The 121,127-nt window shown below is 48.0% G+C and overlaps 6 protein-coding genes across 14 annotated transcripts in view; 4 read left to right on the forward strand and 2 right to left on the reverse strand.

Annotated features, from left to right (window-relative positions):
- LOC115657028 (fibrous sheath-interacting protein 2-like) overlaps positions 1 to 2,823 on the forward strand; it is a 15,541-nt gene extending 12,718 nt beyond the window's left edge. Inside the window, exons 8-9 of the mRNA XM_030574223.1 lie at positions 2,123 to 2,180; positions 2,620 to 2,823. Of these exons, the coding sequence (XP_030430083.1) occupies positions 2,123 to 2,180; positions 2,620 to 2,762 (201 nt within the window). The 3' untranslated portion in view covers positions 2,763 to 2,823. The remainder of the gene's footprint in view (positions 1 to 2,122; positions 2,181 to 2,619) is intronic.
- Positions 2,824 to 5,647: 2,824 nt separating this feature from the next.
- ARL13A (ADP ribosylation factor like GTPase 13A) lies at positions 5,648 to 36,241 on the reverse strand. Its single transcript, XM_030575580.1, has 10 exons — positions 36,175 to 36,241; positions 29,409 to 29,503; positions 20,348 to 20,418; positions 16,379 to 16,628; positions 14,635 to 14,740; positions 13,237 to 13,442; positions 12,067 to 12,160; positions 11,745 to 11,952; positions 8,822 to 8,935; positions 5,648 to 6,131 (listed from the first exon to the last, which is right to left on the reverse strand). The coding sequence occupies exons 1-10, from the start codon at positions 36,181 to 36,183 to the stop codon at positions 6,055 to 6,057; spliced, it is 1,230 nt and encodes a 409-aa protein (XP_030431440.1). The 5' UTR covers positions 36,184 to 36,241; the 3' UTR covers positions 5,648 to 6,054.
- Positions 33,872 to 62,062, forward strand: XKRX (XK related X-linked). Of its 3 annotated transcripts, XM_030575579.1 has the most exons (5): positions 33,872 to 33,881; positions 46,306 to 46,317; positions 51,534 to 51,982; positions 55,338 to 55,597; positions 60,456 to 62,062. In XM_030575579.1, exons 3-5 carry the CDS (start codon positions 51,648 to 51,650, stop codon positions 61,199 to 61,201), a joined length of 1,341 nt encoding a protein of 446 aa, XP_030431439.1. In that variant the 5' UTR covers positions 33,872 to 33,881; positions 46,306 to 46,317; positions 51,534 to 51,647; the 3' UTR covers positions 61,202 to 62,062. The 3 variants fall into 3 exon arrangements, with proteins under 3 accessions (XP_030431439.1, XP_030431437.1, XP_030431438.1); XM_030575577.1 differs by lacking the exons at positions 33,872 to 33,881; positions 46,306 to 46,317 and adding an exon at positions 42,179 to 42,488 and having other exon boundaries at positions 50,883 to 51,982; XM_030575578.1 differs by lacking the exons at positions 33,872 to 33,881; positions 46,306 to 46,317 and having other exon boundaries at positions 50,796 to 51,982.
- A 3,761-nt stretch (positions 62,063 to 65,823) lies between these two features.
- On the forward strand, positions 65,824 to 87,963 carry NOX1 (NADPH oxidase 1). Its single transcript, XM_030574299.1, has 13 exons — positions 65,824 to 67,647; positions 78,033 to 78,128; positions 78,583 to 78,693; positions 79,896 to 79,980; positions 80,712 to 80,860; positions 80,992 to 81,173; positions 81,548 to 81,686; positions 82,685 to 82,777; positions 83,023 to 83,258; positions 83,385 to 83,547; positions 83,783 to 83,929; positions 84,243 to 84,367; positions 85,835 to 87,963. The coding sequence occupies exons 1-13, from the start codon at positions 67,603 to 67,605 to the stop codon at positions 85,959 to 85,961; spliced, it is 1,698 nt and encodes a 565-aa protein (XP_030430159.1). The 5' UTR covers positions 65,824 to 67,602; the 3' UTR covers positions 85,962 to 87,963.
- Positions 87,964 to 88,051: 88 nt separating this feature from the next.
- On the reverse strand, positions 88,052 to 108,450 carry CSTF2 (cleavage stimulation factor subunit 2). 5 transcript variants are annotated; one of them, XM_030574296.1, is made up of 16 exons: positions 108,236 to 108,450; positions 104,877 to 104,955; positions 104,426 to 104,595; positions 103,568 to 103,704; positions 100,487 to 100,606; positions 100,285 to 100,348; positions 100,193 to 100,248; positions 99,842 to 99,965; positions 99,461 to 99,523; positions 97,933 to 97,992; positions 97,086 to 97,227; positions 96,541 to 96,695; positions 95,857 to 96,194; positions 90,371 to 90,526; positions 89,812 to 89,937; positions 88,052 to 88,271 (listed from the first exon to the last, which is right to left on the reverse strand). In XM_030574296.1, exons 1-15 carry the CDS (start codon positions 108,291 to 108,293, stop codon positions 89,815 to 89,817), a joined length of 1,845 nt encoding a protein of 614 aa, XP_030430156.1. In that variant the 5' UTR covers positions 108,294 to 108,450; the 3' UTR covers positions 88,052 to 88,271; positions 89,812 to 89,814. The 5 variants fall into 5 exon arrangements, with proteins under 5 accessions (XP_030430156.1, XP_030430157.1, XP_030430154.1 ...); XM_030574297.1 differs by having other exon boundaries at positions 95,857 to 96,131; positions 96,177 to 96,194; positions 100,193 to 100,348; XM_030574294.1 differs by having other exon boundaries at positions 100,193 to 100,348; positions 108,236 to 108,448.
- Positions 108,451 to 108,502: 52 nt separating this feature from the next.
- On the forward strand, positions 108,503 to 115,552 carry TRMT12 (tRNA methyltransferase 12 homolog). 3 transcript variants are annotated; one of them, XM_030574304.1, is made up of 8 exons: positions 108,503 to 108,508; positions 109,770 to 109,854; positions 110,615 to 110,783; positions 111,930 to 112,128; positions 112,209 to 112,359; positions 112,487 to 112,596; positions 113,081 to 113,238; positions 114,762 to 115,552. In XM_030574304.1, exons 2-8 carry the CDS (start codon positions 109,781 to 109,783, stop codon positions 115,233 to 115,235), a joined length of 1,335 nt encoding a protein of 444 aa, XP_030430164.1. In that variant the 5' UTR covers positions 108,503 to 108,508; positions 109,770 to 109,780; the 3' UTR covers positions 115,236 to 115,552. The 3 variants fall into 3 exon arrangements, with proteins under 3 accessions (XP_030430164.1, XP_030430163.1, XP_030430162.1); XM_030574303.1 differs by lacking the exon at positions 108,503 to 108,508 and adding an exon at positions 108,542 to 108,622; XM_030574302.1 differs by lacking the exon at positions 108,503 to 108,508 and having other exon boundaries at positions 108,659 to 109,854.
- Positions 115,553 to 121,127: the final 5,575 nt, after the last annotated feature.

The raw sequence follows: 121,127 nt of genomic DNA on the forward strand, positions 1-121,127 counted from the left end.
TGTAAAACAGATTGTATAAAGTCGAGTGCATGTGGCCACACAGAACACAATAATTTGGTGGTGTGCGTCCATGTACCGAGGCTAGCATCGATTTCTGGAGCGTTGCACTGTGGGTGGCTATCCTGTAGCTATCCCATAGTTCCCGCAGTCTTCCCCGCCCCTTGGAATTCTGGGTTGAGATCCCAATGCATGATGGTGGAAAAACAGTGTTGCGGGTGATTCTGGGTAAATGTCACTCATTCCTTCCTCCGTGAAAGCAACGGCAGACAATCATTTCACGCCCTTTTTCCCTGGATTGCCCTGGCAGACGCCATAGCATGGTAACCATGGAGCCTGTTTTGCCTTTTGTCACTGTCACCGTATGTGTACTGGGTGCTGCTGACAGAGGCGGAACTGCAGTGCTACACAACAGCATTCATTTGCCTTTGCAAGGTAGCAGAGACGGTTACCATCCCTATTGCACTGTCTGCCATTGTAAATTGATGATGAGATGACGGTTATCAGTCGTTCTGTACCGTCTGCTGCTGTCATGAGTGCTCCTGGCTGGCCTTTGCTGAGGTCGGCCGGGGGCACAAAGACAAAAACGGGAATGACTCCCCGGGTCATTCCCTCCTTTATGTTTTGTCTAAAAATAGAGTCAGTCCTGCCTAGAATATATGGCAAGTGTACTAGAGAACCAGAGAGCACAGCCGCTCTGTGCCAGATCCCGCAGAAATGATGAGCTGCATGCCATTCTAGGGGTGCCCCTGCAACAACCCCACCCGTTGCTTCCCTCCTCCCCCAACCCCCCTGGGCTACCGTTGCAGTGTCCCCCCCATTTGTGTGATGAAGTAATAAAGAATGCAGGAATAAGAAACACTGACTTTTTAGTAAGATTAAATGAGGGGGAGGCAGCCTCCAGCTGCTATGATAGTCCAGGCAGGACATTAAATGGTGGCAGGGGAGAGGAGCCCAGCCTCCCGCTGCTATGATAGTCCAGGCAGTACAGAATCTTTTCTGTAGACATGGGGGGGGGGGCTGATGGAGCTCAGCTCCCAGTTGCTATGATGAAGACGGTTATCAGCCATTCTGTACCATCTGCCGGGAATGACCGGGAATCATTCCTATTTTTACCCAGGCGCCCCCAGCCAACCTCACCGAGGCTAGCCAGGAGCACTCACAGGATGATGAGGATGGCTATAAGTCATTTTGTATTGTACCATCTGGCACCGAGGAGGGGAGGGGAGGGGAGAGAATGCTGCTGTTCAGTGCGGCAGCACCACGTCTATCAGCAGCATGCAGTAGACATACGGTGACATTGAAAAAGTCAAGAAATGATTTTTTTCCCTTTTCTTTCACGGGGGGGGGGAGGGCGGTAAATTGACAAGATATACCCTGAACCACCCCGGACAATGTGTTTGACCCTACAGACATTGGGCGCTCAGCCAAGAATGCAAATACTTTTCGGAGACTGCGGGGACTGTGGGATAGCTGGAGAATTCAGTATCCCTTCCCTCCCTCCATGAGCGTCCATTTGATTCTTTGGCTTTTCATTATGCTTGTCACACAGCACTGTGTTGAGTCCATGCTTGTGGCCTCTGTCTAGCATAGCCTGGAGATTTTTTTCAAATGCTTTGTCATTTTGTCTTCCGTAACGGAGCTCTGATAGAACAGATTTGTCTCCCCATACAGCGATCAGATCCAGTATCTCCTGTACAGTCCATGCTGGAGATCTTTTTGGATTTGGGACTGCATCGCCACCCATGCTGATCAGAGCTCCATGCTGGGCAAACAGGGAATGAAATTCAAAAGTTCGCAGGGCTTTTCCTGTCTACCTGGCCAGTGCATCTGAGTTCAGATCGCTTTCCAGAGCAGTCATAATGGTGCACTGTGGGATACCGCCTGGAGGCCAATACCGTTGATTTGCGGCCACACTAACCTTAATCTGACATGGCAATACCGATTTCAGTGCTACTCCTCTTGTTGGGGAGGAGTACAGAAACCAGTTTAAAAAGCCCTTTATATCGATATAAAGGGCCTTGTTGTGGGACGGGTGCAGGGTTAAATCAGTTTAACGCTGCTAAATTCGGTTTAAATGCATAGTGTAGACCAGGCCTGACTCTTTACTCTTCTCATGGTGCAGTTTGCCTTGTCCTACGAAGATGCTGGAAATAAAGGCTCCTCATTACGGGAGAAAACAGGTATCTAGGTACCTATATAATCCCCATCACTGTCTGATCTAAGTGTATCCCAATTGTTAATGGCTTTTAGACTCATAGAACCCCGGTGAGGTAGGGACATATCATCCCTGTTTGACAGGCTGGGAACTGAAGCACAGGGTGGATTAAATGACTTGCCCAAGGTCACACAGGCAGTCTGTGGTTGAGCCAGGAATTGACCCCCTTGCCTACCTGAGGCCTAGTCCAGTGTTCTACCCACTAGACTATCCTTCTTACCCCAGCTAGCCTTTCACTGACAGTATTTCATCAAATCTGTAATTACTGGTTAGCACACTGTTGTCTATACAGAGCTTGGCCATAGTTTATTACTGGCCTCCCTGGCTGCCAATATGGTGCAAGAGTGCAGGGTTTATATGGTACATATGGACATGTCATTACCCCTGTTTTGTTTCTTCCACAGGAGATGCTGATGTTTCAGAGTTCTCCACTCCCAGTCCAGGGGCTTCAGTGCCTGAGAAGGTGCCTGGTGTTCTGTCCGCAGTTTTCTCACAATCATGCAGCAGCACAAGCGACATTTCATTACCAACCCCAGCGGCCCCTTAGAAAATTCATATCAGATGCAAAACCTGTATGTCAAAAAGAATAAATCGCTTCTTCAACTATTTGGGTTTGGGTGTTTGTCAGTTAAGTTAGTGGTTAATTGTAGATTAAATCTCATGGAGTTAAACAAACCCTAACAGAAGAGGCAGACAAATGCAGGGAAACCTAAACAAAAGGTCTAGTGAGTTATTCTTTTACAGGTGGAATTTGTCATAGCCTAGCTGCGTGCCATCCTGTCCAGCCTGATGGACAGCCGGGAGTTCTGTCAGAGGCCAGACATCTCAATGTCCTCCTTCAGAGCAGCAGCAAACTTAGTGCTCCCATTCTTCAGAGACATAAGGTACCAGGAACTAACTGCTTTCCCTGGCTTGCGCCAGGTGCTAATGCAGCACATTTAGCTGTGTCAGTAAACATAATGCATTGTGGCTTCTGCATCGGAGAGACAGGAGCTGTGTTTGTTAGGATGAGCCCTGGTGTCATGTGTACCAGAGACAACCATGCTGTAGCCATGAGCAGTTAGATACCTCTGATATCAGCTATTTATCAGAGGTGCAGGCCCTGCCAGAATGTCTCTTGGACCCCACATCTCATCAGGCCTCAGGCACACAATTAAGATCATGTAACCAAAGGGAATTTCAATAGCCCTTTTCTTTTAACTGAGGCCAGATAATGTTCCTGTTTGTCTCCCAATTAATTGAATTGCCCTAGCAGTTCTTGCTGCTCATAAACCAATAGGACCTGTGAACTTGTGAACATACTGTACAAATACTCTAACATTCAGTCATTGATTAATTCTCCTGCTCGTGGACCACTGAGTGCACAATTCAGTTCACCTCTTTCCAGAGAGTCTGGCTCCTACCGATGTTATGGCTAAGTCTATGTTAAGGCTGAGGCAGGTGAGATCAAAAGCCGTGACATCCCTCCAACATATGCAAGACCTTCCTCAAGATCTTTGCCAACCAGCTTTTGTTGGATTAACCACATAAAACTGGCAGATTGGTAGGGACTCTGGCACACCGAGCAGATGACCAAGCCACCTGAGCTTGCATAGTCATTTGAGAAGACATTGGTGGCTGGTTGGTCCAGTGCCTTACATCCTTGTTCATAACATGGTGGAACCACCATATGCCTTCAATATGCTGTTGCTATTTCATGTCAAAAGCATCCAGCTGGTGTATTTACATTTCTGTGGTGGCTTCAGAGCAGGGATAGGCAAATTATGGCCTGTGGGCTGGATCCAGCCTGTCAGGGCTTTGGATCCAGCCCACAGGATTGCCAGCCCTGCACTGCTCCCAGAAGTGGCCAGCACCATGTCCCTGTGGCCCCTGGGTGAGGCGGGGGCAGAGGGCACCATACACTGCCCTCACCTGCAGGCATGGCCCCCCGCAGCTTCCATTGGCCAGGAAAAGAGAACCACAGCCAAAGGGAGCTTCAGGGGAGGTACCTGCAGGCGAGGGCAGTGCGCAGAGCCTTCTTCCCCCCAACTCCCCTAGGGGCAGCAGAGACATGGTGTTGGACACTTCTGGGAGTGGCGGGGGTAAGGGCAGGCAGGGACCCTGCCTTAGCCCTGCTGTATGCCAGTACCACCCCGGAGCCACTCAAGCTAAGCAGTGCCAGGCTGGAGCCAATACCCTGAACCCCTCCTGCACCCCCACACCCTAACCCTGAGCCCCCTACCACACCCTAAACCCCTCCTGCACCCCAAGCCTCTGCCATACCCCACACCTATCCTGTACCCCAAACCCCTGCCCTGAGCCCCCTCCTGCACCCTGCATCCTTCCTGCACCCCAACCCCTTGCCCTGAGCCTTTTCCTGCACACTGCATCCCCCGCACTCCCTCCCGCACCCCAACCCCCTGCCCCAGCCCTACATTCATGGCCGTGCATACAATTTCCCCACCCAGATGTGGCCCTCAGGCCAAAAAGTTTCCCCACCCCTGCTTCAGAGCCATGCATGTATATACAGTGCTCAAACACTAACAGCTGAAAAACAAAAAACTAGTCCTCGCCATGATGCATTTATAGTATATGCAAGCATGCCTTGGATGCAGCCAGACACCCCTGGGCTGTTATCACATCATACATGCCAATCTTATGTGCAATAGTATTTCACAGGATGTGTGTGGTTATGGCTTTATGCATAAGGAGACAACAGATAAAAGATGTGTGTCGATACACATGTCGGCGTCTGCGGTACACTGGGGCTGGACATGCTAGACAGGGTTATTATGATCCCATCCAGCCAAGCCATTTTATCCATGGAAACATTGTGGGCCAGATTCTGCCACTCTTGCTCACGCATGATTAGTCCCATTCATTTCTGTGGGATGACTCAGAGTAAAGTGCACCTCTGCCAACAGACCCTTCACCTGTGGATTCCCACAAAAATCAATTCTCTCTCCTACTCAACGTTGACCAGCACTCAGTAGGTGAACTGGTCAGACAAGGTGGAGTCAGGTGACAGCAATATGCAGATGACACACAGCTTTACTTATCCTACACCAGCTGGTCCCTGGGGGAGAGGACTCCAGAAACAAAGCCTCAGTTGGTATGGCTGAACACTCAGTGAGGCCCCCTCACAGGGGATCCAAAACTCCCTTCCTGATCTTGTCACTGGAAAAAAATATCTTCCAGTTGGATAATTATTCAATCTACATCTACTAACTCAGCCCCAGCCCTGTGAAGCTAGGCTTGTATGGACACCAGCTGCCCTCCTCTGGATTGACAGATTGCATCATGCACAGACCTCTTCCCTGGCCTACTGGATGAGGGGACTTGGTCTGGTTCCCTGTTATCCCACCACAGGATAAGACAGTTTGAGAAAGAACATTAAGAAGAGACACAGAAAACCAGTCAGGTGTAGAAATGTTCCATTTCTTTTTATTCAGATGTTTGCATCCAGGTTGCTGGCAGAACTCTTTACACATGTGACACTTCAGCTTCCACGTGTGAATCCCAGACATTCCCACAGTCCCTAGGAGGAGGATATTGGTCTTTACAGTTTGAAGACTCGCTGCTGGAGACTCCACAAGCCCTGAGAATCTTATCTCTCAAGCAGAGTTTCCATTAGGATAGACAACCTCACTGCCTGAGCTGATGATACTGACTGCACATGCTTGTGGACACTTACCATTTGGGACTTGGGAGGTTCTGAGTGGGAGCACAGATACATTGCACTGGTAGAGGGGAACATAGAACTTCACACCAACAGCAATAACAGCACAGAACAATCTGCCATCAACTTTTCATGCCTGGTGGAGACCGTATTTATGCGGTCAACAATATGAAGCTTTTCTTCAGGGAGTGATAGCAGAAGGCTGCTTCCTCCACTCTTGCCTCATTTTCAGAGCCAGCATTGCCCTTCGATACAAGTCTGAGAAAATAAAGACCCATTGTTAATAACAAAGGAAAGATTTTAAATCCTGCTGCTGAGCAAGACAATGAGAACCCACCAACATCTTGAAGCAAAACTGATCACGAGCGTGCAGGACTCCTGTTCCTGGACAGTATATCATGGGCCTGATTCAAAGTCCATTAGATCAGAAGTTCTGGCCTTGATGCTGAAGTTATGGGGTGAGGTTCTCTGGCCTGTGTTATGCAGGAGGACAGACTAGCTGATTACAACGATCCCTTCTGGCCTTACAATCTATGTAGTCAATAGAAAGGCTCCCATTGATGTTGATAAGCTTTGGATCAGGTCCTATGACAGCATGAGACCCCGCCCCCCAACAATAAAGCTGAGCACAGACAACAAAGCTTACCCATAATTCATAACTCCCTATCTGCTCCTTTCTCCAGCCCTCTTCAAATAAAGAGGAGCAGGAGCAAGTCTACTTCTTTCCAGCAAGTGTAGCAGGATGGCCTAGAAAAGGAATTCATTCTGCATCAGTGGCTGGGGTAGCTTCCTGCTTGGCTCGCTGCCACCACTCAGCCACACATAAGCTAGCTCTAAAGAAAGGATAGTTTTAAGACCAGCAAGAAGATGACTAATGGGGCTCTCTGTTCATCTAAGCAAAAACTGCCTATCTGAGCCAAAATAACCTCCAAAACTCTGTCTAATAACCTTAAAGATATTCTCCCATCCCTCTTGTGGAGAGGCCAAACAGCATTAACAATACACTTCAGCTAATGTATGCAGAAACATCTATATCATTCACCAGCCACCACCATAAAAAAAGACAGCTGTCTTCTCTTGGGGAGAAATCCTCTGAGAGAGTAGAGTCACTCACCCGGTGCAGACTTTTCAGTTATAACTTTGGAAAATCAAATGAACTTTGATGTCTGACAATCCCTTGACAGCAGTCTCAGCTAAAGGGCTGAAATACTCCCCTCCTTTCTGGACAGGCTGCCCCCCATCCCCATTCCTTTTCAACCTCACTCTCAAGCCCTCAAATCAGACTTCACCCCTAGGAATAGAGGGCATCTGTGATGGAATACACCCCTGTATTCACTCTTGACACACTATTGTAATAATCCATGTACAAGGTATGCCTTGTAAGGCATCATTTGAAAACTTGTAATTCACTGGTCAGTATTGTCCTGATAACATACGTGTGGCAACAGTGTATGTGACATTATAAGATTTCCCTGTTCCAAACCGCACAGCCCCGCCCAAGCAGAGGTTGGTAAACAGGTCTGTCCTAAACAAAGGAATGTATGCTTGCCTTAATTTGCATTTAAACAGTAAACAGAGTCATGAAGCAGGAAGGGAAAAACAGAAAGCTCTAACAGGTGCAAAAACCCCCCAGCAGGGAACATCCTTCTACATAGATTAATTCCTGGTTCTCAGCTGGAAATGTTTTTCAAGAGGGGGACTGAAATTAATAAAAGGAGGAGAAAACACCCCCAAGGGATCCCTTTCTCCCTGCCCATCATATTCTCTGCACCTCAGAAGACAAAAGGAAACAGCCATTGGACTCTAGGCGGTGGCTCCTGACCTGAAGAGTTTGGTTAGTAATGTTGCTGGAAGTATGTGGTGAGAAATGTTGCTAGAATCTAATACAGTTTGTTAAATTAGGCACTAGTAAGCATTTTATCTTTACTTTTCATGTAACCATTTCTGACTTTTATGCCTCATTATTTGTATTCACTTCAAATCTCTCTTTGTAGCTAATAAACTTGTTTTATTGTATCATCCAATCCAGTGTGTTTAAAGTGTCTGGGTAACTTCATTTATCATGATACACTGCTGTATATTATTCCCTTAAAGGAATAATGAACTTAATATTTGTGAACTGTCCTGGAGAGGGCTGGACAGTACAAGATATACATTTCTGGGGGAAAGGTCCGGGACTGGGAGTGTGTTGGAGTCATCCTGTATTATAACCAGGCTGGTTAGAGGCAGAGCCAGGGTATGACTGGCAGGCAACAGTTACACTACTACATCTGGGAGTGGCCTGCCTGCTGGTGGCTGGTTATGAGCACTCCAGCTGGAGGCTACAGGAGCAAGGCATGGCAAGGCACCCCAGGTTACAAGGCAGGGATGACACAGCCACCGACTAATCTGGATTATATGCTGGTATGTCATAGTATCAGAGTTGCCTTGAACCATTGTATGCTTTCAGTATCCTCTGGGCACATCTGGCTATCCCTTTTAAACCTTGCTCTCCAATACCCACCCAGATAACCATCACTGGTCAGTCTGGGATTGTCCCAGGCTACAAGCTGTGCTGCAAAACAAATCAAACCAATACCTCTCACAACTCCTTGCTGACTGAACATACCATTCTCAACATTCCTCAGGCCAGCAGCAAGTTGGGGGAAGAGACTGAATGCAAACAGCATTAAATAAATAAAAGAAATGTGTTAGTCTCTAAGGTGCCGCAAGGACTCCTCGTTCTTTTTGTTGATACAGACTAACATGGCTACCACTCTGAAGCCTGCAAAGAGGATTCCCCATGGTCAGTTTGAAATCCACCAGTAACTTGACGCAATACAGGCCATAACATTTCACAAGCTTTCCTGATCCAAGAAGCACAGACGACAGCAGATCGAACTCTTCCCACTCTTTGCAGGAGCATATACAGTGGATGTACAGCATCCCCTCCTGCATACACACTTCACCTGGGAAATACTGACCAAAGGTACCCGAGATTCCTTCGTTCTGTGGCTCCAGTGAGGACTCCTGGGACTTGATTTTATTTTTAATTTTCTTCTTTTTCTTCTTTGTGCTCTGCCCTGGATTAAATGAAATGAAATTGGATTTAACACTGAGACACAGATTTTTTGTGGTCATTACACTAGGTGGGAAAACTTTGCCCAACAGCTTTCTGAGAACATCAGTATTTTCCTCCCCATTCTCACAGCAACACCTGCCAAGGACGTCAAAGATGTTCTGCAAACTCTTCCCTTCCTTTCCCCCTCCCATCCTCTCTGCTCCATGCAGCTAAACTCCAGTTAGCTGCTCTAAACTACCTACTTTTCAAAAGTCACTGTTTAGTACCTGACAGTTCTGTGTCCAGTTACAGAGAGAGTTGATGTATTAAGGCACGAGAGTTTTCTATGTTAAAAACAACTTATATTTCTATTACCAGGTTTATTTCTATTACCACTCCCTATGTTCAAGAGTTAATAACACATCTGAGGGAAATGGCCTGTAATACAAAGCAGGGGTTATTGGTTTCAGGCTTGTGTTTTTTAAATGCTCTTAACCAAAAAGACATCCATGGGGTTGATCTAATTTATTGGATCAAAAATCCATTTTTAAATCCACAGTACAGGTATTTCATAGGTCTTCAAACTCAGTATACGTTCCAAAATGTTTTATCAAAAGAGGATGCATTTCCAGTAGGAAGACACATCCCCACACACACAATCACAAACTGTGCAGTGCATATGGGATGGTACAGGTAACGATTTTTATAAACAGATAAAGTTTTCTATGACCTTCCAGAGAAGTAGCACTCACAAGACCCTGTAGCAGCATGTCTAACCATGCTGTGAAATACCCTGTAGCTCAGGAAATCTGCTAACCCCTGATCATGCTTGGACTTGGACTTTCAGAAAGCCTTTGATAAGATCCCTCACCAAAGGCAAAGCAAAGGAGCAAAGTAAGCAGTCATGGGATAAGTGGAACCGCCCTCTCATGGATCAGTAACTGGTTAAAAATAGGAAACAAAGGGTAGGAATAAGTGGTCAGTTTTCACAGTGGAGAGAAAAATAGCAGGATCACCTAAGGATCTGTATGAGAACCAGTGCTGTACAACATATTCATAAATGACCTGGAAAAAGGGATAAACAGTGACGTGGAAAAGTTTGCAGCCAATACAAAATTACTATAGATAGTTAAGTCCAAAGGAGACTGCAAAGAGTTACAAAAAGGGATCTCACAAAACAGCGTGACTGCAAAAGAAAATGGCAGATGACACTCAGTGTTGATAAATGCAAAGTAATGCACCTTGAAAAATGTAACACCAATGATATATACAAAATGATGGGGTCTAAATTAGCTATTACCATTCAAGAAAGAGATCATGGAGTCATCGTGGATAGTTCTCTGGAACCATCTGCTCACACGTGAAGAGGCAGTCAAAAAAGGTAACAATGTTAGGAGCCATTAGGAAAGGGATAGATAATAAGATAGAAAATATCATAATGCCACTATATTACTCCATGGTACATGCACACCTTGAATATTGCATATAGTTCTGGTTAGCTCATCTCAAAAAAGATATATTAGAATTGGAAAAGGTACAGAGAAGGGCAACAAAAATAATTAAGGATATGGAACAGCTTCCATATGGGGAGCGGTTTTAAAAAATTGGGACTGTTCAGCTTGGAAAAGAGACAACTAAGGGGGGATGTTATAGAGGTCTATAAAATCATGATGGGTGAAGAAAGTGCATAAGGAAGTGTTGTTTACCCCTTCACATAACGCAAGCACTAGTAGTCACCAGGCAACAGGTTTAAAACAAACAAAAGGAAGTCTTTCTTCACATAATGCACAGTCAACCTGTGGCACTCATTGCTAGGGTATGCTGTGAAGGCCAAAAGTATAACTGGATTCAAAAAATGAATTAGATAAGTTCATGGAGGATAGGTCCATCAATGGCTATTAATTAATATGGTCAGGGACATAATCCCATGCTCTTGATGTCCCTAAACCCCAGACCGCTAGAAATGGACTGGATGGCAGTGGATGAATCACTCAATAAATTGTCCTGTTCTGTTCACTCCCTCTAAAACATCTGGCATTGGTTACTGTCAGATGACAGGATACTGGCATAGATGGACCATTGATCTGACCCAGTATGGCCATTCCTGTTTTTATGCTTAGCATGTGGCATTCAGGGGATAACTACATACTCACTAGAGAAGAATAAGTTCCGCAGAGTTTGTGTCACATGGACCAGACAGTGACAGGTTCATTGGCAAGTGGCCTACACCAAGGCACCCAATGTAGGTTGACTCAGAGGTTCAAATTCCACAAAAATCCACAAAAGTTCCTTAGCTATGGCAGTAAAGCCTTATAGGGATCTGCTACCACCTATTTAGTATATTAGTGGCTGAAGCACAAGGATTTCCCAATTGCCTGGTAAGGGTATGGGGAACAGGTCCATGTACTTCTTGATACCACTTCAGGATTTGGGGGATAGGCTTAGTAGAGAAGGTCACAAACCCCAGGAGAGGGCAGGAATCAGGCCACCGTCACAACCCACCATCTGAAGATAACATGCTAGGTGAAATTCAGAGGGCCCCGTGTGTTGGGAACACCCTGGATGGACCTGCCCTGATTGTTTGCAGGTTTGGTTATAAACTGGACCCACCCTGACTTGAGGTGGGTGCTGGGTTCTAGCTAAACTTTTCACACAGCCTTAGTGTTTACATGTGTGAGATGTGCTGTTCTGATTCCCTGGCTTGAAGTGGTTTCCATCATACACAGGGTTTACAGTTTGGTTCAATGGCTCTCAGCACCCCCACTATACAAAATTGTTCTAGCACCCCTGCTAGAGCCTCCTTTCAGTCTGACGCCTACTAATACTGTTACCTGCTGGGAGACAAGTTGTCCCCTGGGGGAGTGGTTTCTCCAGGCCAACTCTGTTGCTGTGGAGGAACCCAACTGCAGCACTTGCTCTGTTTTCTCCTCCCCCAGCTTTCCCTTCCTTTTCATCAGCCATGCTCCCACACTGCACCAATGCATTCTTCTTCACTTTCTCTTTCTTTCTCCTTCTCTTGGGTATCTTTTGGCCTTCCTCCTGTGCAGGGAAGAGGTGGTGGAAGTCCATTACCAGAAGTCAGTCCCTGTTTGGTGGAATAGTCACAGGAACAGCTATATTAAGAGGTGAGGAATGAGTGGAGGGGCTGGTTACCTGTGACAGGATGTTCTGGATGGGCTGTAGTGGTTTGTACTCCCCTATCTTGGCACTTCCTTCTTGGGAACTGTCCGTTCTGGCCAGCAACACCCTAGGGACAGGGAAGCACAAACAAATTAATAAACTGACACACACACACCCGCAGTATTTTTCCTCCCACAGCCCTTAGCTGCAGTGTCCCCAGCTGCGTGGCTGTGCCAAGGAAGGGCACACCAGCAGACAGCAGGAATTGAGAGACCAGAGCATGGATGCCTCTGAACTACAGGCCCAATTGAAATCCTGTCCCCACGCTCTTGCCCTGTTGAGGAGCAAAGAGGCTCAGGTCCTTGGATGCTGATGAAGGCCCTTAACATTCTGTAGCATCCTCTCCAGCCAGCCATTCCATGGAGCCAGTCCCAGGCCTCTGCTGAGCATGTGACCAAGAGCCCCCTGTATGCCTGAGGATGCTTCTGTCAGCTCCCAGCAGGCATCCATCACTTCCCCCACTCATGGACCTGCAGCAGCCACACCTCATGCACAGTTCTTGTTCCCTGAGGGTTTTACCAGAGGCTCCATGTACATGCCCTGCCCAAAGCTCTCTCCCCCAGTCTGGTCCCAGGGAAGCGCCTCCCCACACCCCATTGTCACCATGCCAGCTAACATGGCCACCTCTTTCATGCTCCCAGTTTTGAATATAGCCACCCTTCCCTGCGTTGGTTTGCACACATGGGCTCAGCTCTTGAGGCACCAGGGGAGATGCTGGCACAGCCCCTGCTGGGAGAGGGAGGTGCGCAAGGAAGTTCACAGCTATTCCAGTATCACTAGGAATGGGTTATTTACTGCGTATTGTGAAGACCCTCTTGGATGGGGGCAGTGCTATAATTACAGAGCTCTGCGCATCACTTTTTGTTGTGGTGCAGTGTCGTTCTGGAGCCAGATTCTGCTCCCATTTTCACTGGTGTAACTCCTTGGGCTTCGCTGGAGTTATTCCTGACTTACACCAGTGTAAGGGAGAGGAGAAGAGTAAGAAATGTGCTAGCTCTGGGGAGGCAGGGAAGCCTTTGGCTTTGAAGAATGAATCCCCCTCTTCTCGGCTTGCTGTCTGCATCCAGATCCACAGCTGAAATACATTGATGTCAGACCAAGGGCAGGGCATGGCCCAGAATATTAACTCTCCATCGAGCAAACCTCTCCCCCTGTGTCTGGCTGTGGGCCCGTGTTGCTCTCCTGGGAGCCTCTTGCTCTCGGGGGGCTTTCTGGTCAAGGCTGTCTTGTTGCACCCGGGCACTCAGGACACTGTAGTTGATGGCAATGGTGTGCAGAAGCCAGCGGAGTCCCTGCAGGATGGTCCGGGACTGGCTTTTATGGAGACTTTTGGTTGCTGAAGATGGCTCCTGTGGACAGAGAAAGCCCGAGTCAGCATCTGCAGCAGCAGCAGCATGACAGCAAACAGCTGAACAACTGCTGAGAGCAGCTCACCACAGGGAGAAGGCCAGCCGCCTGGCTTCTACTATTGCAACCGGGGGGAAGTCCCTGTATGGCTCACTGGCACAGCGACTGTTACAGATCACAAGAGTCCCAGATCAAGGTTAGCAGTAACATGCAGGACACACATCTGATTGCCCAATTAGGCTAAGGATTAAGTCAGCTCTAGTGTCTGGCCATCAGGTTGCAGACCTGGGACTGTACCATAGATTTCTGTATCTGAGACAGAATCACCTGATTGGCAAGTTGGAGGAAACCCATTGAGTCCTTTGACATGAGATGGCCTGGATAGGAGAGGGCTAGCAGGAAATAGCTACCTGGTTGCAAAGCATATAGAGAAGTTTCCCCTCTCCCACATAAGATCTAGAAGTGCAGAGAGACTGACAGCATCCCAACATGCTAAGCCACTTCCAGGCAGTATGGGGAATCATGCTCCAAAACCCTCACAGGCCGCCATCAAGTAAACCAAAGGACAATCTCAGCTGTAGCAGTGTTTATATCCTCTAAAGACCTCTGCATAACATGGTCACACACTTGAACAGATCCAGTAGAGGGCACTGGTGACAAACACCTGCTTATATATGACATTCCCCTTCCACCCAGTGGAATCCTAATCTCAACCTCACACTGAGTGGTCTGCTAGCTGCAAGACAGTCTGAGTGGTGTGGGTTACGGTTTGGGACTTATTTTTATTAGGCTGTCATGGGCCCAATGGCCCTTCAGGAGAATTAGGGCCTAAATTGGCTCACAACAACCCTGTGGGCTACACCTGATTTTGTGTGACAGGAGACCAGCTTAAGCCCCCTTAGTATGGGGGTGCAAGACAGTGGGAGCTGCGGGTGCTCAGGCCCAAGATATCTCAAGTTGGGCTCCCAGAATATGAACCACTCCAAAAAAACAATGGCCACTTTTGACAGTGCTGGTCTGCATGTTCCACATGCCCATGTTTTCTCCCCTCTACATAATTCCTTTTGATGCTGATGGCAAAAGGCACACAGCATAATGTGTTCTCTGGAGATTCCTGTATAAGTATGAAGATGAATGAGATTGGTGGGAATGGTGCCAACTACATCAAGCTGGTCAAGCCCTTCTCACACTTACGATGCGGCACAGTGACTTGTTTTCATTCACAAGCTTCTCCAGGGACAGGCATTCGATCAGCTCACATGGGAGGAGGGCATCAACCTTGTCCTGTTTATTGGCCAGCCTGGGAGCAATGAGAAGGAAGGAAGGAGAGAGAAGGATAAGACCTCACTGGCCAGCAGAGCTCCTACAGTAGCTCAACGTTGTCCTTCTTCAGCCTCACTCCTGAGGGGAGATGGTGCCAGGCAAGTGCTGTGGGGAGCTTGTCCAGGGTGATTGGCATGATTTGGTAACCCTGCAGTTTGAGGTTTATTCAAAGGCAACACGGCAAATTCCAAAGACAGCCAGCGAGGTTCATATATGAGCTTGTGGGAGTTTGTCAGGGCCTGGTTCAGCCCACACCACCACTCTGTGGCCATCTGTACCGAGCTCTGGGATGGGATCAAACAAACCCACCAAACTCAGCCTCAGAAACTCAGACAAATCTGAGGCATCAAAAAGCTTCACTTTGGGTTTGGCAGAGTCTCGCAAAAGCCCTCAAAAGTTTCCTTAGAAGCCTGGCAAGGTCAGGCTTTAGTTACACAAGCTTCTTATCTCTAGAGTGGAGAGGAGCATGTGAAAGTTTGGGACTGCTGAAACAGAGGGATGGAATCCACAGTCTCTGTCATATAGACAGGAGAACCCTCAACTGGCTCATGGTTCCGAATGAAGAATTGTGATTTGGGGTAGGCTTTGTTCATCCCTAACATTCACTTCACCCCCAGGCCTGCTCCTGTTTGAGTCAATGGCAAAAATTACATTCACCTCAGTGGGATCAGGACTGGCCCCTCCACCCAGCCCTGAGCCTGGGGCCCCACCCTTTCCTTATAACCCACTGTCCTGCTCTGCTGCAGCCCCCTGCTTCACAGACTAACTGCTCTGTCCCATCCATCCCGGCAGTGCAGACACTATGCTAGTGGAACGCAAAGGACTGATGGAGACACTATGAGATAGGACTGAGGAGCTCAGTGACAAGGGCCCATTTGTTCAGATGTTGCCACCACCATTTCCAAAGCAGTTCAGGATGTGCTAAGCTGAGATAACACAAAGCCATGGTTCCAAACTGATGTGAATAGAACCGTGTGGCTGGGCTTTTCTTTCTGCACCATGTCAGCCAGGCCCAGTTAACACTCAGAGCACACAGCCCTATGGGGAGCCTACCATCACCTCAGCGCTTGGCAGAGTCTCCCAGATAAGCTGCATCTGTCTCATTCCCTAAAATAACCCATCATGCTACAGTAACTGCTGAGTCATGTTAAAACTCAGACACACCATAACGAGACCCAATGGCAACCAACAAGACTAAGCAGATGGACTATCTGCTCTGTGTGGGAACCCATGAACCCCTCTGCTCTACTGTCTCTTCACCAAGTTTAGACTGACAGCTCCATCTCTGTGCAATATAACTAATGATCATCACTAAGGCACCCACAGCTCTACCCTGCAGAGAACACAAGAGAAGTGGGGTCTGCAGAACTATCCTACTTTCACTCTGTGCTCGTCTCACTTGCACTGTGCTTCTTTCTAATCACCCCACCAGCCCTAATCCAAAGGGAAAATCCTCAGCTTCCTCATTCGTTCTGATCCTGGGTTCCCCTCACCCATGCTGTTTCAGCACTGGGATCCCTGAATATTGCCTTTGGGGTTCCTGCCTGGATGCGCAGCAACGCCATTTACTGGAATGGCCAAGGAGCATTTCAATGCAAGGGAGAGGCAGCCTTACAGTAACAGGGGCTTCCCTGAAATCCTAGGGTGAGCCAGAAGATGGCCCAAGGTTCTCTTGGCCTCTTCCATCCGCAGCACGTTGCTGGAGTCCAGAACAAAGATAATCCCGTGAGCGTCACCGTAATGATTACGCCATGTGCCCAACGACCTCTGCCCCCTGGATAGGTCGACAAGGGAGACTTCAAACTGGTCCACTCTGAGTTCTGTCTGGTTAGGCTTTGTTGTGGGGAGCACCTCACACGAGAGCACTGCAGAGAGAACAGCACCCACAGTAACACACATGCAGCCCCCAGACAAACACTGAACATTGTTGCCAGCTATGGTTTATAGCAAGAATCCCCTGTATTAGCATTAACCCCCCTTCAGCTTCATTCCTGTTCTCATTTAAAGGGGATACACTGGCAATTCTGGGAAGCGCCAGGACTACATTCGCTATGGACAGCTTCAGGGAGTTATCTCAGGATCTTAGCCCCTGGAGTTAAAGTAGGGTTGTACAGTGGTTAGGGCACTAGTCTGGGACTTACGCAGACCCAGGTTCACTTCCTTACTCTGCCACAGATGGCTAGTGTGACTCAGGTGAGTTGTTTAGTCCCTCTCTGCCTCCATCCCCACCAGTAAAATAATGGGATGGCCCTAAAAGGGTAACTGCATTACAAATTGGAAGGCAGTACAGATCATAGAATATCAGGGTCGGAAGGGACCTCAGGAGGTCATTTAGTCCAGCCCCCTGTTCAAAACAGGACAAATCCCCAGACAGTGTTGTTGGGGTTTTTTTGCTTTCTTTTAAACTCCAGTTCCCTAAATGGCCCCCTCAAGGATTGAAGTCACAACCCTGGGTTTAGCAGGCCACTACTCAAACCACTGAGATATAAGTCCCCTCCCCCCCGCATAGTGATAGGGGCCAGATAAATACCATAGGTAGGTTGATCCTAGGACCGTGTTCGCTGTAGACTATGTCTGTTTCAGATCCATTTCCTGTTTTAAAGTAGGTGATTCAAGCAGGGATTAAGTGAGTCTTGGTCAGCATCATGACTTTAGACCACTGTAGCACAAACTCCTTGCTCTGTAAAAACAACAAGGAGTCCTTTTGGCACCTTAGAGACTAACAAACTTATCTGGGCATAAGCTTTCATGGGCTACAGCTCACTTCATCAGATGCATGAAGTGAAAAATACAGGAGCAGGTATAAATACTTTGTCCTCACCCACAACTATTTCAGATTTGGGGACAATTTATACCTTCATGTCAGCCTGACTGCCATGGGTACCTGCATGGCCCCACAGTATGCCAACATATTTATGGCTGACTTAGAACAACGTTCCTCAGCTCTCATCTCCTAACGCCTCTACTCTACTTGCGCTACATTGATGACATCTTCATCATCTGGACCCATGGAAAAGAAGCCCTTGAGGAATTCCACCAAGATTTCAACGATTTCCATCACACCATCAACCTCAGCTGGAACAGTCCACACAAGAGGTCAATTTCCTAGACACTACAGTGCTAATAAGCAATGGTCACAAAACACCACCCTATACTGGAAACTTATTGACTGCTATATTTACCTACATGCTTCCAGCTTTCATCCAGACCACATCACACAATCCATTGTCTAGAGCCAAGCTCTAAGATACAACTGCATTTGCTCTGATTCCTCAGACAGAGACAAACACCTAAAGAATCTCTATCAAGCGTTCTTAAAACTGCAGTACACACCTGGTGAAGTGAAGAAACAGACTGACAGAGCCAGAAGGGTACCGAGAAGTCACCTACTACAAGACAGGCCCAACAAAGAAAGTAACAGAAAGCCACTAGCCATCACCTACAGCCCCCAATTAAAACCTCTCAAGCGCATCATCAAGGATCTACAACTTGTCCTGAAGGATGATCCCTCACTCTCACAGACCTTGGGAGACAGACCAGTCCTTGCCTACAGACAGCCCCCCGAACCTGAAACAAATACTCACCAGCAACGACACACCACACAACAAAAACTCCAACCCAGGAACCAAACCCTGCTACAAACCCAGTGCCAACTCTGTCCACATATCTATTCAAGGGACACCATCATAGGACCTAACCACATCAGCCACACCATCAGAGGCTCATTCACCTGCACATCGACCAATGTGATATATGCCATCATGTGCCAGCAATGTCCCTCTGCCATGTAGATTGGCCAAACCAGACAGACAGTCTCTACGCAAAGAATACATGGACACAAATCTGACATCAGGAATCATAACATTCAAAACACAGTAGAAGAACACTTCAGTCTCACTGGTCACTCAATAACAGACCTAAAAGTGGCATTTCTTCAACAAAAAAACTTTAAAAACAGACTCTAACGTGAAACTGCAGAACCGGAATTAATTTGCAAACTGGATACCATCAGATTAGGCCTGAATAAAGACTGGGAGTAGCTGAGTCATTACAAAACCTCCACTTAATTTCCCCATTACTAATTTCTCCCTACTGTTACTCACATCTTCCTGTCAACTGTCTGTAATGGGCCATTCTCTTACCACTTCAAAAGTTATTTTTCCTCCCTTGGTATCTTGCTGTTAATTGATTTATCTCATTAGACTGACCTCACACTTGGTAAAGCAACCCCCATTCTTTCATGTATTTATACCTGATCCTGTATTTTTCACTTCATGCATCTGATGAAGTAGGCTCTAGCCTATGAAAGCTTATGCCCAAATAAATGTGTTAGTTTCTAAGGTGCCACAAGGACTCCTTGTTGTTTTTGCTGATACAGACTAACACGGCTACCACTCTGAAACCTGTCTCCTTGCTCTTTGACACCCCTGTTCAGAAACCTATCCTAAATCCTGGCAGATTTGGGCTCAGCACATGGCCTGAGGGGAGGGAGGGAATAGCCCCACCCTGTCACCCTGTTTCCTATTGTGCAATGGCAGGTTAGGTTAATCCTAGCAGTATATTTCTTAAAGCAATCATGACTCTGTTGATTGTTTTAGAGTGCCAAATGGCTTGGCAGGAATCCCAGGGACTGAGGCCTGTTGATATCCCAGCCATATTTCCCACTGGCGACCTTATCTTCTATGTTTAACCTGAGTGGATACCCCAGTACTACATTTCTGTTGCATCTGGCTGTCTAAATCCCAGTTCTGCGGAAGAGGCTTTTGTATTCCAGACACTCTGCAAGTCTAGATGCATCATGCTGTACGCCTGCATCCTGTGTAACAGCCTGATGCAGTGAATTCAGATCTCTAATGCTCAGCAGTGGCTTGGTTCTCAAGCCCCGCAGAGAGTAAGTGATACAGACTGTCCGAGTCTACATCCTCTAGGCTGGACTTGGACAAATAATGTCAGCTAAAGTTACCTAATAGACATGAGAAAGTCAAACCCAGCTACCAGAGCTACCAGCTTCCAGCAGCTCCCATTGCCCGGAGCAGCGATCTGCGGCCAGTGGGAGCAGTGATCAGCCAGACGTGAGGACAGGCAGGTAAACACACTGACCCGACCCGCCAGGGGTTTTCCCTACACAAGCGGCAACCCCTGTTTGAGAAATCCTGCACAATTAGGATCCAATTTTGACCTCACAGGATTATTACAATGCTGCCTCCTGCAGAGGATGGAGCGGAGTAATTGGAAGCACAGAAAGTTTTATCCCCTCAGTGATGGGGAGATTTGAAGTTATTTGCAAAGAACAATAAACTCTGCCTCTGGCGTCATGTCAGCTCAGCTGAGACTCAAGGTATGCCTACACTGCAATCAGAGGTGTGACTGCAGCAACAAAGCTGAGGTACTGCAGGTAGCAGCCTGGGTTGTGCAGCGCTGCCCAAGACCCCGCTGCTGGTGGTGGCTTCAGTGCTGCTGTTATTGGAGCTAGCTGGATCAAAGCTAGCTCGGATATGTCAACATATGCTGCTCCCTCACCTCTGACAGCAGCATAGACATATCCCCAGATTCCAGCAGTAACTAGAGACAGTTGGCTCCTCACCTCTCTGTATCTCCGTTATGAGGGAGGTTTTCCCTGTATTGTCCAGGCCCATGACAAGGAGGGTCACTTTCCTGATGAGGAAGAAAAACAAAGTTAGCTTGCACTGAGGAGATATTCTCCCCTCCAAGCTATGGGACTGTGGTCTCCGACTTGAAATGGTCATCACTGCCAACAGGGATTTCCCTACACCCCCCCACGGGAGTGTTTACCCCCCCTGAATAATTTCTCCAACACCCCCGACCCCGTTTTGTGAACTAGTTACATGCACTGTTGCCAATTTAGTGACTGTTTGGAAATTTGAATTGAAATTGAAATATTAATACACACTTTAAAAGCATAAAAAGTGTATCATAAAATTCGTGTATCTGAAAAAGTATAATAGATTTGAAAAGTATGAACATAGACTAGCTTCCTTATACAGCTGTTTTTTTTATGACAATGTCAGTGCATTCATTTCGGTGATGTTGGCCAACCTAATAATTTCAAACCATGATTTGTAAGCAAAGTCTAAATGAGCTCTCCCTGACAGCTAGTGATGAGCTAGGGGCAGTGGGGAAAGGCTTCAGAATCAGATTGTATTTACATTCACACCTAATCTACCTAGGTATCCAGAAAACAGAGCTACATTGCCCAAGTGATAGATTTTGGCTGGGGCTGGGTTACAAATCACTTTTTTTTTCCATAGATTCATAGATTCTAGGGTCCGAAGGGACCAATGTGATCATCTAGTCCGACCCCCTGCACAAAGCAGGCCACAGAACCATATCCATCCACTTCTATAACAAACCCCTAACCTATGCCTGAGTTATTGAAGTCTTCAAATTGTGGTTTGAAGACCTCAAGCTGCAGAGAATCCACCAGCAAGTGACCCATGCTCCACGCTGCAGGGGAAGGCGAAAAACCTCCAGGGCCTCTGCCAATCTGCCCTGGAGGAAAATTCCTTCCCTACCCCAAATATGGCGATCAGCTAAACCCTGAGCATGTGGGCAAGACTCACCAGCCAGCACTCAGGAAAGAATTATCTGCAGTAACTCAGATCCCATCCCATCCAACATCCCATCACCAACCACTGGGCATACTTATCTGGCGATAATCAAAGATCAATTGCCAAAATTAGCCTCTCCCATCATACCATCCCTTCCATAAACTTATCAAGCTTAATCTTAAAGCCAGATATGTCTTTTGCCCCCACTACTCCCCTTGGAAGGCTGTTCCAGAACTTCACTCCTCTAATGGTTAGAAACCTTTGTCTAATTTCAAGTCTAAACTTCCTAGTGTCTAGTTTATACCCATTCATTCTTGTATCTACATTGGTACTAAGCTTAAATAATTCCTCTCCCTCCCTAATATTAATCCCTCTGATATATTTATAAAGAGCAAGCATATCCCCCCTCAGCCTTCTTTTGGCTAGACTAAACAAGCCAAGCTCTTTGAGTCTCCTTTCATATGACAGGTTTTCCATTTCTCGGATCATCCTAGTAGCCCGTCTCTGAACCTGTTCCAGTTTGAATTCATCCTTCTTAAACATGGGAGACCAGAACTGCACACAGTATTCCAGGTGGGGTCTCACCAGCGCCTTATATAACGGTACTAACACCTCCTTATCTTTGCTGGAAATACCTCGCCTGATGCATCCCAAAACCGCATTAGCTTTTTTTAACGGCCATATCACATTGGCGGCTCATAGTCATCCTGTGATCTACCAATACCCCAAGGTCCTTCTCCTCCTCTGTTGCTTCCAACTGATGCGTCCCCAATCTATATCTAAAGTTCTTATTATTAATCCCTAAATGCATGACCTTGCACTTTTCACTATTAAATTTCATCCTATTACTATTACTCCAGTTTACAAGGTCGTCCAGATTTTCCTGTATGATATCCCAGTCCTTCTCCGTGTTAGCAATACCCCCCAGCTTTGTGTCATCCGCAAACTTTATTAGCACATTTCCGCTTTTTGTGCCAAGGTCAGTAATAAAAAGGTTAAATAAGATTGGTCCCAGAACCGATCCTTGAGGAACTCCACTAGTAACCTCCTTCCAGCCTGACAGTTCACCCTTCAGTACCACCCATTGTAGTCTCCCCTTTAACCAGTTCCTTATCCACCTTTCAATTCTCATATTGATCCCCATCTTTTCCAATTTGACTAATAATTCCGCATGTGGAACCGTGTCAAATGCCTTACTGAAATTGAGGTAAATTAGGTCTACCACATTTCCTTTGTCTAAATAGTCTGTCACCTTCTCAAAGAAGGAGATCAGGTTGGCTTGGCACGATCTACCTTTAGTAAAACCATGTTGTACTTTGTCCCAATTACCATTGACCTCAATGTCCTTAACTACTTTCTCCTTCAAAATTTTTTCCAAGACCTTACATACTACAGATGTCAAACTAACAGGCCTATAGTTACTCGGATCACTCTTTCTCCCTTTCTTAAAGACAGGAACTACGTTAGCAATTCTCCAGTCGTACGGTACAACCCCTGAGTTTACTGATTCATTAAAAATTCTCGCTAACAGGCTTGCAATTTCATGCGCCAGTTCCTTTAATATTCTCAGATGAAGATTGTCCGGGCCCTCCGATTTTGTCCCATTAAGCTGTTCAAGTATGGCTTCTACCTCAGATGTGGTAATATCCACCTCCATATCCTCATTCCCTTTTGTCATCCTTCCATTACCCCTAAGCTCCCCATTAGCTTTATTAAAGACTGAGGCAAAGTACTTATTTAGATATTGGGCCATGCCTAGGTTATCCGTAACCTCCTTTCCATCCTCAGTGTGTAGCAGTCCCACTTCTTTCTTCATTTTCTTCTTATTTATATGGCTATAGAACATTTTACTATTGGTTTTAATTCCCTTTGCAAGGTTCAACTCTGCTTGGCTTTTAGCCTTTCTCACTTTATCCCTACATGTTCTGACCTCACTAAGATAGCCTACAAGGAGTGGAAGAAGGGTGGGATTAGCAAGGAAAGCTTTCTGCTTTTTCTTAATCACCTCTTGAATGCAGAGGGGAAGAGCGGGGGGGTGGGGAACGAAATTTGTTATTCTTATTGTATGAGCAAAGGGCAGTAGAACTGTACTTAGCCCAAGGGTAGGTAACCTATGGCACACGTGCCGAAGGCAGCACACGAGCTGATTTTCAGTGGCACTCACACTGCCTGGGTCCTGGCCACCAGTCTGGGGAGGCTCTGCATTTTAACTTAATTTTAAATGAAGCTTCTTAAACATTTTAAAAACCTTATTTACTTTACATACAACAATACACCTCTACCTCAATATAACACAACCTGATATAACACGAATTCGGATATAACGCGGTAAAGCAGCGCAACGGGGGGGCGGGGCTGCGCACTCCAGCGGATCAAAGCAAGTTCAATATAAAGCGGTTTCACCTATGACGCGGTAAGATTTTTTGGCTCCTGAGGACAGCATTATATCGGGGTAGAGGTGTAGTTTAGTTCCATATTATAGACTTATAGAAAGAGACCTTCTAAAAACATTAAAATGTATGACTGGCACGCAAAACCTTAAATTAGAATGACTAAATGAAGACTCGGCACAGCACTTCTGAAAGGTTTCTGACTCCTGACTTAGCCTGTGCTGACTGAGGGTGGGGACAGGTGTTTTGCTCGATGGTCTGCCTGAGTCACAAGTACTATTTGACCTGCCCCTCTCCACTGTTTAAAGACAGAGCTGATTAGGCTCCATAGATAGTCTTTTGTTTTGTTAAGTGACCAGTACAGCTGAAAGCACTGATAATCAGGTCTAAATGCTTAGACCTGCTGTGGGACAGTGTTTCTGTGGAAGAGACGGCCCAGACTGCACTAGCAGCGAGGTTCCCCCACTGAGAGCTCAGCTGAAATCATTGAGATCTGGTGGAACCTCAAGAGACCAGCTCACAGAGGTCACAGTGGCAGGAAGCAGCAGAAGGTGATGGCGCAGGGCCATTGGCAACAGAGCGATGGAGTGAATGGTGGCACAATAACAGTGGCCAGAACGAATAGTAAGCAGTTGGAGGAACGAACAAGGTACCTTCTTGCCCCCCACCTGGGAGGTGAACTCATGTGAAAGCACCTCTGAACTCTGAGTCTCCACTGACCAAGAACAACACTGATGAGTGTTAATGAGGCTGTTAAGAATCCTGGAGACACAGCACAGTTCATGCGAACAAACATGGCTGTGGCATCATACGTTCTATTTAAACAAGAGATACCACACACTACAAACTGAAGGCCAATGTTAAGTGCATTGTCACTTGTTCATCCTGAAGTTGAACACTTGGTTTCAAACAAGACCAGCAAATGCTCACTGTCTTTCTGCAAGAAACTCAACTGACTGGCTAGACACATGTGGTGCAACAGTGAAAGACTCAACAGTTGAAAAAGTGAAGAACTCTCTCATCACATTTAAAAAATTAGCATACATGGCTGATGAATGCATCAATGCAAGTGGACATCAAGTATTAAGTCATTGCGTACGTTATCTTGATGTCAGTGGTAGCCAGTAGATGCATTTCTAGATGTTCAAGTTATAGAAGACAGATTGGCTGCATTTGTGATAACCCACATCTTAGAAGAGTTAAATGCTTGTCAATTAGACCCCAAACAGATGGCTGCTTATGCATTTGATGGAGCTGCAAACTTCTCTGGAAGACATGGTGGAGCACAAGCTTTGCTCAGAGAAAAGTGTAACCCTAATCTCTCCTATACACACTGCAGAGGTCATCTACTCCAACTAGCTCTAGTATGAGCTGCAGACTCTTCAAAAGACATTTAAAAAGCTATAAATTTAGTGTCTTCATTATATTCTTTTTTTCAGCAAGAGTCCAAAAAGACTGAATATCTTGGAAAATGTAGAAGATACACTGGGACGGAAGTTCAAATTAGTCCAACCTGGGAAAACCCTCTGGTTTTCTCATGAGCAATCCTTGGCTGTTGTCTTAAAATTACTCCAGCCATTATTACTGGCTTTGGAAAGTATCTACCAAGATGGGATGGATCTAAGTAGTGAGGCTGGTGGATTACTTTTGCTACTACATTCAGAGAAGACTATTGCCATTCTCTCTCTTGTAAGTCTATTGGTGAAACCGCTTGGGTCACTAAACAGTGCCATCCAGGCATCTGCTACAACAGTCTTTGTCCAGCAATGCAAGCTACATTTGGATCAACCAGAGAGCTATCCACTGAAAAAGTACTGGAAGAAGCAAAGACTTCAATCCAGAAGTTGACTAATGAAGGCATTTATATTGAATCCTTAAGTGAAGAGGACAAGAAGTGTTTGTTAAGACAAGTGAAAAAGTACACAGACTTGATTCTCAAAAATCTATAACAGCGACTTCTAGATTCTACTCAACCTTTACATAGCTTTTACAGATCCCTGTCTTATAAAATACCGACAGTTGAGTGGAGTGAGGCACTACCAGCAATGGAGCTGCCACGTGCTCAGGACAGAACAGAATTTGAACACAGAGTGGAATATTATACAATGAATGAATGAAGATTTGACTTCAACTTCTTTTTTATCATCACTAATGGCTCGACCCGATCTTTGTGTTATGTTTCCTGGGATGAAAGAAGTAGGAATTCATCTCTTGCTACTCCCAGTCACCATAACTACAGTTGAGCATTCTTTTTCATCATTGAATAGAATTTTGCGTTTTGAAAGAAGTTGCCTTCTGCCTGCTCATATGAATGAACTAATGAGGATATCAGTTGAAGGAATGGAAGTACCAGACACATGAGAAGCCACCAAAGATGAACGCATTGCATTCAAGAAGTTCATTAACAGAGTTCTGCAAAATTGTAACAAGAAATCAAGAAGGATGTAGATGTAGTGCTTCATAGAAGGCTTGAGTAGCCAACTTTAACTTGTGTGATGATTTTAAAACATGAGTTAAATCTAATAAAATGGTCATGAAACATTTTTCAGTTTTTACCATGGTGCCATACAGCCCACCTTCACCTTCACTGTCTCTCCCCTCATCGACCCTGCCCCCCTGTAAATTTGAAGGGCCCCCCATAATTTCAATTCCTGAGGGAGAACAGCCACCATCTTGTGAGGAATTATCCTAAGGGCTCATTGGGTCTAGTTCTCCCTGGTATAACTTCTCTGAATTCATGGGGTTAGAGAAGGGAGGAAGTTGCCCTTTGTGGACATAGCATGGCTCGCTGAGGATGAGGGCAGGGTAAAAGAGTAACACAGAAAAAACACCCTTAGTCTGTTCCCTAGGGGCCAGCCCAGGATTGTCCCCTCCAGCAGAGTTCTCTTGGCTTGGATTCCTTCCCCGGAGCGAGGCCTCTTGCCACTACCTGGAAAGAATCCTTCCCCAGAGCCAGGGGCCTGCTTCCTGCAGCTCTCCTCTGGGGACTCATGACAGCCTAAGGCTTCCTGCCACTGTCTGGGAGTTCCCTGCCCCTTGGCGCACACCTGCCAGGCCTGCTCCCACTCCGCTGCAAGTTCCTGTCTCTAGGAACCACCTCAGCTAAGCCCAGGTAACCCTTTATCAGGCTCATTAGCTAATCAGATGCCAACCAGCCACCTAGGGATTTCATTATTGCCAAGGGGCCTGGGTTGGCTCGTTCTCCCTTACAGGCCTGTCACAGGTAACTGGTCCCTGACTCCCTTGAAAGGCCCGGTCCATGTGACAGAGCCTCTCTCTCCTGGTCCCTCCTTACATTGGTGTTTACACCAATGCAGAGTCTATCCTGAGAGAGTCGAAACAATGGCATTTACAGGAATGGGAGTAAGGAGTGCCAGGGCTGTGCCCTGACAAAGTTTTGCTCCAGGGCTCAGACATACATCAGACACAGCACCCTGGGCACAGGAATGCCTGTCAGACCCACTTCTCCTCTCGTGCTGTAACCCCAAGATGCATCAATATCACTTTGCTCCATGATGCTGAGACCTGGGCCAACAGCCACCTAAGATGAGGACCTTCTTCCTTCTATTTTATTCTTCTTTACTCATTGTCCCAACAGACAAGAAAATTCCCAAGTCCTAAGCACAGCAATGAGCTGGAGGGGGCTCAAAGGGACTCCTTGTTTTAGTTCTGCCACTAATTTTGAAGGAGGTTTGGGCGATTCCCCTGCCTCTGCTGAAGCTCACCCCTTCACTGGACACAGCTAATCCCTCCGAAAGAGATTACTTATCCTTAGGGCTCAAACATCCTGCTGAGAAACTCAGTGTTTTCCTTACTGACCCACAAGATAGTGCAAAATGACAGATATTTTCAAAAACATTCCTAGGGGAAGGAGTCTCCAGCCCTCTCCATTCAATTATTGTATTAGGGACAAAGAGGTCTGATTCTCCTAACCCTGCACTTCTGCAAGGTTGCCTACAACCCATTCCTGCTGATGTGTGGGAGTGAAACATTCTTAATTGGGAGCATTTTACATCCACTTTGCACAGGTGTAAATAACTAGATAAGGTTCAAGGCAAAGGAGAATCCAGACCAAAGAATTGTCCCTCTGCTGAGCAGTAGCATATCTGGGGCCTTGCACGTAGGCTCCCCCATGGAGGAGAAAGCAGTGATGTCAGAGGGGATCATAAACAGCATGCAGGCAATCCCTTGCCTAGTTCCCAGGGAGCAACTCTGCCCCAACAATTGCCTAGTTACATGAAGGCAGAGGGCAAAGTCTCCTGCTGCCTCCACAGCTCCCCTAAAGAATCTGCAACAACAAAACTAACAATGACATCTCTTCAGAGACTGAACATTACATGCTGCGAAAAAGAAGGTGTAAGACTATGTGTAATTGTGTTACCTAGTGACCCCTGCTGTAGCAGTCTAGACATCTCTAGCAAAGTGCAGCTTCAAAACAGTTTGTTGGTCCAGTGGAGCTGTCTCCTTCCGTGGCTAGGGGACAGTGATTTTGTTTACATGGGAAAACCAATTAATTATATTACTGGGGTGTATGTGCTGGGGATACATGGCTCATCGCAGGCTAAGGGGACACTTTTGTGGGACACCTGCATTAAAATACTGGTAGCGCATCACTGCATGAATATTTTTTTAAAGCAAGAATCCCAGAATTCCTAATACTATCATAAAATGCAGAATTCAGCTCTCATTAAAAGTAATTGGATGAAACTGAGCAAAGGCTAAATAGCAGAGAACATTTGCTAGCACCAAGGTCTATTATTTTAGGGGTACTATTTCCCAGTGTAAATGGTGAAAATTTTATTGCTTGGACATTCTAGCCTAAAACTAAACAAACCATTGGACAATAGAGCTAGTCAGAAAAAACTCCAACAGAACCATTTTCCATCAGAAGATTCAATTCTATCTAAATCAAAACGCTTCACGAAATCATGTCCTCTTCACCAAAATTTAAGTTCAGAGAAAAAGCGAAAAATGTTCCAACAAAGAGAAAACATTCCTTTCCCTTATTTTCCAAACTAAACATTTTGAATTTACATTTTTAAATGACTGTTTAGAAATTTTTTTATTTTGATTTATAAAATAAAGTCAAAATTAAAACATTTTGGTTTTGGTTGAAAGGAAACATGTCAATCAACCTGGAGTGAAAATTCTTCAGAATTTTCCTCTGTGGAGAATTTTGAAATTTTCAGGTTTGTTTCAAATTGAAATAAAGCCAGATTTTGAAATCTTTTGTGAAATGGAATTTATGTCCTCTGCATGCATAGGGAACATACCTGTCCAGTGCAGGAGTGAGATATGACCTTTAAATCTTTTCCCATCTGGTTTTCAGTTTAATAACATTTTCTTTATTGTTTTTTAAATATTTTAACATTAACACTATGGGCAAAGCAAAGAGCTTGGAAACATCACAATGCAGCACGCTCCCTCTCTGACAACATGGACAGTCCTTTGGGCTGGACAAATGGGGCTCTCTTCCAGGCACCAGGCATCCAAAAAGGTATTAAACAATCACACAAAGGGCCAGCATCAGGGCAAAGTTCCTCAGGGTTCAGGACACTGTACAGATCCCTGTCCCAGACAACGCAAAGGGTCAGACATCCCACCAGTCACTGATTCATTTCTAACACAAAGCTGTGGGCAGTTAACATGCAAAATGTCATGAGGCAACTGGGTCCTGGGGGATTACCTGATTGGTTCCTGTATTGCCTGCAGCCGTGACCAGCAGTGGGAGAGGAGCTGGAACATATTCGGCAGAGAGGGGAGAACCTCTAGCCTCTGTACCTAGGAATACCAGAGAAAGTGAACAGCAAGCCCTCCTTACTGCTGTGTCAGCCAGCAGGTGATCAAGGGAGGAGTCGTCACTGATACAAGGACAGAATCACCAGAGACTCCAGTTCTACTGTGCTGTGCTTCATCCTCCCAGCTATAACAATGTTCATCTGTCCATAACGACCACTCATTGGGCTGTAGATAACACTTTATTGGGGTTTCTCAGGATCTCTAGGACTTTCCCTCTCCTGCACATAAACAGGATTGGGCTCCCCTCTCTCTTCTGGGAAGGGTCGTGCTGGCCTGAAATTCCTCTTTCTGTGTGTGGGATAATGGAGTTGTGTTAGCCTCACTCTCCCTAAAATCTCCTGTTTTCAGCCATGTGCAGAAGAGTCAAAATGCCACAAGAAATAGTCTGTAAGCTCTTTCAGGCAAGGACCATCTTTGTGTTGTGTGGTTGTACAGGTCCTGGTCCTTGAGTGGACCCCTCAGGTGCTACTGCAGTGTACAAGTAATAAATAACTGGCCTGGTTTTGCAGGCCCAAGTGGTCCAGAGCAGCCTCCAAACTTTGGGATGTTTCTCTGAACTGAACCACCAGCAGTTTGTCTGTGGCCAGCCACCGCACATTGGGTGTCCACCTGAGAAGACAGGATGGTCAATATTCTAAGCCACCTCATAGTGGGAATCTGTGACTGGGTTTAACTGTGTTTTTCTTAGATGCTATCCTCGTCTTCTTGCCCATTCTACTCTCTAAGCATAGGGCCAGATTCTCAGCTGATGTTAATCAGCATAATCAGCATAACCACACTGAAGTCAATCACTGATTTGCACCAGTTTAAGAGTTGACCTGACCTGATGCTGGGAGGAGCAGGAAGGTCTGGGGAATGGGGAGAGGGAAGGGCAAGAGGGAAGGGTAACATCTAAGAAAGGCAAAATTAAACTCCTGCTCCATTGCAGAATTTTAAATAAGATGTCCTGTGAGCACAGAATAACCAGATAACCAGAACTAACTGCAAGTCTATTTGTACAGTGCCTAGCACAATGGGGTCCTGCCCAATGAAGTGGGTTTCTAGGTGCTTCAACAATACAAATAATACAGACATTTCTTAATAATGATATTAACTATAATTTCTATTATATTAAATTGTTACTGTAACAGTAACTCCACTGCAGCTTTTTTATTATTATTATCAGGGTTGGAAGGGACCTCTGGAGGTTATCTAGTCCAACCCCCTGCTCAAAGCAGGACCAATCCCCAGACAGATTTTTACCCCAGTTCCCTAAACAGCCTCCTCAAGGACTGAACTCACAACCCTGGGTTTAGCAGGCCAATGCTCACACCACTGAGCTACTCCTCCCCCCACTGTATGTCACTATTTTTCTTTCCTAACAAACAGCAGCTGATCAGACATTTCTCACTGGAGATGGCCCATTGTTCACTGCAAGCAGCCCAAGTGAAGCAAAGCTATTCACCCCGCTCACTCGCTGTGACGCAGAGTAACTCCCATCACCACCAAGTGGAGTTCTCAGTGACAGGCTGATAATAAGCATCAACCACTAGATTCTGGCACTCTCAGACACCCTGAGTACCCCTCACTCCACCGAGATTAACAGGTTTATTCGGGGAGAACAGTACTACTTGGTGTAAGGACATTGAAATCTGCTCCTGGGTCCCTATGAGGATACAGAAAAAGACAAAGGCACCTTGTTTTGGGATGGAGAAATAATAGCTGACTTTCCTCCCTCCTCTCAAGTGATGGATCTAGGGATTTTTGAGGACTGACAGGTGTAACCATTCCCCAACAACCCCTCAGTTGCAATACTCTTACCTCTAACACAATGCTTCCCTAAACTGTCTGTTCTTGTATGGTAGAACCAGCCCTGGCTTCTGCCCCAGCCAGTCTTCTGAAGTCAAATGCCACCATCTTTCCCTGAACTTTTTTTCAATGCCCAAAGAATGACTACAAACTCCAAAAACAGCCACCCAGGCCTGAAGAGAAAAAACATCCCTCCCAGCAGTATCCTGAGAATCAGGTAATATTCCTGAGCTAAGAATCCCTCAGAACTGATTCCCAATTGCAGCCAGAAGACAAGATCAGCTCAAGTTAAAGGAGTGGACGTCAGAGTTTCTCACCAGTTAGCCTCTGCTTTCCGGCTGCTGGTCACACTCTCTTCCTTCCTGCAGCATTCAACTAAATCTAATCTGGATTTAAACTAGTCACTACCTGTAGCCTTCTTAATCCCAGGATGGGTTCAGACCAGGAGATCTGTGCATTATGGGAAATGTAGTTCTGAAGGCTCTGCCTCTCCCGCGGCATTTTACAATACTGGAGGGAGAGTTGCTTTATTCACAATGCCACGTGCATGACCACTGAATAAAGCAACAATCAGTTCCATCTCTGTTTTTAAATGGCTTGGAGAAATGGAGCACTCGGATTGGCCACCAACGAAGACAGTATCCGCTGTAACAGATCACCCACTGGCCTAATCTCCCAATTACTATTCATACCCTGTAGCACCTGCAAAGAGCAACAGCCATTCAACACTCATGTGGCATCCTTTCTTGGGAAGAGTTGCCTTATGCTGCTCCCCTCCTCCACTTTTTAAACATAAGATATAACTGGTTCTTGTGAATTCACTAGCGTTTCTTTTTATTTAACATCTTTATACGGCACGTACTGGGCAACATCTGAACATTCTATGATAAAGTCAGACATATTATTCAAATCAGTTCTACCAGCTTGAATAGATCACCAGCCAGAAGCAAAAGATCCAGGACAGGGGAACACTCAGAAGCCCACAGGCAAATGCAAGGAAACAGTTCCAAAGTGATATCAAAAAATTCAGGAAGATAGGTTATATATTAAACAGTGTAGGGAGCCCAAAATACAGTTGCCAAACCACATGGCCTTACAGCATGTTCTGAAAGCAGCCAGGAGAAAGTGTGTCACCCAGAGAATAGGGTGAGCCTGATCACATGATTGGAATTTGCAGGTCAGTAAGTGAAACCCTGGGAGAGACACTGTTCAAACTCACTGCGACAAAGAAGAAATGGATATTTAGATGGAATCAGACTGGGGAAGGCTGGATGCTACAGGTGACTGATAACTAGGTCATATGTAGCCCCAAGCTTGAAATGCCCAAAGTTTTTACCATCTGGCTGCTGCTGGTCAGTGGCCTGTGTAAAATGAACCTGGCAGGTATAAGTGCAGTTCCTACTGGGTGGGTATAGAGGTCACAAAACAACCATCATAGGTGGCATGAGTTGGCAACCTCATCTGGTGCCCAATCAGAGGCCAGCTATTGAATGGCCATGGAGCCTGAACTATGTCTGAGACCCTTTGGCTGTGCAGTGTGGGGAGGCTTATGCTGCCATTCCTCTTGCTGCATATGTTCTGTGGATAAATAGACTATCTCCAGCTATACCACCGCCAATCTGACATTTTCCACTGGATGCTTTTTTAAATGATTAAAGCAATTAACTACCCAGCTAGGTGCAGCAGGGTCAGCAAGAGAAGCTGATGTTCCCTTATTTCAGAAGGAAACCAGAGAGCACAGATGGGAATCCAGATCTGCAAACCTGACACAGGAAGTGGGAAGAAAGTGCTGAGAAGCACTACTAGGGAAAGGGCTGTTTAGGGGCAATCAGCCCATTGAACTGGCTACAATCCTTGGACTACATTACTAACCACACAGATGGAGGGGAACCAGATCTTCAGGCTCCATGGGATATTGTACACCTATGCATCAGACTTGTTCATAATGCCTTTAAAACACAGGGTTGAAAGCTGTTTTCTAAGAATAGGAAGCACACTGTGTGATGGGGCTGGCAGGTGTAATAAACAGGGAGGGGCTGCTTGTTCTGCAACCCCCAGCCTCTTATCTCTCCCCAACAGGTTTCCTTTTGCCACACCCCTGCTTCCTGCCCCTGAAACTATTCTTCCATCTACAGACAAAGGACTTGAGAAGGCTTCAAGCCACAATTTTCCCAGTAGCTTAATTTTTTGACAGGAGGGAGGGCATCAGAGATGAGGATGCAGCAATGGGAGAGGACAGCATGAGCAAAGTGAAAGGGATTTGGACAGATTAATCTGGGGCTGGATACATGGCTCCTACAGTGCAGTGTATGGAAGTGGACAGATAGAGTCAAGCAGCACACAGAGCAGGAGACATGAAGGGGCACTGGGGAGAGAGGGGCAATATTAATTAGCAATCATATGAAGGGCATTCAGCCCAAGAAGCGATGGATCATGTTATACACAGGGCTATGTGAGTTTGGAGGCAACAGGAAGTACCAAAGACCCCAATGTCATTTGAATATCGTGGGTATTCCTGCTTCCCGTTTTCTGTTAGGAGGATATTGCTGGGACTGAAGATGGGCCACTGAATGTGTAGGGTTAGGGTGATATAAATGATAGAGATCTGCCAAAAACCAGATGGATAGAAGAAGTGTCATCTTGCAGAGAGAGAGAGAGAGGGAAGGGATCAGAATGATACACACAAGCGGCTTAAAGACAGCAATGCTATTTTGAACTGCTGAGTTCAGGTGGAGGGCATGGATGGTGAGGAGTGTGCATTGCGTACCCCATGACATGCAAATTTTGATTTCCAAGGGGCAACCCATCCTGTGGCACCTGCCAGTTCTTTTATCTTCTGGCCTCTTACGAATACCTTGAGTTTTCTATCTGCTCTGATAGTAGTAAATTAATAGCAATGGACCAGATCTGTAGGTGATGTAATCAGCATAGCCTCAGTGAAATCCATGGAGCAACACTGATTTACTCCAGCTGAGGATGTAGCCCAATAATTCTTAGCACTTTGGGGTTTTGCTTTTCATCCAAAGATCTCATCACAGTGCATGATGCTAACCAGGCAAGCTCCCTGCCTTAAGGGGGTTACTTACTAAACCAGAGGATTAAAATGAGAAACAGGGCAAAAGAACCAGGGGAAAGGGGAAATACATCACAGTTCAGGGCAACTACACCAGTATTTCCCCCAGTGCTCTAGCAATGATGCCCTCTGTCAGGCATCCCGCTCCCCAGCCATCACCTCTCTTAGGTGGGGAGACCTGCATCTCTCTCCTTTCTGACCTTGGTATTTCCAGGCTGCACAGTTCCTTGCCTTCACTGTGTTAGCCCAGCAAAAGACAATCTGAGCAGATGTGCCCCCTTTCTCTTCCAAGACAGTTTACACTGTAGCTGCCCACAGTTATAGCTACCGACCGCACAGCACTTCCTGTGCAGGCCGCTTTTATTCTCTGAAAGTAAAAAGCACTACAGAGAAAACATACCCAAAACAGGAAAAGAACCTGCACACCAGCTAATAAGCTTACCAGAGATCACTCCAACCCTAACGGGCTCTGGCTGGAGCACCCCACTGAAGGAGTATCCTTGTGGTTCCAAGGTCCGCTTCAGCTCAGAACAATCACACGGTCTTATGGGGCCTCAGTAGGCCCAGTCCTTCCATCACTTCCCTAAATATTGAGGCCCTCTGTGGACCAGGGGTCCTGTCCATTTGCTGGATCAGGAAGAACCAGTCTAAAACCAGGCTATTTATCCAAAAATGCTTTGTCTGTTGGTCCCTGGACTCCCTCCACCTCTGAACCAGTATACATGCATCTCTCCACCCGGGGCTTCAAAGGGCTGATAACCAGAGGAATTACATTAGCATCCCCCTCCTCCTCCTCCAGAAGTTACATACAGTTCTACAACACCACATACACTAATTGCATTCTTAATACAAATGCACCCTAAGGGCATTAACCTTAATTCAATAAGGTTTAACTTCATTCTGTAAAATTCATTCAGGATATGTCAGGAAATGATCAGTCTGTCATAGCTGCCATGGGAGATTATCAGTGTTTGTGACCATGTGGGCTGATCCACTGGAGTCATCACTCCACTGATTCCTTAGGGCTGATCTTGGGGAGAAATTTGCATAATGGCTTTGGAGCTAATGAGCAGATTGCAAGCAAGGAGCAGGAGAGGACTAGCGAGAGTCTGAGAACAGATTTCAGACTGCTAGTAGTGATCCAGGCAGAATTGCCTGACATCAGTGAGGCAAGCAGAGCAAGTACAGAAAAAGTTATTGTTAATTAATGTTTAATGCCAACATTGTATTCAGCACAGAAAACAAGGACATAAAGAACCTCAAACACAGCTAACGAGCACAGTGGAAATCCAGGGCTGAAGAGAGTTTAGAGATTTGTTGTTTCCATATTTCTAACAAACTCCCTTCTCTTAAGCACTACAGGATTTGGGACAAACTTCCAGAGATAAGAGGCAGTGACGCACACTCACCCACTCAAGATGGAGAAGAGCAGATTTTGGGGAGGAAAAGACAACACTTGGGACTCAGAACAGGGACTCTAGGAGATTGTGTGGGAGGGCCACCAGGGCACATAGGTGATAATGGGGCTAAGTGATAATAGGGCTACATAGGGACTAGTTGTGGAGGCTGGGGCCTACCTTCATTCTCTTTTCAGCAAGCTGGCTCTGGCTGTATCACGAAGAAATGCATTTCAGCTTGTCCCTTATTAGTCAAAGCTCAGAACAGGCATCATTCCTTCATAAACAACCCCTCTGCCCAACACACACATTTCTTGCTTGCTACATATGATCAGCTTCTGCAATTGCTTTATCCCTTGACCACTAATCTACATATTGTATGTAAGTCATTATACTTTGGGCATGTTGCAGGCTCCCCAGCATCCTTCCTCTCTCACTTGCTGTGCACTGCTGTTTAATGGGTTAGAGTCTAGGTCATGTACATGTTCAGTGAGCGGGCAGGTGGTTAATGAGTAACACAGGAAGTTTCCAACAGGATGTTGCTGCTGAATAGCGCACATGTATATACACCCTTTGGTTGAGTAAACATCCATTAGAAACTCCTGCTGCTTCTTTCATGTACCTCCTGGAGAAGGGACAGTGTACTCACCAATCAGGAGAAATGTGTGGCCTCTCCCACTTGCGGGCTCTGCTCCAGCCTGGGGGGAGGGGAAGGAGGAGAATAAGGCTGTGGCTGAAAGCCTGCTGCACTGCAGTTCATGGGCTAGGTGGTGTCAGCACTTCCATTGTAACAACTCCCCTTCTGAGAGGGCGATAAGATAACCCATCACTTAGGGCTAAGATGCGGCTGCAAGGACGTATAACAGATGTGCTAGATATTGTCACTCACCTGTGTCTTCCAGGCCCACTTACAGCCCTCGGGACCTTCCTCACACAGCCTCACTTCACAGTGCTAGTCTCTGGCAGAGAGAGGTTTGAACCCCTCACTGTTGCCCCTTGGGTCTGCCAGGAAGGTGGTGGGTGAGCAGTGCTAGGGAAAACCTCCCACTTTCCCCAAGCAGTTCATTGGACTCCCTTCAATTAACACTAAGGATCAGGCAAGTCCATAAAAGTCAGTTTCCAAATGGAATTCAAAGGTCAGGTGCCATTACTTTACTTCTCCCAGCAGTGGGCCTCTCACTCTCACAGGCAGCTTGTTTGGGACTGCCTGGACCTGCCCCAGATGCACCAGCACAACAGGGTGAGAGGACTGAACTAAATCAAAGCCCTGATCTCATTTTAAAATAGTTTATCTGAATAAAAACTCTGATCAAAATAAAAACAATTAATAGTTTCCCCTTCTCTAGCCTCTTCTCTCCAAGGACGGCAAAGCGCGTTACAGATGTTTGTCTATTTAGCCTTACCTCACACCAGCTTGGCGAGAGGGAGGAGTATAACCTCGTTGGGAAACAGGACTATAGAACTTGGTGCCCTGATTTTCAGAAGTTACCACTGAGTTCAGGTGCCTCGTTCTGAGACAGCTTGGGTCTGACTGTCAAAGGGGCTGAGAGCACCTGCCGCTCCCACTGATATTAAGTGGTGTGCATGGTTCGCAGCAAGTCAGACAGAAGGTGTCAAGTTGGGCCCCATTAAACCAAAGCACCTCATTAGTGCCCTCTTTTAAAAGTGTGGCTGCAGGCGACTTGCGTAAGGCACTGTAAGCTTTTGTAGGAGTGTGCACATACATACATGCATGCATGCAGTGGGGAATTCATGGCAAAATACACCACTTCTGTCTCAAGATAGCATTCCAGGCTCTCTCTTCTGCCTCACTTGGTGGAAAAGCTTCCTACACATCACAAAGGGCCAGCATGTCTCGCCTGCAACATTCATTGAGTTGAGCACAAGCCACACAGTGGGGTTCAACAGTAATAGGCTAAGTTTGATCTAGTGTCTGACCACCAACAACTAAACAGAGCAGAACAATTACGGCAAAGCAGATGTTAAAAAACAAACAAGCCACTCTCTGAACTAGGGAACACTCTCTCTTCCTGTATTGTCCATGGAGCAGTCGAGATTTCAGCCAGGGAAGCACCAGATAGCCAGGTCCATCCTTAGGATTTATAGAGTCCTATGCAGTATTATTAAACTAGTGCCCCTATGCCCAATGGCAGCCCACACTCGCATGTGTATTTTAGATAAGGGTGGTCTTTTGAAGGATTTATTTAAAAAACTATGTCTGAAGATCCTAGCATTTAAAGCTAAAGATGAATAATCAGATTGTGCATCTAAAAATCTATGCAAGGATCTTTTAGAGATGTGATTTTATAATCTTCAGCAACACACTAATGAAATATTTTTAAAGCAAATTTTAAACTAAGGTCCTGTAGACTAACATGTTCTGAGTAAATATTACAGTAATGCACACCTGTTTTTGTTAGTAAATTCAGAAACTGACAGTATATACCTAGAGGTTGGCAAATGCCTGTTAAATGGCTTCATTACCATTTGAACCACTCTTTAACAGTTTCAGTGTTGTGCTAATGGGTCTGGCAGGATGGAAGACTTTTTCACTTTTAAATACTAGATCCCCTCTAGAGGAAGACTCACCAGGCTGCAGCAGCCAGTTGTGGTGGGAGCCTGCAGGAAGGGTCAGAATAGAGATAGGAAGAGGTGTGAATGTGTGTGTGGGGGGGGATGGACACTAAAACTCAGGGGTGGGCCAAATTTCGGGTGCCCTATGCAGCTGTGTATGCTGCGTATGCCTAAGGACGGCCCTGCAGATAGCCCCACTTGCAAACTCCCAGGCTAAGTGTTAAGCGCTGCTGGGTCAGGCAGACTTTTGTCGTGTTAACAATTTTACTTAACCTAGACTTACAAATATTGGTATAAACCAGGATTTCTCTAACAGGGGTCGCCGCTTGTGTAGGGAAAGCCCCTGGCGGGCCGGGTCAATGTGTTTACCTGCCCAGTACAGCCGATCGCGGCTCCTACTGGCTGCTGTTTATTGCTCCAGGCCAATGGGAGCTGCTGGAAGCAGTGGCCAGTAAGTCCCTCGGCCTGCGCCGCTTCCAGCAGCTCCCTTTGGCCTAGAGCAGCGATCCGCGGCCAGTGGGAGCCGCGATCAGCCAGACCTGGGAATGGGGCTGGTAAACACACTGGTCCAGCCTGCCAGGGGCTTTCCCTACACAAGCAGTGACCCCTGTTTGAGAAACCCTGGTATATACTGTCGTATGCCAAGAGATAGCGCTCTTTACAGTGTAACAGCAGAGGTGTGCAAAGGAAAGAAGCCAGACCACATTATCTAAAACTCCAACAAAACTTAACTGTGACCAGAGACCTCCCACAGCAGCAGGAGCCTCCCCTAGACCTGGTGACAGGTGGTGTGACCCACTACAAGAACATTTTATGTCAATTCCCTTAGCCTCTCTCTCTCAAACCACAGCCACCTGTAACCCAGCTAGTGGGGAAGATGAAGTCAGTCACAATAGGAACTAACCACAGACACAAGCCATGTGCCTGAGTTTTCAGAGGTGCTAAGCACCCACATCTCCCATTGACTTCAACATAGCTATGAGTGTTCAGCACCTCTGAAATATCAAGCCCAGCCAGAGCTGAGGACCAGGGACACTGCCCAGAAGCCCAAGGCTAGGCAAGTCTGGATTCTACCCCCAGCACCACAAAAGGCAGTATTTTGGGGGCAGGGATTCAGTACCTCAGAAGTGTAACCAACCCCAAAATCATCAGTCAGACCCCCAAAATAACAACAGGTTTCAGAGTGGTAGCCATGTTAGTCTGTATCAACAAAAACAATGAGGTATCCTTGTGGCACCTTAGAGACTAACAAATTTATCTGGGCATAAGCTTTCGTGGACTAAAACCCACATCATCAAATGCATGGAGTGAAAAATATAGTAAGCAGAATCACAGCGCATGAAAAGATGGGAGTTGCCTTACCAAGTGAGGCATCAGCGCTAATGAGGCCAATTCAGTTAAGGTGGAAGTGGCCTATTCTCAACAATTGACAAGAAGGTGCAGGCAAGGGTGAAAGTAACTTACAGGACTTACTGGTACTGCCGGAGTCCTGAGGGGCCGTGGCCTCATCTGGAAGAGATGTGGCCTCAAGCAGAAGAGGCATGGCCTCTCAAGATTTAAAGGCCCTGGGACACCGGCTGTGGCTGGGAGACACAGGGCCTTTAAATCAGCCAGGGGCTCCCAGCTGAAGAGGTGGCTGGGAGCCCCCGGGGCTCAGGGGCAAATTAAAGGGCTCGGGGCTCCGGCTGCTGCGGGGAACCCTGAGCTTTGCCGGGCTGGGGCCAGGATTTAAAGGGCCCAGAGCTCCTGCCGCTGCGGAGAGCCTCGAGCTCTTTAAATCCCAGCCCCAGCCCAGCCGCTGGAGCCGCGGCTGGGATTTAAAGGGCTCTGGGATGCCTGCAGCGGCGGGGAGCTCCGAGCCCTTTAAATCCTGGCCCCAGCCTGGCTGCCGTAGCCGCGGTGGGGATTTAAAGGGTTCTGGGCTGCCCACAGCGGCGGGCAGCCAGAGCCCTTTAAATCCCCATCGTGGAAGCCGGTGTGGTCCAGCACAGCATACTGGCTCTTGCCGGTATGCCGTACCATACCATACCGGCTCACTTACACCTCTGGGTGCAGGTGATATATGCCATCATGTGCCAGCAATGCCCTCTGCCTTGTACATTGTCCAAGCCAGACCGTCTCTACACAACAAAATAAATGGACACAAATCAGACATCAAGAATTGTAACATTCAAAAACCAGTAGGAGTGCACTTCAATCTCCTTGGACCATCAACAACAGACTTAAAAGTGGCCATTCTTCAACAAAAAAAATTCAAAAACAAACTTCAATGAGAAACTGCAGAACTGGAATTAATTTGCAGAATGGACACCATCAAATTAGGCCTGAATAAAGACTGGGAGTGGATGGATTTGCTCTGCTGATACACTTTCTTGTCAACTGTTTGAAATGGGTGACATCCACCTTGATTACATTGGCCTCATTTGCACTACAAAAGTAATTTTCCCTCTCTTGATATTCACCCCTTCTTGTCAACTGTTGAGAATAGGCCACTTCCACCTTAACTGCATTGGCCTCATTAGCACTGACCCCTCACTTGGTAAGGCAACTCCCATCTTTTCATGTGCTGTGATATATATACTACTTATTGTATTTTTCACTCCATGCATTTGATGAAGTGGGTTTTAACCCATGAAAGCTTATGCCCAAATAATTTTGTTAGTCTACAAGGTGCCACAAGGACTCCCCAAAAATAATGAGACATAATTTTTAAAGCCAAATAAAGCCCACTGTTTTGTACCAATCTCTTGATTTTTTTCCCCCTCCGGGGAAGCTGCTGCCTATCCCCAGTTTGCAAGGGATCATCTCAGGGTCAAAATGCAACCTTAAATACATTCCCCTCCCTGTCCACTGCTTGGAGGGAACACCACTTACCCACTCATATCCCATGGGGCCAGGGAGCTGCCATGTTTTCCCTCTCTAGCTCCTTTCCAAGGAGACAAGACAGGCAGCTGCCATACCCATTCTCCCTGCAGGCCCCCACTACATGTCCCCCACATTCATGTTCCCCCCTAGTCTCCAGCCCATCACAGTCTCCTCCTGCTCCCCTGTCTGCTACCTGCATCCACCGCGCCCACTTGTCCCCTCATAGTTTACTGTCCTGTTTCTCAACACTCTTTCCCCACCTGCTGTGCCCAGAGCCCCATTTCCAGCACCTCTATGTTTTCCTGTCCCCTGCCTGGCCCACACACGGTGACAAAAGGGCCACCCCTTTTCCCTGAGAGTGGCCTATGGCTTCAGTCGAGTAATGGAAGATGGTGGCCATTTTCGATAAGGACAAGCCTTTCCAAGACTGAAGGCAGATACCAGCAATTCACAGGGACCCTTAACCCCTCCCCTCGCAATTTTTCCAAGACTCACAGTAAAAATCAGAGAGTTGGCAAAACTGCATCAGTGACCCTAAAATTCCAGGGCCAAATCCTAATCCATTGAAGTCAATGGCCATTTTGCTACTGGCCTGAATTTGGCCCATTGCTTTAGTCTATGTCAGGGTACACAGTCAAACATCCTAGCCTTGAGATAAACACCTCAGCCCAGCTTTGGTTTCAACTGGGCATAGCTATTCTTGACCAGATTCTGCTCTCAGATACCCCAGCGCAAGCCAGGAGTAACAGGAGGGAAGCCAGTGAAGTTATTCTCGATTTACTTTGGAGTGGGTGAGAGCTGAATCTCTCCCTCAGCCTCCAGGGAGAGGCCCCTGGGCTTCAACTCTCTTCTATTGTAGGAGCAGTTCCAGGTTTCCCTGGTAACCGTTGCCAGGTGAGACTGGGAGGTAGAATTTAGTCCCCAGTTGATAACAGAAGACGTTCTCCATTAGGGCTGCTAACAAGCTACACAGTGACCAAGAATCTAGTGTGGCTGCCAGTAGGCATCTCCCCCTTGTCACTGCCCACTGTGCGATAGATTCAGAGGCACACGAAGGAGCATGCTGGCACCGGAAACTTCAGGGGCTGTTTAAACTCCCAGGACACAAGTCCCTTAAGAGTCTGCACATATTTTTAAAATCTCAGTGTACATTGCTGCATCCCCTGAGGTCCAGTGAACAAGGACAGCTGTGATATCTTGAGAACTGAGAAGGAGCCGTGAGGATGGGAAGGCACTGGCGATTCACTCTGACAGGGATTGCTTAAGAACCGTGAGTATGAGTTAGGATGGGCTAGATTTGCTGTTATTTGGGACCCAAAAAAACTGGCTAGGAATAGCCCAACTTGATGAGAATTTGCTAGAACAAGATGGGATTGACTAGAGTTGGGAAGGAGGGTTAATGAGGATTAACAGTTAAAATCAGTGAGGCTAGGGATTACCTGGCACCAATTAGTGATGATTACAGTCAGCACTGAGTAACAATTTCTTAAGATTCAGGTAGGTCAGTGAAGACAACAAAAAGGAAAGGGTGACTGTGTCCTGATTTTCTCAGTGGAAAAGGGAGATCTGTTCTCAAGGGATCCATCTGATGCTTTCATAAGATCTCTGTAGAGTAGTGGGATCTGCTCACTATGAGCTCTGCTTGCTGTGCGGTGGGCATCATTTGCTCCTATGGTTCCAATATTGGCAAGGTAGATGATAGCTGTAACCTTCAGAGGGAGAGAGTGTTATTTTCTTGAAGTGCCTCTTGTAATAAATGCCAACAAATCAAAGCAAAATTGTGCGGCAAATATGCATGGTTAAATATCACATTGTCCCTTTAAATTCCTGCACAGCTCTGGCAGCTAATGATAAGTCGGATAATGGGGGCTTTAGACTCTGAGAACTAATTACACACAAATACCACATGGTCTGAGTGGAATCACAAGATAACTGCTGCCTTTCCTGAGGAAAATTAGATGCTGATGAATCAAGGCCTTCAGCAGCCTGATGCTAGCTGATATGGAATAGCCTGATGGAGGGCTGCTGTAATAGGAGGAAAGTTGTCACTAAACCCCCCATTAGCTAGCAGTACATGTACCTTGCTTGTGGCACTAGCTAAAGTTCAGCTTGCTATTGGATATCAGCACCCTGCCCTGGTGTGTTCCCCAGCTTGGCACTGGCACGCTGTCAAACAGGGCTAACAGAGCTCTTTTTCCAGTCAATAGCTTTTTTGAGACATTTTGGGAGGGCGGAGTTAAATTTTCCTTTTGAGCTCACACACTACAGTTCTCTTAACCCCGTGGAATGAAGGAAACTAGGGACCTGAAATCAAGTGTAGAGAGATAAGCAGCGTCCCAGAGTATATTCATATTCAGCATCTGAAGAACACTGCACAAACACCTGTTCATTCCTTATGAAACAAAGATATTTAAGCACATAGTGATGAGATGTGTAATAAAACAGACAGGCTTGAAGGAGGTAAGGCAAACAGTTCCCAGAATGGGGAAACAGGCCACGAGAAGAGCCAGATTGTTTCCTTTTGATTCCATTGGGATTTCCTGGGGGGCATGTCAGGGTGATGCACCATCTGGACTAAGGCTTCACACCCTGAGGATGCAGGAATGACTGTTATGTGATTGACGTACACAGATACTTGTTTGTGCTAGATTCATTTGCAATAGGAGAATTAGTTCCAACCTTTGCTCGGGGAGAGGAGAGAATGTCCATAAAGAGCAGCCTGCTGTAAAGCTTGCAACCCCTCCCATTGGGTAACGGGACTAGTTTGCATAGCAATTTGCTGCTAGGGGACAGGGCTTTCAGTTTTCCCATGCCATTCCCATTCCAGGAGTTTTGTAGTATATTTTGAAGGAAAGCTGACTTTGAATGCAGCCTCTGATTTTCTGGCAAACCTTTGCTTTTTACCCAGTTTTTGTGCTAGCTTTTACTGGGGCACTTGGCCTCAATTAAGACAGCAAACCCATGAAAGAGACAGGCCTAGATGCTTTCTTCTAGCTTGTCTGTTATACTTTCTTTCCCATTTCCCATACAGGGAGAAGTTAGCATGTAATTTCTCTGTGCCAGACACCACTCCACAGTGCCTCTCCATTTGGGTATGGGCCTCTCTTAACCCTTTGATCACAGATTCTTAACAGCAGTGCTGGACCTGAAGGGTTCTTGGGCATGACAGGGTTAAACTTCCACTCTGGGCTGCACTCCATTCCGGAGGCCTCCTCATGCTGCTTGCAGCAATGACAATGGTAGGCATGATGATGTGGCCCTGACCCTGCCTGGTACAGCCAGGTCACTCACAGACACACTGTGGCTGGCTCAGAGCATTAACAGGGCCACATAAGGTTAAACCTCCAGGGACAAGGTGAATCTGTTAATTATAGAGACAAACTCTTACTACCTGGTTTATTGTTACAGTGTCACCTGCTGTGTGTATGAGAATTGCCACAAAGCTGAAAGAATTTGAAAGAATTACACTAAATAAATCAGCCAAAATAGACATTTCTTGATTTCTTTTAAAAGGCAATTCAGCAAACAAACAGCAGTAACATTTCCCATGCCTGAGATTTACCACAAGAGAAGCAATGAAATTCCCATCAACACTACCAACTCACATAATATTACCCAAGTGTGTACCAAGTTATTATCTGCTCAGTATCTAATCGGACACTGACCAGTCACACTTGGCACAAAAGTTGCTTTTTATATAAGTCCAGCCCCAAGGCTGCTGCAGTTAGATCCAATTGAATCTCCGACCCCAGGATTCCATGCAAGTGCAGGATTCTCCCCAACACAGATCTGATGACAGGATTGAGGCCTTATGTTGTAGAAGACAAAAAAGAGCAATACAAAAGTTTCCAGGAAGTCAGAAAGAAAAATCACATCAAAACACGTTTCTAAAGACGCCCCCCTGAAGTGTTTGCAATCCAAATATTGCAGCATTATTTAGCACATGGAAACCTTGCGCTGAAAGCAAATGGAAGCAAAAGTAAAAACTGACACATCTATGCTGAAATGCAAAGCAGCAAAAATCCAGTCTGGGTTTTCAAAAAGAATTGTTCAGTTTTAGTTATCTACACTATGTTGCTTTGCAAAATGGCCGAGTTTCTGACTTGCAAATGATTTTGAACCTACATTATCCCTTTAGTCACCAGTTTAGCTGGTCTAATCTCTGTAATTGTTCTGAACCCAGAGTTTCAATGTTGGTTTCCTTTGTTTGTTGAATGTTTAATTTGTTAATATTTGGTGATTCCCAATTAATCCAGCTCCCTCATTCTGAGCTGCAATTTGCTTCTTTTCAGGCAGTGGAAGGAGGGTTTCAAAACACCCTTTCATCAGCCACAGCTAAATATTTAGTCATTCCTCAGTGCAAATTCTGTTTGCAGAGAGATTCCTGATCCAAAACGGGGGATGGGGAACCATAACTGCCTGTCTCTTCACTGAGACCCAGCTGCTTCTACCCCCGTTCATGACTATATTTGGGAAGCAGACAGTTCATTTCTTGGCATGACCCAATGATTTCCTCCAGTAGTAATGCCTTCTTCAGGGTCCTAATGCAATAGTGTTTCCAGGCAGACACCAAAGAAAAGGAGAGAGGTTTGTTTTCAAGCAGCACGTGCTCAGTTCTCTGGTCTTTTAGCTCTTTAAGAGCAGCTTCTGTTCTCTATTTACAGAAGCTAAACTGCTGGGCAGGGAATATTTTGAACTGGAGAAGCCAATGAAGCATGAAGCTTCTTCTCCCTCTCTCCTCCCCCCCCCCCCCCGCCGCATATAAAATCATCTCACCAAACTTTATACAGAGAGAAAGTAAAGCTCATACAGTGAATTCTGTATTTGGGTTTTATATTTAGGATGAGCAGTATTGCAACCCAAAATGTTCTGAGATCATGAGTCAGGACCCAAAGATCATGAGGAAAAAACAGAACACATATATGTTGGTTAACCATAAGGGCTAGAACCCTGCCCCCCATTCCCTGTAAATAAAAGTCAAAATTCTCCCATGATCACAGGACTCAGAGAGCTGGGACTTTAAGAAAAGTGCCAAATATTGTGAGATTTGTGAAAATCAAGAAGAGTTGGCAACACTGGCTGAGAAGAAGGATGGTCTTGTAGTTCTGGCCCAAGACTGCAACTCACCAGGTCTAGAATCAATTTCCTGCTCTGCAGCAGACTCCAGTGTTTGATCTTGGACAAGCCACTTCATCTGTCTGTAAAATGGAATTAATGCTGTCTGTTTTGTCTATTTAGATGGTAACCTCTTCAAGGCAAGGCCTGTGTTTCACTATGAGCCTGCAGTGCCTAGGATAATAGGGCTCTAAGTGCTACTGTGATACAAATAATTAATAATTAGTGTCTCTGGAAAAGACTATAGGAAGCATTCCTAGAGACCATGCACAAATAACTCTCTCCTAGCTGCTTTAGAGCAATGCTAAGTTATTCCTGGTTTTTAGCCCTAACTTTCTTTATCATCATTTTGTAATTTCTGTTGGAATCTTTGGTCACCTCTTATTCAGGGAAATAAGACACTCCCCCCCATCTGTTCCATTTCTTAGATACCTGATGTCACCTGGCACTATGCTCATCTTAGAGGCAGCAGCCGCTTCTGCAGCATGGCAACTAACAGGCACACAACTCTCCAGATGGGAACTAACTCTTGCATCACATGGAATGATCTATTTCTGTTCCCTCTCTGCTTGCACAGTCACTCCTTGTTTACCTCTGTCCTATTTTGTACTGCTGCTCTGCAATAAACTGAGTTCAAGGCCTTCTCTATAGTAACCTCAGGCCCAGTTCAGCACAGATACATGCATGCCCATCCCATTGATTATAATGGGAGTGCTAAGTGGATATGAGAGCAGAATTTAGCTTGAGATCTTATCCTTACAATCTTGTTTAATGATCTGTCTGTTAAAGCACAAGATTGAGTCAGATGTAGGTTCTGATCCTAGCTCTGCCAGTGACTTGCTGTGTGAACTAGGGCAATTCCCTTAACCTCTCTCAGTGCCTCACCTATAAAATGGGGATGATCATACCAACCTCACAGTAGGAGATATGCAGCTTTATTGGTTAATTCCTGTGAAGTACTTGGAGATTCTTGTACAGAAGGCAGCATTAGAGTGCTTATGTACTTAAGTAATTATATTTAATTCATTTATCAGTAAATATGGAAAGACACAAATAAGAATCTATGACTATGTTGAGTTAGGAGAGCTCAGGCATTGCTCAACTGAAGGCAAGCTGCACTGGCAGCTTGCCAGAATCCTGATGGTTGCATTTAATTTGCATAAATGGAGCAGATTACAAGTTGCTCTTATGGTTAATGAAAAGGTGTGGACATGACTGGCCCCAACATGCAATGTTTCTTTAGTGCTCAGATGAAGGTGGTGTATTGCATGCTGGGACCAGTCATGTCCACAGGCTGCACCTGTGTATTGAAGAGGATGCCAGCTGTGCTTGGTACATTTACTGCTTTGTGCTGGGGGATGAATGTGTTATGTCACAATGTGGCATGAATGCCATTGTACTGTGATGCTGCATCAGCCCCTGAAGATATTTCAGCTCTGTTTGGAGAATAGATCTATCACTACTGACTGTCCCACAAAATGAAGGCAGGTGGCAGCCATCCTGTTTCCTGCAGAGACCTTTGGAAAGCAGAGTCACCCAGTAAGGTCCAGAGGTAGATACAGAGGTGCTACAGTAGTTTCCCATACTGTTACTCTAATAGGCCATTGCAGCTGTAAGCTGGGACACTAATGGTCTCATCTAGCCTTCCCTTTCCTCTTCTCTCAAATAGAACATACTTCCTTCTGGGGCTTCTGACATCTTCATGCTTGTAGCACCCTATATTAGCAGCCTGGTATAGTGTTGTCTAGGAGCGGAGGAGAAAACATTGACCACTTGCTGAAAGCATAATTACTTGTTTACTTCACAGCCCTGCTGAACACCCACTTGAGAAAGGAGCACAATAATGAAGTACTCTGGTTTCTGTGTGTTTCAGAGGGAAAGCTTCTGATGGTAGTGAAAGCCCCCCAACATCTAGCCAAATTCTATTTCCAGTTCTGCTACTGATATGCTAAGTGACCCTTGGCAGCCTTCCTCAGCTTCCCCTTGGTATACCAAGGATAACATTTACTTAACTCACAAGGGTTGTAAGCGTTCATGTTTGCAAAGCACAGGGAGGCTGTTGGATGAAGGATGCTACAGAAGGAGGTGAGGTAGTATTAGCAGTGGACGGTACACATCTTACTGTTTTCCTATAAATTTGGTTCAACACCTTTCAAGCTAGCCTAGTTGCAAAGGGACTGTCTGGCAAGCAGCTTTTAAAGCTACCTATAGCTTCTGGGTCTCCCTAAAATAGGAAAAATTGGCCAATCACAAACATTTCATGGCTGAGTCACATCTCACATCTAGTAGGTGCTGTCAGTATACATGATCATAGACCACTTATTGAATTCTGGCAAACAAGGAGCGTGCATATAGGCTCTGAGAACCTGTTGACAGTTATTGATTAGCCTATGGCAGTATCAGTGCTCATGCATTAAGAAAGAGGTCAGATATTTAGGAACGGAAGGAATGATCCCTGACTGAGGTCAGGAACAGGGGTGCTGGTAAAAACAATGAGGAGTTAGGTGGCACCTTAAAGACTAACAGATTTATTTGGGCATAAGCTTTCGTGGTTGAAAAACCACTTCTTCAGATGCTTCAGGGGTGCTGGTGCTGCCTTGGGATTGATGTTATTGGGGAAGTGGTCAGGGATGCTGACTGGTACATGGTGCTGGCCACCAGGTCCTTCTCACATCTACAATTGTGATGTTTCCATAGCCCCAAGCCCTGACTGCAAGAATATGGGGTCCCTGACCTGCAGGATGGAGGGAAGGTCTATTCTGTTGCCTTGGTTCAAATCTTTATCCCCCTGTGTTAGACAAGGAGACATCCCACTTGTCTCCAGCTCACAGGCATATGGAGACCCTGCAGACACAAGGGAAAACACCCTCATCAATAGGCTAGGGGAGGGTGTTCAGGTGGGGCTCATAGGAATAGCTAGGAGAGGGTGCAGGTCAAAAGTGTTTTAAGATCTCATCAGTTTCCCATTAGATTATAGAATAAAAGAAAATACCTGCTTTGTTTACTACAGGAATTCACATGCCATTGCAGAGGCCAGCTGCTCCAGCCCACTTCATCTTACCCAAATGCTGGCTGCAGTCATGACTTCTCAGTAACATCTATTTCCACACAGCCTCCCCTGACACAGAGAACAGCTGTGCCCAGACACACAACACAGAACCTGGTTACATTCATGACTCCTCACTCAGCCACCTTTCCTCTCATCAAGAAACTAACTCTGGAAATAGGTCTGATCTCATTGTGCATTAGAAGGATCCCCACTTCTCTGCCTCACAATTTATGCTTCTTAGGCAGCAAACAAACTCCACACCCGGAGGCTGGTCCTAGGTGGGTGAGAACAAAGATCTGATAGTGATCTGCTGAGTTCCGCTCACGTTAGCTTCTGTGGACAGATCACTGTTATCTTCCTTCCTTCTTTGCAAAGCAGAGAAAGGGGTACAGAGAATAGTAGAGAGCAGGAGGAATCTAACTTCAAGGGCCTAGCTAGGGTCTTCAGGGCAGCATTGGGCCAGTTAGCTAAGGAAAGCAGCAAGTACTAAGAGAGAGTCACTCAGTCAGCAGCCATCATCACAGCCAGATTTTCAAAGGAGCTTTGTGCACCCAACATGCTAAACTTTATTGAAAATCTAGTCCACAATGTCTAGGAAAATAGTGCCAAACATCTGGCTACTTGATGTACTTATATGGTCTGCACAGTTTATGGGGATTCCGTAGAATCTCAGTTTTCATTTTAAAAAGTTTCAGGCCCTACCAGTTGCAAAGAAAACCTTCCAAACACAAAGGGAGCATAACCAATGCAGTCTGTAGAGAGTATGACAACATAACCGAGAGGTGGGAACTCCCCCATCCTTCAGTCGTTTCACTAGGGGTTGACACCAAAGCCTACAGAGTCTTACACTTTACAGATCGGCATTAACTATTTCATTGCTGATCATTTTAGTTGGGGAATTGAAACCCATAGGGGTGGGAACGCGGATCTGGTGCAGCAAAGCAAACGCAGAGGGAAAAGGCAGGGAGGGAGGAAGGGCGAGTGTAGGTCCCCCCTGCCTGGTGGGGGAGGGGGACACGCAACAGCGCACTGAAAGAATAGCGATGAGGCTGATGAAGGGGGATACTTTGTGCCAGCCCCCCATTAACGCCACTGGGAGACCCTCTCGGGACTCGCTGCGGGACTCCGCAGTCCGCTCCCCGCCCCGAGTGAACGGCAGCCGGCTCCAGGCGCTGAGCCACGCGCCGCTCTGCGGTGGGCGCTAGGACCCGGGAAGCCGGCGCACGGAAGCGCTCACACCTGCTGGGCCACATCAGCCCGGGCGAGCCCCGCGGCTGGGGGTGGGGAAAAGGGAACTGGTCTGTGGGCTGCTGCCCTGGCCGCGGCTGAGTCCGCTGGGGGAGCAGGGCGGGCAGCCAGCCTCGCGCGAGGTGCCCGCGTGCGCCCGGGAGCTGGTCCCCGCCCGTGCCCACGCGGTGCCGGGGGAGGGTGAGCCATCGGCGGGCGGCTCCCGCTGTGCGTGCCCGCGCTCAGCCCGTCTCTCCTCTTCCTCCTCCGCAGAGCCCCGCGCCGCCCGTCTCCGGGGAGGACGCCGCAGCCAGCTGCCCGCCGGGGCGCACGGAGCTCCTGGCTGCGGGCAGGTCGTGCGGCGCGCTATGGACCCGGAGAGCCCGCCCAGCGCTGCTGCGAGCGGGGTGCAGCCTGCCCGCCGGGCCCGCTGTGTGCCGAGACCTCCAGCGCCGGGACAGGGGCACCTGCACGGCGCCGTCTAGGACGGGCACCTCTCCCTGCCCGGGATCCAGAGCAGCAGCAACTTCCCCGCGTGGACCATTCTCCCCCAACTTCTCGGCGCCGGCAGGAGCCCGGGTGACATTCCCCTACACTGCAGCTCCCTGCTCAGGCTGTGGCTCCTTTGGAAGAGACGCCAGCCAGTTCAGTTGCCTGAATTTGATACGCCTTTAAAAAACAACAACAACAACAACAAAACCAGAAGCCAAGACAGCTCTCTCCAGGCTATCCTCCCTGGCGTCGGATCACCATTAGCTCGGAGGAGCCATTGCTGTTGTCCGAATCTAGGGTACAGTTGCCCGTGACCGGTAGAAGCAGCCTGGCTCTGGGTTGAAAGTGAGGAAGTTGTACAGCCAATGCTCTTTTGTAGATTTATTCAACACACACTGCAGGTTGCCCCTCCTAGCAGGCTGCATCTCAGAGAAAGGCTCCTGAGCTGGACAGGGTTAATTCATCACTGCATTAAACACTTCTGGGGCTCAAGGAAGGGGAGACTAGCTCAGAGCTGGTAAGACTGGAGAGGCTGGGGTTCCAAGGATGGACAACATGTGTGAGGTTCCCATTGGGGAATGTTCAGACCAACCCCAACTTGAAGAAAAAACAGGGGAGCCCCTTGTAGCTCCCAAGACAAAGCCACCATTCAGTATCATCTTCTCCACACTTCTCTTCTGTGGCGAGTGTGTGGCTGCTGGGTTCCTGTGTTCCTCCTACAGTCACTCTGATGATCACTTCTGGCTTGCAATGACCATTCTCTTCATGTTGTATCCATCCATCATGGTCCAGCTGACCCTCATTTTTGTCCACAGGGATTTGACCAGTGACAAGCCACTGGTGTTACTGATGCACATTCTACAGTTGGGTCCTGTCATCAGGTGAGCAGCATGAATACCTCCCCATCCCCACTGTAATACATACACGTCCCCCTTCCCCCTGCCCTAATGAACTAGGGATGAGATGATCTGTTCCCTGAGTCAACCAGCTGCACATTGAGTCAGTCCCAGGGACACTGTGTTGACTAGGGAAGCTTCCTGAACAGAGTTCTCCTAGGGGACGATGCAGGAGCACTGGCTGTGATTGAGCTCTCAGCCATTACAGTTCTACCCTGCTGAGAGTTATTGTTTGTATAGTGCTTTGTCAGTGGAAACCATGACTAATATTACTGTTACTAGAGAGGCTCTCTGGGGCATGGTGTAGTAGCAGCTCTGGCTGTGGGTAAATTCTTAGCTGCCCCAGTCCCTGTAGGGAGAGGTGTAGGAGCTGTAGGGTAGTTCCTAGATCCTTCCCTGTGGTACATGCTAGCTATATGAGGGGGAGGGATAGCTCAGTGGCTTGAGCATTGGTCTGCTAAACCCAGGGTTGTGAGTTCAGTCCTTGAGGCCCCGTTTGGGGCAAAAATCTGTCTGGGATTGGCCCTGCTTTGAGCAGGGGGTTGGACCAGATGACCTCCTGAGGTCCCTTCCTACCTTGATATTCTAAAGGTTCCAGGAGCTCCAGGCTACTGCATTTGGTTCCCTTTAGCATTATACAGGAGATTGCAACCTGTTTCCTCCTGCCCACAGCAAGGCAAGAGTAGTTTTGAAAGGTCAAGTAAGCAAACCAGATTTAGGCTTGGATTCAGCTGCCTTACAAAAAATAGAATCTGTAACTTAGCAAAACCTCATGAGGCTGAGACAGTTCATTATCTCAAAATAATTCCATTTTCTCTCTCCCTCCTCTACCCAAAGACAGGCTCAGAGAAATAAAGCCCTGGAGATTTCCTCTTCTCCTCCGAACCACAGGAGTTTCCTACCCAGCCATCTCCCCCAAAGACAGTGGTCACTGGAACCTACCCAGGCAGCTTCCTGCCTCACCCCTTCCAGACTAAATGCTTACTGTCTCTCTGTAAGGGAGGTCTGCAGTGAACTCTTCTTTAACAAAGACTTCTTTTTCATGATTGCTATTTGCACTTCTTGTCCCCTCTGAGTTAGTTGGCCACACTGAGAAACAGGGAATTGGCTAATGAAGTCTGTGTAGTCGCAGCTGTATGGCATGGGGGAAGGGGCAAATTCTCTTGCTGGGGCCATTTCAGAGCTGAGATGAGAATAAGGTGTGGCTGGGAGTCCTGTCTCTGACTGAGGGAAGGCAGCTGTCACCTTGGGTTTGATGACATGGGAAGGATGAGATAGGGAGACATGGGACAAGGAAGGGAAGAGCACTGATGCAAATGGGTGAGTTTTGGAACAGTAAAATCCTAGGAGCAGCGAGACACCCAGGCTGCTGTAGCCATAGACCCAAGAGAGACAGGAGGAGCTGGATGCAGTAAACAGGAAGGGAAGAAGTCTAGGTCTCATTCTTAGAGAATGACAGTGATTCCTCCTTCCAGACAGGAATCTGCCCCTCCCTGTGTTAGCTCTGCCTATTCCAGCAAAACAGCCTGTTTTTACATACCCTATGTTGTGGGAAAGCCATGCTGGCTGCATTAGAGCTCACTAAAAAAATAATAAAGCTTTTAAAACCAGTTTCTGTTTCCAGCTGGGCTGGGGAACAGGCTAGGTGTCTCTCTTCTGGCCTGTGAGGGTGTCAGTTGCCCTGGGATGCACCCAGGTGATGTTCAGCTGTCTCCATGGAGAAATGTTGGGAAGGAGATAAGCAAGACAATATGGTATATCTAGCTGGCATCTAAACAACTAACTCAGAGCCCTCCACTTCGTGCAGTGCCCACAAACCCCCAGAGATTCAGAGCTGGTACTCCTTCTTACAGGAGGCAAAGAATGGAGGAGTATCAGGGTGTCCCTCAGCACGCGATGTTTTAGCTCTAATGGGATAATGCTGTCCTTGACTGAATATCCAAGATTTTGGGGACTTCCATCTGGCCATTTGATCAGGATGAGAGTTATTTTAGGGCTAAATTTCCACTGCCAGTTTTAATGGTAGCATAAATTGTATCATTGAGTAGAGGCCATCTGCAGGGCCTCTCTGATCCCACACCTTGCCCCAAATGCCTAACTCATCTTGCTGTGCAGACTCTAGCTGTGTGAAAGCACACAGCCGGATCCCTCTACAAGGGGACGATGCTGCAACTGGCCCCCATCCATTTCAGCAGCAAAAAGTAAAATGTAGAGTGCCTGTAATGCCTTCTGTTGTGACATCTGCAGGTACGTGGCTGAAGTGAGAGGAGCCTCAGAACATTCTAGAGAGACTTGTCTGCAAACCCTTTCAAGTGCAGCCCTGCAGTCCAAACTCTGAGTCTCACCTGGTTTCACCGAGTCATACATTGGCTCTGGGCTCACTGGAAACTGGTCCTTTCAGATGAATGTGGCTTCAGTTCAGAGTTTGCAACACAACATATAACCAGGCGAGGCTCGGGTCCCATAAGAGAAGTGGTGCAGAGGTCTAATTCCACTTGGTCTGAAAAATGGCGATTTCTCTTGTACCACTGATTGTCCTAATAAAGTTTTCCGCTATCAGTCTTAGAGTGCATTGGTTTCTAAGCTGAAGCTAAACACATTTAGGTGTTAGCTCTTTTCAGCAAACCATTTCTCTTTCTCTCATACTTACTCTGCCTCTAGTGATTTTGATGGATATTGAACTGACTCTTACAAGTGCTGAGAGTAATGTAATGCAGATTTCCAAAGAAAACCAAGGGCCAGAATATTTCAGAGAATGCACAGTGCAAGAATGGTCTCCAGGGCTGGCAAAACCAACCATAAACTACCACATACAGCATAAGCAGAAGGACTTCCCCAACCCTTCACTTACTCTAAGGAGGCCAGTGAGGACCTGGTTGTGGCAAAGACTCCAGGGTACCTGTTCCCTGGGCTAAAGTAAATCAAACAAAATGCATGGACGACAAGGGGGGAAAAGTCATGCTGCCAGAACTGTCATGCCAACAGGTTAGGAAGGGGATCACCACACACACACACACACACACACACACACACACACACACACACACACACACACACACACACACACACACACACACACACACACACAAGCAAAGCGTGTTTTGGGGTGCATGTTTCCCAAAATGCAAATATAGTGCCCTGCCCCTGGTTTGGGAACGGGGGGTGCTGTTTGCCTTGCCATGCTCTCCTTCACTAGTTGCCTCCTTGTTAAACTGCTTGAGTGGAATCAGCAAACTCCTGCTGGGGAGGATGCCGACAAGGAGAGACTTGCGGAGGAGCATGACAGGTCCCTGGTGAGGGTGCAGGCTGGCTGAGCTGATGGGCTCCTTTGTCTGTGCAGGTGCGTGGAGGCCCTGGTGGTTTACTGTTGCTCGGGGCGGCAGGAGGAGCCATATGTTACCATCACACGCAAGAAGAAGCTCAGGAAGGGCTCTGAGGTGGAGCTGGAGCAGGAGATCGGCCACTCAATCCGCAAGCTGGTCACACACCGCAATGCCTTCAAGCGCATGGCAGTGATCCAGGCCTTCCTGGGCTCCACACCGCAGCTCACACTGCAGCTGTACATCAGCATCATTGAGATGTATGTCCCCACTGCCAGAGGTAAAGGAGAAATGGGGCAGCATGGGTAGTGACCAGTGAGGCTCAAGTTGCAGGCCCAGAAATTCGAGTGCTTATCCAAGTCTATCAGGTCTGCAAATGCACAGTGGAAGTCTCATAAGAACAGGCTAGTCCTCTAGTTCAACCCCCTCTGGAATGGAAGGTGACAGATGTTTAACAGCACATAGCAATGCTGCACCATGCTTTGGGAGAGCATGTGAAGACCAATGCAGTATCCAGGGCCGGCCCCAGGCCCCAGTGCGCCAAGCGCATGCTTGGGGCAGCATGCCGTGGGGGGCGCTCTGCCGGTTGCCAGGAGGGCGGCAGGCGGCTCCAGTGGACCTCCCGCAGGCGTCCGTGTGGAGGGTCTGCTGGTCCCGCGGCTCCAGTGGACCTCCCACAGATGTGCCTGCGGATGCTCCACCGGAGCCGCAGGACCAGCGGACCCTCTGCAGGGACGCCTGCGGGAGGTCCACTGGAGCCGTGGGACCGGCGAGCAGCAGAGCGCCCCCCGCAGCGTGCCACCGTGCTTGGGGCGGCGAAATGGCTAGAGCTGGCCCTGGCAGTATCCAAATGATACTAGAGGGGAATGTTTAGGTAGCAAACTCAGACTTGTGGGTAACATCTTTATGGAGCCTGTTTCATGCCAGAGAAAAGGTCCATGGCAGGTAGGGCAGCACACTGCTGAATAGGATGTCTTAGGCACTGGCCCATACAGCTAAGATCTAAGTGTTCTAAACTTGATGTATCACTCAAAAAGGATGGGAAAGAAACATGTCTAGTTCAGTCCCTGGCTTATTTTTCCATGCAGGACTCTCTCTGTCGTGTAAAGTCCTGTAGCTGAGGGAATGATGGCCTAGTGGCTAGGGCACTGGTGTGGGGCTCAGGACATCTGGGTTCAATTCCTGTCTCACCCACTGACTGACTGCCTGTGTGGCCTTGCAGAGTCATAGTCTACCCTGTGCCTCAGTCCTCCAACAGTCAATTGGGGATAATGCCTTACCCCATAGGGCCCCATGGAGGCTAAAATCCATGAACCAATGTGAGGTGATCTGGTACCATGGCCATAAAAGTTAGATCCCCACCTCCACTAGGGGCATAGTGAGGTAGGGCTTTAACATCTCCCTTCATGTGATACTGTTGCCTCTGTCTCCTTTAGAAGCTGTGTCCATTCCAGAGCTCATCTTACTGTTACGTATATTTTAAAAAAAATTTCGTAGTCACATTTAAATCTGGTGCAGCCACAAATAAGTTCATATGACGTCCATGGAAAAAATCACTAAAGCTGTTAGGATCCAGGCAAGGAAACAGACTCCAAACCAAAATAAACCTTAATTTAAGCTAATAGTATAAATGATGAGGAGGAAATTGGGTTTTATCCAATCAGTTGCTATTCCTAATATACAGTGAGTGCTGTGTCTAGTGACTCTTTGCTTATAAAATCCTGAGAGCTACCGTCTCAGTCTCATTTAATAGAATTAGAGGGTGAGTGCCTCACTCATGCTTTGAGCTATTCATGCTGTGTAAAAGGGCAGGAGCAGTGTAAAGAGGCCCTAAATGCCCTGCTTCCAGCATGGAAGGAGTCCCCTGGTAGGGGCACTGTGGAAGAGAAGGCTACGTCCTAGGACCCCCTTGCAAGTTGGGGTGTATGGGTTGTGCTGAGGTAGGAGCAGTGTGCCGGAGTGAGGCCACAGCTTGCATCACTGGGGAGACTTGGGGGAAGCTATGGTAACTAAGAGAGGCTCCCAGAACTACTCCAATGGCCTCTCCAGACCCTGGACTGGTGCAGGACAGGGAGGGAACAAAAGTGGCTTAAAACCACCATAACTCCCCTCCCCCCCAGGCTGCAAGTTCATGCTGCTCCTCTGAGAGGCACAGCACAGAATCTTAGCCAGAGAGAGTCCCATAGGTCCATATCCTTGGCTGGTATGAATCATGGTAGCCCTATTGACTTAGCAGCATTGTTGATTTCACTTGCCAGGGATGGGGGCTATAAATTTCAACTGGATTGCTCCCATGAGTAAAGTTAAGCATCGACCTGGCCCAGGACTGGTAAAGTAAATTGGCTTTGGGTAGGGAAAGTGATCTCATGGATGAGGTGCAGGCCAGGAAGGAAGGTGACCTAGGTCCTTCTGTGGCTCTGCCACACATTTCCCGTGTGACCTGGAGCAAGCTCTAACTTGTGACTCAGTTTTCCCCTGAAGATAACAGCATGTACCTACCTCCTGCAGGTGTGGTGAGGCTAGATTAATTAATGTTTGTGAAGCGCTGTGAGAGCTGCAGATAGAAGAAGCTCTAGAAGCACAAAATAGTAGTATTGCATCTAATTTATTACAACTCGAACCTACTATTGTTAAAGTCAAAGGGAGGTTTTCCATTGACTGGGAGCAGGATTGGGCATAGAATCAGTAAATGTGTAAACCAAGCTTTCCAATTCCTCATGTATGTAAACAATGTAACCTCCTGAGGCAGTGGTTCTTAACCTTTCCCGGCTACTGTACTCCTTTTAGGAATCTGATTTGTTTTGCATGCCCCAAGTTTCACCTCACTTAAAAGCTACTTGCTTACAAAATCAGACATACAAATACAGAAGTGTCACTTGCTGAAAAATTGCTCACTTTCACATTTTTACCATAGCATTATAAGATAAATCAGTTGGAATATAAATATTGTACTTACATTTCAGTGTATAGTATATAGAGCAGTATAAACAAGGCATTGTCTATATGCAATTTTAGTTTGAAACTAGTGTTTATCACTAGTTTACATAAAAGTTTACTAGTTCAGAAAGTGGAGATTTCCATTCTTGTGTATGTCTCATATGCCTTAAGCTGCTAAACACTTACACACCCAAAGGGGCGTGAATTAATAGGAGAATGACACCCAGTTTCCACTGACCTTCACGTCCATGTGCAATTTAAGGTTTTGTGCAATGAGCAGTATTCCAGGTCACAAATAATGCACTGCTCCCTAGGAAAGAAGAGGAGATTATTCACAAAGCACAGAAAGAAACTCTCCTTTTCATTTTGTGAGGCCCTTCCAGGGTATACCTGTACACTCTGTATCCTCTGTAACTGTAAAACACTCTGGGTCTCACACTGTGGTCCTTGCATCACTGGGGACTTGCTGGTGGATCATGGAGTGCCGACTAGCCAGACTGTGCTGCCTGCCTTCCTTGCAGGACAGTTAACAGCACCTTTTCTGCCTAGTAGTACTTTTCTACATAAGCCAGTGCCATAGTTACCCAGGGATGCTGCGTGATCATGAATGTGAGGGAAAGTGTCCCCTAGAAAATCTCCATTCAGGTGTGATCCACACTACGGAAATGTTTGAGAAGCTCTGGAATAAAACCTCTGGCCATTCCAGCAACAGATGCAGGAAAGTAACCCTAGCTAAGGCATTTGCATAGGGAGCTTGTCTGTACATCTTGAATCTACATGCCACAGTAGCAAATACATCATTTACTTACTACACCTGAGATCAAAAGCAATTTTCCTTTATGGCTGCAGCGCAGTTTCCCTGTCCAGGCTGAACTAGAGTGACCAGGCCAGCAACGTTTCCTGTATATAAAGACTAACTTTGTAACACACAGGACAAAAGCTCACTCCTCTCACATGTACTACAGTACATTGAAATCATAGTATCTGATCGTTTGCCTGGCTACTGCTGAAACATGAGACAAAGTATGTCCTGCATTGACTTGCTGTGGCTCACAGGACATTAGTCACTAAATAAGGGTGGGCAGAGACTTGCTTAAACATAACTCTTCTAGCAGAATCTGTCAGAGATTGCCCCGTCGCAAGTCTGCAGCCACTTTCTTGTCTAGTTTATAACTGTGTTAGGTGCGGATCGCAGCAATAATTGTGTCTGATGACTGAGTCCAATGCACTTACAAGCCTCAGTCTGGACAGGGCCTGGGCGGGTTACGGTTGTAGAGACAGAAAAGGGAATGGGGCCAAACAGGATTCATGGCTGTCCTGCAGCCTGCCCTCCTTGCTACTGCACTAACTACCTAGGTGCTTATACCACACCGCTCCCCATTGTATTTCAGCACCTGGGCCACCAGATCATACCCAGTTACAACTGCACAACCCCAGCCAAGAGCAGAATTTTACCCTAACTCGGAGGTCCTAAGCCAAATTCAGGCCTAGCTGACGCAGGGGCAGCCATGGCTCTGGGCCTGCTGGCATCTGGGCTCAACTGAATCTCCTTTCTGGAGTGACATGGGGTTTGTTAGCTGTCTGAATTAGTGGGGTGGGGGAAGGTGTAGATGGTACATTAACCTACTGCTGAGCACCCACTCACCCAGCAGGTAAGAAGGAATGCAAATGTTCCCACTTTGGGCAGAAGAGGGTCTTGGGTGGCTACACTTACAGGAAGAAGAAAGAGGCTTGCTGTTGAGGATTTAGGGCACCAGGACATACTGTCTTCACCAGGCCGTTCTCGGCAGGGACATTCCTTTCCCATTTGGGATCTAGCTAACCAGACTGTTTCTGTCCCTCACCTGCAGCTGCTGTAGGCTCCTGCTGCTGCCTGCCACAAGCTATTCCTCCCCTGCTCCTTGCCAGCTCCCAGCCCCTTTTCATACCACTGTGAGCCATTCTGCCCCAGTACCAGTTCCAAACCCCTGCACACACCCTCCAGGCGTCATCCCTCACCAGTGCCTGCTTGAATTGGGCATGAGTTGTCCCTCCCCAGTACCCACTCCAAGCCCCTGTCCACACTGAGACTTTTGTGCCTGACCCAGGGTCTGCTTGGACAGTCGGGCAGAGGGGAAGTCATGGACTAGAGCAGCATGTGTGCATTGCCCTGTGTAACCTCTAACCACCCCTGGTCACCACCTTTCTTCCCTCCCATGCAGCAGTCCTGATGGGCATCTGCCTGGTATCAGTCACCTATGGGGCGCTGGTCTGCAACATCCTGGCCATCCAGATAAAATACGATGACTACAAGGTCCAGCTGCGGCCGTTGGCATTCATCTGTATCATCCTGTGGCGCAGCCTGGAGATCTCCACCCGTGTGGCCGTCCTGGTGCTCTTCTGCAGCGTCTTCAAGCACTGGATCATCCCCATTATGCTCGCCAACCTGCTGATCCTTTTCTTCCTGCCGTGGGTGCAATTCTGGTGTAGTGGCGCCCAGCTGCCCAACAATGTTGAAAAGAACTTTAGCCGAGTGGGCACCGTGGTGGTGCTGTGCTCCGTCACCCTCCTGTACGCTGGCATCAACATATTCTGCTGGTCGGCTGTGCAGCTGAAGCTGGCTGACCGGGACCTGATAGACAAGGCACAGAACTGGGGCCGGTTGGCCATGTACTATGCTGTGCGGCTGGCAGAGAACGCTGTCCTGCTTGTCCTCTGGTACCTCTTCAAGACAGACGTGTTTGACTACATCTGTGCCCCGCTGCTGGTGCTGCAGCTGCTGGTGGGCTACTGTCTGGCGATCTTCTTCATGCTCCTCTTCTTCCAGTACCTGCACCCATGTCGCCAGCTCTTCCAGCACAATGTCTCTGACTTCCTGCAGTGTGTCTGCTGCCAGCGATGTGCACCAGTCAGGCCCACGCAGCTCAATACACCCTGCGAGTCTGGCGTGAGGCACAGCATCGTCTGATGCACACAGCAGGGGGAGGGGGCAGGTCCAAAAGATACAACACGAGGCAGTTGCCTATGTTAATGACCGATCAAAAGCACTTGCCTGGCTCTTGCCCTGTGTCTAGCTGTGACACGTGCCTGTTTACAGACTGAATGGGGTGGGAGCAGCCAGGCAGCAAAGCTGTGATTTATGAAGAGGAGACCAGCCAGGCTGGGCCCAAGGGGCCTCCTTACCAGTCACTAGCACAAAGCAGGTCTAAGCTGAACAGGCACCAAGACCAGAATTCTCCTGTGCCACCCACACTGCAGATCTCGGCACTTTGATGTCATGGAGGGGTCTGGTGCCTGTGGACCCAGAATCCCACCCCTCCACACTCTGCCTCTGCTGCATACTGAGGTGTCCAGCAGGAGGGGCAAGTTCAGACTCCATTATGACAACCCCACTGCATGAATAAAGTGCACACTCGTCCCCACCTCCACCTCCTAACTTGTCAGGAGAGCCCTGGTCGGGGTAGGAGAGGAGTCCAGTCCCTGACTCTCTGCTTGTCCAGACCTCCATTGCCCACCAATACACTGCGTCAATTGCACACCCAACCTGGAGTGCAGGCGCCACCCTCTGCTGCCATGAAAGGAGATTTCTGTCTCCAAGTAAGTCCATGCATCCCTGGACACCCCTGCTGCCCTGTGCCTTTGCTTGGCACTGCACGTCTCAGCTGTACCTCAGCAGAAGGGACGTTGTTCATGATTGTGCCCTGTCTTCCCCATTCCCGGTGTTCTCTCTCTGGTTATTACTGTACATTTGTTGAACTCACAAAGGATGACTCTTGAAGTTGACATGGTGGGAAATGTTCTGTGTTTTAAAGGAACTGATGTCACTTTGGGTCTGGCTTTTGTCTCTTCTGGTTTTTCGTGGGCAGCATCATGTGGTTGGGTTTGAAGAGGCTGAGAGCTCCAGCGACTCATGCTCAGTGGGTGGAAATCAGGAGAATTTTCCTCCTCCCTGCTCCTGGGCTCTAACTGTTTAATAGTGCCCCAGTTAGGTGTGTGTTTATTCCTTTCTTTGTGGCTTGTGGTAGTGTTTGCTAGTTGAGTCCAAATTGAACACTGGATCCTGCCCCTTCATCCTCTGGGAAAGTCTGGATCCAGATCTGAACAGCTTGGCCCATCTCCAAGACATCAGCCTGAAAGGCCCCTGAATTCCAGGGAAGTCTAGTCTGGCTTCAGACATCCCTCAGTCCCACATCCAATTGCAACACACTATTTACCAACTTCCCTCCTCTAGCTGTTTGCTAAACAAATCTCTGGAGGGAAGAGCTCTCCCTCCAGGGAGACATTGGGAATGCAGTCTTATGTTTGCAGCAGAGATAACTGCAAATGCTAACATTACTGTCCCTGACCCAGTGGGGGAGGCCTAGCAGCAGAGTATAGATAAAGTACCACATCTCATACCTCAGAGCATAGCATCTAGTATCTGGGTGCACGGACGGTCTTGTCTAAATAATAGCCCTGAGCCTAGGCAGCGGCCATCCTGGAGGTCAGAGCAAGCCTGGGAGAACACCTCTATGTCACTAGAGCAGCGGTTCCCAAATGTCATTGCACCGTGACCCCCTTCTGACAATAAAAGTTACTATAGGACCCCAGGAGCGAGGACCAAAGCCTGAGCACACTCAAGCCTTGCTGCCCCAAGCGGGGGGCCAGAGCCTGAGCCCCACTGCCCCAGGCTGGGGGGGTCAAAGCTGAAACTAAGAGCTAGTCTTAGATGGGGGGCCTGCAACTTGAGCCCCACCACCCTAGGCTGAAGCCCTCAAGCTTCAGCTTTTGCGCCCAGACGGTAGGGCTCAGACTTCGGCTTTGGCCCCAGGTGGTGGGGCTTGGGCTTCAGTCCCAGGTCCCAGCAAGTCTAACGTGAGCCCTGACAGCCCCATTAAAATGGAGGTGTGACCCGCTTTGGTGTCCTGACCCACTTTGAGAACCACTGCACTAGAGCTCTGCAAGTGAAGGATAGCACTACACCCCGCTCCTGCCTAGTCTCGGTGCTCTCACCTAGCACTATGAATATCAGCCCTCAACTCTGTCCTGACAGCTGGTGAGCAGGAAATGTCGAAAGCAGGGCTGGGCAAACAAAACCAGCTTTGCAACCCAAACCTGCTTAGCCTCTCCACAGAGGCACTGCCAGGAGAAAGCGAGGGATAACAGGATCCTGCTCTTATCTGTGAACATTTTCCAAACCAGCTGTGACAGGTGTAGAAGCTTTCCTGATGGGGCTCATGTGCAGGCAGGACATTATTCCCACCAGATGGCAATACAAGTAGTATCTGGAGACCTAAGCCAGAGAGGTAGGTTTCTCCCTGAATGTGTCATAACTCGGGGAGCCCTGAAGGGAAGTGTTGCTACAGAAGCATGTGGAGGAATTGCTAACCAGCATAACCAGTTTTTGATCCTGGGGAGACAAAACAAAGGCTGGCAGCCTATACAGGCAGCCAGGTGCTGCACAGACTGTCTGGCTCAGTCACTTGTATTTCACAGACATGGTACAATACTCATCAGGGAGTTGAGTCTCAGCTTGGGGGGCAACATAGATAAGAGTTTTGTCCAGCAAAATCAATCCAGCATGGAGAAGACTGATTAGCCAGCATGGTGGGAGTTCTCCCAGAGGCTAGACGAGCAATTAGTTAAATACAGGGGATTTGCTGTGTTTGGAACATCAGACCCAGGAAATGCAGATGAGTGCTACAGTGGGGAAGGAAGGCCCTTGGGGAAACAGACCCCTGTAGGCTAGTCCCTTCCCTGCTGAATCAGTCCTCATGGCATCACAGAAATTCACCAAGCACAGACCTTAGGCCACCCTTTCATTCCCAGATGATGGCAGGTGGGTTGGAGAGTTTGGGTTCTTGTAGAAGGCAGGTTACTCATCCATCTGTTTCTGATATGCTCATCACCATGATTCCTACCTACCCTAAGGTGCGGTGTAAATCCTAAACATCTGGGCACCAAATACAAAATTACAAATTTGTCCCCAGTGATGGAGGGTAGTGCCTGTGCATAAGCCTCCTGCGCTGCAGCATCCTAAGGGTTAAGTTCCACCACTTAGGTGCATTCTAATGTCCTCTCCCACATGGGAGGTGCATGCCACCCCACCTACTGCCGAAGGGCCAGTCCATACTGGAGGTTTGCTCCAGGTATTTGTGTCTAGCCACTAGCATGGCTGAACTAGTGCATAGCTCTAGTGCTGACTGGCTATGAAAATGCATCAGTGTAGCCTTCCCTGTGCTTACAGGAGTGCTGTCTGTCTACATTGGGGAGTTGTGCAGTGCAGCTATGCCATTGGTTGGTCCCTGATGGCTTAATACCCAGTGTAGAGGAGACCTGTGCTTCCTAGAGCCACTAAGGGCTTGTCTACACTTACATTTTGTAGCACTCTAACTTGCTGGCTCAGAGGGGTGAAAAATCACCCTCCTGAGTGTAGCAAGTCTGAACACTTTAAAGTGCTAGTGTAGCCAGGCTCCCCGCCCTCTGAGCTAATTCTCTCATAGAGGTGGATTACCAGGAGCGCAACCACACTCATACTTCAAAGTGCTGCTGCAGGAGGATTCCCACAGTAGTGCTTTGAAGTTTCCAGTGTTAGGGAAGGGAAGCTCTGTCCACCTCAGCCCCATGATTATCAGCTGCCTCCCACACAGGCAGGCCAGACTGGCACAGGGGATAGTTCCATGGGGGATGTAAGGCAAGGGTGGGAATAGGAGGGCACTGCCCTTGAGAGGGGGAGAGAAAACGGGGCCCATCATCGTCTCCTCCCCTCTCTGTCACATTCTCCCCTTACAGAATAGGAACAGGGGCATGCTACAGTAAATGGAGGGTTGGGGGAAAACAATATTCACCTGTGGCTGTGGCCCCTTTTACAGTGTTTTCCAGCTGCCAGCTCCAGGCGCAGCTATGCACTTGCTGGCACCTGTGTCACAGACAAGACAGAGCTCTGAGCTGATTTGGGATTCCTGAGTGAGTGTGTGCATGCGTGCGTGTGTGCTGGAGTGAAAGGGACACTGGACAAGTACCATGCAGCAATACAGGGAGCTTTGTTTTCACAGGGAAGCTTTTCATTGTCCCACTCAACATTCAGTAACATCCACCTGGATTTTGTTATTAGTTCTTTTACAGTAGCACCAAGGGGCCCCAACATGGATCAGGACCCTATTCGTGCTAGGAGCTGAACATGTACAGTAGAACCTCAGAGTTACAAACACCAGTGTAACGAACTGACTGGTCAACCATACCTCATTTGGAACTGAAAGTATGCAGTCAGGCAGCAGCAGAGAGAGAGGGAAAAAAAGAACGAAAGAAAGAAAGAAAAAAAAAGCAAATACAGTACGTAACTGTGTTAAATTTAAACTACTAAAAATAAAGGGAAAGTTTAAAAAAAATTGACAAGGAAACTTTCTGTGCTAGTTTCATTTAAATTAAGATGGTTAAAAGCAGCATTTTTCTTCTGCAAAGTTTCAAAGCTGTATTAAGTCAATATTCAGTTGTAAACTTTTGAAAGAACAACCGTAACATTTTGTTCAGAGTTATGAACATTTCATTTACAAACAACCTCCATTCCTGAGGTATCCATAACTCTGAGGTTCTACTGTACATAGTAAAAGACAGTCCCTGTATCAAAGAACTTACAATCTAAATAGACAGTGGGGACACAGGAAAAATTACTTGTACAATGTCACCCAGCTAATCAGTGACAAAGGCAGGCATAGAAGAACCCAGGTGTCCCGATTCCAAATCTGCTACCCTACGCACATGAGATTTCTTGGTCTTCCCCTGTCCTGATCACTGTAGGCCTGATAGCTCTAGCAGAAGTCAATGAGAACTGCAGGTGTGCAAATCAGGCCTAGATGCTGCTGCTTCCTGATCCTTATCTAAGGTAGCAGGACTTCAGGTTGACTCCAAGCTCCGCTCCCTCAGTAGCAAAGCTGAGACAGTTTAAATTAAACTGTTACACCTAACCTAATTGAACTGTGCAGTCATACCCTCTCTTTTGTACTTTTCTCATAAAACATCTGTGGCAGAGATTAGGGGGGAGGCAGTTAGAGAACAGGATTTGACTAGCAAACCAGACTACTGAATCTGCTGCCTGCCTCCAGTGCTATCCACTGCTTTGGAGGAAGGTGAAAAGCCCCATACAGCACCTGGCCAATTGTGGGAAGTCCTTTCTGCACAGAGCAGTGAGTGCGTTCTCCCACTTGCTCAGAAATGGACTCATGTAGGAACTCTCTCCACTCCCAAAGATCAATTAGCCCTGGAGAGTACTCCCCCTTTTCCCTCCATGCACAAATGAATTCACTCAGCAGGGGATCATTTTTTTGTGATGTAAACACTTGTCAGTTAAGAACAAATCAAAGGAAAAACACATTCTGGATCGATCATCACACAGCCGCCAGAATGTAACACACTACTGTCGCTCCTGAGCTGTCCCAGAAAGAAAGGCAGCATATTCCATGTAACAGTCACTGGAGCCATCTAGTCCTCCTGATACTTATTCTCCTGTCTTTCTAACAGCTGATTGGGACAACACCATCTACCCTGCAGAGTTCTGACACCACTCTGGAGTTGAATCTGAAGCACTTCATCTTTGGAGAAGTTCAAACTGGCTGCAAACTCTCCTGTTCAGGACCCTCTATGACTGGCCAAACCAGAACTCTGACTCCATACACCCCTGAGCTGGATCCAAATCTGGATTTGAGTTTACTAGTTCACACCCATTTCTGATACATACAAACAGACACCAGCTCTACACATCCCGTCTCCTCCATCTCCAGTATTGCCAGCCCCAGGCATTCAAATATCCATGAGATTTTTCAAAGTAACAATGTGGGGGAGGTCTTTTTATTTGGTTTTTGGTTTCTGAGCCATCACTCAGGTCACATATTTCAGCTTCTCTTTGCAATGATGTGGGCTAGAATCTCTCAAGACCACTTGACTCCAAGGAACTGGGGCTTGCAGGAAAACACCAAGTAGTGTGAAACTCACCCTGGTCTGAGTGTGCCCTAGCCTGGGTGCATTGACTGAATGAATAAAAGCTCATGAATATTATTCTGGATAGACAAGGCTGGTGTTTTGCTGCGGATGTTTCTTGGTAGAGCAGTAAGGCCCTTTCTGGGAGAATCTGAGCTTAAAAAAAAAAAATGCTTAGCATTTCCTTAATGGAAATCCAGCGGGGAAAACCCCTGCAGTTCCATTCTCGTAGGCCAGGCAGGACTGCAAATTCCAGATCACCTGCCAAGCTTATAAAACAGGTGAAACAAGTGAAAAGAGTGACACATACAGTCACAAACAGATCCTGAGAGATACAGAGAGAGAAAAGGTGAATCTATCTGGACACACAGGCAGCCAGAGAAGAGCAGCAACAGCACAGATCCTTGTAGAACACCAATGGGAAACTGGGTCCTGAACCACTGGTTTCCAGCTGTGGTGATTGTAAGTGACTCTTTACTCATATTCAGTTAGAGATTCTTTTTAGACCACGAGGGACACATTTAAAAAAAAAACAGATATCTAGCACTAGCTGGTCATGGAGAAATGGCAAATACTGCTCATTTTGTACAACTACCAGTAGCTTTACTGAATAAACCTGAATGAAATAGACTTATGAACTTAAAAAGATTTAGGTACCAACTCAGGACACTGATTCAGCTCATTCTTACCTGTAAACACAGGGATTTTAGCACATATTAAGAACATGCTGATATGCTGCCCTGAATTGGGTCATTACAAAACTCCACATCTGGGGCTTGTTTGGAAGGAGGATATGTAGACTGGCTACTTAGATAAGGTATACACCATTAAAACCGGAAAGAGAAAGAAAAAATTAATCTATTGCATGATTCAGTTGGCTTGGAATGAGTCACACCAGGCCTGAGGTCTTTTGAAAATCGGTATTTAAAAAAAAAAATCACTCAGATCTTTTGTTTTATGTTCAAACTAACTGATTAAAATCTACAGTATTTATTACTAAGCAAATAATTTATTCCGTGAATTTCCTTGAATTTTTCCATTAAAGAAAATGTAATGATCAGATTGTGAAATTCTCAGGTATTTTTATCCAAAATGATTAGTGACGTTCTTCATGAAATGTTTCTCCCAATGTGAATAGCTCACAAACAGAGCTTAGCAAAAACTGGAAATTCCAATATTTTGACACTTGCTATCATCCCTCATTGGGACAAATTGTTGAAATACTGAAATTTTTCACAGAATGAAAATGCTGGCAAATTTCGATTCAGAAATGAAACATTTCATTTTGATATTTTCAGACAAAACAAAGGAAGTGTTTCGTTTTGGTGTGTTGAAACAAATCAAAATCTTTTGTGTTGAGCCAGTTTGATATTAAACTACGTTGGCCTATGGTGCTGCAGTGCCTCAATGGGAATTGTAGTTCATGTGCATCGTGCCATCATTCTTCCCTAGGGTCCAGGCTCTCTAGCGGCAATGCATCTCCCATGATGCACCATGTACTGTTGGTCAGGAGAAGAGATGTACTCAGGCCAAAGAGACAGTCCATAAAATAGAATGTGGGGGGAGGAGGAGCATGAAACACCCCACACTACCACTCCACTGATGCACTGTGACACTTTAATGTTGAACTTACATGAAACAAAATGTATCAACTCTGTTCAGCAAACCTAAATATTTCAATCTGGGTCAAACTGTCACAAAACAAAATATTTTATTTTGATTTTCCTGACAGAAAATAGAAACATTTCAACAAAATTTAAAAAATTCCTATGGAAATTTTTGATTTTGTGGAAAGTATTTTTTCCATTGAAAAATCATTTTGGAAGAACCCCCCCGATCAGCTTTACTCACAACCATGGTGCTGCAAATATTTGATATTTGAGATGTAAAATTCACTCTCTGTTAGTCAGTCACTTAAGTCACCTGGTGTTGTTTCTGTCTCCTGACTGGACAACTGATGCAACTAGTCAACACATCGCACATTTAGAGTGCTGAATATTGTAACTGAGTACACAATCAGAAATGTTGCTTCTGGGAAATACTCAGGCTTCAAATTTGCTTTTAGGGAATATTCACACTGGTAAAACCTGGCTGCTCAAATGTTCGTGGAAAGCAAAAGCAACAAAAGATGGGGCCAAACACGGTTACATCAAAATCCGGTTTTCAGTTTGAATGAATATTCACAGATTTCCCCCACCCTATTCTGTCAGTTCAATGTTTATTATATTTAAGGATTTCTTCAGAGAAAATTACAAAACCCTGCTGCCATGTCAAACATTTTCTCTATTTCCCTTTCCTCATTCTTTAGAGATAAGGGAATGACAACAGCATAATTTTGTTAAGAATTTATCTGCTCCCCTGCTTAGTCCTGCCTGAGGACATGATCCCTTATATATTGCATCATAGTTGCTTGCTGTGGAATCCAGTTCATCGCCTTTGTGAGAAAGAAACAGTGGAAGTGATAGAAAAACAGCATTGTACCTAAGGCATTGATCTACAGAACCCTGCAAATCTGCAGATATCCGCTTTATATCCACAGATATACGCATCCGGATCATTTTTGCAGATTGGATGTGGATGCAAATTTTGTGTCCACACAGGGCTCTACTGATTTACCAGTAGATCCACTGGGCTGTACTGATTTACCAGGGTCACACACCCAGGGGACCCCTTTTTCCTTCACAGGGCCCATATTATAATGGTGCAAAGCTTGTTATAGTATCAAGGCCTAAATAGGTTATCCATTTTAGACAGTAAGATCTTCAGGACAAGGACTATATCAGGGGTCGGCAACCTTTCAGAAGTGGTGTGCCAAGTCTTCATTTATTCACTTTAATTTAAGGTTTTGCGTGCCGGTAATACATTTTAATGTTTTTAGAAGGTCTCTCGCTATAAGTCCATATATTATATAACTAAACTATTATATTGTAAAATGTTTAAGAAGCTTCATTTAAAATTAAATTAAAATGTTGATCTTACGCCGCTGGCCTGCTCAGCCCACTGCTGGTCTGGGGTTCTGTTTGCTTAGGCTGGCAGCGGGCTGAGCAGGACCTGTGGCCGGGACCCCAGCTGGCAAGGGGCCAGCAGCTTGACCCCCAGACCGGCAGTGGGCTGTGCGGGTCCAGTGGCTGGGACTCCAGACCGACAGTTGGCTGAGTGGCTCAGCCCGCTGCCGCTCAGGGGTTCCATCCGCCGGCTCCTGCCAGCCAGGATCCCGGCTGCCAGATCCGCTCAGCCCGCTGCCAGTCTGGGGTCCCGGCCCTGCCCACATACAGTGGGTACCTATCTTCTCCTTAGTTCTGGCCCATTCTCTTCCTCTCTCTGCACTGAGCTGAGGGTGGGAGTGCTCTGAGCACAGGGCTGGGGGTGAAGGAGCAGGCTGGAGGTTGGAGTGTAGGGTCTGGCCAGGCGCTAGAATGAGAGAGGGGGCTCAGAGTTGGGGCAGGAGGTTTGGGTGTGATCTGGGCAGCTCCCATTTGGTGCGAGGGGTGCAGGTGAGAATGTGGGTGGGGGGTGCAGGAGCTCCTGTTCGGTGCTTAGGGTGGGGGTGGGGATATGGGGAGTGCAAGAGTCAGGATGTGGGGGGTGAATGGGGTGGGGGCTGGGTATGTGGAGGGGGTGCAAGAATCAGGGCAGAGGCCTGGGGGCATGTGAGGGGGGTGCAGGTATCAGGGCATGGGGCCTGGGGGCCTGGGTATGTATGGGATGCCAGAATTAGGGCTGGGGTCATGAGGGTGGTGGTGAAGGAGTCAAGCAGAGGGCTGCGTGTGTATGAGGAGGGTACAGGGCTCAGGGCAGGGGCCTGGGGTGTGTGCAGGGCTCAGGGCAGAGGGCTCTGTGTGTGTGTGTGTGTGTAGGGTCAGGGCTCAGGGCAGGGGTCTGGGGGTGTGTGCACAGCACAGGGCTTAGGGCACAGACCTAGGTGTGTGCAGGGCAAAGGGCAGGGGCCGGGGGTGTGTGCGGCGGGGGTCAGGGCTCAGGGCAGGGGCCGGGGGTGTGTGCGGGGCTCAGGGCAGAGGGCTGGGTGAGTGTGAGGGGGGCGGTCAAGGCTCAGGGCAGGGGTCTGGGGGGTGTGCACAGCACAAGGCTCAAGGCATGGACCTAGAGTGTGTGCAGGGTTCAGGGCAGAGGGCTGGGGGGTGTGCAGGGCTCAGGGCAGAGGGCTGGGTGTGTGGGGGGGGGGTCAGGGAAGGGGGCTGGAGGGGATATGCCCCTATTCCACCCTCCCTTCCCCAAGGCCCTGCCCCTGCTTCTTCTCTGCCTCCTTCCTGACCTCCTCCCTTGCAAGGGCCATCAGCTGATCCGCGGCAGGGAGGGAGGGAGAGGAGAAGGAGGGGCAGGAACCCAGCACACTGTGGGAAGAGGAAGGGGAGCCGGCAGGACCAAGCTTCTGCCCCTGCCCCTTGCTCCCACGGGAGGGGGCGGAGAAGAGTGGGTGGGGCCGGGCTGGTCAGGATTTTTAATGTTTGCCATTAAAAATCGGCTGGCTTGCCATCTTTGGCATGCGTGCCATAGGTTGCCGACCCCTGGACTATATGGTTGTTACATACATTGGCAAGACTTAAATAATAAAGGCCCCAACTCAGGCAGGTGTTGAAACACGTGCCTAACTTTAAGAATGTGAGTAGTCCCCTTGGTGTTAATTAGACTACTCATATGTTTAAACATAAAAGCATAAGAAGGACCATACTGGGTCAGATCAATGGGCCATCTAGTCCAATATTCTGTATCCTGACAGTGGCAAGATGCTTGAGAGGGAGTGAATGGAACAGAGCAATGTACTGAGTGATCCATCCCCTGTGATCCAGTAGCCCCTTCTAGCAATCGGAGGTTTAGGGACGCCCAGTGCATGGGGTTGTGTCCCTGACTTTACTGGCTAATAGCCATTGGTGGACCTATCCTCCATGGACTAGTCTAATTCTTTTCTGAACCCAGTTATACTTTTGGCCTTCACAACATCCCGTAGCAACGAGTTCTATAGGTTGTGTGATGAAGAACTTCCTTATTTTGGGTGGTGGGACAACCTACCGTGGCCCTGCTCTCAGGCCGGGGTGGCTGGTACCGGGCCATGCTGCCTGCCCGGTGTTCCAGGGCTAGCTGCCTGAGCCCTGAAACTGGGGGCTGCCCAGAGCCCCAGGGCTAGGGATGCAGCAACCGTGCTGCCCAGCCACCTGCACACTGGGGCTGGGGGTGCAGCGACTGTGCCCATGTTCCTTATGTTTGTCTTAAACCTGCTGCCCATTAATTTCATTGGGTGACGCCTGGTTCCTGTGTCATGTAAAGCAATAACTTCCTTATTCACTTTTTCCACATCATTCATGATTTTAAAGACCTCTATCATATTCCCCTCTGTTGTCTCTTTTCCAAGATGAACAGTACCAGTTTTTTTAACCTCTCCTCATATAAAAACTGTTCCATACCCTTAATCATTCTCTGCACCTTTTCCAATTCTAACATGTCTATTTTGAGAAAGGGTGACCAGAACTACACACAATATTCAAGGTATGGGAGGACCGTGGATTTCTATAGTAGCACTATGATCTTTTCTGTCTTATTATCTATCCCTTTACTAATGATTCCTAACATTGTTAGCCTTTTTGACAGCTGCTGTACACTGAGCAGATGTTCTCAGAGAACTATCCATGATGATTCCAAGATCTTTCTTGAGAAGTAACAGCTAATTTCAACCCCATCATTTTGTGTGTATAACTGGGATTATGTTTTCAAATGTGCATTACTTTGTATTTATCAACACTGAATTTCTCCTGCTATTTTTTTGCGCAGTCACCCAGTTTTATGAGATCCCTCTTTCTAACTCTTTTCAGTCTGCTTTGGACTTAGCTATCTTGAGTTATTTTGTATCATCTGCAAACTTTGCCACTGTTCATCCCCTTTTCCAGATCATTTATGAATATATTGAACAGCATTAGTCCCCGCGTAGATCCTTGCAGGGCCGGCTCTACAGTTTTCGCTGCCCCAAGCAGCGCACCGAATTGCCGCCGAGGGTGGCAGGGGCAGTCCATGTGCCCTTAGGGCGGCAGGTGCATTTCTGCAGCGACCGCAATTCGTCAGCAGCTTCTATGTTTAGCTGAAGCCGCCGTGGACAGCTAAACATAGAAGCTGCTGCCGAATTGTTGCCACCGCGGAAATGCGTGTGTCGCCCTAAGGGCACACGGACTGCCCCCACTCTCTGCGGCGGCAATTCGGCACGCTGCTTGGGGGCAAAACAACAGGGACTGCCTCCCCTTACAGATTGCTGCCTCAAGCACCAGCTTGGAATGCTGGTGCCTGGAGCCGGCCCTGGATCCTTGGGGGATCTCACTATTTCCCTCTCTCAGCTTTGAAAACTGACCATTTATTCCTAGCCTTTGTTTTGTATCTTTTAACCAGTTAGCGATCCATGAAGGGACCTTCCCTTTTATCCCAGGACTCCTTCCTTTGCTTAAGAGCCTTTGGTGAGGGACCTTGTCAATAGTTTTCTGGAAGTCCAAGTAAATTATATTCACTGGATTTCCCCTGTCCAAATGTTTGTTGACCCTCTCAAAGAATTCTAATAGATTGGTGAGGCATGATTTCCCTTTACAAAAGGGAGTTGACTCTTCCCCAACACACCATGCTCATCTATAAGGTCTAATAATTCTGTTCTTTACTGTAGTTTCAACCAATTTGCCCAGTACTCAAATAAGCTTACCAGCCTATAATTGCCAGGATTGCCTCTGGAGCCTTTTAAAAAAAAAATCAGTTATCAAATCAGTCAGCTTGTACAGTGGCTGATTTAAGCAATTGGTTACATGCCACAGTTAAGTTAGGCACGAGTTTAAGTACCTTTTTGAGCTCTGTCCGAGGTGCCCAAGTTACCTCCTAATAAAGTCCATGGGACTTTTGCTGGATAAGGGCTACTGAATTTGGTTCAAATAACATAATAAAATAAAAATATTGTAATGATAAAACATCATTCTAAAACAATAAATGCATGTTCTTTCAGTGTTTCCCATTAGGATTCTGGCTGGCTAGTGTCATGGTACCATCTATCCAATAGTAAATACTTTGGGTGCTTTGCTAAGAATTTCCTAGGTTATTTAAATGCCTCCTTCTGCTTCCCTTTGAGTTTACAGCTTTGCACACACTGACTTCATGGTAACACTTTAAATTCCATAGACAGTTCTTTGTTTGCAGTGGTGTTGCAGCCATGTTGGTCCCAGACAATATATACCTCCAGATCAGTGGCACCACTATGGGCACCCGCATGGCTGTACAATATGCCAACATTTTTATGGCTGACCTGGAACAACGCTTCCTCAGCTCTCGTCCACTCACACCCCTTCTCTACCTACATTACATTGTTGACATCTTCATCATCTGGACTCATGGGAAGGAGACTCTGAAAAAATTCCACCACGATTTCAACAGCTTCCACCCCACCTTCAACCTCAGCCTGGACCAATCTATATGGGAGGTCCACTTCCTGGACACCACGGTGCAAATAAGTGATGGTCACATTAATACCATCCTATACCGAAAACCTACCAACCACTATGCCTAGCTTCATGCCTCCAGTTTCCATCCCGGGCACACCACACGATCCATTGTCTACAGCCAAGCACTGAGGTACAACCGCATTTGCTCTAACCCCTCAGACAGAGACCAACACCTACAAAATCTCCACCAAGCATTCTCAAAACTACAATACCTGCACGAGGAAATAAGGAAACAGATCAACAGAGCCAGACGTGTACCCAGAAGCCTCCTACTGCAAGACAAACCCAAGAAAGAAACCAACAGGACTCCACTGGCCATCACATACAGTCCTAGCTAAAACCCCTCCAATGCATCATCAGAGATCTACAACCCATCCTGGACAATGATCCCACACTTTCACAGGCCTTGGGTGGCAGGCCAGTCCTTGCCCATAGACAACCTGCCAACCTGAAACATATTCTCATCAGTAACTGCACACTGCACCATAGTAACTCTAACTCAGGAACCAATCCATGCAACAAACCTCGATGCCAACTCTGCTCACATATCTACACCAGCGACACCATCACAGGACCTAACCAGATCAGCCACACCATCACCAGTTCATTCACCTGCACGTCCACCAATGTAATATATGCCATCATATGCCAGCAATGCCCCTCTGCTATGTACATCGGCCAAACCAGACAGTCTCTACAGAAAAGGATAAATGGACACAAATCAGATATTAGGAATGGCAATACACAAAAACCTGTTAGAGAACACTTCAACCTCCCTGGCCACACAATAGCAGATCTTCAGGTGGCCATCCTGCAGCAAAAAAACTTCAGGACCAGACTTCAAAGAGAAACTGCTAAGCTTCAGTTCATCTGCAAATTTGACACCATCAGCTCAGGATTAAACAAAGACTGTGAATGGCTTGCCAGCTACAAAACCAGTTTCTCCTACCTTGGTTTTCACACCTCAGCTGCTAGAAGAGGGCCTCATCCTCCCTGTTTGAACTAACCTCGTTATCTCCAGCCTGCTTCTTGCTTGCACATATATACCTGCCCCTGAAAATTTCCACTACATGCATCCGACAAAGTGGGTATTCACCCATGAAAGCTCATGCTCCAAAACGTCTGTTAGTCTATAAGGTGCCACAGGACTCTTTGCTGCTTTTACAGATCCAGACTAACACAGCTACCCCTCTGATACTTGACACCTACTAAATTACTAAGGAAGCTAAACTATGGTGTAAGATGAAAGAAATGATCTACGTCTAGTGAAAATGGGGTTAGATCCTGCTCTCAGTTACAGAGGTGTAAAGCCAGTTACTGCATAGAAGTTAGCAGTTACTCTGGATTTACACCTATGTCACTGAAAGTGGAATTTGGCCCAAATGCTCAAAGTGAGTTAGGCATCTAAATATCTTGGAAGATCTGCAATGCCTGGCTCTGATCCTGCAGCTGGGTCTGTGTAGGCAAACTCTGCATCCATGCTGAACTGCTTTGGCATCAGTGGACTCTGCATGGGCGGGGCACAGGGGTTTGCCTGCATGGAGCCAGCTGCAGGATCAGGATCTAACTCAGTAGCCAACAGCTACCATAGAAGCACCAAGATCTGATATGGGATTTGTGCTTGAGGGATTTTGTCTCTCTTGACATTTGATAAGTGCTGCTATTGCTGGGGAAAGATGCTTGTCTGACTGCCCTGGAGATGGAAGCCCTCTGCTTATCCACAGACCACGGACAGGTTAGATATGGTAGGACTGGCTTCCTCCCAACAACTGCTACCCTGGCCTGGAGGGATGAGAGGGGAATTCTGTCTCCATGGCCCATTCAGACAGTGCTTAGTGTGTGTGCGCGTGCGCTGAGGGAGGGCAAAGGCCGTGTTTGCAAGCAGTCACAGACCAACAAATGAAATAAATATATAAACACTGACCTGGGTTGCTGAGGGGTGCATTTTAAACATTGTCTTACCAAACCCGCTGCTCCCACAATATGATAGTCCTATCACTTTTTTCAGATCATTTTACGCATTGCCTTTGACCTCTCTGCTGAGACAGCGTGCCAGCTGTGCCAGGGGATTGTAATATGGGCACTTCTCCATTGGGAGCTAGACTGAGAACCAGCAACTCCTCTCACCTAGGCCAGGACACAGCCCTCTGATACCCATGAACTGTCCTGTCACTGACTTGATCTGATGGGCTGAATGGAAACTGTCCATGAACAGCATCACGCTCTTGTTTGGGGGGGAAGGGGAGATGCTAACCCTTCTCACTGAGAGACTGAGCAGCACTACTGTAGTCCTATATGGGGCTCTGAACAGCACCCCAAAGCGGAGGGGCACAGTTCTACTGTGATCGGCGGTGATTTGGCGGCAGATTTACCGCCACCGCTTCTTCGGCGGCAATTCAGCAGTGGGTCCCTGAGTCCCTCTCAGAGGGAAGGACCTGCCACCGAATTGCCACCGCCACTTCATTCATTCTTCGGCAGCAATTTGGCGGTGGGTCTTTCTCTCCGACAGTGACTCGGGGACCTGCTGCCGAATTGCCGCCAAAGAGCCTGGAGCTGGCCCTTACCTTGGATGCAAAAATTCCTTGTTATGGCTCTGCCCCAAAGCCAGATGACAGGTGAGACCCAGGGGAACAGTGACACAAACAGAACCAGCAGATGGACTTTCTGTTAGTCTGGCCCTTGCTTCATCACCTACAGACCAAATAGCCTCAGATAAGGGGGAGTAGCAGGGACATTCTCCCTTCATTTCCACCACAGTTCCCCGGGACTCGTGAGAACTCGTCTGCCCTGCTAAAGTTTGCCAATACAAGGAGCATTTGGGAACGGAAGTTCCTTCAGCCTGGCAAGCTCTGCATCCTCCTTGGCATCCAGCTCCCTGTGACTTCAATAGGAGCTGTCTGTGGGTGCTCTCACCTCAGAAAATGAGGCCTTAACTCTCTAGGGCTGCAGGGCCAACTCCTTCTCCCAGGAAACCAGCACAGTACTGAGCTCTCATAGCTTCTACTGGTCTCAAGGGGCACCATGGCACCTCAGAACATCAGGCACAAAGCATCTCAAAATGGGCCTCTCTGAAAGTGCTGCTGCGAGTGATCACTCTGCTTTGTAATTCGATGCAGTGATTACAGCCCATGGGTCACATCCTGAGCTGATATAAATTGGAATAACTCCCCTGAAGGAAGTAGAGCTATGGCAGCTGAGGATCTGGCCCTCCTGAGTTTTATAGTACACTAGCATTTCCCTGTAAGGTTCACTGAAATAAAGGAACACAAGTCTTTTGTTGTCACCTCCTCCCCTCAAACACACTAACACCCTGTTTGACTGTGAGGTCTTTCAATTGCCATTTAACTGTCTTTTCTCCCCACTTTCTAGGCAGCCTGGTTGGGCCTGAATGTTTTCCTGTTTGTATATTATTTCCTGCTGTTTGACAGGGATAAGAAGTTCTACTACACCAGAGTGCTCCTTGGGGTGAGGACAGTTCCTTCTCTCTCCCCTGCCCCTCTTTTTGCCGGACACTGACCTTATCAGCTGGGAGTGTTTCCCATCTCAGAAATAGGAAGCCTTTCCCATCACAGCTCCACTTCCGACTGGAGATGGGCAGGGTATGTAAACTCCCCCCATTTTGTGCTGGTGCTGCTCCAAATGGAGCACACAGGGAGGCTGTTTGTGGCTATGACCCCTTTGGGATTTCATCACAGTAGCAGTCTGGGGCAGAACACTAGCCAATAGTGGTTGACATACAGTAGCATCCACTGCTGTTCAGTGAGGGGAGGATGTTAAAATGCCACCCTCACTGGGGTAAATGAAGGGCCTCAGGCTCCTGTATTAAAGCCAAATGCAGTGTGGTGTATACAGTGATAGCTGGTTACTGGTGGGCACCCAGAAAGTGAGACTGACCCTGTCTTTGCACATCCTCCACCAGTCTGCACTGGCATGGGCCAGGGCCTCTGCAAAATGCCTGAACTTTAACAGCATGCTGATCCTGTTACCAGTGTGTCGCAACCTGCTTTCCTTCCTGAGGGGCACCTGCTTGGTGAGTGACCAGCCCTGCCCCATCCTCACTCCATATCCCACCACACAAATGCTCACCCAGGACTGGGACTGATTCTGGCCTCACCTGGCACTCCCGGCCAGTCACACCCAGCACGGTCATGCACTAGTGACAGAATGAGCCAGACACCAAAACATCAGGAGATTGGCCCAAAAGTCAATTACAAATATTGCTGTTTGTGATGTGGCCTTTGAACTCCCCCTGCCTCAGGGTGTGTGTGTGAAATCAGTGCTGCCAACACTTCAACATATACAGTGTGAGGAGGTTTTACTGATGCAGCCTGATGGGGTGGGGTAAGGTCCCCTTCTGCATCTCCCCAATGCTCACAGTTCCCATTAATTACTTCCGTGTCCCCCCACGGCCCCTCCCTCAACCAGTAATTAATTATCCACCCCCTGCATCTGCTCCTTGCCCCTCCTTGCCCCTCTGCTCCTCCTGCAGCTCCAGGGGTTCTGCAGCCTCCTCTCCTGGACCTGGGGGGCTGCAGGAGGGTCCCTTCCTTCCCTTTCCTAGGCCAGAAGGGACAGCTTCGGGGGCTCTTCACCCTCTCTGCATCCTCCCGGACTGGGTGTTGTAGGGATGGAGGGAAAGGGGCAGGGAACAGACTGACCCAGGGCTTGGTGGGGGGGAGGAGCACCTCCCCCCTTCCCTACTCTGAGAAAGGTGTCATCTCCTCCCTCACCCAAAAGTGTTCTGGCTCCTGAGGGCAGGAGGAGGGCTCCATGTGCCTTCTGCAGCAGCTCTGATTGGCTGCTTTTCCTCAGGAGGCAGGGTAGGGGTCAGGGCCGGCTCTAGGGAGATCCTCTGAGATCACCCAGAATGCTGCCCCTGAAATTGTGCTGTCCCAAGCACGTGCTTGGTTTGCTGGTGCCTAGAGCTGGTCCTGGAAGTGGGAAAGGCATTAATCACAAGGGCAGGGTTGCTAGCACCAATGCCCAAGTGGCTCCAGCTGAGGCCAAGGTCCCCTCATTGGCTACAGCTAGATGAAATGCACAACATGGCCCTTGGCCCTGTGTGTCCATGCCTGCCCACCCCTAGGGCCTCCCCCTGCCTCACATGGGGAGGGGCTCACTCTGCCCCTGGTCTCCCCTCCCCCCTGTCCCACTCAGCTGGCCCTACCCCTCTTGCCCCCTCAGTCTGGAAGCAGCCCCCCGTTTGCTGACCGTTTCCTCTCCTCCCTGCAGTGTTGCAGGCGCACAATGAGGAAGCAGCTGGATCGCAACCTCACCTTCCACAAGCTTGTGGCCTACGCGATTGCCCTGTTCACAGGTAACTCAGGCACCCACCTCACTGCACACAGTACAGAAAGTGCTCAGTACAGAAAAGTGCTGCACCAGCCAGCAGTCGCTGGTTCAGGTTCCCCCTTGCCTGGGGGTAGGTTGCTAACCCTCCAAGACTGTCTTAGAGTGTCCAGGAATTAAACATTATGTCATGTGATGAAACTTCCAGGAATACATCTAACCAAAATTGGCACCCTACTGAGGGCAGAGTGAGCAGATGCCCAGGCCCTCCCCAGTGGGATGATGATCAGGGTCTGAGCTCAGTCTGCATGTGGCGAGCATGGATTCTATATCCAAGAGGGCAATGGAGGGGGGGCCAGCTGACCCTTTCACAGCAAGCTGTGATGCCTTGGCTTGCAGCAGGTCTTAGGGTATATGTCTACGCAGCAATTAAATACCTGCACCTGGCCCAGGTCAGCTGATTTGGGCTCGCAGGGCTAGGGCTGTAAAATTGTAAAATTGCTGTTAGGCATTTGGGCTCGGGCTAGATCCCAGTCTATGAGACTCCCGCAATATGAGACTCCCAGAGCCTGGGCTCCAGCCCAAGCCCGAATGTCTATCCAGCAATTTTAGCCCCACAGCTCAAGTCAACTAAGCCAGGCCAGCCATGACTGTGCCTCAGGAACGTTTATTCCAGTGTAGACTTGCCCTGGCTGATGGACTCTCAGGGTGTAGGTTGGTTCCAATCTCTCTCTCTCTCTCTGTGTCGGTGATGTTCAGCTGTTCACATCATAGCCCACCTGTGTAACTTTGAGTGGTACAATGACAGCCAGCAAGCTGCGGATGGGAGCCTCTCCTCCATCCTTTCCAACCTGCACCAAGATGAGGAGAGTAACAAATGGCTAAACCCCATCCACACCAACAGCACAGTGAGTGCCCAGGACCTGCCTTGTGGGGATGCGAGTCCCAGGGTGGCTGCCACAGGGTGCCATGGCTTCATTCTGTGCTGCCTGCTGACTTTATGTGACCATCCCCATCTCCTCGCTGTGTTCTCTTGCAGACTCCAGCATATGTAACATTCACTACCATCCCGGGACTGACAGGCGTGATCATCACTTTGGCGCTGATCCTCATGGTCACCTCCTCCATGGAGTTCATCCGCAGGAGCTATTTCGAGGTCTTCTGGTACACACACCATCTCTTCATCATCTACTTCGCCGGTCTTGTTATCCATGGCATCGCGTAAGGCACCACACAACAGCCACACGTCACTGCCAAATGGCATCTCACTGGCAGGCCCTATCCACCTCCCCATCTGTCATGCACTCCCCATTTCCAACCCTGGCATGTGACTCTCACGCCACATCCCTACTGCCGTGGAGCATCTGGCACCCTCCTTGCTTCCCATCCAAGCATCTGTCTCATCCTCCCTTTACCCAACCCCTTCCTCTGACTGTTCCACCCTCCCCCATTTCCAGCAGAACCTCCTGCTATCACATGCTTCCCATCTCTAGGCCAGCGTCTCCCCTTCCTCCTTTGCTTAGCAGTTATGAAAGTGAAGCAGGGAGGTAGGCTTGGATCAGGAGAGCTGTGGTGACATGTCTCTCCTCTCCCAGTGGTCTAGTTCGTGGGCAGACAGCAGAAAGCTTGAATAAGCACAACCCCGAGCACTGTGCGCAGGACCCTAGATACTGGGGAGGAAACAACACAGACTCCCACTGTGAAGAGCCCGAGTTTGGGAGCATCCCAGCTGAGGTGAGTCCTTCCAGTGCAGACAATAGTTGGCAGGAGACCACGCTGAGCTAACTGACAGACCTCATCCTTGTCCCATCAGGAGGGGGCAGTGCAGTCACTAACACAATCTTATTTTCCATGGTGTGATGGGAGAGGAGTTCTCTGACCCTCCTAACTCCTTCCCCTCCCTGCCACTCATGCCTGCCAGGAGAACAAGCTCCCTCCCACCTCCCTAAAGCCTCTCCATGCCAAGTATCCCACACGGGGCTCTTCACAGCCTGCCTCAGCCCTGCTCAACTTTCTAGGTGCTTCTTGCTAAGACAGCCCCTCCCTTCCCCCGATGTACACTCCTGGCCAACCCACCTCTTCCCTGCTGGTTCCCAGTCTGACAGGGGTGGGTGAGAAATGCCAGCAGCACAGGACAAGGCTCTTATCAGGCCAGAGCAGCTCCAACCTGCTGCTCTGGGGGTAGGCTTCAGTGTCATCCAACTGGGAAGTAGCCAGTTCTCAAAAGGGTATAGATGGGATGACATGAACAATATCACAGCCCTCTGCAGAGGGACTTGGAAACCCAGCTTTTCTCCTCTCTGAATTGACATTAGACTGAAATACGCTCCCCTCACTTGCTGTAACCCACACTGCACTAGTGACCATCGCCCCGGGGAGCTCTGTGCCAAGCTTGCATGGATTGCAGGGATAACTCCTGCAGGGATAGCTCTTGCCCTCTGCCCAGACTTCTTGGTGACGGAGCTTGAGAACTTGAATTAGAGTGGGTGGGACAGTGCTCTGTAGGTATAAGGTACTAATGCCAATCCTGGTGTGCCCATGTCACCCTGCACCAGCATGGAGCCATGTCTCCATAAAAACATTTCCCAAAACATTAGGTGAGAACATTTGATCTAGGAATCACCCTGTAGGGACATCAGTGCCCTACACTGCCAAACCTCCCCTCAGTGCACATCGGCTCCTCCAGAGATGGAAAGGCTCTCACAATATATTACTCACTTCTGTCTCCACAGTCCTGGCAGTGGGTGCTGATCCCAATCCTTCTCTATGTCTTTGAGCGGGTCTTACGCTTTTGGCGTTCTCGACAGAGGGTCGTCGTTACAAAGGTAAGGGGTGTCTCAGCACAGCCAGTGCAGCCTCTCCCAGCAGGAGTCACTGTAGGCAATGGGATAGAAGCACTACCTGTGGGAGCTCCTAGCCACTCCAATCCCAGTCTTTCCCAGCAGGAGTCACAGTATGCTCCCTGTGTAGGGTGCTCCTAGCTACTCCACGCTCAGCCCAAGCAGTGGTGTCGCTGTAGAAGCAGCTGGGTGGGACATACTCATGCTTTGCGGATGTGCCTTTCCTACAGGCTGTTGTACACCCATCAAAAGTGTTAGAACTACAGATGCACAAGAAGGGCTTCAGCATGGAAGTGGGCCAGTATATTTTCATCAATTGCCCCTCTGTCTCGCACCTGGAGTGGCATCCTTTCACCCTGACCTCTGCACCAGAAGAAGACTTCTTCTCTGTTCACATCCGGGCAGCAGGGGACTGGACAGAGAATCTTATTGATACCTTTCAGCAGCAGAAACCAAAGACACCCAGGTAGGCAAGGATGGCATTAGAGCCAGAAAGCCATTAGAACTCACCCCCTGGGAAGAGTTTTGTGATACAAAGTGATGCAGGAAGGCAGCTTCGACTTTTTACCTGGGTCTTGACTTATTTTACCAGGATAGAGGTGGATGGCCCCTTTGGCACAGCCAGTGAAGATGTGTTCCAGTATGAGGTTGCTATGCTGGTGGGAGCAGGGATCGGGGTCACGCCCTTTGCCTCTGTGCTGAAATCAATCTGGTACAAGTTCCAGCATGCAGACCAGCGTCTCAAAACCAAAAAGGTAACCAGTGCAATAGGGGAAAGGCTGGCTCTACAGATGCCTGTCTGACCTTCATTTCCAGCAACCTCTTGTGTGTCCTTAAAGTGCAACATCCCACCATCCCACAGCGCAAAGCTACAGTCTTACTGCTGAATCTGTCCTTGTTGTAATGGACTCTCTCCTCTGCTCCACTGCAGTGCACAGCTCTCCCATTGTCAGTAACATCTCTCTTTCTCTTTGTGCTGTTGGATCCCAGATCTACTTCTACTGGCTCTGCCGGGATACAGGTGCATTTACCTGGTTCAATGACCTGCTCGCCTCCCTGGAGCAAGAGATGGAGGAATCTGGCAAAACAGGTTTCCTGAACTACCGACTCTTCCTCACAGTCTGGGACAACAGCGTTGTGAGTCACACACACCATACGGTCCTGATGGCAGATGTGTCACAGTCTAGGAGAGGAGAACACTATGGCCCAGAAGAGAACAGGGGAGAATGTCTCTAGGTGGGAATGGGAAGAAGGTGAGAACACCATGTTAAAAGCTAGACAAGATGAACACAGGCACCAGAGTGGAGATTCTGCCATTTAACCCCTCAGGGAGGGTGGCAACAGTTGAGGCCAACGCCTCATGAATGAGGGCTCCTGCAGCCCGTCTGTTGGGTTCCAGATGTTGGCAGGACGTCTGCCTGTTCTCACTCCTCATCTCCTGTAACTCTAGGTTGGCCAAGCAGCTTTCAACTTTGATAACGACACAGATGTGGTGACAGGTCTCAAACAGAAAACCGCCTTTGGGAGACCCATGTGGAGCAATGAGTTCTCTGCAGTGGCAACTGCCCACCCCAGGTAAGTGTCTAGTGCCCTGGAGACCATATTGCTAGAGATGGAAATGTGTCTTCAAGCTACCTGGCCTCTTCCTCCTCAGATTGCATGCCCAGCAAGTCTAGTGCTGCTTCTGTAAGCACAGGTGCCACCTAAGGACACTGAGAGTATGTCTGGACTACCCGCCGCATCGGCGGGTAGTGTTTGATGTATCTGGGATCGATTTATTGTGTCTCATCTGGAGGGACGCGATAAATCGATCCGTGAATTGACGCCCGTACTCCACCTTGGCAGGAGGAGTAAGCGGAGTCGACGGGGGAACTGCAGCAGTTGACTCGCCCTGTGAGGACGGCCAGGTAAACCGAACTAAGATACTTCGACTTCAGCTGCGTGAATAGCGTAGCTGAAGTTGCATATCTTAGTTCAACCCCCCACCACCACTAGTGTAGCCCAGGCCTGAGAATGAGCTGCATATTCTATAGAACCAGAATGATTAGATTAATAGGTTAGGGACTATTGTAATCATCTGACCCCCTGTATAACATAAGCCAGAGAACTTGCCAAAACAATTCCTAGAGCAGATCTTCTAGAAAAACAGCAGCAAAGAATCCTGTGGCACCTTATAGACTAACAGATGTTTTGGAGCATGAGCTTTCGTGGGTGAATACCCACTTCGTCAGATGCATGCATGGCAGAAAAACAGCCAATCTTGATTTAAAAAATGCTAGTAATGGAGAATTCACCATAACTCTTGGTAAATTGTTCCAATGGTTAATTACTGAAGAATTCCCAGATTATTGGATGTGCTGTCACATCCAATACAGCCTAGGTTTTTTCAGCGGTGCAGAACACCTACAGCTCCTACTACCGTCAGGTGGAGTCGTGGCTGCTCAGCATCTCTGAAAACTGGGCCCAAGGCCGAAATTCAAGGATCTTCTATGGCAATGGTTTTCAACCTTTTTTTCATCTGCGGACCCCTAACAAATTTCAAATGGATGTGCGGACCCCTTTGGAATGATCTTAGACCACAGGACTTAGACCTGCGGACCAGAGTGAAAACCACTGTTCTATAGGATGATAGCAAAGCGTCTCTTGAGGGAAGCACTGGGAAGAACTGAAGGTTTCCTGCACAGATCATAAATACCCTGCACAGTAAAATCCTTCTCCATGGCTCCTCCACACACAGCTGTCCTTTCTGAATGCTGTAAAGAGGACTGGAATCTCCTCTGAGGTAGGGGTGATGGGCGTAAGGGATGTTAGGAGTTAAGTGTGCACATGGTCTCAGAGTTCCCTGGAGCTATGAGCTAATATATGTACTGTAATTCATCTGGTACGCTGCCCCAGCAGCAGGGATCAATGAATGCCTAGGATGCGGGTGTGTTCTGAAGATGGAGGCAAGTGAAGGCCCACAGATGGTGAAGGGCCCTGGACAGAGCCTGGGGAGGGCAGATGATCTCTCCCCAGTAATAACATTTCCTTTGTTCTGTGCAGGTCTGTAGTGGGGGTGTTCCTCTGTGGGCCTCAAGCTTTGGCAAAGAGCCTGCAGAAGTGCTGCCATCAGTACTCCAGCCTGGACCCTAGGAAGGTCAAATTCTACTTCAACAAGGAGAACTTCTAAGCAGCAGGAACATGGCGACTATACTGTGACACACCACAACCTCCCAAAGAACAATTATCTGATCCTCTACAGCTCCTTTTAAAACTGAATCAACCTGGCCCTGCTGAGGATGCGCTGACTGACACTACTGGGAAATGCTGCCATTCAAACCACGTGTCTCCTATCTACTAAACTCAAGGAAGAAGTGAGCTTCCAGAACAACACTGCGTTCCTCCAAAGGAAGTGTCCTTTTGAGTTTTCCACCTTGCATCTCCTTTAAAAGGGAGGGGAATGGGTCTCCTTCACTAGAGGTCAACAGTGATCTCACATGCAGATCAGAGTTGAAATGGACTTTCTGGTGCAATCAGCATGATCTTACAAAGTTCGATTGCGGCACCTGCACAAGGGACTGACAAAGGCTGAGACTGATCATTAAACTTGATTTGGGCATGGACAAAGGAATTCCAGGATGGGCTTGGGGGAAATCTGCTGGGGAGAACGATAGAGGTAATTTGTAGTTAATCCATCACAAAGGGGCAATATTCTCCAATAAATGTTTCTGTACATGAATATTAAAATAAACAAAACTTGCTTCCATTGTAAATAACTTGGGATAAAACCCAACCCAGGTGAACCATTCTGTTCAATTTAAGATGCAAATACAGAGCATTTACCTAGTGTCTGATGGTGTCTGTTGAACCTGTGCTCTGTCTGCGCTAATTGTAAAAAACAGAGTAATAAAGTCAAATTGCCACCTCCTCTCCCGTCACAGCTGTTCTGTTTGGTGACATTGTGAGCATATTCTGTCATCCAGTAGCCACAGCAGAAAGGTTTAACAACCCGATTTGAGAGTGACTCACGGAAACAAAACCTGCCTGAATGTATCCTGAAAAGAAGAAAAACATATTACCAGGAATGGAAGATATCTTAAATGATACAGCAGCCACAGCTGATCTGCAGTTGAGAGCAAGGGGCTTAGCAATCCACAATGGCATTTTTCATGTCAGGATGGGTAGGACTGAAAGCTAAGCTACCCATTTCAGCCCTATAGGAGATCTTCCACAGAAGGATGTACACAAGTGTAAGGGGTGTTGTGGGAACAGTTGCACTGCAGCTTCCTTTGCTGCACCCAGTGGTGGGCAGAGTGCTCCAGTGCTGCATGCAATTCAGTGTCTTACACCAGCACACAATTCGCTGAAAGAAATGCCCAAGACAAACTTCAATCAGACAAGTGCGACAGATACATTTTCATCACAGGTGCTTTGATAAGGGTGCCTCATAAATCTTGCCAAAGTGACTGTGGCCCAAATGTTCCCACCTGCCTGCTATCACAAAAGACCTTACCACTTAAATGGGGGGTTGCCATGAACTGTTTGAAATGTTTTTTCTCTCACTGATGGAGCAAGCTGACATGGTTGTTAATGAAAGAAAAATGACACAGGTGTGGGCATTTTCAGTGGGCCCAGTTGGTGCCTGGCAAGGTTTCCAGATCAACTGGGACATTCTTGGTAAGAGGACATCTTCACCTTATGCCCCTTTCACTCCTCAGAGGCCACATGTATGAAACTCAGCAGAGCAGACATAATACAGACCGGCTCTTTGTCCCACCAGTGGTCAGGCTGGCCTAACTGTCCCTTATCATACTCCTCAGATAACAATTTCAGTGCACCAGCCTTCTCCAGACACGCCAGTTTACTGAGTTTCTTCTGCCAGAGACTGCAAGTAATAATGGCAGCATCTCATCTGTTCAGCAAATAGCAACAAGCTGCCTAGAGGGACCATCTCTTTCTCCCACCATCCCCTTTAGGAAGAGTCATGCTGAGAACAGATCAGCCTGTAAGAAACCTTCTGTGTGGTTAAGGGAACAAGACTGGGAAACATGGACTTCGGTGTCTGCAGGAACACAGTGACTAATGACCAATCCTGGAGCCAGGATATGCTGCACCAGATGAAGGAATTCCCTGATTATACTGGAGAGAGGCCATCATGCCTGGCCAGGTGAAGGGCTCACACGAGTGACCCAGAGGCCTTTGCCATCTCTAGTGCTTCTAAGTCAGGCACAGAAAGAGGCGCCCGTTGGAGGCAGTATCAAGCAGAGTTGTGAACTGTACTCAAATCCTCCTCCAAGTTTATTTCAAATACTGTAAAACACACACACAAAACACAGAATGAAAAGTATGGGGGTGGTGCTGGGTGGGAAGAAGGGGGGAACCCTTCCCCTGATGGCTGCACCAGGTCAGACAGTGATGAAGTGAAGCTGCTGCCTTGGGTGCCTCCTCCATCCCACAGGTCTGGATCTTCAGAGTTGTTGCCAGGGTCACCAAAGGTCTTCTAAACTATGCAAAAATAACAGGGATATTTGAGGGGAGTACATAAGGCCTGGTGCCCACGCCAGGCCATTCTGGATTCCCAGGAGAAATAACTGAGTGTGTCCTTACAGGCCGTGGCCCAGCCCATGGGAATTTCTCACAGCACAAAGGGCAGCTCCTCAAGAAGCAACCCTCCTACATTTCCACAGCCTTGTGAAAGGAGATATCCCTTCTTTAAAGAGATTTAGCGCAGTGGCTGCAGACGCAGGGTTTTGCTGGGCACCACTGGCCACTGTTGCTGCTCTCTTCCGGACAGCTGAATACAGTCCAGCAATGCATACACATATCCCACTGCCCGGTCTAGCCCCTCAGCCTTCCATATGACATGTAACACAGGAGCATGCTGCCCACGACCTCCTACCCAACAGCAGCAGGAGCACTTTGAGCCTCCTCACCAGCCACAAGCAGGAGTGAAGCCCATACACTTCCCCGGGCAGGATTAACTGGGGCCCATCCCCTAGCGCTGTAAAGGCCAAACCGACGCTGGTTTGTCTGAGGAGGCCCAAAGAACCTCAGGGACAGCGAAAGAGCAGGGGACTATCTGACAGTCAGCATATCCAATATGTCAGCAGCAGCTTCACCTGCTACCAGCCTTCATTGGGTGACACTGGGGGGGTGTAACTAGCACCCTGCTTTACAGAGGGGAAACTAAGGCACACAGCATGATGTGACTGGCCCCAGATCACACAGTGAATCAGAGGCAGAGCGACGCCATGCCCCATCTCTCGCTTACAGGAGTATGTGTGTTTATTGTGGAAGCTGTAAGGAGAGGGCTGGGTTAGCTACAGTGCCACAAGGCTGGCCACACTGGAACAGACCACCCCTAACTCAGTACTTGTCTGACACAGAAATCACTGGAGATGCACCAGAGAGAGGAGTGACCCTCCCAACACCACACATAACTAGGCAACCCTATAATGCAGTGGCTCTTAACCTTTCCAGGCTACTGTACTCCTGGCAGGAGTCTGATTTGTTGTTCATACCCCAAGTTTCACCTCGTTTAAAAACTACTTGCTTACAAAATTAGACATTAAAATACAAGTGTCACAGCACACTAGTACTGAAAAATTGCTGACTTTCTCATTTTTACCATATAATTACAGATCAATTGGAATATAAATATTGTACTTACATTTCAGTGTGCAGTACAGTATAAACAAATCATTGAGTGAAATTTTAGTTTGTACTGAATTCGTTAGTGCTTTTTATGTAGCCTGTTGTAAAACCAGACAAATACCTAGATGAGTTGATGTACCCCCTGGAAGACCTCTGGGTACTCCTGGTTGAGAACCACTGTTACAACGCATAGGAGAATGTGTGGCACCTAACCAGGGCAGGCCATAGGGCATCTAATTCAGTGGCAGGGTTAGGGGATCTTCTCCATTTCACACTGCTCTCCATACATCCTTCACCCCCTTGGTTCATACAAGCTGTCCCATCACCTTTCTGGCTACAGCCTCGCCCTCCCTGGTTGCAGTAATGCGGCCTCCACCCCATCTCACCTGTCATGGAGCCCCAGTGGATTTCTGGATCTGCTCCTTTAGGATAAGGATGCTTTGCCTTTGCTCTGGGGGCAACATGGCGATCTGGTCCGCAGTCAGCTGGAGAACCTGCATGATCAGGGCAGCCTGTGGAGAGAGAGGGGAGGATCTGCAATACCATGTGCAAGAGCAATTTCCCAAGAGGAAGGGGGCAGCAAAGGGTTATAGAAAAGCCAGTAAAGAGGAAGTTATCCAGAGACCAGGCTGCTGGAGGGAGGGAAGGAGGAAGGCAAAGCGCAGGAGCAGTATAAACTCTCATCACCTGAAAGGACCTGGCTCACTGGCCACGCCCAAAGGAAAAGTTTCAAACCAGCCATCTTGCTGCTGCTTATGAACACTCTCCTGGAAAGCTGCAGGAGCATTAACTCCCCAGGCGGAGTTGGCCCCACCACAGAAACTACAAGACACTGGAGACTCTTGCTGTGCCAGAGAGAAGAAGCGCTTAGTTCATTCCCATGGCAATGGGGTATCCAGCCTCCGTCCCCTCCCTGTGAGCCTGAGTTGTCCTTTGTTTACTCACCTTCTCATGATCTTGAGGGGTGACCTGGTTCTGCCCAGGGCTAAAGCCTCCTGGCTGGCCAGCTCCTTGTACCACCGCCCCTGGCATGGCTCCTGCTTGTATGCCTGCCCCTGGCATACCACCTCCTTGTATGCCTGCCCCTGGCATGTTGGGAACCTGTGGGCACAAAGAGATGGGATGACCTGGGCCCCTCTGCTCTTGTAGAACTGTGAATAGTTTGGATTCAGTCATGGAAAACACAATGCATGCACTAGAACGTAAAGTAGGTAAATTCCTGGCACCATGAAAGATTGATACCTATATGCCCAGATGGGGGCTGAAAGTGGAGTGCCATGAGAAACAAGGAAATAGGCCCCCCAAGTTCAAGAGACCGTAGTCCATGTAATCCTGGCAATAACAGCAGAAGATTGGAGGAAGGCCGGCCTTGTGGCTAAGATGCTGGATTGGACTAAGGACGGTTGGGTTCAGTTCCAAGCTCTGTCACCAACACCCTTGTGATCTTAGGCAAGTCACTTAGGGCCAGACTTGAATGTAAGAATGGCCATACTGGGTCAGACCAAAGGTCCATCTAGCCCAGTATTCTGTCTTTTGACTGGCCAATGCCAGGTGCCCTAGAGGGAATGAACAGAACAGGTAATCATCAAGTGATCCATCCCGTTGCCCATTCCTAGCTTCTGACAAACAGGCTAGTGACACTATGCCTGCCCATCCTGGCTAATAGCCATTGATGGATCTATCCTCCATTAACATATCTAGCTCTTTTTTGAACCCTGTTATAGTCTTGGCCTTCACAACATCCTCTGGCAAGGAGTTCCACAGGTTGACTTTGCCTTGTGTGAAAAAATACTTTCTTTCGTTTGTTTTAAACCTGCCTATTAATTTCATTTTGTGACCCCAGTTCTTGTGTTATGAGTAGTAAATAACACTTCCTTAGTTACCTTCTCCACACCAGTCATGACTTGTAAACCTCTATCATATCCCTCCTTAGTTGTCTCTTTTCCTAGCTGAAAAGTCCCAGTCTTATTAATCTCTCCTCATACGGCAGCCATTCCATGTCCCTAAACATTTTTGTTGCCCTTTTCTGAACATTTTCCAATTCCAATATATCTTTTTTGAGATGGGGCGACCACATCTCCACGTAGTATTCAAGATCAGGGCATATCATGCATTTATAAAGAGGCAATATGATATTTTCTGTCTTTTTATCTATCCCTTTCTTAATGACTCCCAACTTTCTGTTTGCTTTTTTGACTGCTGCTGCACATTGAGTGGATGTTTTCAGAGAACTGTCCATGCCTCCAAGATCTCTTTCTTGAGTGGTAAGAGCTAATTTAGACCCCATCATTTTATATGTATAGTTGGGATTATGTTTTCCAATGTGCATTACTTTGCATTTATCAACACTAAATTTCATTTGCCATTTTGTTGCCCAGTTACTCAGTTTTGAGAGATCCTTTTGTAGCTCTTCACAGTCTGCATAAGAATTAATTATCTTGAATAATTTTGTATCTTCTGCAGATTTTGCCACCTCACTGTTTACCCCTTTTCCCGGATCATTTATGAATAAGTTGAATAGGACTGTTCCCAGTACAGACCCCTGGGGGACACCACCATTTACCTCCCTCAATTCTGAAAACTGACCATTTATTCCAACCCTTTGTTTCCTATCTTTTAACTAGTTACCAATCCAGAAGAGGACCTTCCCTCTTATCACATGACAGCTCTTTGCTTAAAAGCCTTTGGTGAGGGACTTGTCAAAGGCTTTCTGAAAATCTATGTACACTATATCCACTGGATTCCCCGTCCACATGCTTGTTGGTCCCCTCAAAGAATTCTAGTAGATTAGTGAGGCATGATTTCCTTTTACAAAAGCCATGTTGACTTTTCCCCAATACATTATGTTCATCTATATGTCTGACCATTTTGTTCTTTACTATAGTTTCAACCAGTTTGTCTGGTACAGAAGTCAAGCTTACTGGCCTGTAATTACCCAGGTCACCTCTGGAGCCCTTTTTAAAAATTGGTGTCACATTAGCTATCCTACAGTCAATTGGTTCAGAAGCTGATTTAAATGATAGGTTACAAACTACAGTTAGTAGTTTTGCAATTTCACATTTGAGTTCCTTCAGATTACGGTTTAGTTTATCAATTTGTTCCAAAAGCTCCTCAAAAGACACCTCAATCTGGGACAGTTCCTCAGATTTGTTACCTAAAAAGAATGGCTCAGGTTTGGGAATCTCCCTCACATCCTCAGCCTTGAAAACCTAAGCAAAAAATTAATTTTGTTTCTCCGCAATGGCATTATCATCCTTGAGTGCTCCTTTAGCATCTTGATTGTCCAGTGGCCTCACTGGTTGTTAAGTTCCTGCTTTTGATGTACTTAAAAAATGTTTCGCTATTACTTTTTGAGGTTTTGACTAGCTGTTCTTCAAATTCTTTTTTGGCTTTCTTAATTATATTTTTACACTTCATTTGCCAAAATTTATGCTCCTTTCTATTTTCCTCACCAGGATTTAACTTCCACTTTTTAAAGGATGCCTTTTTGCCTCTCACACTTTTTTGTTTAGCAACGGTAGCATTTTTTTGGTTCTCTGTTTTTTACTTTAGGGTACACATTTAAGTTGAGCCTCTATCATGGAGTCTTTAAAAACTTTCCATGCAGCTTGCAGGGATTTCTGAAATGAAATGCTACAGTGTTGGGCTGCTGTGGTGTTTTCCCCACCACAGGGATGTTAAATTTAATTATATTATGGTCACTGTTACCAAACGGTCCAGCTATATTCACCTCTTGGACCAGATCCTGAGCTCCACTTAGGACTAAATCAATAATTGCCTCTCCTCTTGTGGGTTCCAAGAGTAGCTGCTCCAAGAAGCAGTCACTTAAACTGTCAGGAAACATTATCTCTGCATACCATTCTGAGGTGACATGCACCCAGTCAATATGGAGATAGTTGAAATCCCCCACATTGTTATTATTGAGTTTTTTATTTTTATAGCCTCTCTAATCTCCCTGAGCATTTCAGTCACTATCACCATCCTGGTCAGGTGGTTGGTAATATATCCCTACTGCTATATTCTCATGATTAGAGCATGGAATGATTATTGTGGAAGTGGAAAAAGGGATAAAGGGAATTTGAACATGGAGATCTTAGTTGGACTCTAGGAATAGAGCAAGAGTCAGGCTAACAAAGTCAGGCAGACACCGACTCTAATAACACGAGACTTGAAGGCAGGGCCTAGGCGAGTAGAAAGAGAGAAAGTGAATGGGAACAGACAGTAAGAGACTGTTTTGAGCTTGTGATAGATAAGAATGGAATGTAGACTGCAGCAGAAATTAATGAGAAAATGAGATATCAGGAAGAAATATGTCTAACAAAATGCAGCTGTTGCTCATTATTATATGTAACAAAAAGGTATAAAAGCTTGCTCTAATTGTTTATGTATCAGAGACCTGCCTGGACAGAGTGAATCCCTGCCAGTGTGCTCCTTCTCCTCTTCGCAATTGCTTGAGAATAAAGACTGTCTCTGACTTGCTGTACCCAACCCGAGCGTGAAGGCCTGTTTTCTTCCACAATTTGGTGCTGTGACTCAGGGGGAAAAATAAAAAATTGTGGAAGAAAACAGGTCTCCACGCTTGGGTTGGGTAGAGCAATCTACAGCAATATCCATTGAGATTCTATGGTACAGCTTGGTTCATTTAAGGTTTTTACTTCATTTGATTCTATGCTTTCTTACATATATAGTGCCACTCCCCCACCAGCACAAGCTATTCCAGGGGTGAGCAAAATATGGTCTGCGGGCCGGATCCAGCCCCTCAGGGCTTTGGATCCCGTCCGTGGGATTGCCACCGCCATGGCACTGCAGGCCCCGCACCGATCCCAGAAGCGGACGACACCATGTCCCTGCAGCCCCTGGGGAAGAAGGGGCAGACGGCTCCGTGCACTGCCCTTGCCTGTGGGTACCTCCCCTGAAGCTCCCGTTTGCTGGGAATGGGGAACCACAGCCAATGGGAGCTTCGGGACAGGTACCCACAGGCAAGGGCAGCGCGTGCAGCCCTCTGCTCCCCCTTCCCCAGGGGCTGTAAGGACATAATGATGGCCGCTTCCTGGAGCGGCACAAGGCCAGGGCAGGCAGGCAGGCAGACAGGGAGCCTGCCCTGGCCCCGCTGCGTGCCACTGCCACCCCCGGAGCCACTCCAGGTAAGTGGCACCGGGCAGGAGCCCCCACCCCGAACCCCTCCTGCACCCCACATCCTAACCCCCTGCCCTGAGCCCCCTGTTGCACCCCAACCCCCTGCTACGCCCTGCGCTCCCTCCTGCACTCCAACCCCCTTCCGTGAGCCCCCGTATACACCCTGCACCCCTCCTCTGCTCCAACCCCTTGCCCTGAGCCCTTTCTGGCACACCGCACCTCCTCCCATACCCTGCACTCCCTCCCGCACCCCAATCCTCTGCGCCAGCCCTACATTCATAGCCCTGCATGCAATTTTCCTACCCTGATGTGGCCCTTGGGCCAAAAAGTTTGCCCACCTCTGACCTATTCTGTCCTTCCAATATATTTTGTACCCTGGTATTATTGTGTCCCATTGATTATCGTCATTCCAAGTTTCCGTGATGCCTATTATATCAATATCCTCATTTAATATGAGGCACTCTAGTTCCCCCATATTATTACGATGACTTTTATCATTTGTATAGAAGCACTTCAAAAACTTGTCACTTTTTAGATTTTTAACTTGTACAGGTCTTTAGGCACCTAACTCCCACTGAAATCAGCAGGATCTAAACACCTCTAAAAATCTGGCCGTTAGTCTCCCTGTGCCTCAATTCTCTTCATGGAATGGGACTGCATTCCCCGACCTCACAGCAGGGATTTGAGGAGAAATCTGTCAACAAGTGTGAGGCATTCGGTATTGCCTGAGGAGTGCAGGCAAGCTGGCCTGCTCCCCAGAGGTGCTGCTCCCTGCAGAAACGCCCTGGCTCCCTCAAGCTAGCAGAGCTGGAAGCATGGCAGGCGCAGAGCAAGAAGAGCAAAAGGGAAAACATGCCTCCCCCAGTGCACCACGGTTAGGCCTGGCAGAGGAGAGGGCAAGTCACAGGAAGAGGCCAAGGGGCAAAAGTGGCCTGGGGGTCCCTACGCTTTTTCCAAACTTCACTTATATGTATTGCGAGTTCCACACATGAGGGGTCAGGAGAACGATGCAGGTTGGCACGTGTGTTATAGCTCGGACAAGAGCCAGCAGCCCCAGGTCCCTGCAGCCCACGTTGTAATACCCTGGTGCTAGCTAGCAGGGGATGATCTGACCTAGGATTCTTTGGGGGGGGGATACTATCAATTCCCTGGGGTTTGCTGATAGGCCTGGTTAGTCGGTTAGCATTACAAGTGGGATGCAGGCTGTTAAAGAATTGACATCACCAAGAAACCTGCCACTAAGTGCTTGTAGTTATATATCAGATTAAGACTAAAACAGAAGATGCTGTGTGTACCTGTCTAGGTCCCTGAGGGCCACTTGCTCCCAAGTTAAGTGGCCCAGGTCCTTGAATTCCACCAGGCATAGGGCCCCTTGGGTTGGGGCCAGGACCCCTGGGCTCCATCCCTCTAGGCTCCATTCCTCTGGCATCCATGCCTCTGGGCTCCATCCCTCTGGGTTCCATCCCTCTTGGCTCCATGCCCCTGGGCTCCATCCCTCTGGGCTCCATGCCCCTGGGCTCCATCCCTCTGGGCTCCATGCCCCTGGGCTCCATGCCTCTGGGCTCCATCCCTCTGGGCTCCATGCCCCTGGGCTCCATCCCTCTGGGCTCCATGCCCCTGGGATCTCTTCCACCTGCAGAGAAAAAACAAGCCATAAGGAAGGGAATTCTGTGTGGGAGAACGTTGGGGACACAGACCCACATTTGAAAGTTAAGCCTCCTTTGGTTTAATGACTGGCAGAAAACCAAGATGGGTCAGGGACGGTGTGTGAATGGCACCTGCTTTTGGAAAATGACAAATCTGAACTTCTTCTCCCCTTTCCTTGTGTAACTACACCTCCCCCTCCCCCCAGTGCCTCCCTCCAACCCTGTATAACTTTCTCTGCATTTCACTTCACTGCTGAAATGTCCCACCTTCCCATTTTCCTCACATCCCTGGGTCCTCTCTTGGTCACGTTTCATTTACGGCCATTCTCTCACCTCGAGCATCCATCAAAGGCCCTCTAGGTTCTCCCATCAGTGGCCTGGGTTCTCCCATTGGTCCTCCCCTCATTTCATGTGGGGGTGGGCCACGATTGTCATGGCCGGGCATATGGTGCATGGGTGGACCCTGGTGGGGTGGCCCAAGGTAACCTCTGTTGAGAGAGAGAAAGAAGGAAAACAGAGCAGAAGGAGAAAGATGAGTGTGAGAATCGGACACAAACTTGGCACCGAGCAGGTACAGTATTTTGACCAAAGCACATAGTCGGCTGCACAGAAAGTGGGGAAGTTTGGCACATAGGGATGGATGCTAATGTTTCCACCTTGCCAAGTCAGTCTGAGTGGCCACAAACACCATCCTCCCTTCCTGCTGCACAGCTGTGTGTACCTGGATCGCCAGCAAACATCACTCTGAGCAGCCAGCATGGGACCCAGCAGTTCACCCAGCAGGCAGTGCCACTTAACCAACACTCCGACCACAAGAGGCGGGGATTCAGAGCCTCTAAGGCTCAGATTGGTACCGATTCATCCTCTGGCCCACTCACCTGGGCTCCACTTCTCCAGTGACTGAAAGCAGGGTCCCTCCACGTGGGTCATTTGGGGCATCTCCCAGAAGGCCCCGGGGTGGTGGGCCGCTAGCAGGTAATGGTCCACGCTGCATAGGGGCCCTTGGGTCCGGCATGGGCACTGCCAGGGAGGCAAGCAAGGGAAATTACTGAGGTCAAGCATTGGCAAGAACAATCACACCAAAGTCCTCCTGTGAGACAGCACCACTCCTGTCGTCCCTGACAGTGAGATGCAACCGAATCCCATCCCCAGTGCTCCCTGTAGCACACAGACACACACTGGCTTTGGACAAAGGCAACACTGCTGTCCATGATGTGGCTGGAAGTGATGCACAGCAAACAGGAAGGAAATCTTCCCACAGACAACACTGCAGCTCACAGAAGCGGGTGCCTTCGGTGCTAAGTTCAGACCTTCCTGTCCCCCACAGTGGCTGCTGTGGCTTGTTGACAAAAAGTCGAGAACCAAGATTGCAATAACTACCAACAAAACTGGTCACATCAAGCATGAGTCACAAGGTCAACTGTGAGCCTCGACAGTGCAGATCAAATCCAGTAACCCCACATCCATGAGGTCAAAAAGCCGAGCATGAGCAGCTATGGCCTCCTCTCTCCCGTCTGTTTCCGCATGTACTGGGTTAATCTCTTACCCCTATATGCAGAACCCTAGGCCCTGCCTTTGACGAGTGCTCACTTCCACACTGGGCAGACTACATAGAGCGGTCCCACAGCCCCAAGCAAAGAGAACCCTAGTGCTGAACTCCAGGCTTTTTCCATGCATTCCACACTAAGCTCCGTGACAAAAGGAGCTGGTAGCTGTCATGGATACCTTGAACTCGCTCAATAGATGCAGGCCTGGCAGGTCCCACGGGCGAGAGCTGCAGGTTTCCTGGGTGAGCAGCAGGAAAAGAGGGAAAAGAGCAGACACATAAATAGCGCACATACACACGCACACACAGACTCACCGACAGGCCTGCCTACACCACAGACCCACTAGTGCTGCATAGACTCTTTTCCCTCCGCGGAGTGAGCTCATAGATTCATAGACCTAAGGTCAGAAGGGACCATTATGGTCATCTAGTCTGACCTTCTGCACAATGCAGGCAACAGAATCTCACCCACCCACTCCTGTAACAAACCCCTAACCTATAAGGCAGGCTCCCACAAATCAGACTGCATATTTTGAAGAGATGCTGCCAATTTTACAGGCCTGGCTTTGTCAGATCTTCCCAATAATGCCACTGGATGGAAACACTGAATGCCAGTCTTGTGAGGAGGATGGTTTCTTCTACATAGCTTGAAAAACCCACTCACCTAGACACTATTTTCTCTGGTTACTATCAAGTTCTGTTGCATTTTTACTTTCTTTAAAATATATTAAATGTGTAGCCCTTACAGTTTCAAAATAACCTTCTGTAAGTGGGAGGCAGCATGAGGTGGTCAGGCTGTGCCTGAGTGCGCAGGAGACAGCTCCACTGCCTCTGCTCAGAGCTTCCCCAAGTAGACACAGAAATTAACAAAAGTCTGGTTCAGTTTCACCACTGCTATTCAAAGTCCTGCAAACAGCAGGGAAGCTGCTAAGAATTATTTCGTGTGGTTGCTTCTTGGCAAAGCTCTGGCAGCAGTGGGGAGGCACTGGGGCTGTCAATGGGGGTGAAGGACCCAAAGGTGAAATCAAAACAAGCCTGTCTCAGATTCCGCTGCTTTTAAGGTATGTAAAAATATGGGATTCCCGAAGGAATTTGCCATGTTCTGCTAGAAGGCTGAGGGAGGATACTCACTCCCCCCATGTCCCACAATATGAAAGAACAGGGATCCCTTTGTTGTGATAAACTGGACAATGAGAGTCCCGACTTTAACTGTCTAATTGCATTAAATCTCGTTCCAAGACACTGGTGTACAGCCTTCCACATAGGGAGAGAGGACTAAGCAAAACATCTCCATAGAAACATACTCTGCTTTGATCATCACTCACACACATCACTATTCTGTGCAAAAGAAAAGCTACTGCTCCCTCTCCTGGACAAGCAAAAGAAAGCACAGGAGACTCAACAGTAGCAAATAGCAGGCAACAGCCTGGCTCGCCTACACCTGGACATGCAAAGTACCAGAAAGCGAGTTACTAGAGAAGGCATTGTTCTCCCTGCTCACTATACACACTCTCAGACAGAAAGAGAAGTGCACACAGACTCACAGACAGGCTGGAAAAACTTTTACACATTCAGTTAGCTTGGGGGGATTCCCTGCTCCGTCAACAACTCTGACACGTGGCTTTGAAAGTCTCAACGTCCTGGCCTGGAAGTAGGGATCCCTATGACACATTGCATCAAACATGGATTAACTGACATCTGGTTTACCTTGTCCACGTTCCAAGGGCACTGGTCCACCTCCTGGCATCCCGACCTGAGGTTGCATTCCACCTGGGAGGGAAGAGCAGAGAACTCACAACCCCTCTCTCTGGTTCTCTCTCCCCACAGCCCTCACTATTCTGCTCCTATAAGATGCCCCACTCTGCCACTGACAGACAGATTTCCACCTGGCCTAACAGGCCATAGAGATGGAGTGAGCCCCTCCAGTTGGATGACCCAAGAGTTACTCCCTAGGCTTCAAATCTTCCACATGTGCAACTGCGTCTCTTAAAAGCCTGCAATGTCCCCGCACTCATGGGGCATGTTGTCCCTGCAGAAGCTTTGGGCAACTTTTACGGTTTGCAGTTCAGACATGCTCACGGAGCTCACCTCCAGGAGCCAAGGGACCAGGACCTGGGCCAGCTACAGAGGCTGGCATCTGACCTGGGGCTGGCACTCCACCCTGCATAGGAGGCTGCATCAGAGGAGGAGCTCCATTTACATGCATGCCACCCTGTAGAGGGAAGAAATCACATTGAGAGCTCCTTCTCACCAACAGACATGAGCATCACCCATTGTGCCAGGGTTGCAGGTGGAGAACTCCTCCTTACCAACACACACACACAACGCTCCCCCACACACCAGGGTTTCACACTGAGAAGCCTTCTCAACAACACACACGGAGACTTCACACCCTTAACCTCCATCTCTATAATGTGGGTTGAACAAACAAATTCTTACTATGGGCTGTGGCTGGGACGATGGGGGATTCTGCTGGTTCATCTGTGCATTAGGACCTGGACCTGGACCAGGCCCGGGTCCAGGCCCAGGCCCTGGAACTGGCTGTGGGTTGCCTGGAATCAGAGGTGGAACACTGGTCTGACGATGCAGAATTTTCTAAGGGCAGAAGATGGAGGACAAAGAAGTTGTGCATGCACCAACTAGACATGGCCATTCCTGGAATCCACCCACAGCCCCATCTCTCCAGACAAGTGTCCCCATTGATCCCAGACTGAGGGGCGGGATCATACATACCAGAGCAATCTCTGGATCGACGATCCTCATCACCACTTGGGCCTGGAGCAGGGCATATGCCAGCTGAGGGTTCTGGAGCAGCATGTTCCGTGCCTCCTGAGGGCTGTTCTGCACACACAACTAAAGAGCAACACACAGATCATAATTCTCAATGGGCCTCGCTGCTGCTGTGTAGTATTAAGCCCTTCACTGATAACTGTTGCTGCAACCCATGGGGACAGCAATGTTTCTGGAAATGCAGGAATGGCAATATCTCAAAGGGCAGGAGCGTTTTGCTTCATTTGTCTGGTACGTTACATGGTGCTGGCATGGTTAATAAAACAACCAATAATGCATCTGAGTGACTCATGCTGTGGACTGTCTGAAACACAAGGACAGTTAATAAAGAAATCACGCTCAGGCTGCTCATAAAAATGTGCCTGATCCACATCCTCTTCTCCATGATCATCTCCTCTTCTCCAATGTCCACAGTATTAGCCAAACCAAGGAGTGCTAATAGGGAAGTAGGACACTAGACAGCCCAGCTCTCCACAACAGCAAGTCCAGCTGTTAGACTAGCTCACGTCCTTGTCCAACCTGCTTATATTCCTCATGACAGCACCCCAGATACTGAGGGCATGTCTACACTACGGGATTATTCCGATTTTACAGAAATCGATTTTTGGAAACAGATTGTATAAAGTCGAGTGCACGCGGCCACATTAAGCACATTAATTCGGCGGTGTGCGTCCATGTACCGAGGCTAGCGTCAACTTCCAGAGCGTTGCACTGTGGGTAGCTATCCCATAGTTCCCGCAGTCTCCTCCACCCATTGGAATTCTGGGTTGAGATCCCAGTGCCTGATGGGGCCAAAAATTTGTCATGGGTGGTTATGGGTAAATGTCGTCAGTCAATCCTCCCTCCGTGAAAGCAACAGCAGACAATGATTTTGCACCCTTTTCCCTGGATGGCCCGGGCAGATGCCATAGCACAGCAACCATGGAGCCCGTTCAGCTTTTTTTCACTGTCACTGTATGTGTACTGGATGCTGCTGACAGATGCGACACTGCAGTGCTACACAGCAGCATCCCCTTGCCTTTGCAAGTTAACAAAGACAGTTACCAGTCATACTGTACCATCTGCTGCTGTCACGGGTTATCTTAGCCGGCCTCGGTGAGGTCGGTCGGGGCACCTGGACAAAAATGGGAATGATTCCCCAGGTCATTCTCTTCTTTAAGTTTTGTCTAATGGAGAGTCAGTCCTGCCTAGAATATCAGGCAAGCCTACTAAAGAACCAGAGAGGCAAACGGCCTCTCTGGGTCAGAGCCCCAGACATCCCGCAGAAATGATGAGCTGCATGCTATTCTAGGGGGTGCCCCTGCAACAACCCCACCTGTTGCTTCCCTCCTCCCCCACCCCTCCTGGGCTACCATGGCAGTGTCCCCCCATTTGTGTGATGAAGTAATAAAGAATGCAGGAATAAGAAACAACACTGACTTTACTGCCTCTGCAAGCAGAGATCAAAGAGGGGAGGGGAGGGCGGTTGGCTTACAGTGAAGTAGAGTGAACCACCATTCTGCACTTGCTCAGCCTATAGCTAAAAATGGGAATCTGTGACAAGCACTAGGACAGAAGCACAGGCAGGACTGAATCTCCATTTGCGTGTGGGCCTTTGGCTGACACTGGTAAAATACAAAATGTCCCAGGATATGTATGTTGGGGGACAGTTCTAAACGGCAGCTTAATTTTTTTATTTGCAGCAAAATGTAGAGGCCTAAGTATCTGATTGTGAGCCTTGGTAGCAAGGAGTAGGCTGGGGTAGGCGCGACCGCGTGGTGGGAGAGCAGCCTGAGTCAGAAGCCTCCAACTGCCACAATATTCCAGGCAGGACTGAATCTCCATGAGACAAAACTTAAAGAAGAGAATGACCTAGAGACATTCCCATTTTTGCCCAGGTGCCCCTGGCCGACGTCACTGAGGCCAGCCAGGAGCACCCGCGGGATGATGATGATGGATATCAGTCCTACTGTACTGTCTGCCGTTCGCAAGGCAAGGGGATGCTGCTGTGTAGCGCTGCAGCACCACGTCTGCCAGCAGCATCCAGTAGACATACGGTGACATTGAAAAAAGGCGAGAAATGATTTTTTCCCCTTTGCTTTCATAGGGGGGGCTGATGACATATACCCTGAACCACCTGCGACAATGTTTTTGACCCTTCAGGCTTTGGGAGCTCAGTCTAGAATTCAAATGGGTTTCGGAGAGTGCGGGAACTGTGGGATAGCTACAGCCGTCAGTTGCCCCTCCTTCCATGAGCATCCATTTGATTCTTTGGCTTTCTGGTACGCTTGTCTCAGCTCCTTAAGTTTCAGGCAGCACTGTGTTGAGCCCCTGTTGTAGCCTCTGTCCATCATGGCCTTGGAGATTTTTTCAAATGCTTTGGCATTTTGTCTTTTGGAATGGAGTTCTGATAGAACAGATTCATCTCCCCATACAGAGATCAGATTCAGTATCTCCCATACGGTCCATGTTGGAGCTCTTTTTTAATTCTGGGAATGCATGGTCACCTGTGCTGATCAGCGCTCCATGCTGGGCAAACAGGAAATGAAATTCAAAAGTTCGCGGGGCTTTTCCTGTATGAGTTCAGATTGCTGTCCAGAGTGGTTACAATGGTGCACTGTGGGATAGCTCCTGGAGGCCAATACCGTCGAATTGCGGCCACACTAACCCTAATTTGAAATGGCAATACTGATTTCAGTGCTACTCCCCTCATCAGGGAGAAGTACAAATATCGATATTAAGAGTCCTTTATATAGAAGTAAAGGGCTTCGTTGTGTGGATGGGTGCAGGCTTAATTTGGTTTAATGCTGCTAAATTCGAGATAAACTCTTAGTGTAGACCAGGCCTGATTGACCCTCCGGATCATTCTACCCTGCATCAGCAGTGGCACATATGAGGCATTAACAGGAGTGGCAATGTCACAGAGTTGTGAGTGAGGAACTGCTGCTGCCTGGTTTTTCGTGTGATGGGGGTGGGGTTATTCTGCACTGTAAGACCATGGTTGCAAGTTCGTGACTTGGTACTAGGCACTTTGCTCCCACTCACCTTCATCTGCTTCATCAGCTCAAACATCTGCTCAGGTGGCAGGCTGGCAACTGCCCTGCTGATAGACTCGGGGGCATCTTCAGGATTTATAGGGTCTCCATATGGTGACTCTATAATAGGGGCACCTGTGCCCAAGCCTGACAGGTGTAGAGAGGGGAAGACAAAGAGGAAAGGTTAAACACACAAGCGTCCTGGGAACCCTAAGCTGCTGGTCTCAGTCTCATTTCACATCACAGGAATCACCAGCACAATTGCTGGTGCTTTCTCGCACTGACCCCTTCAGCTGAAAGGCCAATAACTCAAGGATGATGTACTCACAGCTGCATCTTCACAAGCAGGAGGGAGGGAAATGTACTTTTGAAACACAGATTCAGGAGCACCATTTTGCTGTTGGAGAGTACATGGGTCACTGACTAAAAGTCTGGGCTCTGAACATGCCTGGAATTCCTACCAAGTCAATTAGAAGTTGAGGGCTGTGCCATGGTTCAGTAGAAAGATTGTTTCACACAGATTTGTAATACAGTCTCCTACGTGAGCTAGGACCCTGGATGTCACAATAATGTGGCTATTCGTCATACACCGCTTTGTCAAATGTGGAGCTTCACTAATCAAAAAAAGCAGGTCTGGGTAGGGTTTGTCTGGTCACGGAAATTACAATCCTCCCCCAAACTTCCACTTGCTATCTTATTTGCAGCACATCAGCTATCTGTGAGCTTTTCATTGTTAACCTCATCCAGATTTGGGTGGGGGTCTAGATTTTGTACCTTGGCTAGTAGATTTTTGTTACAGATTTGTAAGGTTGGTTTAGGCCAAACATTATGGTAGCATTAACCCCCTCAACCCAAAGTTCAGACTCACTCTTCAGTTCCTCCTTATTCTTCTCGCTGGCTGCATTGTCCACACGCAACGCCCTCCCGCTGAACTCACGCCCATTCAGGTTCCGCATGGCGCTGAGCGCTGTCTCCTGGTCTTGGTACTCACAAAAGCCATATCCCTTTGGTTTGCCAGTCTCTCTGTCATACACCAACCTGGATGGCAGAGCCAAAAGAATCACAGGCATTAGATGCAGTACGGCACTCAGGGAAAGTATTACACAATACCACAGCATTTTCCGGACTGGTAACGCCATCTCCATACCCTCTGCTCAGTCCCCAACAAGATGAAGGAATACCTCATTCAAAGCTTGTGTCTGCCAAGTACGCCTGAGACCCATCTGCTTGTGGCTGGAGTGCTGATGAGTGCAGAATTGGCTACAGCTGAGATCACCTGTCTGTTTATGGGTGATTCCAAAAAGAGAAACAGTTCTCACCTGAAACTGACGACAGGTCCGACCTCCGAGAAAATGTCCTTTAGCTGCTCCTCTGTGGCTTCATATGGGATATTCCCCACTATGGGAGAGGGGACCAACATATCAGTACAGACATCGAGTATCAGGAAAAAACACAGGCATGAACATCTCTCCATGAGAAGACAGGAAAGAACAGAAATGAACCCAGGGATGGCAAAGCCCAGGGATTGCTGTGCGAACATACACACACAGACAGATTTCTGGCAATCTGCTGCAGGACTGCAGATTTTTGTGTATATACACCATTGCTCCTGATGCACCTGTTGGTGCAGTGTCCCATTGCTAGTACAGAATCCAGGCTGGGGCACATTTTAGGACTCTGGTAATGTGCCTCAATCCAGACACAGGTCAGAAGGGAATTGCAGGGAAGTGGGTAGTTGTTTCTTAAAATAATGGGTCCCTATTACGGGCTGGATAACAGTACTTATGTTTTAGGATTTTGTGGACTATTCCACCAGGCTCTTCCCCTCCTCCAAGCTTAATGAGCTGCCTATGGTCTCCAGAATGCCACAGTTGCCTGTTTTCCTTTCATTTGTGCTGCCCAACCCACTATGGAGCATAGAGTGCTCATGGGAGTAGGATTAAGAGCAGCTCAAGAGCTCCATGAGAGTTCAGAGTGTACATAATCCAATGAGAGATAGCAGGCATTGGCTAGTACTACTGAAGTCCAAACAGGAAGAGTTGCCTGAAAAGGTTAGGAATCACCATCCGAGAAGATTTGACCTTATTTGTCAGATGAGTGGGTCATACACTGGGGCTGTGAATCACAAAACAGTGGAGCAATACTGCTGCAAGTTCCTTCTTTCTCCCCATTTTTACCACCATGCTGGTATCAATCAGTGCAGGACACAGGTAAGTACAATACAGGGACTACAGTGAGCCTGGGACATCTTCCTAATCCTTTATTAGAGGGATGGCAGGTCTCATTTCATGTGTTTTCTGCCACTCTTTTTCTATCTGTTTTAGTGAAAATATTGGTGGAATATTTAGTTTAATCAGGTTTGGTGGTTCCTTAACTCCATTTCCACTTGCCTGAGAAGTATGAAGGGCCCATGCGGAGGAAGGTAAAGGGGACAGTGCTATGATTTTCCACAGCACACCAAGGTGACTCTGCATCCAGGGTCCAATCCAAAATCTACTTATGTCTATGGACTTTGGCCCAAGCCTTTAATCAGTGCAGAAGTCAAAAACTGTGTGTATACTTTTTAACTCCACTCATCACATCAACGACCAAAGAACGTGAACACAGAAAGGCTCTGAGCAGGATGACATGGCGGAGGCTCGAAGAAAGCCTGCACCCCCCGTGAGTAGGAAAATTGGATTTCGGATAGGGGAGCAGATTACTGGTCCATCAGTTTCACTGTCATTGGCCAGTACTTGATGCTTCGGAGGAATGCAGCTCCTGAACCCTGTTACACACAGGCTGATTGCATACTTCTGCACATCACTTGGAGGGAGGGAAGGGGGAAATCCTACAGGTAGTTATCCTGTGACCTGAAGTATGTGTTGTGATTACTTCATCTCAGCCTGTATAACAACCAATTATCAACCTCTTACAATTATATTGTATATTGTAATTATACAATTAATTGTATAACCTCTTACAATTATCCAGCCCCTTTTAAAACCCCTCTGCGATGTGATCCCATGACACTCCGGAGCAGCAAATCCCAGAGGCTGACTACGTGCAGCATAAAGACATTTTCTTACTTTGTTCCTAGATTACCTGCTATGACTTTGAATGACCCATTCTTTTATAATGGGAAAGACAAAGGAGATACTGCAATTTTCCCTAACCCCTTCTAGTCACATCTAATTCTTCCTTGTCCTGATTAAATAATCATAGCTTTTAAAAACTTTCCATATGTATAAGCCACTTACACAATACCAATTAATCAACACATTTGGTCCATACAAACTGGATACGCTACACCAAATAAAAACACACCACAGTTTGATATAATACCGATTCTGTACCAACCCCACAACAGAGAGATGCTTATGATGCATCTCTGTGCAGGTGACATGCAAAAGGACAGAGCTGTCTGGAAAATGGAAATTCCATCCCACAAAAAACTTAAAGAGTTTCCAAGTTTTTTTCAATCCAATTCAGAACAAAAAGTCAAAATCTTGAAGTTTTTCACAAGAACTGAAATTCTCCCAAAATGGTTTGGGAAACAATGAAACATTCCCACTGTCAATCTCCCCGCCTAGCAGATGGGCTGGCTTCCCAGCTCCCTCTGATCACTGGCTGCCTGATGTGCCTAACTGGCAGGCTGCCAGGCTCTCAGGGAATCCCGAACTCCCTGCTAGGCAGACAACTTGGAAACTGAATAAGGTGGCTAGCATTTTTCCCTGGAAAATTTTTCCCAACTGTACACAAGAGGTAGTATAGCAGAAAAGAGCGTTCATATTGAAAGCAAAAAATGTTCATATCTATATATAGTACACCCCATGGACACTTTAGCATCTGTATGCACTTGCAAAACTTTAATCACCACTTGCTCAGGGTAAGTAAAGCATCTCCAGCTTTCTAAGTCAGCTTTATAGTAAGGAACAGGTGAGTTTTAGTGCCTGAGCTGGTAGACTATCATGTCTGTTTTGCAAGGCTGCACTGTATGCTTAATTTCCCTTTTACTACCTGCCTTAGGTTTTCACGTGATGCCCAAGGCAATGGTCTCTTCTGTGCTGCTTCCCCTTACTGTAATAGTCACCAGGAAAGGCTTTGGGGCAAGAGATCACATTGCAGTGGATATTATCTCTCTCCAGCCAGTATCTGGTGAGTGACGGATAGCACAAACATAGGTTTGAGAAGTGTTTTATTGAGAACCCATTCTGCTCAGAAACACGTATTATTTATTTCTGGGGGTCCATTTCTGACACCAGCATTACAACATCACAATGATCACTGCAACAAGCTGCTGTGATGTCACAGAGAAAGAGAGTGTGGGCAAGGGGCGGAGAAGAGGATCTCTACACCCAGTAGAGTAGGGGGCTACTCTGTGGGCCTCTGTCGAGGGAAAGCGGTGGGGGGAGTCTCTGTTCCAGAACAGTGGGGCTAACCGGGGGTGGGAGGGCACCTGGCAGAGGGAGGCTCCAGGGGCGATTCCGTGCTCTGGAGAGGGGAGAGCCGGGATGGGACTCAGGCGCAGAGGAGGCGGGAGGGAGGTCCGGGAAGCAGATACAGGGCCGGGGGGGTCCCAGGAGCCGGTGGGGAGCCCCGGGCGCTGCCCCCCACCCCCAGTGACACAGCTGGGCTAGGGAGTATTGGAGTCTCCGTCCCGGGGGTGGGAGGGTCTCGCTCCCCGGCTCCTGCTCACCGAACACGGAGCGCAGCGAGCGATCCACCGCGGGGTCCCGCACCGCCAGCCCCGCCATCCTTCACCCACCGCCGGTGCAGCGCTTCCAGTCTCCCCCCTTCCGGCACCCCCGTGCTCCGGCTGGAAACACACACGGCCACTTCCGTTCCGCTCGAGCCCCGTCAAGGCTCCGGGGCGCTTCCGGGGAGGGAGCAGAGCCTAGCGGCGTTGGCAGGAGCGAGCTCTGCCGCCGTAACCAGGCGACCGGCCCACAGGAAAGATGGCTCGGTTCCGGTGAGAAACACTAACCCCGCGCGTCTAGTTCCGCGCATGTCTGTGCCTCGGAGTCTCCCTCGCGGGGCAGCGAGCCACGTCCAGCCCAGAACCAAGGGCTGGGGCAGCCAAGCAGTGAGGGGGCGGGGGGCGCGTGGCAGTGGGGTGGGAGGCAGGGGCACATGGGAGGCAGGGGGCGTGTGGCAGCGGGGAAAGAGGGTGGGAGCCTGGGGCTGGTGGCAGTGGGCAGGGTAGGAGATTGTGCTGGGTGGGAGTCAGGGGCACATGGGAGGCAAGGGACGTGTGGCAGTGGGGAAAGGAAGTGGGAGCTTGGGGCTGGTGGCAGTGGGCAGGGTAGGAGATTGTGCTGGGGGAGATGCATAGGATGTTGTACGGTGGTTGGAGCAGAGGGTGATGAATGCACTGTGATTTTTAAGTAAATGGTGTGGCTGCTCCTGCTTAATCTTGCTGGCACTGCCTCTCTCAGTGCTCTAGGGAGGCAGGAAATGTGCCTCTAGGGTTGCCACCTCTCCTGGGATTCTGCAGATTGTCCCACTTGTAACAGAGTGGCTAGTCACTGATCTGCAAAGCACTTCCAGGGCCATGAAGCATCCTCACCTTGCCCTTCAAGCACACTCACAGAGGTGGCAGCCTCACTGCCCACACATCCATCAAAGTGCAGCCCAATTATCACATTGGCTGTGAAATCTAGAACAAGAGGTGCTGTAGTGCTAGCAGGGAGCTTTTCTCTCTGCCACCTCCCCTTTTCCAAAGGGAGACTTCTGGGCATTTCTGGCATAGGTCCTGTTAATAAAGCTGCACTCACAGCACCGATTGGGTTGATGGTGTATAGTGTTCTTCTGTGACGTAGCTTTGAGGTGCACACCTAGAGCATGCAGTGTTATGTAAGGCTTTGATAATGGGGATATGGAGACTTCTGCCTCCATAAAGGTAAAAATCCATCCCAAGTCAATAGTAATCAAAAGTCACCGTGATCTGATTGCTGTTTGGTGGCCTGTGTGAAATGAGTTTGTTGCCCTTGATCTATCTCTTAGTATATAAGTGTCCACATCACAATCGGTCCTGTTGTTGGCATCCTTAGCAGAGAGATCAGGGCTACAGGTTGCAGCAGTTTGCATCTTCAATGACTCTTTTGGGGAGAAGTTTTTGGGTGCTGAGAGACATTCAGGCTGCAGCTCCCTGGAATTGCCAAACATGTGTTGAGTAGCTTTGCTTACTGCCAAGCCAGACAACTGGGTGGTGATGTTTTCTTCTCTTCTAGGTTCTTGCAAGATGAATGCAAAGGATTTGAATTCTAGTCCCATCTCTGTACTTATTACTGAGTCACAGTTTGCCCAGCTGTTCAGGTACAGTATAGAGATGCAGATGGAGGGAGAAAGCTGAAAGACATTGTTGTAGCTGTATTGAGCTGATCACATTGTCATTAACATGGCAAAATAGAGCAAAAAAACCTATCCTGTAGATCTGGGCTCCCTTGAGTGGGAGCAGAACTCATTGTTCCAGACTAGTACATTACTAGTAGTAATAATCTGCTTGTATCAACATACAACCCCAGCTTCAGAGCATTAGGGGCTGCAGTGGAATTCTCACTTTGATAAGTGATGGACCATTTGGTGGATCTCAGCCCAGTCCTTAATGGGCATTGATCCACTTCCCAAAATTAGCACATACTGTACATTGGAATGATTGCCATTACCCATTCATAGGAAGGCCAGGGTGATGAGAAGTCAGAAATGAGATACAGAGCTTGCACAGCCAGCACTTGCCAGTATTATGCTTGGATCAATTCAGCACTGTCATCTCAAAGCCTTTACAAAGGTGGGTGGGTATCATCCCCATTTTACAGAGGACACTGAGACACTCAGGGATGCAGTGACTTGCCTGAGGTCACGCAGTGAGTCATTCACAGAGTTGGGAATAGATTCAGCTCTCCTGACACTAGGCCAGTGCAGTTTGTTACTCCAGGAGATGATGATCTCATTAGACCAGGATTGAACAATGTGTATAGAACATTGCTTTGATCAGGCTTACATGAGAAGGTTGCAGAAAGCCTAGAGTGTATAATGACAGATGAATAAATACCTGAATACATCATTGGACTTGCAGGGAGTATTTGGAGAGAGAGAGGGTTCTGGATGTCTGCCATCGTGTGCAAAAGCTGCTGGATGGCACAGTGGCATTGCCTGTGCTGGGAGAGAAACTCACTGAGCAGCACCTGCAGGAGCTGCGGGAGAGCCTGCCCCCTGAGAAGACATGCACACTGACGTGGGTTCAGGTCAGCAAAGCACTGGCTTCCTCAGTAGAATCGGGGTAGGATTTACCATACCAGACTCTTGTGCCCTGTATCCTGTCTCTGCAAATTGCTGTGTCCCCATGGGTCATTGGCATGCCAACCCCTTCCATAGTGTACCTTAGCCATTTGTACAATACATCACTTGAAGACAGTGAAATTCTTTTCTGACCCCTTCTGCCATGAGCTTAAGGGGAATATGACTAAAATTCCCTGGGACTATCTTAGCCTTGCCTGGCACTGACAGGGAGCTCCTGGAAGCTAGGTAGAAGAGAAGGCAAGTTTCACTTTATAGTCTGATTCAGTTCCTAGGTATTTTATTTAGGGCCCAGTCCTGCCAGCTGCTGAGCGTGCTCCATTCCTGTGGAAGATAGTGAGAGATGAGGCTGTTCAGCAGTTTGCAGGAAGCACCTGGGACCTCAGGATCAGGTTCCTTTTTCCTGTGAGGTTTGGAACATGTGCTGGGATTGTCTGAGTTCACCAATGACAGGGCTGCCTGAGGTCAGGCAGTTCTACTCCTTCCTAGCAGAGTTTGATTGAATTCCTAAGTTTCAATTGAGGGGCTCCTTGGCAGGGACCTCATGGGTCACTGATGGAACAGAGACTTTCACACTAGTGCCGTGAGAGATGGGATTGCAGGGGGCAGTAATATTCCATTTTAGCTGCTCTTCCATGCCTGTCTGCACAGGGTTTACTACGTGCTTTCCCCACAGCTGGCTGGGAAAACGCCCAGCACCAAAAGGAATAAATTCCTGCCACATTAAACAAGCAGACAAACCTCTCTGCTTTAAAAGGAGGAGCTTGTGGCCTCCTTGCAGGGTCCCCAGGCCCATCACAGTCTCCAGGAGCTGCCAGTGCGGTGGGTAACTCGTTGCCTTTATTTAGAGAGCAGTGGCTGCTCCAGCTTGAGGGACATTATCTGGATATGGTGGATGTGGCCCATGGGTCCTGAAGCTCCTTCAGTCTGTTGCAGGTTAATGTAGCCAGTGTGATTGAAGGGGGAGGTAAAGGGAAATGACCCAGTACAGCAGCTGTGGGAGGGAGATTCGCCCACAGACATATCCTGTCACAGCGCAGGGAGGGAGAGAGCCTATCTCAGCATCAGTGTTTTTCTTTGTGTTTCTTTCCCAGAACCCCATTCCCTCCAAGGCAGCACGAGTCCAGTCGCCCGCCTGGAAGCTGTGCAGGGAGCTACAGCATTTAGTGTCAGCCTCTGGGGGCAGGTGGTCAGATGAGCTGGAGGATGATCTCCCTCGTTCCTGGCAGCGGCACGGAGACCTCATCCTGCTGAGCGAGGACAGATTCAGGGCTGCTTTGTGGAAGGAGCTGGGTAAGAGGGACCTGTCACTCTATCTTCCAAGATGCACTGAACCAACCTTCTCTAACCACCTGCTTGGGCCTCTCTTCCAGGACCAGAACTCTGGGAAACAGTTGCTTCTGCTCTGGGCGCCCGACGCATAGCCAAACGAGGGCGAATATCGCCGGATGGAGTACGATCCCCGACAGTGACCCTATTGCTGGGGCAGGATGGCTGGGTGGAGCATGTGGACAATGGAATCAGGTAGAGGGGGGGATTGGGCATGGGTGGAAGAAGCAGGAAGGGGCTGTCGAGCCCAAATGCCCCTGGGAAGGGATTCCTGGCCAGCCCCTTGTTGGCGGCTCTCACTGGGCCTATGGTGTTTTCCCAGATATACATTCGATGTGACCAGGTGCATGTTCTCTCCTGGAAACATCACAGAAAAGCTGCGGGTGGCGTCGCTGCCATGTGCTGGGGAAGTGCTAGTGGATCTTTATGCAGGTAACTGTCCTTGGGGCGATGGGAAAGGGCTGGCTTCCTCCTCTGAGTTTTGGGAATAATGCTACGCTCTGTCCATTCTGAGGAATTTGCTGGGGCTCTGAGAGCAGAGCCTATGGGCTGTGGATTACTGCTCCCCATCCTCCTGTCTGGAACCACCCCTAGCCCCAGAAAAAATACACTGCCCTGTTGATCACAAGAATTCAGTTCATCCCATTGTTCATTATTTGCTCAGCACTATCCATCCAGTGGCATCCTCTACCCCATGCTTGCCAAAGTATCTGTCCAGTAGCCAATGCTGTGTGCTTAACAGCAGCTTCAGCCCCTGGAACCTTCTCCCTCTCCCCCTAAGCTCTGCCCACAGCCTCAATCTAGTTCATCTCTGCTGTTGAGAATGAGGCCTTCACCCTGAGCCTGAACACTTTGTTCCTACCTGTGGGTGTCTCTGGACTGTGCTGTCAGCAGCATCTGTCTCCTGTGCCCTCAGGGATTGGCTATTTCACGGTACCGTACCTGATTCACGCCGGTGCTGCCTTTGTCCATGCCTGTGAGTGGAACCCCCATGCTGTGGAGGCCCTGAGAAAGAACCTGGAGCTGAATGGCGTGCAGGATCGGTGTCAGATCCACCAAGGGGATAACAGGCAGGTGAGCAGAGAGCTACCCTTCCACAGCTATGGGGCCGCAATGGAGTCTTAGGGAAACGAATTCCAAGGGTACAGCCCACGCTGCTGAGACCCCCTAAGGGGGGTGACGTGCCTCTGAATTTTAACCTTGGCTCTAGATGTCACAGGAATTTCTTTCCCAGGAAACTGCTCTTCTCCCCCCATCCCTCTCCTCTTTCTGATATGGCAAAGCTTCTTCCCCATGGTACAAGGGATGGGAACAAAGGTCTAAAGAGTCTGTGTTGGGGAGGCAGACTCTGTTATGTTTGCAAACTGCAGGAGACGGACCTGGTGCACTGAGGTCTGGTCAGACAGACTCGGTAGTTCTAGAGCGCAGAGATGAAAAGGATCTAATAGGTCCCATCTCCTGGAGGGCTTGGGGTGTGTGTTCCAAGGGTGTCCAGTGCCCCAAGCAGTGGAGCTGCACACCCTTCCCTTAGGAAACTGTAGATCTAGAGACATCCCTATGTGCCATCCTAAATAACTCTCACATGTTAAATACTTGCCCCTGGTTATCAGACCCCGCTACATCCTTCCTAGTTGTTCTGGCCAAGCTATTTATATCTGACTGAGTGAAGTCAGGCCCGACACTCAACTTCATTATTATTATTATTTGTGTTACCTCAGTGCCTAGCAGCCCTAGCCAAGGACTGGGGCCCCCACGTGATAACTGCTGCACAAACACAGATGGTCCCTGAAACAGAGCCTTCGATCCGTCTTGATGGCCTTTCTCTGTCTGACCGTAACACAATAACTTTTGAATGCTGCAGCCAAGCAGTTCAAATTTCAGGGAATGTTCTCGGTCTCAGTGTAATAGTCTGTAGATCAAAGAGCCATCTGATGGCAGCCAGTATCCTCAGATCACCTCTGTGCAGCCTCCCAATACAGTTCAAAATGTATCAGAATGACACAACAAAATGAGAATGGTGGGGAGAAGGAAGGCACCAAGTCCCTAGCATGGGGAGAATGGGAGCCCTGGGAATGGGGAGAAGGAGGGCCTGGGGGGCACACTGAGACCCCTGACTTGGGGGAGGAGGTGGGGATGGGTTGCAGGGAGTCCCTGAAATAGAGAGGAATAGGAAGATGGCACACAGGGAGCTTGTTGAGGGAAATGGAGGGATGCAAGGAGCATGTGCTATGAGCTTGGCCTACAATGATGCGTGTGACCTGCTAGTTAATTCTCAGGTAGGATGGGGGCGGGGCGCTCTGAGGAGGTACAAGAGCAGTGGTTGGGCTTCGTGGTTCTGGCAAAAACTTTATATATTACTCCCAACTCAGAGCAAGAGTGTGCGAGCAATGCCCACTTACATCCACCCTCTTTCTATGGTAGATGGCAAGAGACAGAGCTGTGGCAACCTTTATATACTGTTATATTCCCCTGAGGGAAAGAGATCTTCTCCATGCCTTGCTTGGTGTGTTTTCCTCATCCTGACATGGGGCCCTCTGTGGTGTATGTCGTTTCACCATCCCATCCACCTCTTCCTCACCTCCCCCTGTCGTTTCCAGCTGGAGCTTCGAGACGTGGCCAACAGGGTGAATCTGGGGCTGCTCCCCAGCTCAGAGGAAGGCTGGCCTATCGCCTGCCAGCTTTTGCGGAAGGGCACAGGGGGCATTCTCCACATCCACCAGAATGTGGAGTCCTTCCCAGCAAAGGCTCATTTGCATAGTGGCCACTTGGAGGAGCAGCAGCTGCAGCAATGTCCAGAACAAGCTGTATCCAACAGGCAGGAGGACAAAATGGGCCACAGGAGCCCAAAAGATGCTGACATCATGGATTCTGGGAGGGAGACCCAGGCAGCTGCGACCAGAGCCGAGTGGCAGAGGTGGGCAGAGACCACGGGAATGCGTATCAGGGTTCTGCTTCAGCAGCTACATGGGAGGCCTTGGAGGACAAACATTCTGCACATTGAGCCAGTGAAATCGTATGCACCCCATGTGTATCACATAGTCCTGGATCTGGAGTGCCGCCCCCTCTCTTAATACACAAGGAGAGTGGACTGCGTCCTTGGGATCCCCAGGAATGTCGCCTTCTCTGCTAGCAAACGTGCTGGGGGAGCTCAGGGCCCAAGCCTGAGAAGTGCACAAAGCCTACACAGAGTTGAGTGCTCCCAGCTGGCATCTTGTGAACTGGTTCAGTCTGACACTGGTCTTGCCTTCTGCTCTCTTGGGGCCCCTCTTCTCTCCAGACTGGTATGCAACAGCTTGACCTGACCATCATGGTGCTCCCTGCAGCTGCTTTCTGTGATCTTCACTCTATTTCCATTTCCTGTAACCAGGTAAAACGTTTGTTAGTTTTATCTGCATGAGTCGTTTTTCCCAGCGGGATGGCAGAGTTCTTCAGCACTCAGCTTCAAACTCTGTTTTCACCACTAATGCCCGCAAGAGACCTGGGCATGTGAACTTAGCAGAATGTCTGAGTTCAGATTCACCAGTTGAGCCAGAGAGCATCTCAGTCCTGACAGAGGCTGCCACTAGTGCCAGGCTGTGGGCAGATTGTGTCTCTGTGACCACTAGGACCTAGGCTGAGACTCACCAGACTTACTGCCTTTGTGATCTAATCGGAAAATGCTGAGCGCTTTGCTTGTGGTATTCATTTGTTGTGGGCATGTAAAGATATCCAGGATGTAGTGCAGTCCCTGTGAGCTGACCATGCTCCCTCTACTGCTGTCCTGGTCTATTCCTAATTACTGCACTACAAACCTAATCTTGCAGAGAGCCCCCGTACAGGCAGAACCCCACTGATGTAAGTGGGGCTCAGTGTGGAGCCAGTCGCGGGATTGGGCCCTATGTACTTTATCATAACAGATACCAACTTTCATGTTTCTTAGCATCTAAGGAGGCTTGTTCATCCTCTTGTTCCAAGCCTGGATCTGAAGTTGCTATGAGGTTTGCCCACAAGTTTCAGGAAGCCTGGGCATGCGGCTTCTCTGCTGCTACTTGGGATTTTTGGCCTGTCTCTGTTTAAAATAGTGAGAAATGAATGAATGTAGTGCTACTGAAAGGTACCAAACTGAGATCCCCAGAGACCAAAGCTTCTCCCCACAGAACGGATGCAGAGTCAGTGCAAGATTTCACCACCCAGCAATTCTGCCTCACTCCTGCCCTGGATGGAACATAGGAACTGCCAAACTGGGTTACGCCAGTGGTGTGTCTCCAACAGTGGCCAGTGCAAGCTGCTTTGGAGGACGGTGCAAGAAACCCTGCAGAAAAAAGTTATGAAATATCTTGCCCACAATAATAATTTCTTCCTAATCTGTGTTTGTTAGAGGCTTGTTTGTGCCCTGAAGCAAGAGGGCTTAAATCCCTTCCAAACCTCTGCATTATTTGTAACCCTCACCATTCTAACTTGTGATGCCAGTCCTTGCTGAGGTCAGTGAGATATTGTGGCAGTGAGTTCCACAGGTGAATTATGTACTGTGTGGAAAAAGTATTCCCTTTTATCAATTTTTAATTCCCCACCTTTTGCTTTTGTTTAGTGTCCCCTTGTTCTTCTACAGCAAGAGAGGGTGAAGAAAAGCTCCTGACCTGCCTTCTCAATACCATTCATTGCCACCTCCTCACTAGTGATTAATGCTAAGAGGGTAGCTGCCCATTTAATCCTGGGCCTCGATTTAGAAACTGCCAAATAAGAAGCCATTTGGGATGTTGGGCTTTTCAAAGGGGCCACCTGTTCCCTAGGAACTGAAGTGGAACCGCCACATTGATTTGACATAACCTACTGCTCAGCAGCCATGCAATGGCAATGATTTCCAGTTGCTACTGACCTAGGCTGCAGTCAGGCCTGTGACAAGAGGTGAAAGGCTCTGGATTAGGGCTGTTGATTAATCGCAGTTAACTCTCACGATTAACTCAAAAAAATTAATTGCATTTAATCGCAGGTTTAATCGCACTGTTAAACAATAGAATACCAATTGAAATTTATTAAATATTTTGGATGTTTTTCTACATTCATATATATTGTATTCTGTATTGTAACTGAAATCAAAGCATGTATTTTTTTTTATTACAAATATTTGCACTGTAAAAATGATAAAGGAAATAGTATTTTTCAATTCACCTCATACAAGTTCTGTAGTGCAATCTCCTTGTAGTGAAAGTGCAATTTACAAATGTAGTTTTTTTTTTTTTGGTTACATAACTGCACTCAAAAACAAAATAATGTAAAACTTCAGAGCCTACTAGTCCACTCAGTCCTACTTTTTGGTCAGCCAATCGCTCAAACAAACAAGTTTGTTTACATTTACAGGAGATAATGCTGCCCTCTTCTTATTTACAATGTCACCAGAATGTGAGAACAGGCATTTGCATGGCACTTTTGTAGCTGGCATTGCAAGGTATTTATGTGCCAGATTATGCTAAACATTTGTATGCCCCTTCATGCTTTGGCCACCATTTCAGAAGACATGCTGATGACGCTCGTAAAAAAAAAACAACCACATGTTAATTAAAATTGTCACTGAACTCCTGGGTAGAGAATTGTATGTCCCCTGCTCTGTTTTACCTGCATTCTGCCATATATTTCATGTTATAGCAATCTCCGATGATGACCCAGCAGATGTTGTTCATTTTAAGAACACTTTCACTGCAGATTTTACAAAATGCAAAGAAGGTACCAATGTGAGATTTCGAAAGATAGCTACAGCACTCGACCCAAGGTTTAAGAATCTGAAGTGCCGTCCAAAATCCGAGAGGAACGGGGTGTGGAACATGCTTTCAGAAGTCTTAAAAGAGCAACACTCCGATGCAGAAACTACAGAACTTGAACCACCAAAAAAGAAAATCAACCTTCTGCTGGTGACATTTGACTCAGATACTGAAAATGAACATGCATCGGTCTGCTCTGCTTTGGATCATTATTGAGCAGAACCCGTCGTCAGCATGGAAGGCATGTCCCCGGGAGTGGTGGTTGAAGCATGAAGGGACATATGAATATTTAGCTCCTCTGGCATGTAAATAGCTTGCGACACTGGCTACAACAGTGCCATGTGAATGCCTGTTCTCACTTTCAGGTGACATTGTAAACAAGAAGGCAGCATTTTCTCCTGCAAATGTAACCAAACTTGTGTGTCTGAGCGACTGGTTGAATAAGAAGTAGGACTGAGTGGCTTTTTCCTTTCCCAGTTTATGTGAGTTAGCTGCCCAAATCAAAGATGGTCACTGTGTGCGCTGAGCCCTGGCACGGGGGAAGAGTGGCAGCGAGAATTAGCTACCCTAGCTGTTCCAGATCAGCTCTGTGTTTTCCTCCAAATGTCACTTGCTATTCCTTCACGGAGTTCTTATGTGCAAAGGGGCTGCTCCTCTACACCTCGGGATCCTGGTGGCCAGGCACATAGTTTTGGGAAGGGGAGCCCAATGGTGTCACACAAGCTGATGTGTCAGCATAGGTGGTGGACAGTCAGGAATGAAAAAAAATTACCACCATGCCCTTGAGATGAGCAAGACAGTTGCTGCCCTTCTTTGTTAGGTAGTTACTAGTTGGTACCCATAGAAAATGCATGGAATTGAGAGATCACACATTGCTCCCTGTTCTCATCTGCTCCTCTTCTCTTGCCCACTACTTATTTGTGACTGGCAGCATACCAAGGGGTAAAAGTTGGCCTTTGCTCAGGAAACAGAGCAGTTGGTTGGTGTATTTAGCTTTGAATTCTGATTGCAGACCTGAAGTTGTACTGTACACCTGCATATCGCTGGTCAAGAGAACTGTGCCATCCAAATGGCAGAGCCTTTCATTTCGAGTATATGCAGGGAAACAAGGGAAATGATGAAACACATCACTGATATGCAGCTTTTTCAATAACACAAGATTCTTTCACAGTGAACAATCCATGAACAACCCCTGCTGGACAGGGGAAGTGCCTGAAACATGTACAACTGCAGGAACTAGTTAGAGCTTAGAGCTTTAAATTCACATGGGCCAAATAATCAGCCCAACAGGTCACACCCAGTTTGCCTGTCTGTGAGTTGCTGCCTAGGAGATAGAGGAGGAGACTGCAACAGCTATTATGCTGTGTGTACACATGCTGCTGATACGGCACTGATCTGGGTTGCCCAGGTGTTACATACACACACACCCACCAACCACTGCCAGTCTCCAAAGCTTCTCACTGTCCTCTTTGAAACGTGGCAATCTCTCTCTCTCTCTCTCTAAAAGTAACTGGAGTAGTTATTCATGCTTTTGAGTGAGGGGCTGATAGTACTGACTACACCAATTACAATATGGAGGACAGATGGGTGTGATGCCTGCTGCACAATGCAACTGAATTCTGGTCTTAGAGCATCCCTCTAACCACAGTCTTGGGCCCCAAATAGTTCTGCTAACACAGCTTGATCCTGAGATGCAGCAGTGCATATAATGGTAAACTACTGCCAGCGCAAATTCAGTTTTGGCCTACAGCACTTTGGGCTATTTCTGTCTTGGGAATGCACCTTGTCCCTCTGTTGTTCCTGTCTTAGGTCCTCAGAGCTCTCCCCCAGGCCTGCTGTGCTGTCCCTGCAACTCCAGCTCATGTCCCATTCACACTACCCTGACTGTACATCTGTGCTGGGGTGACCTTACAGCCCTGAGATCTGGCTGAGGGAGAAAGAGAGAATGTGGAAAGAAGTCTCTTGTTTTAAACATTCTCTAATAAACTTTTAACTCTCGCTCATTCCAGGTACAGCACTGCCTTTATGTGCTTCCCTCTGCCTCTGAAATCTTTGCCCTGAAGGACAATAGCGGAGAGGCTGAGAACTCCCAAGAGGGTGGTTTTATGTGCACACCTAGGGCTCTCCTTTATAACACAGAGATAGAGCAGAGTGTAAATGACGGTGACTCATGTGTATTCTATGAGCCACCTCCCCACAGCACAGGATGTCACTGAATCTAAAGCAGTGCCTTAGAGTAGTTGAATTCATTTTCGGGAGCAGCAGAGTGAGCCAGTCAGGGTGAGGGAGGGAATTTACCCAGGTGATGCTGGCATGGTTTTTGAGGGTTCAGCCAAGAAGTTCTACATGTTCCTGTCGTTTCCCTCTGCAGAGGGAGAGCTTTGCAAACTAATCAGACCCCACCCAGATTAATTCCTAGTGCAGCAGTTTCTGTGTGTGCTCTCTGGGCGGAGCTGGCTTCCCCAGCTTTCATGCTGCAGGAACCTTCATGCAAATAAACCACAAGCTCTACTGCAGCAAAACACGCTTCGGTAACCAGAGTGACCTGAGCCAAACTTTTGGGTCTAACTGCCCCCACACTGGTGGGGAAGGAGATGACCTGAACAGGATCTGTAGCTGAGTTTCACACCGGGTCCCTGTTTCTGTAATAGGCTGAAGCAATATCTTGGACCCAGACAACCCTGATTATTGAAGATTCCAAAAGCCAGAAATGAATTGTGCTGCTCAGGCCCTTTTCCAGTATAAAACAACCTCCAAATCCAGCATGCAGGGCCCTTCTAGAAACCAATCCTGGGAATCCAGGATAAAGCACTTATGGGGCCTATTCAAGTAGTTCAGAGAAAGGGGAAGGGGCCCAGTCTGCTCTGCGTGTTCAGGAAACGCTGGTGAGACCGATGCAGATGTGTTCAGATAGGAGGGGATGGAGTCTTCTTGCCCTTTTCATTTCCACGCTTTTATGGCAGCCTCTGAAGAGCCTTCTTATGACCATCTGAGCACTGGGAAGCAACACAAACAATTGGGATTTTATTCTACTCCTAAATAAAGAAAAGCAGTGATTGGTTCTTCCAAGACTGTCTGCTGTGGCACTATAGCCTGAATTACTTTAGCCAGTAGAATGGCCTGTAATCATAGCAAGCAAGATTAGTGACCACTACCTGTCAAAACTATATCAAGGAGTTGTACTATATCCTTAATATATCTCACCTGTTATAATCAGAGCCTCAGCTT

This window comes from Gopherus evgoodei, chromosome 9 (assembly GCF_007399415.2).
Source record: "Gopherus evgoodei ecotype Sinaloan lineage chromosome 9, rGopEvg1_v1.p, whole genome shotgun sequence".
Taxonomy (NCBI): domain Eukaryota; kingdom Metazoa; phylum Chordata; order Testudines; family Testudinidae; genus Gopherus; species Gopherus evgoodei.

Coding starts and splice junctions, on each gene's coding strand:
- ARL13A (XM_030575580.1), bottom strand. Junction 13,443..14,634: donor ACAAGTCACTGTGCCGCATC/GTAAGTGTGAGA, acceptor CTCTGTCCACAG/GAGCCATCTTCAGCAACCAA. Junction 11,953..12,066: donor TCCAGAACATCCTGTCACAG/GTAACCAGCCCC, acceptor TTCCCTGCACAG/GAGGAAGGCCAAAAGATACC.
- XKRX (XM_030575579.1), top strand. CDS start 51,648: ATGGACAACATGTGTGAGGTTCCCATTGGGGAATGTTCAGACCAACCC. Junction 51,983..55,337: donor CAGTTGGGTCCTGTCATCAG/GTGAGCAGCATG, acceptor TTGTCTGTGCAG/GTGCGTGGAGGCCCTGGTGG. Junction 55,598..60,455: donor GTATGTCCCCACTGCCAGAG/GTAAAGGAGAAA, acceptor CCTCCCATGCAG/CAGTCCTGATGGGCATCTGC.
- NOX1 (XM_030574299.1), top strand. CDS start 67,603: ATGGGAAACTGGGTCCTGAACCACTGGTTTCCAGCTGTGGTGATT. Junction 67,648..78,032: donor GGTTTCCAGCTGTGGTGATT/GTAAGTGACTCT, acceptor CCCACTTTCTAG/GCAGCCTGGTTGGGCCTGAA. Junction 83,930..84,242: donor CAGTCTGGGACAACAGCGTT/GTGAGTCACACA, acceptor CTGTAACTCTAG/GTTGGCCAAGCAGCTTTCAA.
- CSTF2 (XM_030574294.1), bottom strand. CDS start 108,293: ATGGCGGGGCTGGCGGTGCGGGACCCCGCGGTGGATCGCTCGCTGCGC. Junction 104,956..108,235: donor CTCGCTGCGCTCCGTGTTCG/GTGAGCAGGAGC, acceptor CCTCTCCCATAG/TGGGGAATATCCCATATGAA. Junction 97,228..97,932: donor ATCTATTGAGCGAGTTCAAG/GTATCCATGACA, acceptor CCTCCCTGGCAG/TGCCCATGCCGGACCCAAGG.
- TRMT12 (XM_030574302.1), top strand. CDS start 109,751: ATGTTTTCTTCTCTTCTAGGTTCTTGCAAGATGAATGCAAAGGATTTG. Junction 112,360..112,486: donor CATGTGGACAATGGAATCAG/GTAGAGGGGGGG, acceptor GTGTTTTCCCAG/ATATACATTCGATGTGACCA. Junction 112,597..113,080: donor GCTAGTGGATCTTTATGCAG/GTAACTGTCCTT, acceptor CTGTGCCCTCAG/GGATTGGCTATTTCACGGTA.